The sequence below is a fragment of the Sminthopsis crassicaudata genome, chromosome X (assembly GCF_048593235.1).
Source record: "Sminthopsis crassicaudata isolate SCR6 chromosome X, ASM4859323v1, whole genome shotgun sequence".
Taxonomy (NCBI): domain Eukaryota; kingdom Metazoa; phylum Chordata; class Mammalia; order Dasyuromorphia; family Dasyuridae; genus Sminthopsis; species Sminthopsis crassicaudata.
Genome location: NC_133623.1, coordinates 35255940 through 35378405, shown reverse-complemented (window position 1 = coordinate 35378405; position 122466 = coordinate 35255940). Strand labels below are relative to the sequence as shown.

Sequence of the window (122466 nt, the reverse complement as noted above, 5' to 3'; positions counted from 1 at the left end):
TACCAAGGGAAAGAAAAAGAGACAGAAAGTAAGGGACATTTAGCAGAAGTAGGATAAAAGAGGCAGGAAGGGAAAAAGAAAAGGGCAGGAAAAAAAGGAAGAAAAGAAGGAAGGAAGGAAGGAAGGAAGGAATGAGGGAAGCAGGGATAAAAATGGAAATTCAAATTTTAAAATTGAAGGAAAAACAACAAGATTCAACGAATTCTTTTCTGCTCAGCCTGGAGAAAGCAATTCTCACTTTAATTTAGAAGAAACAGAAGCTCAGTGGGATTTCTCAGAGGACGCCCTGCTGAGTATGAATATGGCCTAGGGTTTAATTGGGTAAGGTCCCATTATTGCAACAATTCTACAGAGATTAATGACTGCACAGTATAATGCAGTGGTCCTTATTCCAGTCTTACTTAAACTTCTAGATCTCATTCATCAGTTGATACCAAGTATCAATAAGGACCAATATACTAACTAAGTATGGATCACATCCTAGTCATACTATTCTCTTTGGCCTCATTTACCTCTTAAAATCCAAACTTTTCATGGGGATTTTCAGCAGTATTTTTCCCAGTGGCTTGCTCCTTTACTTTTAGACAGAATGTGTTTGGGGCCTGGTAAGTAAATATTGTGGCACAGGAAAATATACAATTGTACTTGCCTAAGTTTTGAAAATAGAAAGTTTCAATAAAAAATTTCATGGTTAAAGAGGTCACTGAGGGAAAAAGTAGAGGAACTATTGTTGTATATAACTTACTAATAACTTACCCAGTGTACCTCACTTGTATGAGGTAAGATCCAAAAAGATGGTGAGACAAGAAAAAAAGAGAGAGAGAATGTAAGGGATATTTAGCAGATGTAAGATATTATAAATGGGGAAATAGGGAGGGAGCAAAGACAGAAAAGAAGGAACAAAAGATAAAAAGGGAGGGAAAAACAATAAGTCAAGGAAAAACTCATCAAACCCCCTGAATTCTCATCAGGAGAGCTGAGTGAAATCCATTCTCTCATTAATTGAAAAATGAACAGGAGAAGACTTCAATCACTGACAGCCACTGATCTCTCCCTGGAAGCCCTGGTGAGTAGGAAATGTGACCCTTGATTAAAATGGGGGCTAGGTCCATTAATTGCTAACATGGGATAAAGAGTAATGGCTGGACAGTGTAATGGAAGGATCCTGCCTGCTCTCTTCCCCAACATTCTAGATCTCAATCTACAGTTGAGCAGCAAGTGTTAATAAGAATCAATGCCTTCTGTAGGTATGGGTCACATCCCAGTCATCTGGTCCTCTCTGGCTTGATTTACATTTTAATTTCCAAGCTTCTGCTGAGAAATTGTCATCAGTACTTTTCCTGGCGACTAGCTCCTTAAATTGTGCTCATCATTCCCATGGGGCTTTGTAAGTAAATGTGTTTCGGGCAGTGATGTTTGACTAACAGGCATTTATTCCTTTGCATATCATTTTTCTATAAATGTAAATGAGTAATCCCCTAACAATTTTTAAAAGAAAAGGGGTCATGAGGACAAAAGGACAGGAAGCTGAACAATTCAAAATTTGTAATATTTTTAACAAGTTTATGTAAGTTGTATGAGAAGAAGAATGAAATGGACAGTGAGAGAGAGAAAAAGAGAGAAAAATAAAAAAGGGCATGGAAAAGAAATAGGATTTAAAATGGGTCATAAAGAGGGATGGATGGAAGGAACAATCAAGAAAGGAAGGAAGAAGGAAGTAAAGAAGGAAGAAATGAAGGAAGAAAGGGAGGAAGGAAGGATTAAAATGGAAGGCCATTAAAAATGGAAAGAAAAACTGGCATGATTCTTTGAATTACTATTTGTAGAATAGTGTGAAAGCATGTATCATGTTAATTAAAAAGGAAAGAAAGAAGTTGCTAGTCATGGCCAACCCCATAATTCTCAGGGAACCCCTGGTGAGTAGGAAAGGTAGTCCCCTGCTGAGTATCACAGATGGCCCTGGTGTAAATTGGGGAAAAGTCCCACTATTCCCAAGAAGCTATAGGAACTGGTGTCTGCACAGTATAATGCCATGGTCCTGTCTCCTGTGTTCCTTAAAATTCTAGATCTCATTCACCAGTTGAGCACCAAGTGTCAATAAGGACCAAGATTGTTTGTAAGTATGGATCACAGCCCAGTCATCCTCTTCTACTTGGCTTGATTTACCTTTTAAAATCCACCCTTGTGCTAGGACATTTTCATCAATATATTTATTGGTGGTGGCAAACTCTTTAACTTGTGCTCGGCATGCATATGAGGCTTCGTAAGTAAATGATGTGTTTCAGGAAAATATATTTTACTATCAGGCATTCAATTGTTTTCATACCAATTTGGAATAATGGCAGTCTTGGAGTCCGCTAAAACTTTTTAAGAAAAAGGGGTCACCACGGGGAAAAAACAGGAAGTTAAAATTTTTAAATTTTTTAATATTTTGAGCAAGTGTATATCAATTGTATGAGAAACAGAGTGCAATGGATTACAAGACGGAGTTAAAAGAGAGAAAAAAATAAAAAGGGACATTTTATAGAAGTAAATAATGAAAGACATAGGTAGGAATGGAAGCACAAAACAAGAATGGAGGGAAGAAAGGAAGGAAGGAGGGAAGGAAGGAAAGAAGTTATAAAGAAGCAAAGAATAAAGAAGAATGAAGAAAAACTGAAGCACGTATTTAAAAATGGAATAAAGAACTGACAAGATTCTTTAAATACTTATCTGCAGACCCCAGTGAAAGCATGTGTCATGTTATTTAAAAAGGACCAGAAAGAACCTCCAAGTCATGACCAACCACATAATTCTCAGGGGAACCCGTGATGAGTTGGAAACATGACCACCTACAGAGTATCAAAGATGGTCCTAAGTTAATTAGGGAAAAAGCTCATTATTCCAGAAATACTATAGAGACTAATGTCTGCACAGTATGATGCAATGATCCAGCGTCCTCTGTTCCTTTAAATTCTAGATCTCATTAACCAGTTGCACCCCAAGTTATCAATAATGACCAATATCTTCTGTAAGTATGGGTCACCTCCAAGTAATCCTGTTCACTTTGGCTTGATTTACCTTTTAAAATCCAACCTTGTGATGGGAAGTTTTCATCAATATTTTTACTATGAACTAGCTCCTTAAATTGTGTCGCATGGGACTTTGTAAGTAAATACTGTGTTTTGGGAAGTTATGTTTTACTAAGGGTCACTGATTACTTTGCGTAACAGTGTCCTATAATGATATACCTGGAGTCCCAAAAAAGTTTTTACGAAAAAAAATGGTCATCAAGAGAAAAAGTACAGGATCATTAATTAATTTTAGAATGTATAATATTTTGAGCAAATATACATCAGTTATATGGGAATCAGAATGCAATGGATTGGGAGAGGGGATTAAAAGATATACAGTAAAATAAAAAGGGGCATTTAGCAGAAGTAAGATGTAAGGGAGGACATAGGTAGGGATGGAAGCATCAAACAAGAGTGGAGGGAAGAAAGGAAGGAAGGAAGGAAAGAGGGAAAGAAAAATGAAAATGGAAAGACAAATTTACAAATGGATGGAAAAACTGACAAGATTCATTGAATACTTATGTGCATAGCTAGGAGAAAGCATGTATCACATTAATTAAAAAGGAACAGAAAGAACCTCCAAGTCATTGTCAACCTTGCTTTACTTAGTGGACCCCCTGCTGAGTATAGAAGGTGGACCTGGGTTGAAATGGGGGAAGGTCCCATTATTCCAAAAATGCTACATAGACTAATGTCTGAAAAGAATAATGCAATGATCCTGAGTAATCTTTTCTTGAAACTTCTAGATCTCATTCTTCCGTTGAGCACCAAATGGCAATAAGGACCGACATTTCTGTAAGTATGGCTCAGATCCCAGTCATCATCTTCTCTTTGGCTTAATTCAGCTTTTAAAATCCAAACTTGTGCTGGGAATTGTCATGAATGGTTTTACCAATGGCTTGTTCTATCAATTGTAGCCAGAATTGCTTTGGGGCCTTGTAAGTTAATATTGTGTTTAAAGAAAATATATAACTGCACTTGCATATGTTTGAAAATAGCTTGCTAAAATTAAAAAAATATATATGACTAAAGAGGTCATTGAGGGAAATAATACATGAATTGTAAGTGTATATAACTTACTAATATTTTGACACAGTGTACCTCACTTCTATGACGAGATCCAAAAAGATAGCGAGAAAATGAAAAAGTGAAAGAAAGAGAAACGAAGGGACATTTAGCAGAAATAAGATATAAGAGGGGAAAGAGGGAGGGAACAAAGAAGAAAAGAAAGATAAAAAGGGAGGGAAAAATATAAAGGATCAGAAAAACTAATCTGACACATTGTATTCTCATCAGGGGAGCTGTCTGAAATCAATTCTCAAGTTACTTGAAAAGTGTTCAGGAGAGTCCTCCAAGTCACTGACAGCCAATGTTCTCTCAGTGGAGCTTCTGGTGAGTAGGAAAACTGATCCTTGGTTAAAATGGGGGTTTAGGTCCATTCATTGATAAAATGGGATGCAGAGTTATGGCTGGATGGTGTAATGGAAGGATCCTGCCTGCTCTCTTCTCCAACATTCTAGATCTCATTCTACAGTTGAGCAGCAAGTGTCAATAAGAATCAATGCCTTCTGTAAGTATGGGTCACACTCCAGTCTTGCTGTTTTCTCTGGCTTCATTTAGCTTTTAAAGTCCAAGCTTGTGCTGTGAAATTTTCATCAATACTTTTCCTGGGGACTAGCCTCTCATGAGGCTTTGTATGTAAATATTTTGGTTCGAGATATTATTTTTTACTATGGGGAATTGATTACTTTGCAAACCAGTGTCATAAAATGGTGAACCTGGAATCCCCTAAACCATTTTAAGAAAACAGTGCTTGTCAGGGAAAACGTACAGGAACGTAAGTAAACTCTTTAAAACTTGTGATATCTTTGACTAAGTATATATCAGTTGTTTGAGAAAAAGAGTGCAATGGATCATGAGAGAAGAGGAAAAAGAGACACAGAAAAATAAAAAGTGATATTTAACGGAAGAAGGATGTAAAGCGGGATGTAGGGAGGAATGGAAGGAACAAATAAAGTAGTGAAGGAAGGGAGGAAGGAAGGGAGAAAGGAGTGAAAGAAGGAAGGAGGGAAGAAAGGAAGGAAGGAAAAAGAAAGAAGGATGAATAAAAATGGGAGGACAAAATTAAAAATGGAAGGAAAAACTGACAAGATTCATTAAATTCTTTTCTGCAGAGCTGGGTGAAAGCATGTCTCATGTTAATTAAAAAGGAACAGAAAGAATCTCAGCATCAAGGTTGACCACATTATTCTCAGGGGAACCCCTGGTGAGTAGGAAAGGTGGCCCCCTGTGAGTATCAAAGATAGCCTTATGTCTAGTAGGGAAAAGGCCCGTGATTCCAACAATGCTACAGAGACTAATGTCTGCACAGGATATTGCAATGATCCTGAGTCTTCTGTTCCTTTAAATTCTAGATCTCATTCACCAGTTGCACCCCAAGTTGTCAATAAGGACCAAGGTCTTCTGTAATTATGGTCACATCCAAATAATCCTGTTCTCTTTAGCTTGATTTACTTTTAAAATCTAACCTTGTGCTGGGAAGTTTTCATCAATGTTTTTACCAGTGGCTAGCCTTTAATTGTGGGTACAACGAGTTTTCAGCCTTGTAAGTAAATACTATATTTCAGGAAAATATATCATTCTTGTTGCATATATTTTGAATCTTAAAAGTTTCAACAAAAATTTTATGGCAAAAAGGTCACTTTGTGAAAATGTATAAGAATTTTAGGTGTTCATAACTTAATATTTTTACCAAGTTTACCTCATTTTGATGAGGAAACTCAAATGGGTACCAAGGGAATGAAAAAGAGAGACAAAAAATAAAGGACATTTAGCAGATATAGGCTAAAAGAGGCAAGAAGGGCAGAAGAAAGGAAGGAAGGAAGGAAAGAAAGAAGGAAAAAAGGAAGGAAGTAAGCAAGGATAAAAATGGAAAGTCAAATTTTAAAATGGAAGGAAAAACAACATGATTCAATGAAATCTTTTCTGGTTAGCCTGGAGAAAGCAGTTCTCACATTAATTTAAAAGAAACAAAGAACCTCCAAGTCATTGTCAACCTGGGATTTCTCAGTGGACCACCTGCTGAGTCTAAAATGTGGCCTGGGTTGAAATGGGGGAAGGTCCCATTATTCCAAAAATTCTTTAGAGATTAATTTCTGCACAGCATAATACAGTGGTCCTGATTTCACTCTTCCTGAAACTTCTAGATCTCATTCATCAGTTAAGTACCAATTATTAATAAGGTCCAATATCCTCTGTAAGTATAGGTCACATCCCAATTATACAGTTCTCTTTGGCTTGATTTACCTTTTAAAATCCAAATTTGTGTTGGGAATTTTCATCAGTGTTTTCCCCAGAGGCTTGCTCCTTCAATGGGTTTGGGGCCTGGTAAGTAAATATTTTAGCTCAGGAAAATACAAAATTGTACTTACCTATGTTTTGAATATAGTAAGTTTCAATAAAAAAAAAATGTCATGGTTAAAGAGGTAACTGAGGGGAAAAATACAGGAACTATTGTTGTATATAACTTATTAATATTCTGGCCCAGTGTACTTCACTTTTATGAGAAGAGGTCCACAATGATAGTGAGAGAAGAAAAAAAAAAAGAGAATGCGAGCCATATGTAGCAGAAGTAGGATATTGTAAGTGGGGAAAGAGGGAGGGAGGAAAGATAGACATGAAGGAAGCAAAGAAGGAACTAAAGATAAAAAGGGAGGGAAAAATAATAAGTGAAGGAAAAACTTACCACACCCCTTGATTTCTCATCAGCAGAGCTGAGTGAAATCCATTCTCTCATTTATCCAGGAATGATCAGGTGAAGTCTCCAAGTCACTGATATCCACTGATCTCTCAGTGGATCCTCCGGTGAGTAGGAAAAATGACCCTGGGTTAAAATGGGGGATAAGTACATTAACTGCTAAAAAGAGATAGAGAGTAATGGGTGGATAGTGTAATGGAAGGATCCTGCCTGCTCTCTTCCCCAACATTCTAGATCTCAGTCTACAGTTGAGCAGCATATGTCAATAAGAATCAATGCCTTCTGTAAGTATGGGTCACACCCCAGTCATGCTGTTCTCTCTGACTTGATTTAACTTTTAAAATCCAAGCTTGTGCTGGGAAATTTTTATCAATACTTTTACTGGGTTCTGGCTCCTTAAATTCTATTCATCATTGAGATGGGGCTTTGTAAGTAAATACTGTATTTTGGGAAATTTTATTTTATTATATAGCATTGGTGTCTTTTCATACCGATTTCATAAAATGGCAATCCTGGAGTCCCCTAAAACTATTTAATAAAAAGGGGTCACTGGGGGAAAACAGGTTAAACAATTTGAACAATTTAAAACATGTAATATTTTTAACAAGTACATGTAAGTTCTATGAGAAAAAGAATGAAAAGGACAGCATGAGAGAGAATAAGAGACAAAGAAAAATAAAAAAGGACATGTAATAGAAAAAGAATGTGAACTTGATCATAAAGAGGGATGGAAGGAACAAACCAAAAAGGAGGAAAGGAAGGAAGGAAAGAAGTTTAGAAGGAAGAAAGGGAGGAAAGAAGGATTAAAAGGGAAGGCCAAATTTAAGAATAGAAGGAAAAACTGACATGATTCTTTGAATTCCTGTCTGTAGGGTTGGGTAAAATCATGAGTCCTGTTAATTAAAAACGAAGAGAAAAAACTTGCAGGTCATGGTCTACATCATAACTATCAGAGGAACCCCTGGTGAGTAGGAAAGGTGGCTCCCTGCTGAGTATCAAAGGCAGCCCTATGCTACCTTTGGGCTAAATGGGCTAAAGGGCCCCCATTATTCCAACAATGCTACAGAGACTAATGTCTACAAAGGATATTGCAATGATCCTGATTCTTCTGTTCCTATAAATTCTAGATTTCATTCACCAGTTGCACCCCAAGTTGTCGATAATGACCAACATCTTTGGTAAGTATGGTCACATCCAAGTAATCCTGTTGTCTTTAGCTTTAATTACCTTTTAAATCCAACCTTGTGCTGGGAAGTTTTCAGCAGTGTTTTTACCATTGGCTAGCTCTTTCAATTGTGGCAACAATGAGTTTTCAGCCTTGTAACTAACTGTTGTAATTCAGCAAAATGTATAATTCTCCTTGCACATATTTTGAAACTTAAAAGCTTCAAGAAGATTTTATGGAAAAATGGTCACTGTGAACATGAATAAGAATTTTCGGTGTTCATATCTTAATATTTTTACAAAGTTTACCACATTTCAATGAGGAAAGTGATATAGGTAGCAAGAGAATGAAAAAGGAAGACAGAAAGTAAGGGACATTTAGCAGAAGTAGGATGAAATAGGGAAGAAGGGAAGATAAAAGAAAGGAACAAAGGAAGGAAGGAAGGAGTTAAGGAAGGAAGTAAGGAAGAAAGAAAGGAGTTAAGGAAGGAAGGATGGAAGGATGAACATGGAAAGCCAAATTTTAAAATGGAGTGAAAAACCAGCAAGATTCATTGAATTCTTTTCTATATAACTGGGAAAAAACACTTCTCAACTTAATTTAAAAGGAATAGAAATAACTTCCAAGTCATTGTCAGCCTGGGATTTCTCAGTGGACCCACTGCTGAGTATGAAAGGTGGCCCCGGGTGAAATGGGGGAAGGTCCCATTATTCCAGAAATACTAAAGAAATTAATGACTACACAGTATAATGCTACGGTCCTGACTCCAGTCTTCCTTAAACTTCTAGATCTTATTCATCAGTTGAGTACCAATTTTCAATAAGGACTAATATCCTCTCTAAGTATGGGCCACATCCCAATCATACTGTTCTCTTTGGCTTGATTTGCTTTTTAAAATCCAAATCTGCCCTGGGAATTTTCCTCAGTTTTTTTTAACAGCGGCTTTTGCCTTCAGTTTTAGCCAGAATGCATTTGGGGCCTGGTAAGTAACTATTGTGGCACAGGAAAATATATAAAATCGTGCTTGCCTATGTTTTGAAAAGAGAAAGCTTTAATCAAAAAAAATTTTAGTTAAAGAGGTGACTGAGGGAAATAGTAGAGGAACTGTTATTGTATATAATTTACTAATATTTTGACCCAGTATACTTCATTTCTTTGGAGAGAAATCCAAACAAATAATGAGAGAAAGAAAAAGAGAAATGTAAAGAAAGCAAGGGACATTTAGCAGAAGTAGGATATAAGTGGGGAAAGAGGGAGGGATGAAAGATAGAAAAGAAGGAAGCAAGGAAGGAAGGAAAGATAAAAAGGGAGGGAAAAACAAAAAGTGAATTCTCATCAGGAGAGCTGAGTGAAATCCATTCTCTCATTAATCCAACAATGATCAGAAGAAGCCTCTAATCACTGACAGTCACTGATCTCTCCATGGACACTCTGGTGAGTAGAAAAACTTACCCTGGGTTAAAATGGGGGTTAGGTCCATTAATTGCTAAAATGGGATAGAGAATAATGGCTGGAGAGTATAATGGAAGGATCCTGCCTGCTCTCTTCCCCAACATTCTAGATCTCATTCTACAGTTGAACAGCAAGTGTCAGTAAGAATCAATGCCTTCTGTAAGTATGGGCCACACCCCATCATGCTGTTCTCTTTGGCTTAATTTAGTTTTTAAAGTCTAAGCTTGTAATGGGACATTTTCATCAATACTTTTACTGGGGACGGGCTCCTTAAATTCTATTCATCATTGAGATGGGGCTTTGCAAGTAAGTACTGTGTTTGTGGAAAGTGTATTTTATTATGGGGCATTGATTACTTTGCATACTGATTTCATATAATGATAACCCTGGAATCCCCTAAAGCTTTTTAAGAAAAAAGTGGTCACCAGGGGAAAAACAGGAAGTTAAAATCTTTAAAATGTATAATATTTTGAGCAGGTGTATTTATCAATTTGTATGAGAAAGGGAGTTCAGTGGATGCTAACAGAGACACAAAGAGACAGAGAAAAATACAAAGGGACATTTAGCCAAAGAAGGATGTAATGGGGTCAAAGATAAGGATGCAAAGAACAAACAAGAAAGGAGGGAAGGAAGGAAGCAAGAAAGGAAAGAAGGATAGAAGGTAGGAAGGATGAAAAGGAAAGGAAAGATAAAAATGTAGGAAAAAATAATCAGACACATTGAATTCTCATAAGGAGAGCGGGGTAAAATCAATTTTCACATTAATCCAAAAATGATCAGAAGAGGCCTCCAAGACAGTGATATGCCCTGATCTCTCAGTGGTCACCCTGTTGAGTAGGAAAACTGACCCTGATTAAAATGGGGTTTATTTTTCCTGAAACAGGATAGAGAGAATAATAGCTAGACATTGTAATGAAAGGATCCTGACTGCTCTCTTCCCCAACATTCTAGATCTTATTCTACACTTGAGCAGCAAGTGTCAATAAGAATCAATGCCTTCTGTAAATATGGGCCGCACCCTGTCATGCTGTTCTCTTTGGCTTGATTTAACTTTTAACATCCAAGCTTGTACAGGGAAATTTTTAATTTTCATTCTTACTGGGGACTAGCTCCTGAAATTGTGCTTATCATTCACATGGGCCTGTGTAATGAATTGTTTTTTGTGTTTTGTGTTTTGGCGAATTAACTTTTTATGGGGCATTGTTTCTTTTGTATAATGATTTCATATAATGGTAAACCTGGAGTCCCCTAAAAGTTTTTTTTTTAAAAAGGGATCACCAGGGGGAAAAGAACAGGAAGTTAAAATCCTTAAAATTTGTAATGTTTTGACCAAGTATATATTAGTAGTGTAAAAAACAGAGTGCAACGGATCACGAGAGAGAAACACAGACAGAGAAAAATAAAAAGGGACAAGTAGCAGAAGAAGGATGTAATAGGGGACAAAGGGAAGGATGCAAGGAACAAACTAGAATGGAGGGAAGGAAGCAAGGAAGGAAACAAGGAAAGAAGAAAAGGAAGGAAGTAAGGAGGAAGGAAGGAAGGGGAAAAGGAAGGAAGAAGGATAAAGGAAAAGTGAAGGACATATTTAAAAATGTAAGGAATAAATGACAAGATTCGTGAAATTCTTATCTGTCGAACCAGGTGAAAGCATGTCTCATGTTAATTAAAAAGGAAGAGAAAGAACGTGCAGGTCATGGTCAACCTCATAATTCTCAGGGAAACCCCTGGTGAATAGGAAAGTGGCCTGCTGCTGTGTATCAAAGATAATCTTTTGTTAAGAGGGAAAAGTTCCATTATTCCAACAATGCAACAGAGACTGTCTGCACAGGATATTGCAATGATCCTGACTTCTATTCCTTTAAATTCTAGATCTCATTCACCAATTGCATCGCAAGTTATCAATAAGGACCAAGATCTTATGTAACTGGTCACATCCAAGTAATCCTTTAGCTTGATTTACCTTTTAAATCCAACTTTGCACTGGGATGTTTTCATCAAGTGTTTTTACCAGTGGCTAGCTCCTTCAATTGTGGCTACAATGAGTTTTTCACCTTGTAACTACATATTGTATTTCAGGAAAATATATAATTCTCCTTGCATATATTTTGAATCTTAAAAGTTTCAACAAATATTTTATGGCAAAAAGGTCACTTTGTTAAAATGTATAAGAATTTTAGGCGTACATATTTTTACCAAGTTTACTTCATTTTGATGAAGAAATTCCAATGGGTACCAAGGGAACGAAAAAGAGAGACCGAAAATAAGAGACATTTACCAGAAGTAGGATAAAAGAGGCAGGAAGGGAACAGAACTGAAAGGCGGGAGGAAGGAAGAAAGGAAGGAAGGAAGGAAGGAGTTATGGAAGGAAGGAGGGAAGCAAGCATAAAAATAGAAAGTCAAATTTTAAAATGGAAGGAAAAACCAACAAGATTCAAGGAATTTTTTTCTGCTTAGCCTGGAGGAAGCAGTTCTTCCATTAATTTAAAAGGAACAGAAAGAACCTCCAAGTCATTGTCAACGTGGGATTTCTCCTTGGACCCCCTGCTGAGTATGAAAGGTGGCCCCTGGTGAAATAGGGGCAAGGTCCCATTATTGCAACAATTCTACAGGGATTAATGTCTGCACAGTATAATGCAGTGGTCCTGATTCCAGTCTTCCTTAAACTTCTAGATCTCATTCATCAGTTGAGTACCAAGTATCAATAAGGACCAATATACTCTCTAAGTATGGGTCACATCCCAGCCATACTGTTCTCTTTGGCTTCATTTACCTTTTAAAATCCAAACTTGTCCTAGGAATTTTCATCAGTGTTTTTCCCAGTGGCTTTCTCCTTCACTTTTAGACAGAATGCATTTGGGGCCTGGTAAGTAAATATTGTGGTACAGGGAAATATACAATTATACTAGCCTTTGTTTTGAAAATAGAAAGCTACAATTAAAAAAGTCATGGGTTAGAGGGATCTCTGAGGGGAAAAAGTAGAGGAACTGTTGTTGTATATAACTTACTAATATTCTGGTCCAGTGTACCTCACTTGTATGAGAAGAGGTCCAGAAGGATAGTGAGAGAAGAAAAAAAAAAGAGGCAGAGAGAAAGCAAGGGATATTTAGCAGAAGTAGGATATTATAAGTGGGGAAAGAGGGAGGGAAGAAAGATAGAAAAGAAGGAAGCAAAAGAACAAAAGATAAAACAGGAGGGAAAAACAATAAGTGAAGGAAAAACTCACCAGACCCGTTGAATTCTCATCAGGAGAGTTGAGTGAAATCCATTCTCTCATTAATTCAAAAATGGTCAGGAGAAGACTCCAATCACTGAGAGCCACTGATTTCTCCATGGACCTCTGGGTGAGTAGGAAATCTGACCCTGGATCAAAATGGGGGTTAGGACCATTAATTGCTAAAATGGTATAAAGAGTAATGGCTGGACTGTGTGATGGAAGGATCCTGCCTGCTCTCTTCCCCAACATTCTAGATCTCATTCTACAGTTGAGCAGCATGTGTCAATAAGAATCAATGCCTTCTGTAAGTATGGGTCACACCCCAGTCATCCGGTCCTCTCTGGCTTGATTTACTTTTTCATTTCCAAGCTGGTGCTGAGAAATTGTCATCAGTACTTTTCCTGTCAACTAGCTCCTTAAATTGTGCTCATCATTCCCATGGGGATTTGTAAGTAAATGTTTTGTTTGTGGCAGTTATGTTTGACTATCAGGCATTGATTCCTTTGCATATCATTTTTCTATAAATGTAAACTAGGAGTCCATTAACAATTTTTAAGAGAAAAGGGGTCATGAGGACAAAAGGACAGGAAGCTGAACAATTCAAAACTTGTAATATTTTTAACAAGTTTATGTAAGTTGTATGAGAAGAAGAATGAAATGCACAGGTAGAGAGAGAAAAAGAGACAGAGAAAAATAAAAAAGGGCATGTAATAGAAAAGGGATATAAAGTAAGTCATAAAGAGGGATGGAAGGAACAAACCAAAAAGGAGGAAAGGAAGGAAGGAAGAAAGGAAGTTAAAAAGGAAGAAAGGAGGGAAGGATTAATAGGGAAGGTCAAACTTAAAAATAGAAGGAAAAACTGAAAAGATTCTTTGAATTACTATCTGTAGAGTTGCCTGAAAGCGTGTTTCATGTTAATTAAAAAGGAAAGAAAGAAGTTGCTAGTCATGGCCAACCCCAAAATCCTCAGGGAACCCCTGATGAGTAGGAAAGATGGCCTCCTGCTGAGTATCACAGATGGCCCTGGTGTAAATTGGGGAAAAGTCCCACTATTCCCAAGAAGCTATAGGAACTGGTGTCTGCACAGTATAATGCCATGGTCCTGTCTCCTGTGTTCCTTAAAATTCTAGATCTCATTCACCTGTTGAGCACCAAGTGTCAATAAGGACAAAGACCGTCTGTAAGTATGGGTCACATCCCAGTCATCCTCTTTTCTTTTACTAGATTGACCTTTTAAAATCCAACCTTGTCCTAGGACATTTTCATCAATATTTTTTACCAAGATAACTATGGGGCCTTGTAAGTAAATGTTATGATTAGGGAAATTACATTTTACTATGAGGCATTGTTTCCTTTGAATACCAATGTTATACCACACTATTCCTAGGATGCCTTTAAAATTTTGGGGACAAAAGAGGAGACCAGGGGAAAAAAGTACACGAAGCTTAACTCTTTAAAACATGTAATATTTTGATCAAGTATATATCAGTTTTGTAAGAAAAAGAATGAAATGGATCACAAGAGAGAGAAGGAAAAAGAGAGAAAAATTAAAAGGGATATTTAGCAGGAGGAGGATGAAATGGGGGACTTAGGAAGGGATGGAAAAAACAAAAAAGGAAAGAGAAAAGTAAGGTAGGAGGGAAAGCCTGAAGGAAAGAAGGAAGGAAAAATAAAAAGGGTAGGAAAAACTGACCATACTCATGGAATTCTCGTCAAGAGAGCTCAGTGAAATCCATTCTCTCATTAATCCAAAAATGATCAGGAGAAGCCTCCAATCACTGACAGCGACTGATCTCTCCATGGACCCCCTGGTGAGTAGGAAATCTGACCCTGGATTAAAATGGGGGCTAGGACTATTTTTCCTAAAATGGAATAGAAAGTGATGGCTGGACAGTGTAATGGAAGGATCCTGACTGCTCTCTTCCCCAACATTGTAGGTCTCAGTCTACAGGTGAGCAGCAAGTGTCAATATAAATGAATGCCTTCTGTAAGTATGGGTCACACCTCACATCCCAGTCATGCTGTTCTCTTTGGCTTAATTTAGTTTTTAAAGTCCAAGCTTGTAATGGGACATGTTCATCAATACTTTTACTGGGGGCTGGCTCCTTAAATTCTATTCATCATTCAGATGGCGCTTTGTAAGTAAATACTGATTTGTGGAAAGTGCATTTTGTTATGGGGCATTGATTACTTTGCATACTGATTTCATATAATGGTAAAACTGGAGCCCCTAAAACTTTTTAAGAAAAAAGCGGTCACCAGGGGAAAAACAGAAGTTAAAATCTTTAAATTTTGTAATATTTTGAGCAGTTGTATATAACAATTGTATGAGAAAGGGAGTGCAATGGATGTTAATAGAGAAACAAAGAGACAGAAAAATACAAAGGGACACTTAGCAGAAGGATGTAATGGGGACAAAGGTAAGGATGCAAGGAACAAACAAGAAAAGAGGGAAGGAAGGAAGGACGGTTGAAAAGTAAAGGAAAGTGTCGGAAAAAATAATCAGACACATTGATTTCTTATCAGGAGAGCGGGGTGAAATCAATTTTCACATTAATCCAAAAATGATCAGAAGAAGCCTCCAATAACTGACAGCCATTGCTCTCTCTGTGGACCCCCTAGAGAATAGGAAAACTGACCCTGATTAAAATGGGGGATAGATCCATTTTTCCTAAAATAAGGTAGAGAGTTATGGCTGGACAGTGTAATGGAAGGATCCTATCTGCTCTCTTCCCCAACATTCTAGATCTCATTCTACAGTTGAAGAGCACGTGTCAATAAGAATCAATGCCTTCTGTAAGTATGGGTCACATCCCACTCAACCTTTTCTTTCTGGCATGATTTTGGTTTTAAAATCCAAGCTTTTAATGGGACATTTTCATCAATATTTTTACTGGGGACTGGCTCCTTAAATTCTATTCATCATTGACCTGGGGCTTTGTAAGTAAATATTGTGTTTTGGGAAATTTTATTTTATTAGAGGGCATTGATGACTTTTCCTACCAATTTCGCATAATGGAAATCATGGAGTCCCGTAAAACTTTTTAAGAAAATAGGGGTCATGGTGAGAAAACAGTTTAAACAATTTGAACAATATAAAACGTGTAATATTTTGAACAAGTACATGTAAGTTCTATAAGAAAAAGAGTGAAATGGACAGTGAGAGAGAGAATGAGACAGAGAAAAGTTAAAAGGACATGTAATAGAAAAAGAATGTAAAGTGCGTAATAAAGACGGATAGAAGGAACAAACCATAAAGGAAGAAAGGAAGGAAGCAAAGAAGGAAGAATTTAAGGAAGAAAGGGAGGAAGCAAGGATTAAAAAGGAAGGCCAAATTTAAAAATAGAAGGAAAAACTGACATGAGTTTTTGAGTTACTATTTGTAGAGTTGCGGGGAAAGCCTGTGTCATGTTAGTTAAAAAGGAAGAAAGAGAACTTGCAAGTCATGGTCGACCTCATACTTCTCAGGGGAACCCCTGGTGAGTGGGAAAAGTGGCCCCCTGCTGAGTATCAAAAGTAGCCCTATGGTAAATAGAGAAAAGGCCCATTATTCCAACAATGCTACAGAGACTAAATATATTGCAATGATCCTTATTCTTCTATTACTTTAAATTCTAGCTCTCATTCACCAGTGGCACCCCCAACTATCAATAATGACTAAGATCATCTGTAAGTATGGTCACATCCAAGTAATCCTGTTCTCTTTAGCTTGATTTAACTTTCAAAATGCAATCTTGTGCTGGGAAGTTTTCATCAATGTTTTTACCATTGGCTAGCTCCTTCAATTGTGGCTACAATGAGTTTTCGGCCTTGTAAGTAAATATTATGATTCAGGAAAATATATAATTCTCCTTGCATATATTTTGAAACTTAAAAGCTTCAGTCAAATTCTATGGCAAAAAGGTCACTTTGTGAAAATGTATAAGAATTTTAGGTGTTTGTATCTTAATAATTTTACTAAGTTTACCTCATTTCCATGAGGAAAGTGAAATGGTAGCAAGAGAATGAAAAAGGGAGACAGAAAATAAGGGACGTTTAGCAGAAATAGGATGAAAGATGGAAGAAGGGAAGATAAAAGAAGGAAGGGATGAAGGAAAGAAGGAAGAAAGGAAGGAAGAGAAGTAAGGATAAACATAGAAAGTCAACTTTCAAACTGGAAGGAAAAACCAACAAAATTCATGGAATTCTTTCTACATAACTGGAAAAAAGCCGTTCTCACATTAATTTAAAAGGAAAGAATCTCCAATTCATAGTCAACCTGGGATTTCTCAGTGGAACCCCTGCTGAGTATGAAAGGTGGCCCTGCATTACACTGGGGGAAGGTCCCATTATTGCAACAATTCTACAGAGATTAATGTCTGCACAGTATAATGCAATGGTCCTGATTTCATTGTTCTTAAACTTTTAGATCTCATTCATCAGTTCAGTACCAAGTATCAATAAGAACCAATATCCTCTCTAACATTGGGTCACATCATAGTCATACTGTTCTCTTTGGCTTGATTTCCCTTTTAAAATCCAAACCTTCCTGGGAATTTTCCTCAATGTTTTTTTTAGCAGTAGCTTGTTCCTTCAGTTTTAGCCAGAATGTATTTGGGGTCGGGTAAGTAACTATTGTAGTGAAGGAAAATATAAAATTTTGCTTGCCTAGGTTTTGAAAATAGAAAGGTTCAATAAAAAAAATTTATGGTTAAAGAGGTCACTGAAGGAAAATGTAGAGGAACTTTTATTGTATATGATTTTGACCCAGTATACTTCATTTCTGTGTGGAGAAATCCAAATAAATATCAAGAGAATGAAAAAGGAAAAAGGAAATAAAGCGAGGGACATTTAGCAGAAGTAGGATATAAGTGGGGAAAGAGGGAGGGATGAAAGATAGAAAAGAAGGAAGCAAGGAAGGAATGAAAGATAAAAATGGAGGGAAAAAAAAGAGGGAAGGAAAAACTCACCAGACCCCTTGAATTGTCATCAGGAGAGCTGAGTGAAATCCATTCTCTCATTAATCCAAAAATGATCAGGAGAAGCCTCCAATCACTGACAGCCACTGATCTCTCTGTGGACCCCCTTGGTGAATAGGAAAAGTGACCCTGGGTTAAAATGGGGGCTAGGTCCATTAATTCTTAAAATGGGAGAGAGAGTAATGGCTGGACGATGTGATGGAAGGATCCTGCCTGCTCTCTTCCCCAACATTCCAGATCTCATTCTACAGTTGAGCAGCAAGTGTCAGTAAGAATCAATGCCTTCTGTAAGTAGGGGCCACACCCCATCATGCTGTTCTCTTTGGCTTAATTTAGTTTTTAAAGTCCAAGCTTGTAATGGGACATGTTCATCAATACTTTTACTGGGGACGGGCTCCTTAAATTCTATTCATCATTCAGATGGGGCATTTTAAGTAAATACTGTGTATGGGGAAAGTGTATTTTATTATGGGGCACTGATTACTTTGCAAACTTATTTCATATAATGGTAAACCTGGATTCCCCTAAAGCTTTTTAAGAAAAAAGTGGTCACCAGGGGAAAAACAGGAAGTTAAAATCTGTAAAATATGTAATATTTTGAGGAAGTGCATACATCAATTACATCAGAAATAGAGTGCAATGGATGCTAACAGAGAAACAAAAGACAGAGAAAAATACAAAGGGACACTTAGCAGAAGAAGGATGCAATGGGACAAAGAGAAGGATGCAAGGAGCAAACAAGAAAGGAGGGATGGAAGGAAGGAAAGAAGGAAGAAAGGAAGGAAGGAAGGGAAGGAGGGAGGGAGTAAGGAAGAAGGAAAAAGCAAGAAGGATGAAGGAAAAGTGAAGGACATATTTAAAAATGTAAGGAATACATGACAATATTTGTTAAATTCTTAACTGCAGAGCCAGGTGAAAGCCTGCCTCATGTTAATTGAAAAGGAATAGAAAGAACTTGAAAGTCATGGTCGACCTCATAATTCTCTGGGGAACCCCTGGTGAGTGGGATGGTGGCCCCCTGCTGAATATCGAAGATAGACTTATGTTAAGTAGGGAAATGTCCCATTATTCCAACAATGCTACAGAGACTAATGTCTGTATAGTATATTGCAATGATCCTGACTCTTAATGTTCCTTTAAATTCTAGATCTCATTCACCAGTTGCACCCCAAGTTGACAATAAGGACCAACATCTTCAGTAAGTGTGGCCACATCCAAGTAATCATGTTCTCTTTAGCTTGATTTACCTTTTAAATCCAACCTTGTTATGGAAAGTTTTCATCAGTGTTTTTACCATTAGCTAGCTCCTTCAATTGTGGCTACAATAAGTTTTCAGCCTTGTAAGTAAATATTATGATTCAAGAAAATATATAATTATCCTTGCATATATTTTGAAACTTAAAACCTTCAGTAAACTTCTATGGCAAAAAAGGTCACTATGTGAACATGTATAAGAATTTTTGGTGTTCATATCTTAATATTTTTACCAAGCTTAACTTATTTTGATGACAAAAGTGTAATGGGTAGCAAGAGAATGAAAAAGGGAAACAGAAAATAAGGGACATTTAGCAGAAATAGGATGAAAGATGAAAGAAGGGAAAAAGAAGGAAGGAAGGAAGAAAGGAAAAAAAAGGAAGAAAGCAAGGAAGGAGTTAAGGAAGAAGGGAAGCAAGGATAAAAATAGAAAGTCAGATTTTGAAATGGAAGGAAAAGCCAAAAAGATTCAATGAATTATTTTTTGTATAGGCAAAAGAAAGCAGTCCTCACCTTAATTTAAAAGGAACAGAAAGAACCTCCAAGTCACTGTCAACCTGGGATTTCTTAATGGACCCCGTCCTGAGGATGAAAGGTAGCCCCAGGTTAAGTGGGGAAAGATCCTATTATTCAAAAAATGCTACAGAGATTAATGTCTGCACAGTATAATGCAGTGGTCCTGATTCCAGTCTTCCTTAAACTTCTAGATCTCATTCATTAGTTGTGTACCAAGTTTCAATAAGGATCAATATCCTCTCTAAGTAGGGGTCACATCCCAGTCATACTGTTCTCTTTGGCTTGACTTACCTTTTAAAATCTAATCTTGTCCTGGGAATTTTCATCAATGTTTTTACTAGTGGCATGTTTAGCCAGAATGTATTTGGGGCCTGGTAAGTAACTATTATGGTGCAGGAAAATATACAATTTTGCTTGACTATATTTGAAAGTAGAAAGCTTCAATAAAAATTTTTATGGTTAAAGAGGTCACTGAGGGAAAAAGTAGAGGAACTATTGTTGTATATAACATACTAATATTTTGACCCTGTGTACCTTGCTTCTATGACAGGAGATAAAAAGAATAGTGAGAAAATTAAAAAAAAGGGGGGGAAAGCAATGAATATTTAGCAGAAGTGTAGGATATTATAGGGGGGGAAAGAGGGAAAAAGGAAAGATTCAAAAGAAGGAAGCAAAGAAGGAACAAAAGATAAAAATGGAGGGAAAAACAATAAGTGAAGGAAAAACTCACCAGACCCCTTGAATTCTCATCAGGAGAGCTGAGTGAAATCCAGTCTCTCATTAACCCAAAAATGATCAGGAGAAGCCTCCAAATCACTGATATCCACTGATCTCTCAGTGAACCCTCTGGTGAGTAGGAAAACTGCCCCTTCATTAAAATGGGGGATAAGTCCATTAATTGCTAAAATGGGATAGAGAGTAATGGCTGAAAGGTATAATGAAAGGATCCTGACTGCTCTCTTCCCCAACATTCTAGATCTCAGTCTACAGTTGGGCAGCAAAGTGTCAATAAGAATCTATGTCTAATGTAAGTATGGGTAATACCCCACTCATCCTTTTCTCTGACATGATTTAGGTTTTAAAATCCAAGCTTGTAAGAGGAAATTTTCATCAATACTTTTACTGGGGACTGGCTCCTTAAATTCTATTCATCATTGATATGGGGCTTTGTAAGTAATTATTGTGTTTTGAGAATTTTTATTTTATTATACGGCATTGATGGCTTTTCATACCGATTTCACATGATCTCAATCCTGTAGTCCCCTAAAACTTTTAAGAAAAAAGGGGTCACCGGTGGAAAATAGTTGAAGCAATTTGAACAATTTAAACCGTGTAATATTTTGAACCAGTATATATAAGTTCTATGAGAAAAAAGAATGAAATGGATAGTGAGAAAGAGAATAAGGGACAGAGAAAAGTGAAAAAGGACATGTAATAGAAAAAGAATGTAAAGTGTGTCATAAGGAGGGATGGAAGGAACAAACACAAACCAAAAAGGAGGAAAGGAAAGAAGGAAGGAAGCAAAGAAGGTGGAAATGAAGGAAGAAAGGGAAGAAGGAAGGATTAAAAGGGAAGGCCAAATTTAAAAATAGAAGGAAAACTGACATGATTGTTTGAATTATTATCTGTAGGGTTGGGTGAAAGTATGTGTCGTGTTAATTAAAAAGGAAGAGAAAGAACTTGCAGGTCATGGTCAACCTCAATTCTGAGGGGAACCCCTGCTGAGTATCAAAGGTAGCCCTATGCTAAGTAGGGAAAAGGACCATTTTTTCCACAATGCTACAGAGACTAATGTTTGCACAGGATATTGCAATGATCCTGACTCTTCTGTTCCTCTAAATTCCAGATCTCATTCACCAGTTGCATCCCAATTTGTCAATAAGGACCAAGGTCTTCTGTAAGTATGGTCACATCCAAGTAATCCTGTTCTCTTTAGCTTGATTTACCTTTTAAATCCAACCTTCTGCTGGGAAGTTTTCATCGATATTTTTACCAACAGCGAGCTCCTTCAGTTGTGGCTACAATGAGTTTTTGGCCTTGTAAGTAAATATTATGATTCATGAAATATATATCATTCTTGTTGCATATATTTTGAATCTTAAAAGTTTCAACAAATATTTTATGGCAAAAAGGTCACTTTGTGAAAATGTGTAAGAATTTTAGGTGTTCATAACTTAATATTTTTACTAAGTTTACCTCATTTCGATGAGGAAATTCAATGGGTATTAAGGGAATGAAAAAGAGAGACAGAAAATAAGGGACATTTAGTAGAAGTAGGATAAAAGAGGAAGGAATGGAAGAGAAAAGGGCAAAAGGAAGGAAGAAAGGAAGGAAGGCATTAAGGAAGGAATGAGGGAAGCAAGGATAAAAATAGAAAGTCAAACTTTAAAATGGAAGGAAAAACAAACAAGATTCGATGAATTCTTTTCTGCTTAGCTGGGAGAAAGCAGTTCTCACGTTAATTTAAAAGTAACAGAAAGAACCTACAAGTCATTGTCAACCTGGGATTTCTCAGTGGACCCCCTGCTGAGTATGAAAGGTGGCCCCAGTTGAAATGGGGGAAGGTCCCATTATTCCAGAAAAACTACAGAAATTACTGTCTACACAGCATATTGCAATGTTCCTGACTCCTCTGTTCCTTTAAATTCTAGATCTCATTCACCAGTTATACCCCAAGTTATCAATAATGACCAATATCTTCTGTAAGTATGGGTAATCCTATTCACTTTGACTTGATTTACCTTTGAAAATCCAACCTTGTATGTGCAAGTTTTCATCAATACTTTTACTATGAACTAGCTCCTTAAATAGTGCTCATCGTTCACATGGGACTTTGTAAGTAAATATTGTGTTTTGGGAAATTATGTTTTACTAAGGGTCATTGATTACTTTGCATAGCAGTGTCCTATTATGATAAACCTGGAGTCCCATAAAAGTTTTTAAGGAAAAATTGGTCATCAAGAGAAAAAGTACAGGGTCATTAATTAACACTTAAAATGTATAATAATTTAAGGAAGTATATATATCAGGTATATGAGAATCAGAGTGCATTGAATTGTGAGAGGAGGTTGAAAGATAGAGTAAAATAAAAAGGGACATTTAGCAGAAGCAGGATGTAAGGGAGAACATAGGTAGGTATGGAAGCATTAAACAAGAATGGAGGGAAGAAAGGAAGGAAGGAAGGATGGAAAGAAAGAGGGAAAGAAAAATAAAAATGAAAAAAACAAATTTATAAATGGATGGAAAAACTGACAAGATTCATTGATTCTTTTCTCATAGCTGGGAGAAAGCATTTATCACATTAATTAAAATGGAACAAAAAGAACCTCCAAGTCATTTTCAATCTTGCATTACTTAGTGGACCCCCTGCTGAGTATAGAAGGTGTACCTGGGTTAAAATGGGGGAAGGTCCCATTGTTCCAAAAATTCTACAGAGACTAATGTCTGCACAGTATAATGCAATGATCCTGACTAATTTATTCCTGAAACTTCTAGATCTCATTCTTCAATTGAGCACCAAGTGTCAATAAGGACCAATATTTCTGTAAGTATGGCTCAAATCCCAGTCATCATCTTCTCTTTGTCTTAATTTAGCTTTTAAAATCCAAACTTTTGCTGGGAATTGTCATGAATATTTTTGCCAATGGCTTTCTCTATCAATTGTGGCCAGAATTGCTTTGGCGCCTTGTAAGTTAATATTGTGTTTAAGGAAATTATATAATTGCACTTGCATATGTTTGAAAATAGCTTGCTAAAATTAAAAATAATTATGACAAAAGAGACCATTGAGGGAAAAAGTACATGAATTGTAAGTGTATATAACTTACTAATATTTTGACACAGTGTACCTCACTTCTATGACGAGATCCAAAAAGATAGAGAGAGAATGAAAAAGTGAAAGAAAGAGAAATGAAGGGACATTTAGCAGAAATAAGATATAAGTGGGGAAAGAGGGAGGGAAAGAAATATGAAAAGGGAGGGAAAAATAAAAAGGATCAGAAAAACTAATCACACACATTGTATTCTCATCAGGGGAGCTGTGTGAAATCAATTCTCACATTACTCCAAAAGTGATCAGGAGAATCCTCCAAGTCAATGACAGCCACTGTTCTCTCAGTGGAGCCTCTGGTGAGTAGGAAAACTGACCCTGGGTTAAAATGGGGGATAACGGTCCATTTTTCCTAAAACAGGAGAGAGAGTAATGGCTGGACAGTGTAATGGAAGGGTCTTGACTGCTCTCTTCCCCAACATTCTAGATCTCAGTCTACAGTTGAGCAACATGTGTCAATAAAAATCAATGTCTTCTGTGAGTATGGGTTTCACACCAGCCTTGCTGTTCTCTTTGGCTTGATTCAGCTTTTAAATCCAAGCTTGTGCTGGGAAATTTTCATCAATATTTTTCTGGGGACTAGCTTCTTCAACTTTGTTTTTCAATCTCATGATGCTTTGTATGTAAATATTTTGGTTCAAGTAATTATATTTTACTATGGGGAATGGATTACTTTGCAAATCAATGTCATAAAATGGTAAACCTAGAGTCCTCTAAAACATTTTAAGAAAAAAGTGCTTGACAGGGAAAATGTACAGGAACGTAAGTAAACTCTTTAAAACTTGTGATATTTTGACCAAGTATATATGAGTTGATGAGAAAAAGAGTGCAATGGATCATGAGAGAAGAGGAAAAAGACACAGAAAAATTAAAAAATGATATTTAATGGAATAAGGATGTAATGGGGAACATAGGGTGGAATGGAAGGAACAAATAAAGTAGTGAAGGAAGGGAGGAAGGAAGGGAGAAAGGAGTGAAAGAAGGAAGGAGGGAAGAAAGGAAGGAAGGAAGGAGAAAGAAGGATGAATAAAAATGGTAGGACAAAATTAAAAATGGAAGGAAAACTGACAAGATTCATTAAATTCTTATCTGCAGAGCTGAGTGAAAGCATATCTCATGTTAATTAAAAAGAAACAGAAAGGACCTCCAAGTCAAGGTGGACCTATTCTCAGGGCAACCCCTGGTTAGTAAGAAAGGTGGCCCCTGCTGAGTATCTGAGATAGCTCTATGTTAAGTAGGAAAAAGGCCCCTTATTCCAACAATGCTATATAGACTAATGACTCCCAGGATATTGCAATGATCCTAACTTCTCTGTTCCTTTAAATTCTAGATCTCATTCACCAGTTGCACACCAAGTTGTCAATAAGGACCATTGTCTTCTGTAAGTATGGGTCACATCCAAATAATCCTGTTCTCTTTAGCTTGATTTACCTTTTAAATCCAATCTTGTGCTGGGATGTTTTCATCAGTGTTTTTACCAGTGGCTAGCTCCTTCAATTGTGGCTACAACGAGGTTTCAGCCTTGTAAGTACATATTGTATTTCAGGAAAATATATCATTCTTGTTGCATATATTTTGAATCTTAAAAGTTTCAACAAATGTTTTATGGCAAAAAGGTCGCTTTGTGAAAATGTATAAGAATTTTAGGCTTTCATAACTTAATATTTTTACCAAGTTTACCTCATTTTGATGAGGAAACTTAAATGGGTACCAAGGAATGAAAAAGAGAGACAAGAAAATAAGGGACATTTAGCAGAAGTAGGATAAAAGAGGCAGGAAGGGAAATAGAAAAGAAGGCCAGAAAGAAGGAAGGAAGCAAGCAAGCAAGGAAGCAAGGAAGGAAGGAAGGAAAGAAGGATGGATAAAAATGTAAAGTCAAATTTTAAAATGGATGGAAAAATAACAAGATTCAATGAATTCTTTTCTGCTTAGCAGGGAGAAAGCAGTTTTCAAGTTAATTTAAAAGGAACTGAAAAAACCTCCAAGTCATTGCCAACCTGGGATTTCTCAGTGGACCCCCTGCTGAGTATGGGAGGAGGTCCCATTATTCTAAAAATTCTATAGAAATTAATGTCTACACAGTATAATACAGTGGTCCTGATTCCAGTCTTCCTGAAACTTCTAGATCTCATTCATCAGTTTATCAGCAAGCATCCATAAGGACCAATATCCTCTCTAAGTATAGGTCACATCCCAGTCATACTGTTCTCTTTGGCTTGATTTACCTTTTAAAATCCAAACTTATGCTGGGAATTTTCATCAATGTTTTTATCAGTGGCTTCCTCCTTCAATTTTGGCCACATTGTGTTTGGGGCCTGGTAAGTAAATATTGTGGCGCAGGGAAATATATCATTGTACTTGCCTTTGTTTTGAAAATAGAAAGTTTCAATAAAAAAAAAACTCATGGTTAAAGAGGTCACTGAGGGAAAAAGTACAGGAACTATTGTTGTATACAATTTACTAATATTTTGACCCAGTGTACCTCACTTGTATGAGAAGAGATCCAAAAAGATAGTGAGACAAGAAAAAGAGAGAGAATGTAAGGGATATTTAGCAGATGTAGGATATTATAAATTTGGGAAATAGGGAGGGAGGAAAGACAGAAAAGAACAAAGTAAAGAAGGAACAAAAGATAAAGTAAGGGAAAAACAATAAGTCAAGGGAAAACTCACTAGACCACCTTGAATTCTCTATCAGCAGAACTGAGTGAAAGCCATTCTCCCATTAATTCAAAAATGATCAGAAGAAGCCTCCAATCATTGACAGGCCCTGATCTCTCCATGGACCCCCTGGTGAGTGGGAAATCAGACCCTGGATCAAAATGGGGGCTAGGACCATTAATTGCTAAAATGGGATACTGAGTAATGGCTGGACTGTGTGATGGAAGGATCCTGCCTGTTCTTTCCCCCAACATTCTAGATCTCAGTCTACAGTTGAGCAGCAAGTGTCAATAAGAATCAATGCTTTCTGGAACTATAGGTTACAGCCCAGTTAAAAGGTCCTCTCTGTGTTTTGATTTACTTTTTCATCTCCAAGCTTGTGCTGAGAAATTGTCATCAGTACTTTTCCTGTCAACTAGCTCCTTAAATTGTGCTCATCATTCCCATGGGGATTTGTAAGTAAATGTTTTGTTTGTGGCAGTTATGTTTGACTATCAGGCATTGATTCCTTTGCATATCATTTTTCTATAAATGTAAATGAGTAGTCCCCTAAAAAATTTTAAAAGAAAAGGGGTCATGAGGACATAAGGACAGGAAGCTGAACAATTCAAAACTTGTAATATTTTGAACAAGTTTATCGAACTTGTATGAGAAGAAGAATGAAATGGACAGGGAGAGAGAGAAAGAAATACAGAGAAAAATTAAAAAGGACAGGTAATAGAAAAAGGATAAAAACTAGCTCATAAAGAGGGATGGAAGGAACAATCTAAAAAGGAAGGAAGAAGAAAGCAAAGAAGGAAGAAATGAAGGGAGGAAGGAAGGATTAAAAGGGAAGGTGAAATTAAATAATCCAAGGAAAAACTGACATGATTCTTTGAATTACTATCTGTAGAGTAGCGTGTAAGTGTGTCTCATGTTAATTAAAAAGGAACAGAAAGAACTTGCTAGTCATGGCCAACAGAATAATTCTCAGGGGAACCCCTGGTAAGTAGGAAAGGTGGCCCCCTGCTGAGTATCACAGATGGCCCTGGTGTAAAATGGGGAAAAGTCCCACTATTCCAAAAAGCTATAGGAACTGGTGTCTGCACAGTATAATGCCATGGTCCTGACTCCTCTGTTCTTTAAAATTCTAGATCTCATTCACCTGTTGAGCACCAAGTGTCAATAAGGACCAAGATTGTTTGTAAGTATGGGTCACATCCCAGTCATCCTCTTCTCCTTGGCTTGATTTATCTTTTAAAATCCAACCTCGTGCTGGGACATTTTCATCAATACCTTTACTGGTGGTGGCAGACTGCTTAACTTGTGCTCTGCATGCGTATGCAGCTTTGTAAGTAAATAATGTGTTTCAGGAAAATATATATTTACTATAAGGCATTAAACTGCATACAGATTTCACATAATGGTAAACCTGGAGTCCCTAACAATTTTGAAGAAAAGAGAGGTCACCTGGGATAAAAGTTGCAGGAAGATTAACTCTTTAAAACTTGTAATATTTTCATCAAATAAATACCAATTGTATGAGAAAAACAGTGAAATGGATAATGAGAGAGAAGGAAAAAGAGAAACATAAAAAGGTACACATGTCAGAAAAAGGATGTAATGAGGGCCATAGGGAGGGGTAGAAGGAACAAGCAAGGAAGAAGGGAAGGATGGAAGAAATAGAGGAAGGAAGGAAGGAAGGAAGGAAGGAGGGAAGGAAGCATACAAATGGAAAGATAAATTTAAAAATGGAAGGAAAACTGAAAAGATTCATGGAAATATTTTCTTCATAACCAGTGGAAGCAACTCTCATATTAAATATAGGAAAAAGAAAGTACCACCAAGTCATTGTCAATCTTTTATATCTCAGTGGACCCGCTGGAGAGTAGGAATGATGGCCCCCTGCTGGGTATAAAAGGTAGAATTGGGCCCATTATTCCAAAAATGCTACAGACATTAACATGTGCACAGTACAGTGCAATGGTCCTGACTAATCTCTTCCTTAAACTTGTAGATCTCATTCATTAGTTGAGCACTAACTGAAAGGAAGAAACAATATCCTTTGTAAGTACGGCTCACATCCCAGCCATCCTCTTCTCTCTTGGGTGTGATTTACCTTTTAAAATCCAACCTGGTGCTTCGATGTTTTCATCAATGAATATTTTCAGTTGCGTGGTCCTACAGCTGGGCCCAAAATAGGTTTGGGGCCTTGTATATAATTACTTGAGTCCAGAAAAATTTATATTTGTCCTTGCATATGTTTTGAGAATAAAGTCCTTCAATAAAAATATTTTATAGTTAAAGAAGTCACTGGGGGAAAAGGACAGGAACTGTAGGTATATATATATATATATATATATATATATATATATATATATATATACATACATACATATATATATATATCTTGCTAATATTTTGACCCAGTGTACCTCACTTCTATGAGAAGAGATCCAAAAGTATAGCGAGAGAAGGAAAAGGAAAGAGAAAACAACGGACATTTAGCAGAAATAGGATATAAGTGGGGAATGATTGAGGGAGAAAAGATAGAAAGGAAGGAAAGAATGAAGGAAGGATAAAAAAGGGGGAAAAAATAAAAAGCAAGGCAAAAACTGACCAGAAACATTGAATTATCATCAGGAGAGTGGGGTGAATCAATTCTCATATTAATCCAAAAATGATCCGGAGAAACCTCCAATAACTGACAGCCATTGCTCTCTCAATGGAACCCCTGGTGAGTAGGAAAAATGGCCCTGGGTTAAAATGGGGGCTAGATCCATTAATTCCTAAAATAGGATAGAGAATGATGGCTGGATGGTGTAATGGAAGGATCCTGCCTGCTCTCTTCCCCAACATTCTAGATCTCAATCTACAGTTGAGCAGCAAGTGTCAATAAGAATCAATAATTTATGTAAGTATGGGTCATAGCCCACTCAACCTTTTCTCTCTGGCATGAATTAAGTTTTAAAATCCAAGATTGTAATAGGAAATTTTCATCAATACTTTTAGTGGGCACTGGCTCCTTAAATTCTATTCATCATTGACATGGGACTTTGTAAGTAAATATTGTGTTTTGGGAAATTTTATTTTATTATGGGGCATTGATTGATTACTTTGGATGCCGATTTTATATAATGGCAATCCTGGAGTCTCCTAAAACTTTTTAAGAAAAAGGAGTCACCACAGGAAAAAACAAGAAGTTAAAATCTTTAAAATTTGCAATATTTTGAGCAAGTGTATATCAATTGTTTGAGAAGCAGAGTGCAATGGATCACGAGATGGGGTTAAAAGAGACAGAGAAAAATAAAAAGGGACATTTAATAGAAGAAGGATGGAATGGAAGACATAGGTAGGAATGGAAGCATCAAACAAGAGCGGAGGGAAGAAAGAAGGAAGGAGGGAAAAAGGAAGGAAGGAAGTCATAAAGAAGCAAGGAATAAAGAAGGATGAAGAAAAACTGAAGGATGTATTTAAAAATGGAATGAAGAACTGACAAGATTCTTTAAATTCGTATCTGCAGCCCCAGGTGAAAGCATGTGACATGTGATTTAAAAAGGACCAGAAAGAACCTCCAAGTCATGATCAACCACATGATTCTCAGGGGAACCCGTGGTGAGTTGGAAACGTGGCAACCTATAAAGTATCAAAAGTTGTCCTAAGTTAATTTGGGAAAAGGCCCATTATTCAAGAAATGTTACAGAGACTAATGTCTACACAGCATAATGCAATGATCTTGACTCCACTGTTCCTTTAAATTCTAGATCTCATTCACCAGTTGCATCCCAAGTTATCAATAATGACCAATATCTCCTGTAAGTATGGGTCACCTCCAAGTAATCCTGTTCACTTTGGCTTGATTTACCTTTGAAAATCCAACCTTGTATGTGCAAGTTTTCATCAATACTTTTACTGTGAACTAGCTCTTTAAATAGTGCTCATCATTCACATGGGATTTTGTAAGTAAATATTGTGTTTTGGGAAATTATTTTACTAAGGGTCATTGATTACTTTGCATAGCAGTGTCATATAATGATAATCCTGGAGTCCCATAAAAGTTTTTAAGAAAAAAAAATAGTCATCAAGACAAAAGTACAGGATCATTAACTCTTCTAAATGTATAATATTTTGAGTGAGTCTATATCAGTTATACAAGAATCTGAGTGTATTGTTTTGTGAGAGGGGGTTAAAAGATAGAGAGTAAAATAAAATGGTACTTTCAGCAGAAGTAGGATGTAAGGGAGGACATAGGTACAGATGGAAGTCTCAAACAAAAATGGAGGGAAGAAAGGAAGGAAGGAAGGATGGAAGGAAAGAGGGAAAGAAAAATGAAAATGGAAAGAGAAATTTACAAAAGGATGGAAAAACTGACAAGATTCATTGAATTCTTTTCCGCAAAGCTGGGAGAAAGCATTTATCACATTAATTAAAAAGGAACAGAAAGAACCTCCAAGTCATTGTCAACCTTGCTTTACTTAGTGGACCCCCTGCTGTGTATAGAAGGTGGACCTGGGTTGAAATGGGGGAAGGTCCTATTATTCCAAAAATGCTACAGAGACTAATGTCTGAAAAGAATAATGCAATGATCCTGAGTAATCTCTTCCTGAAACTTCTAGATCTCATTCTTCCGTTGAGCACCAAATGGCAATAAGGACCAACGCTTCTGTAAGTATGGCTCAGATCCCAGTTATCATCTTCTCTTTGGCTTAATTCAGCTTTTAAAATCCAAACTTCTGCTGGGAATTGTCATGAATGGTTTTACCAATGGCTTGATCTATCAGTTGTGGCCAGAATAGCTTTGGGACCTTGTAAGTAAATATTGTGTTTAAGGAAAACATATAATTGCACTTGCTTATGTTTGAAAATAGCAAGCTAAAATAAAAAAAAATGACAAAAAAGGCCACTGAGGGATAAAGTGCATGAATTGTAAGTGTATATAACTTACTAATATTTTGACACAGTGTACCTCACTTCTATGACGAGATCCAAAAAGATAGCGAGAGAATGAAAAAGTGAGAGAAAGAGAAACGAAGGGACATTTAGCAGAAGTAGGATATAAGTGGGGAAAGAGGGAGGGAAACAAAGAAGGAATGAAAGATAAAAAGGGAGGGAAAAATATAAAGGATCAGAAAAACTAATCTGACACATTGTATTCTCATCAGGGGAGCTGCCTGAAATCAATTCTCAAGTTACTTGAAATGTGATCAGGCGAATCCTCCAAGTCTCTTGACAGCAACGGTTCTCTCAGTGGAGCCTCTGGTGAGTAGGAAAACTGACCCTTGGTTAAAATAGGGGTTTAGGTCCATTCATTGATAAAATGGAATGCAGAGTTATGGTTGGACGGTGTAATGGAAGGATCCTGCCTGCTCTCTTCCCCAACATTCTGGATCTCATCCTACAGTTGAGCAGCATGTGTCAATAAGAATCAATGCCTTCTGTAAGTATGGGCCACACTCTAGTCTTGCTGTTTTTTCCGCCTTCATTTAGCTTTTAAAGTCCAAGCTTGTGCTGTGAAATTTTCATCAATACTGTTCCTGAGGACTAGCTCCTTCAGCTGTGTTTTTTAATCTCATGAGGCTTTATATGTAAATATTTTGGTTAAAGAAATTATATTTTACTATGGGGAATTGATTACTTTGCATACCAGTGTCATAAAATGGTAAATCTGGAGTCCCCTAAACCATTTTAAGAAAACGGTGCTCGTCAGAGAAAATGTACAGGAACGTAAGTAGACTCTTTAAAACTTGTGATATTTTGACTAAGTATATATCAATTGTATGAGAAAAAGAATGCAATGGATCATGAGAGAAGAGGAAAAAGAGACACAGAAAAATAAAAAGTGATATTTAACAAAAGAAGGATGTAATGGGGAACATAGGGAGGAATGGAAGGAACAAAGTAGTGGAGGAAGGGAGGAAGGAATGAAAGAAGGAAGGAAGGGAGGAAGGAATGAAAGAAGGAAGAAAGGAAGGAAGGAGAAAGAAGGATGAATTAAAATGGGAGGACAAAATTAAAAATTGAAGGAAAAACTGACAATATTCATTAACTTTTTTTCTGCAGAGCTGGGTGAAAACAAGTCTCACGTTAATTAAAAAGGAACAGAAAGCACCTCAGAGTCAAGATCGACCACATTATTCTCAGGGGAAGCCCTGGTGAGTAGGAAAGGTGGCCCCCTATGAGTATCAAAGATAGCCTTATGCTAAGTAGGGAAAAGGCCCATTATTCCAACAATGCAACAGAGACTAATGTCTGCACAGGATATTGCAATGATCCTGACTCTTCTGTTCCTTTAAATTCTAGATCTCATTCACCAGTTGCATTCCAAGTTGTGAATAAGGACCAAGGTCTTCTGTAAGTTTAGGTCACATCTAAGTAATTCTTTTCTCTTTGGCTTGATTTACCTTTTAAATCCAACCTTGTGCTGGGACGTTTTCATCAGTGTTTTTACTAGTGGCTAGCTCCTTCAATTGTAGCTATAGCGAGTTTTCAGCCTTGTAAGTACATATTGTATTTCAGGAAAATATATAATTTTCCTTGCATATATTTTGAATCTTAAAAGTTTCAACAAATATTTTATGGCAAAAAGGTCACTTTGTGAAAATGTATAAGAATTTTAGGTGTTCATAACTTAATATTTTTACCAAGTTTACCTCATTTCGATGAGGAAACTCAAATGAGTACCAAGGGAATAAAAAAGAGAGACAGAAAATAAGGGATATTTAGCAGAAGTAGGATAAAAGAGGCAGGAAGGGAAGAGAAAAGAAGGGTAAAAGGAAGGAAGGAAGGAAGGAAGGAAGGAAGGAAGGAAGGAAGGAAGGAAGGAAGGAAGGAAGGAAGGATAAAAATGGAAAAACAAATTTTAAAATAGAAGGAAAATCAACATGATTCAATAAATTCTTTTCTACTTAGCCTGGAGAAAGCAGTTCTCACGTTAATTTAAAAGGAACAGAAATAACTTACAAGTCTTTGTCAACCTGGGATTTCTCATTGGACCCTCTGCTGAGTATGAAAGGTGGCCCTGCATTACACTGGGGGAAGGTCCCATTATTGCAGCAATTTTACAGACATTAATGTCTGCACAATGTAATGCAGTGGTCCTGATTCCAGTCTTCTGAAACTTCTAGGTCTCATTCATCAGTTGAGCACCAAGTATCAATAAGGACCAATATCTTCTCTAAGTATGGGTCACATCCCAGTCATACTGTTCTCTTTGGCTTGATTTATCTTTTTAAATCCAAACTTATCCTAGGAATTTTCATCAATGTTTTTCCCAGTGGCTTACTCCTTCAATTTTGGCCGCATTGTGTTTGGGGCCTGGTAAGTAAATATTGTAGTGCAGGGAAATAGCATTGTACTTGCCTTCGTTCTGAAAATAGAAAGCTTCAATAAAAGATTTCATGATTAAAGAGGTCACTGAGCGAAAAAGTAGAAGAACTGTTGTTGTATATAACTTACTAATATTCTGACCCAGTGTACCTCACTTGTATGAGAAGAGATCCAAAAGGATAGTGAGAGAAGAAAAAAAAGAGAGAAAGAGAGAAAGCAAGGGATATTTAGCAGAAATAGGATATTTTAAGTGCAGAAAGAGGGAGGGAAGAAAGATAGAAAAGAAGGAACAAAAGTTAAAAAGGGGAGGGAAAAACAATAATAAGTGAAGGAAAAACTCACCAGACCCCTTGAATTCTCATCAGCCGAGGTGAGTGAAATCAATTCTCTCATTAATCCAACAATGATCAGAAGAAGCCTCCAAGACACTGACAGTCACTGATCTCTCAGTGGACCCCCTGGAGAGTAGGAAAACTGGCCCTTGGTTAAAATAGGGTATAGGTCCATTAATTCCTAAAATGGGAGAGAGTAATGGCTGGACGGTGTAATGGAAGTTTCCTGCCTGTTTTCTTCCCCAACATTCTAGATCTCAGTCTACAGTTGAGCAGCAAGTGTCAATAAGAATCAATGCCTTTTGTAAGTATGGGTCACACTGCAGACATGATATTCTCTCTGACTTGATTTAACTTTTAAAATCCAAGGTTTTGCTGGGAAATTTTCATCAATACTTTTACTGGGGACTGGCTCCTTAAATTCTGTTCATCATTGATATGGGGCTTCATAAGTAAATACTGTATTTTGGGAAATTTTATTTTATTATAAGGCATTGATGACTTTTCATACCGATTTCATATAATGGCAAACCTGGAATCCCCTAAATTTTTTTAAGAAAGAGGGGGTCACTGGGGGAAAACAGCTTAAATAATTAGAACAATTTAAAACGTGCAATATTTTGAACAAGTATATGTAAGTTCTATGAGAAAACGAATGAAATGGACTGCAAGAGAGAAAATAAGAGACAGAGTAAAATATAAAAGGACATGTAATAGAAAAAGGATATAAAGTGGATCATAAAGACAGATGTAAGGAACAAAACAAAAAGGAGGAAAGGAAGGAAGGAAGGAAGTTAAGAAGGAAGAAGGGGAGGAAGGAAGGATTAAAAGGTAAGGCCAAATTTAAAAATAGAAGGAAAAAATGACATGATTCTTTGAATTACTATCTCTAGAGTTGTGTGAAAGCATGTGTCATGTTAATTAAAAAACGAAGAGAAAAAACTTGCAGGTCATGGTCTACCTCATAACTATCAGGGGAAGCCGTGATGAGTAGCAAAGGTGGCCCCTTGCTGAGTATCAAAGATAGCCCCCTAAGCTAAGTAGGGAAAAGGCCCGTTATTCCAAAATGCTACAGAGACTAATGTCTGCCAAGGATATTGCAATGATCCTGACTCATCTGTTCCTTTAAATTCTAGATCTCATTTACCAGTTGCACCCCAAGTTGGCAATAAGGAACAAGATCTTCTGTAAGTATGGTCACATCCAAGTTATCCTGTTGTCTTTAGCTTGATTTACTTTTTAAATCCAACCTTGTTCTGGGAAGTTTTCATCAGTGTTTTTACCATTGGCTAGCTCCTTCAATTGTGGCTACAATGAGTTTTTGGCCTTGTAACTAAAGGTTGTGATTCAGGAAAATATATAATTCTTCTTCCATATATTTTGAATCTTAAAAACTTCAAGATAATTTTATTGCAAAAAGGTCACTATGTGAACATGTATAAGAATTGTTGGTGTTCATATCTTAATATTTTTACAAAGTTTACCTCATTTTGATGAGGAAATTCAAATGTGTAGAAAGAGAATGAAAAAAGGGAGACAGAAAATGGACATTTAGCAGAAGTAGGATGAAAGATGGAAGAAGGGAAGATAAAAAGGAAGGAACAAAGGAAAGAAGAAAGGAAGGAAAGAATTAAGGAAGGAAGGAGGGATGGAAAGATGAACATGGAAAGTCACCTTATAAAATGGAAGGAAAAACCAACAAGATTAATTGAATTCTTTCCTGATAACTGGGGAAAAAACAGTGTTCAACTTAATTTAAAAGGAAGAGAAAGAACCGCCAAGTCATTGTCAACACCTAGGATTTCTCAGTGGACCCCCTGCTGAGTATGAAAGGTGGTACCAGGTGAAATGGGGAAGGTCCCATTATTCCAAATATTCTACAGAGATTAATGTCTGCACAGTCTAATGCAATGGTCCTGATTCCAGTCTTCATTAAACTTCTAGATCTCATTCATCCGTTGAGAACCAAGTGTCAATAAGGACCAATATCCTCTTAAAGTATGGGTCACATCCCAGTCATACTGATCTCTTTGGCTTGATTTGCCTTTTAAAATCCAAACCTGTCCTGGGAATTTTTCGCAGTGTTTTTTAACAGTGGCTTTTGCCTTCAGTTTTAGCCAGAATGGCTTGGGGCCTTGGTAAGTAAATATTGTAGCCAAGGAAAATATAAAATCGTGCTTGCCTATGTTTTGAAAAGAGAAAGCTTTAATAATAAACATTTTTAGTGAAAGAGGTGACTGAGTGAAATAGTAGAGGAACTATTATTGTATATAATTTACTAATATTTTGACCCAGTATAACTTCATTTCTAAGGGGAGAAATCCAAATAAATAACAAAAGAATGAAAAAGACAAAAGGAAAGAAAGTGAGGGACATTTAGCAGAAGTAGGATATAAGTGGGGAAAGACTGAGGGATGAAAGAAAGAAAAGAAGGAAGCAAGGAAGCAATGAATGATTAAAAGGGAGGGAAAAACAAAAAGTGAAGGAAAAACTCACCAGACCACTTGAATTCTCATCAGAAGAGCTGAGTAAAATCCATTTTCTCATTAATTCAAAAATGATCAGGAGAAGCGCCAATCACTGAAAGCCACTGATATCTCCATGGACCCCATGGTGAATAGGAAAAGTGACCCTGGGTTGAAATGGGGACTAGGTCCATTTATTGTTAAAATGGGAGAGAGTGTAATGGCTGGACAGTATAATGGAAGTATCTTGACTACTCTCTTCCCCAACATTCCAGATCTCATTCTACAGTTGAGCAGCAAGTGTCAGTAAGAATCAATGCCTTCTGTAAGTATGGGCCACACCCCATCATGCTGTTCTCTTTGGCTTAATTTAGTTTTTAAAGTCCAAGGTTGTAATGGGACATGTTCATCAATACTTTTACTGGGGACGGACTCCTTAAATTCTATTCATCATTGAGATGGGGCTTTGCAAGTAAGTACTGTGTTTGTGGAAAGTATATTTTATTATGGGGCATTGATTACTTTGCATACTGATTTCATATAATGATAAACCTAGAGTCCCCTAAAGCTTTTTAAGAAAAAAGTGGTCACCAGGGGAAAAACAGGAAGTTAAAATCTTTAAAATTTGTAATATTTTGACCAGGTGTATATATCAATTGTATGAGAAAGGTAGTGCAATGGATACTAACAGAGACACAAAGAGACAGAAAAATACAAAGGGACACATAGCAGAAGAAGGATGTAATAGGGACAAAGATAAGGATGCAAAGAAAAACAAGAAAGGAGGGAAGGAATGAAGGAAACAAGAAAGTAAGGATGGATGGAAAGAAGGAAGGATAAAAAGAAAAGAAAGATAAAAAGTGTTGGAAAAAATAATCAGACACATTGAATTCTCATCAACAGAGCGGGGTGAAATCAATTTTCACATTAATCCAAAAATGATCAGAAGAAGCCTCCAATAACTGACAGCCATTGCTCTCTCCGTGGACCCCCTAGAGAGTAGGAAAACTGACCCTGATTAAAATGGGGGATAGATCCATTTTTCCTAAAACAGTATAGAGAGTCATGGCTGGAGAGTGTAATGGAAGTATCTTGACTACTATCTTCCCGAATATTCTAGATCTCATTCTACAGTTGAGCAGCACATGTCAATAAGAATCAATGCTTTCTGGAACTACAGGTTATACTCCAGTTATGGGGTGTCCTCTCTGGTTTGATTTATATTTTAATTTCCAAGCTTGTGCTGAGAAACTGTCATCAGTACTTTTCCTGGCCACTAGCTCCTTAAATTGTATTCATCATTCCCATGGGGCTTTGTAAGTAAATGTGTTTCGGGCAGTTATGTTTGACTATCAGGCATTGATTCCTTTCATTATCATTTTTCTATAAATAAAAACCAGGAGTCCCCTAACAATTTTTTAAAAGAAAAGGGGTCATGAGGACAAAAGGACAGGAAGTGGAACAATTCAAAACTTGTAATATTTTGAACAAGTTTATGTAAGTTCTATGAGAAAAAGAATGAAATGGACAGTGAGAGAGAGAGAGAGAGAGAAAGAGACAGAGAAAAATTAAAAAGGACATGTAATAGAAAAGGGACCTAAACTGGCTCATAAAGAGTGATGGAAGGAACAATCTAAAAAGGAACAAAGGAAGGAAGAAGAAAGCAAAGAAGGAAGAAATGAAGGGAGTAAGGAAGGATTAAAAGAGAAGGTCAAATTAAAAAATACAAGGAAAAAATGACAATATTCTTTGAATTACTATCTGTATATTCACGTGTAAGTGTCTCTCATGTTAATTAAAAAGGAAAGAAACAACTTTCTAGTCATGGCCAACCCCAAAATCCTCAGGGGAATCCCTGGTGAGTAGGAAAGGTGGCCCCCTGCTGAGTATCACAGATGGCCCTGGTGTAAAATGGGGAAAAGTCCCACTATTACCAAAAAGCTATAGGAACTGGTGTCTGCACAGTATAATGCCATGGTCCTGACTCCTCTGTTCTTTAAAATTCTACATCTCATTCACCAGTTGAGCATCATGTCAATAAGGACCAAGATTGTTTGTAAGTATGGGTCACATCCCAGTCATCCTCTTCTCCTTGGCTTTATCCTTTTAAAATCCACCCTTGTACAAGGACATTTTCATCAATATATTTACCAGTGGTGGCAAACTCCTTAACTTTTGCTCGGCATGCATATGCGGCTTTGTAAGTAAATGATGTCTTTTAGGAAAATATATTTTATTATCAGGCATTAAACTGTTAGCATACTGATTTCGTATAATGGTAAACCTGGAGTCCCCTAACAATTTTTAAGAAAAGAGGGGTCAACTGGGATAAAAGTTGCACGAAGATTAACTCATTAAAACTTCTAATATTCTCATCAAATAAATGCTACTTGTATGAGAAAAACAGTGAAATGGACAATGAGAGAGAAGGAAAAAGAGACAGAATTATAAAAAGGGACACATATCAGAAAAAAGGATGTAATGAGGGCCATAGGGAGGGATAGAAGGAACAAGCAAGAAAGAAGTGAAGAATAGAAAAGAGGAAGGAAGGAAGAACGGAAGGAAGGAGGGAAGGAAGCATACAAATGGAAAGATAAATTTAAAAATGGAAGGAAAACCTGAGAATATTCATGGAAATCTTTTCTTCATAACCAGTAAAAGCTACTCTCACAATAAACATAAGTGAAAAGAAAGTAGCACCAAGTCACCAATCTTGTATATCTCAGGGGACCCCCTGGAGAGTAGGAATGGTGGCCCCCTGCTGGGCATAAAAGGTGGAATTGGATTTAAATGGGGGAAGGGCCCATTATTCCAAAACATGTGCACAGTACAGTGCAATGGTCCTGACTAATCTCTTCCTTAAACTTGTAGATCTCATTCATTAGTTGAGCACTAACTGAAAGGAAGGAACAATATCCTCTGTAAGTATGGCTCACATCTCAATCATCCTTTTCTCTCTTGGGTGTGATTTACCTTTTAAAATCTAACCTGGTGCTGGGATGTTTTCATCAATGTTTATTATCAGTTGCGTGGTCCTACAGCTGGTGCCAGAATAAGTTTGGGGCCTTGTATATAATTACTTTGGTGCAGAAAAAATTATAATTGTCCTTGCATATGTTTTGAGAATAAAATGCTTCAATAAAAATATTTTGTGGTTAAAGAGGTCACTGCGGGGAAAGGACAGGAACTGTAGGTGTATACAACTTGCTAATATTTTGACCAAGTGTACCTTACTTCTATGAGAAGAGATACAAAAGTATAGCGAGAGATAGAAAAAGAGAAAGAGAGATACCAAAGGACATTTAGCAGAAGTGGGATATAAGTGGGGAAAGAGGGAGGGAGAAAATATAGAAAGGAAGTAAGGAAGGAAAGAAAGGAAGGATAAAAAGGAGGGAAAAATAAAAAGCGAGGGAAAAACTGACCAGAAACATTGAATTGTCAGTAGGAGAGTGCGGTGAAGCAATTCTCACCTTAATCGAAAAATGAGGAGAAGCCTCCAATAACTGACAGCCATTACTCTCTCAATGGACCCCCTGGTGAGTAGGAAAACTGACCCTTGGTTAAAATGGGGGCTAGGTCCATTAATTCTTAAAATGGGATAGAGTGTAATGGCTGGACTCTGTAATGGAAGGATCCTGCCTGCTCTCTTCCCCAACATTCTAGATCACAGTCTACAGTTGAGCAGCAAGTGTCAATAAGAATCAATGGGTTCTGTAATTATAGGTCACATCCCATCATGCTGTTCTCTTTGGCTTGATTCAACTTTTAAAGTCCAAGCTTGTGCTACGAAATTTTCATCAATATTTTTTCTGGGGACTAGCTCCTTCAACTGTGTTTTTCAATCTCATTAGGCTTTGTATGTTAATATTTTGTTCAAGAAATTATATTTTACTATGGGGTATGGATTACCTTGCATACCAATATCATAAAATGGTGAACCTGGAGTCCCATAAAACAATTTAAGAAAAAAGTGTTCTTCAGGGAAAATGTACAGGAACGTAAGTAAACTCTTTAAAACTTGTGATATTTTGACCAAGTATATATCAGTGGCATGAGAAAAAGAGTGCAATGGATTGTGGGAGAAGAGGAAAAAGAGACAGAGAAAAATAAAAAGTGATATTTAACAGAAGAAGGATGTAATGGGGAACATAGGGAGGGATGGAAGGAACAAATACCATAGCGAAGAAGGAAGGAATGAAAGAAGGAAGGAACGAAGAAAGGAAGGAAGGAAGGAGAAAGAAGGATGAATAAAAATGGGAGGACAAAATTAAAAATGGAAGGAAAAACTGACAAGATTCAATAAATTCTTATCTGTAGAGCTGGGTGAAAGCATGTCTCATGTTAATTAAAAAGGAACAGAGAATCTCAGCCTCAAGGTCGACCACATTATTTTCAGGGGAAGCCCTGGTGAGTAGGAAAGGTGGCCCCCTGTGAGTATCAAAGATAGCCTTATGCTAAGTAGGGAAAAGGCCCATTATTCCAACATTGCTACAGAGACTAATGTCTGCACAGGATATTGCAATGATCCTGAGTCTTCTGTTCCTTTAAATTCTAGATCTCATTCACCAGTTGCACCCAAAGTTGTCAATAAGGACCAAGGTCTTCTGTAAGTCTGGTCACATCCAAATAATCCTGTTCTCTTTAGCTTGATTTACCTTTTAAATCTAACATTGTGCTGGGAAGTTTTCATCAATGTGGCTAGCTCCTTCAATTGTGGCTACAACGAGCTTTCAGCCTTGTAAGTAAATATTGTATTTCAGGAAAATATATCATTCTCCTTGCATATATTTTGAATCTTAAAAGTTTCAACAAATATTTTATGGTGAAAAGGTCGCTTTGCGAAAATGTATAAGAATTTTAGGTGTTCATAGCTTAATATTTTTACCAAATTTACCCCATTTTGATGAGGAAATTCAAATGTGTACCAAGGGAATGAAAAAGAGAGACAGAAAATAAGGGACCTTTAGCTGAAATAGGATAAGAGAGGCAGGAAGGAAAGAGAAAAGGACAGAAGGGAGGACGAAACGAAGGAAGGAAGAAAGAAAGAAGGAAGGAAGGAAGGAAGGAAGGAAGGAAGGAAGGAAGGAAGGAAGGAAGGAAGGAAGGAAGGAAGGAAGGAAGGAAGGAACAAAGTCAAGGAAGGATAAAAATGAAAAGTCAAATTTTAAAATGGAATAAAAAACATGATTCAAAGAATTCTTTTCTGCTTAGCCTGGAGGAAGCAGTTCTCATGTTAATTTAACAGAAACAGAACCTCCATGTCACTGTCACCCCAGGATTTCTCATTGGACCCCCTGCTGAGTATGAAAGGTGGCCCTGCATTACACTGGGGGAAGGTCCCATTATTGCAGCAATTTTACAGACATTAATGTCTGCACAATGTAATGCAGTGGTCCTGATTCCAGTCTTCTGAAACTTCTAGGTCTCATTCATCAGTTGAGCACCAAGTATCAATAAGGACCAATATCTTCTCTAAGTATGGGTCACATCCCAGTCATACTGTTCTCTTTGGCTTGATTTACCTTTTAAAATCCAAACTTGTCCTGGGATTTTTCATCAGTCTTTTTACCAGTGGCTTGTTCCTTCAATTTTGTACAGAATGAGTTTGTAGCCTGGTAAGTAAATATTGTAGCGCAGGAAAATCTAAAATTGTATTTAACTAAGTTTTGAAAATAGAAAGCCTCAGTAAAAAATTTCATTGTTAAAGAGGTCACTCAGGGAAAAAATAGAGGAATTGTTGTTGTATATAACTTACTAATATTCTCACCCAGTGTACCTCACTTGTATGAGAAGAGATCCAAAAGGATAGCTAGAGAAGAAAAAAAAAAGTGAGAGAATGCAAGAGATATTTAGCAGAAGTAGGATATTTTAATTGGGGAAAGAGGGAGGGAGGAAAGACAGAAAAGAATGAAGCAAAAAAAGGCAAAAAAGGTAAAAAGGGAGGGAAAAACAGTAATAAGTGAAAGAAAAACTCACCAGACTACTTGAATTCCCATCAGCAGAGCTGAGTGAAATCCATTCTCTCATTAAACCAAAAATGATCAGGAGAAGCCTCCAAGTTACTGATATCCACTGATCTCTCAATGGACCCCCTGGAGTGTAGGAAATCTGACCCTGGATTAAAATGGAGGACAGGTCCATTAATTGCTAAAATGGGATAGAAAGTAATGGCTGGAGGGTATAATGGAAGCTTCCTGCCTGCTCTCTTCCCCAACATTCTGGATCTCATTCTACAGTTGAGCAGCAAGTGTCAATAAGAATCAATGCCTTCTGTAAGTATGGGTCACATCCCACTCAACCTTTTCTCTCTGGCATGATTTAGGTTTTAAAATCCAAGCTTGTAATGGAAATTTTCATCAATAATTTTAGTGGGGACTGGCTCCTTAAATTCTATTCATTGTTCAGATGGGGCTTTGTAAGTAAACACTGTGTTTGGGGAAAGTGTATTTTATTATACGGCATTGATGACTTTTCATACCAATTTCAAATAATCGCAATCCTGGAGTCCCCTAATACTTTTTAGGAAAAAAGGGGTCACTGGGGGAAAACAACTTAAACAATTAGAACAATTTAAAACGTGCAATATTTTGAACAAGTATATGTAAGTTGTATGAGAATAAGAATGAAATGGACAGCAAGAGAGAATAAAACAGAGAAAAATAAAAAAGGACATGTAATAGAAAAAAGATGTAAAGTGGATCATAAAGGGATGGAAGGAACATACCAAACAGGAGGAAAGGAAGGACACAAAGAAGAAAGAAAGGGAGGAAGGAAGGATTAAAAAGGAACGCCAGATTTAAAAATAAAAGGAAAAAAATTCCATGATTCTTTGATTTACTCTAAGTAGAGTTGAGTGAAAGCTTTTTTTCATGTTAATTAAAAATGAAGAGAGGGAACTTCCAGATCATGGTCGACCTCATAATTCTGAGGGGAACCCCTGGTGAGTATGAAGGTGGCCCCCTGCTGAACATCAAAGGTAGCCCTAAGCTAAGTAGGGAAAAGGCCCATTATTCCAAAATGCTACATAGACTAATGACTCCCAGGATATTGCAATGATTCTGACTCATCTGTTCCTTTAAATTCTAGATCTCATTCACCAGTTGCACCCCAAGTTGTCAATAAGGACCAAGGTCTTCTGTAAGTATGGTCACATCCAAGTAATCTTGTTCTCTTTAGCTTGATTTACCTTTTAAATCCAACCTTGTTCTGGGAAGTTTTCATCAGTGTTTTTACCATTGGCTAGCTCCTTCAATTGTGGCTACAATAAGTTTTTGGCCTTGTAACTAAATGTTGTGATTCAGGAAAATATATAATTCTCCTTCCATATATTTTGAAACTTAAAAGCTTCAAGAAAATTTTATGGTAAAAAGGTCACTATGTGGACATGAATAAGAATTTTCGGTGTTCATATCTTAATATTTTTACAAAGTTTACCCCATTTCGATAAGGAAATTCAAGTGGGTAATAAGGCAATGAAAAAGAACAAGGGAATGAAAAAGAGAGATAGAAAATAAGGTATATTTAGCAATAGTAGGATAAAAGAGGCAAGAAGGGAACAGAAAAGAAGGGTGGAAGGAAGAAAGGAAAGAAGGAAGGAAGGAAGGAAGGAAGGAAGGAAGGAAGGAAGGAAGGAAGGAAGGAAGGAAGAAAGGAAGGAAGGAAGGAAGGAAGGAAAGAAGGAAAGAAGGAAGGAAGGAAGGAAGGAAGGAAGGAAGGAAGGAAGGAAGGAAGGAAGGAAGGAAGGAAGGAAGGAAGGAAGGAAGGAAGGAAGGAAGGAAGGAAAGAAGGAAGGAAGGAAGGAAGGAAAGAGGGAAGCAAGGATACAAATGGAAAGTCAAATTTTAAAATGGAAGGAAAAACCAAGAAGATTCAATGAATTCTTGTCTGCTTAGTGGGGAAAAAGCAGTTCTCACGTTTTGAAAATAGAAAGCTTCAATAAAAAAATTTCATGGTCACCGAGGGAAAAAGTAGAGGAACTGTTGTTGTGTATAACTTACTAATATTCTGGCCCAGTATACTTCACTTGTTTCAAAAGATATCCAAAAAGTTAGTGAGAGAAAAAAAAATTCAGGGGATATTTAGCAGAAGTATGATATTGTAAGTGGGGAAAGAGGAAGGGAAGAAAGATAAGAAGGAAAAAAAAGATAAAAAGGGAGGGAAAAACAGTAATAAGTAAAGGAAAAACTCACCAGACCCCTTGAATTCTCACCAAGAGAACTGAGTGAAATCCATTCTCTCAGTAATTCAAAAACGATCAGGAGAAGCCTCTAATCATTGACAGCCACTGATCTCTCCAGGGATCCCTTAGTGAATGGGAAAACTGACTCTGGATCAAAATGGGGGATAGGCCCATTAATTGCTAGCATGGGATAGAGAGTAATGGCTGGACAGTGTAATGAAAGGATCCTGACTGCTCTCTTTCCCAACATTCTAGATCTCATTCTACAGTTGAGCAGCACGTGTCAATAAGAATCAATGCCTTCTGTAGGTATGGGTCACATCTCAGTCATCTGGTCTTCTCTGGCTTGATTTACTTTTTCATTTCCAAGCTGGTGCTGAGAAATTGTCATCAGTACTTTTCCTGGGGACTAGCTCCTTAAATTGTGCTCATCATTCCCATGGGGCTTTGTAAGTAAATGTTGTGTTTCAAGAAGTTGTGTTTGACTATAAGGCATCCTTTTTATATCATTTTTTCTATAAATGTAAACCAGGAGTCCCCTAACAATTTTTTTAAAAAGGGGTTAAGAGGACAAAAGGACAGGAACTTGAACAATTCAAAACTTGTAATATTTTGAACAAGTTTAAGTAAATTCTATGAGAAAAAGAATGAAATGGACAGCGAGAGATAAAGGAAAAGAGACAGAGAAAAATAAAAAAGGACATGTAATAGAAGAGGGACCTAAACTGGCTCATAAAGAGCAATGGAAAGAACAAACCAAACAGGAGGAAAGGAAGGAAAAAGGAAGCAAAGAAGGAAGAAATTAAGGGAGGAAGGAAGGACTAAAAGGGAAGGCCAAATTTTAAAATGGAAGGAAAAACTGACACGATTCTTTCATTTACTATCTGTATTATTTTTACCTTCGGAATACAATTCTTCCTTTGCAACAACAAGAACAACAAAATTCGGTTCTGCACATATATATATATTGTACCCAGGATATACTATAAGATATTTAATATGTATGGGAATGCCTGCCATCTAGGGGAGGGGGTGGAGGGAAGGAGGGAAAAAATTCAGAACAGAAGGGAGTACAAGGGATAATGTTGTAAAAAAAATTACCTATGCATATGTACGGTCAAAAAATGTTATATTTATAAAAAATAATTTTAAAAAATCACACAAAAAAGAATTACTATCTATATATTCACGTGTAAGTGTGTCTCATGTTAATTAAAAAGGAAAGAAAGAACTTTCTAGTCATGGCCAACCCCATAATTCTCAGGGGAACCCCTGGTGAGTAGGAAAGGTGGCCCCCTGCTGAGTATCACAGATGTCCTTGGTATAAAATGGGGAAAAGTCCCACTGTTCCCAAAAAGCTATAGGAACTGGTGTCTGCACAGTATAATGCCATGGTCCTGCCTCTTGTGTTCCTTAAAATTCTAGATTTCATTCACCAGTTGAGCACCAAGTGTCAATAAGGACCAAGATTGTTTGTAAGTATGGGTCACATCCCAGTCATCCTCTTCTTCTTGGCTTGATTTACCTTTTAAAATCCAACCTTGTACATGGACATTTTCATTATATACTTACCGGTGATGGCAAACTCCTTAACTTGTCCTCGGCATGCGTATGCGGCTGTGTAAGTAAGTGATGTGTTTCAAGAAAATATATTTTATTATCAGGCATTAAACTGTTTGCATACCGATTTCTTATAATAGTAAACCTGGAGTCCCTAACAATTTTTAAGAAAAGAGAGGTCACCTGGGATAAAAGTTGCAGGAAGATTAACTCTTTAAAACGTGTAATATTCTCATCAAATAAATGCCAATTCTATGAGAAAAACAATGAAATGGATAATGAGAGAGAAGGAAAAAGAGACAGAAACATAAAAAGGAACACATATAAGAAAATGGATGTAATGAGGGCCATAGGGAGGGATAGAAGGGAAGAAGCAAAAAAGAAGGGAAGGATAGAAAAGAGGAAGGAAGGAAGAAAGGAAGGAAGGAAGGAAGGAGGGAAGGAAGCAGACAAATGGAAAGATAAATTTAAAAATGGAAGGAAAACCTGAGATTTTTGAAATCTTTTCTCCATAACCAGTGAAAGCAACTATCACAATAAATATGAGAAAAAAGGAAGTAGCAGCAAGTCATTGTCAATATTGTATGTCTCAGTGGACCCCCTGGAGAGTAGAAATGGTGGCCCCCTGCTGGGTATATAAGGTGGAATTGGGTTAAAATGGGGGAAAGGCCCATTATTCCAAAAATGCTACAGACATTAACATGTGCACAGTACAGTGCAATAGTCCTGACTAATCTCTTCCAAACTTCTAGATCTCATTCAACAGTTGAGCACTAACTGAAAGGAAGGAACAATATCCTCTGTAAGTACGGCTCACATCCCAGTCATCCTCTTCTCCTTCTCTTTGGTATGCTTTATTTAACTTTTAAAATCCAACCTGGTGCTGGGATGTTTTCATCAATGATTTTTATCAGTTGTGTGCTCCTACAACTGGGGCCAGAATATGATCCTGACTCCTCTCTCCTTTTAAATTCTAGATCTCATTCACCAGTTGCATCCCAAGTTATCAATAATGACCAATATCTCCTGTAAGTATGGGTCACCTCCAAGTAATCCTGTTCACTTTGGCTTGATTTACCTTTGAAAATCCAACCTTGTATGTGCAAGTTTTCATCAATACTTTTACTGTGAACTAGCTCCTTAATTAGTGCTCATCATTCACATGGGACTTTGTAAGTAAATATTGTGTTTTGGTAAATTATTTTACTAAGGGTCATTGATTACTTTTCATAGCAGTGTCATATAATGTTAAACCTGGAGTCTCATAAAAGTTTTTAAGGAAAAATTGGTCATCAAGAGAAAAAGTACAGGATCATTAATTAACACTTTAAAATATATAATAATTTGAGCAAGTATATATCAGGTATATGAGAATCAGAATGCAGTGAATTGTGAGAGGGGTTTAAAAGATAGAGAGTAAAATAAAAAGGGGCATTTAGCAGAAGTAAGATGTAAGGGAGAACATAGGTAGGAATGGAAGCATCAAACAAGAATGGACGGAAGGAAGGAAGGAAGGAAGGAAGGAAGGAAGGAAGGAAGGAAGGAAGGAAGGAAGGAAGGAAGGAAGGAAGGAAGGAAGGAAGGAAGGAAGGAAGGAAGGAAGGAAAAAAATGGAAAGTCAAAATTTAAAATGGAAGGAAAAACAACATGATTCAATTAATTCTTTTCTGCTTAAGCTGGAGGAAGCACTTCTCAAAGATAATTTAAAGTGAACAGAAAGAACCTCCAAGTCACTGAAACGTGGGATTTCTCCTTGGACCCCCTGCTGAGAATGAAAGGTGACCCCCCCGGTGAAATGGGAGAAGGTTCCACTATTCCAAAAATGCTACAGCAATTAATGTCTGCACAGGATAATGCAGTGGTCCTGATTCCAGTCTTCCTTAAACTTCTAGATCTCATTCATCAATTGCGTACCAAGTATCAATAAGGTCCAATATCCTTTCTAAGTAGAGGTTACATCCCCGTCATAGTGTTCTCTTTGGCTTGATTTACCTTTTAAAATCCAAACTTGTGCTGGGAATTTTCATCACTGTTTTTCCCAGTGGCTTTCTCCTTCACTTTTAGACAGAATGTGTTTGGGGCCTGGTAAGTAAATATTGTGGAGCAGGAAAATATACAATTGTACTTGCCTTTGTTTTGAAAATAGAAAGTTTCAATAAAAAAATGTCATGGGTTAAAGAGGTCTTTGAGGGAAAAAAGGAGAGGAACTGTTGTTGTATATAACTTACTAATATTCTGGCCCAGTGTCCCTCACTTGTATGAGGAGAGGTCCAGAAGGATAGTGAGAGAAGAAAAAAGAGAGAGAATGCAAGAGATATTTAGTGAAGTAGGATATTGTAAGGGGGAAAAAGGGTGGAGGAAAGACAGAAAAGAAGGAAGCAAAAAAGGAACAAATGTCAAAAAGGGAGGGAAAAAACAATATTAAGTGAAGGAAAAATTCACCATACCCCTAGAATTCTTATCAGGCAAGCTGAGTGAAATCCATTTTCTCATTAATCCAACAATGATCAGGAGAAGCCTCCAAGACACTGACAGCCACTGATCACTCAGTGGACTCCCGGGTGAGTGGGAAATCTGACCCTAGATTAAAATGGGGAATGGGTCCATTACTTGCTAAAATGTGATATAGACTAATGGCTGGACTATGTAATGGAAGAATCTTGCCTGTTCCCTTCCCCAACATTCTAGATCTAAATCTACAGTTGAGCAGCAAGTGTCAATAAGAATCAATGCCTTCTGTAAGTATGGGTCATATCCCACTCAACCTTTTCTCTCTGGCATGATTTATGTTTTAAAATCCAAGCTTGTAATAGGAAATTTTCATCAATACTTTTAGTGGGGACTGCCTCCTTAAATTCTATTCATCATTTCAGATGGGGCTTTGTAAGTAAATAGTGTATTTTAGGAAATTTTTTTTTATTATGGAACATTGATTGATTACTTTGGATACCGATTTCATGTAATGGCAATCCTGGAGACCCCTAAAACTTTTTAAGAAAAAGTTATTACCATGGGGGAAAACAGGAAGTTAAAATCTTTAAAATTTGTAATATTTTGAGCAAGTATATATGAATTCTTTAAGAAAGAGTGCAATGGATCACGAGATGGGGTTAAAAGAGACATAAAAATAAAAAGGGGCATTTAATAGAAGGATGGAATGGAAGATATAGGTAGGAATGGAAGCATCAAACAAGAATGGAGGTAAGAAAGGAAGCAATGAAGGAAGCAAGGAAGGACGGAAGGAAGGAGGGAAGGAAGTTATAAAGAAGCAAGTAATAAAGAAGGATGAAGAAAAACTGAAGGGTGTAGTTAAAAATGGAATGAAGAACTGACAAGATTCTTTAAATTCTAATCTGCAGCCCCAGGTGAAAGCATGTGACATGTTGTTTAAAAAGGACCAGAAAGAACCTCCAAGTCATGATCAACCACATAATTCTCAGGGGAACCCGTGGTGAGTTGGAAACGTGGCCACCTACAGAGTATCAAAGGTGGTCCTAAGTTAATTAGGGAAAAGGCCTTTTATTCCAGAAATACTACAGAGACTAATGTCTGCACAGCATAATGCAATGTTCCTGACTCCTCTGTTCCTTTAAATTCTAGATCTCATTCACCAGTTGCACCCCAAGTTATCAATAATGACCAATATCTTCTGTAAGTATGGGTCACCTCCAAGTAATCCTATTCACTTTGGCTTAATTTACCTTTGAAAATCCAACCTTGTATGTGCAAGTTTTCATCATCAATACTTTTACTGTGAACTAGCTCCTTAAATTGTGCTCATCATTCACATGGGACTTTGTAAGTAAATATTGTGTTTTGGGGAATTATTTTACTAAGGGTCATTGATTACTTTGCATAGCAATGTCATATAATGTTAAACCTAGAGTCCCATAAAAGTTTTAAGGAAAAATTGGTCATTATGAGAAAAAGTACACGATCATTAATTAACTCTTTTAAATGTATATTTTGAGCAAGTCTATATCAGTTATATGAGAATCAGAGTGCAATGGATTGTGACAGGGGGTTGAAAGTTATAGAGTAAAATAAAAAGGGACATTTAGCAGAAGTAGGATGTAAAGGAGGACGTAGGGATGAAAGCATCAAACAAGAATGGAAGGAAGAAACGAAGGAAGGAAGGAAAGAGGGAAGGAAGGATGAACATGGTAAGTCAAATTTTAAAATGGAAGGAAATCCAACAAGATTCACTGAATTCGTTTATGAATAACTGAGAAAAAGTAGTTCTCACGTTAATTTAAAAGGAACAGAAAGAACCTCCAAGTCATTGTCAACCTGGGATTTCTCAGTGGACCCCCTGCTGAGTATGAAAGGTGGCCCCAAGTGAAATGATGGAAGGTCCCATTATTCCAAAAATGCTACAGAGACTGATGTCTGCACAGTATAATGCAGTGGTCCTGACTCCAGTCTTCCTTAAACTTCTAGATCTCATTCATCATTTGAGTACCAAGTATCAATAAGGACCAATATCCTCTCTAAGTATGGGTCACATCCCATTCAAACTGTTGTCTTTGGGCTCATTTACCTTTTAAAATCCAAACTTGTCCTGGGGATTTTTATCAATGTTTTTCCCAGTGGCTTGCTCCTTTAGTTTTAGCCACATTGCTTTTGGGGCCTGGTAAGTAAATATTGTAGTGCAGGATAATATATAGTTGTACTTGCTTTTGTTTTGAAAATAGCAAGTTTTAAGAAAAAATGTTATGGTTAAAAAGGTCACTGAGGGAAAAAGTATCGGAACTGTTGTTGTGTATTACTTATTAATATTTTGACCCAATGTATCTCAGTTGTATGAGAAGAGATCCAAAAAGATAGCGAGAAAAGAAAAAAAGAAGAGGGAGAAATCAAGGGATATTTAGCAGAAGGAGGATATTATAAGTGGAGAAAGAGGAATGATAGAAAAGAAAGAAGCAAAGAAGTAACAAAAGAAGGGAGGGAAAAACAATAAGTGAAGGAAAAATTCACCAGACCCCTAGAATTCTTATCAGGCGAGCTGAGTGAAATCCATTTTCTCATTAATCCAACAATGATCAGGAGAAGCCTCCAAGACACTGACAGCCACTGATCACTCAGTGGACTCCCGGGTGAGTGGGAAATCTGACCCTGGATTAAAATGGGGAGTAGGTCCATTAATTGCTAACATGGGATAAAGAGTAATGGCTAGACGGTGTAATGGAAGGATCCTGCCTGTTCCCTTCCCCAACATTCTAGATCTCATAGTCTACAGTTGAGCAGCAAGTGTCAATAAGAATCAATGCCTTCTATAAGTATGGGTCACACCCCAGTCATCGGGTCCTCTCTGGTTTGATTTACATTTTAATTTCCAAGCTTGTGCTGAGAAATTGTCATCAGTACTTTTCCTGGCGACTAGCTCCTTAAATTGTGCTCATCATTTGTATGGGGCTTTATAAGTAAATATTGTGTTTCAGGCAATTATAATTGCCTATAAGGCATTGATTCCTTTGAATATAATTTTTCTATAAATGTAAACCAATCCCATAAAATTTTTTAAAAGAAAAGGGGTCATGAGGACAAAAGTACAGGAAGCTGAACAATTCAAAATGTGTAATATTTTGAGCAAGTATATGTAAGTTGTATGAGAAAAAGAATGAAATGGACAGCGAGAGAGAGAGAAAAAGAGACAGAGAAAAATAAAAAAGGACGTGTAATAGAAAAAGAGGGTCATAAAGAGGGATGGAAGGAACAAATCAAGAAAGGAAGGAAGAAGGAAGTAAAGAAGGAAGAAATGAAGGAAGAAAGGGAGGAAGGAAGGATTAAAATGGAAGGCCAAATTTAAAAATGGAAAGAAAAACTGACATGATTCTTTGAATTACTATTTGTAGAATAGCGTGAAGCATGTATCATGTTAATTAAAAAGGAAAGAAAGAAGTTGCTAGTCATGGCCAACCCCATAATTCTCAGGGAACCCCTGGTGAATAGGAAAGGTGGCCCCTGCTGAGTATCACAGATGGCCCTGGTGTAAAATGGGGAAACGTCCCACTATTCCCAAAAAGCTATAGGAACTGGTGTCTGCACAGTGTAATGCCATGGTCCTGACTCCTCTGTTCCTTAAAATTCTAGATCTCATTCACCAATTGAACACCAAGTGTCAATAAGGACCAAGATTGTTTGTAAGTATGGGTCACATCCCAGTCATCCTCTTCTCCTTGGCTTGATTTACCTTTTAAAATCCACCCTTGTGCTAGGACATTTTCATCAGTACATTTATGGGTGGTGGCAAACTCCTTAACTTGTGCTCGGCATGCGTATGCGGCTTTGTAAGTAAATAATGTGTTTCAGGAAAATATATATTTACTATCAGGCATTAAACTGCATACAGATTTCATATAATGGTAAACCTGGAGTCCTTAACATTTTTAAGAAAAGAGGGGTCACCTGGGATAAAAGTTGCAGGAAGATTAACTCTTTAAAACTTGTAATAATCTCATCAAATAAATGCTACTTGTATGAGAAAAAGCATGAAATGGATAATGAGAGAGAAGGAAAAAGAGACAGAAACATAAAAAAGGACACATATCAGAAGTATGTAATGGGGGATAGAGGGATGGATAGAAGGAATAAGCAAGAAAGAAGGGAAGGATGGAAGGAAGGAAAGAGGGAAGGAAGCATACAAATGGAAAGATAACTTTAAATGGAAGGAAAAACTGAGAAGATTCATTGAAATCTTTTCTTCATAACCAGTGAAAGCAACTCTCACAATAAAAATAAGGGAAAAGGAAGTACCACTAAGTCATTGTCAATCTTTTATATCTCAGTGGACCCCCTGGAGAGTAGGAATGGTGGCCCCCTGCTGGGTATAAAAGGTGGAATTGGGCCCATTATTCCAAAAATGCTACAGACATTAACATGTGCACAGTACCATGCAAAGATCCTGACTAATCTCTTCCTTAAACTTCTAGATCTCATTCAACAGTTGAGCACTAACTGAAATGAAGGAACAATATCCTCTGTAAGTATGGCTCACATCTCAGTCATCCTCTTCTCTCTTGGGTGTGATTTACCCTTTAAAATCCAACCTGGTGCTTCGATGTTTTCATCAATGTTTATTATCAGTTGCGTGGTCCTATTACTGGGGCCAGAATACGTTTGCGGCCTTGTAAGTAATTATTGTAGTGCAGAAAATTTTATAATTTTCCTTGCATATATTTTAAGAATAAAATGCTTCAATAAAAATATTTTATGGTGAAAAAGGTCTCTGTGGGAAAAAGGACAGGAATTGTAGGTGTATATAACTTGCTAATATTTTGACTCAGTGTACCTCACTTCTTTGAGAAGAGATCCAAAAGGATAGGGAGAGAAGAAAAAAAAAGGGCCTTTAGCAACAGCACGATATAGGTAGGGAATGATGGAGGGAGAAAAATAGAAAGGAAGGAAGGAAAGAATGAATTAAGGATGAAAAAGGAGGGAAAAATAAAAAACAAGGGAAAAACTGACCAGAAACATTGAATTGTCATCCAGAGAGTGGGGTGAAATCAATTCTCACATTAATCCAAAAATGACCAGGAGAAGCCTCCAATAACTGACAGCCATTGCTCTCTCAGTGGACCCTCTGGTGAGGAGAAAAGCTGACCTTGGTTAAAATGGGGGCTAGGTCCATTAATTCTTAAAATGGGAGAGAGTAATGGCTGGACAGTGTAATGGAAGGATCCTGTCTGCTCTCTTCCCCAACATTCTACACTACAGTTGAGCAACAAGTGTCAATAAGAATCAATGCCTTCTGTAAGTATGGGTAATACCCCACTCATCCTATTCTCTCTGGCATGATTTAGGTTTTAAAGTCCCAGATTGTAATAGGAAATTTTCATCAATACTTTTAGTGGGCACTGGCTCATTAAATTCTATTCATCATTTCAGATGGGGCTTTGTAAGTAAATAGTGTATTTTAGGAAATTTTATTTTATTATGGGTCATTGATTGATTACTTTGGATACTGATTTCATATAATGGCAATTCTGGAATCCCCTAAAACTTTTTAAGGAAAAGGGGTCACCATGGGAAAAAACAGAAAGTTAAAATCTTTAAAGTTTCTAATATTTTGAGTAAGTGTATATCAATTATATGAGTAACAGAGAGCAATGGATCACGATAGGGGATTAAAAGAGACAGAGAAAAATAAAAAGGGACATTTAATAGAAGGATGTAATGGAAGACATAGGTAGGCATGGAAGCATAAAACAAGAACGGAGGGAAGAAAGGAAGGAAGGAAGGAGGGAAGGAATTTATAAAGAAGCAATGAATAAAGAAGGATGAAGAAAACCTGAAAGATATATTTGAAAATGGAATGAAGAACTGACAAGATTCTTTAAATTCTTAGCTGCAGAGCCGGGTGAAAGCATGGATCATGTTAATTAAAAAGGACCAGAAAGAACCTCCAAGTCATGATCAACCACATAATTCTCAGGGGAACCCGTGGTGAGTTGGAAACTTGGCCACCTGCAAGGTATCAAAGATGATCTCATTCACCAGTTGCATCCCAAGTTATCAATAATGACCAATATCTCCTGTAAGTATGGGTCACCTCCAAGTAATCCTGTTCACTTTGGCTTGATTTACCTTTGAAAATCCAGTCTTGTATGTGCAAGTTTTCATCAATACTTTTACTGTGAACTAGCTCCTTAAATTGTGCTCATCATTCACATGGGACTTTGTAAGTAAATATTGTGTTTTGGGAAATTATGTTTTATTAAGGGTCATTGATTACTTTGCATAGCAATGTCCTATTATGATAAACCTGGAGTCCCATAAAGGTTTTTAAGGAAAAATTGGTCAAGAGAAAAAGTACAGGGTCATTAATTAATACTTTAAAATGTATAATAATTTAAGCAAGTATATATCAGGTATATGAGAATCAGAGTGCAGTGAATTGCGAGAGGGGTTTAAAAGATAAAGAGTAAAATAAAAAGGGGCATTTAGCAAAAGTAGGATGTAAGGGAGTACATAGATAGGGATGGAAGCATCAAACAAGAATGGAGGGAAGAAAAGAAGAAGGAAGGAAGGAAAGAAAAATAAAAATGGAAAGACAAATTTACAAAAGGAATGAAAAACTGACAAGATTCATTGAATTCTTTTCTGCAAAGCTTGGAGAAAGCATTTTTTACATTAATTTAAATGGAACAAAAAGAACATTGTCAATCTTGCATTACTTAGTGGACCCCCTGCTGAGTATAGAAGGTGGACCTGCGTTGAAATGGGGGAAGGTCCCATTATTCCAAAAATGCTACAGAGACTAAAGTCTGAAAAGAATAATGCAATGATCCTGAGTAATCTCTTCCTGAAACTTCTAGATCTCATTCTTCAGTTGAGCACCAAGAGTCAATAAGAACCAATGTTTCTGTAAGTATGGCTCAGATCCCAGTCATCATCTTCTCTTTGGCTTAATTCAGCTTTTAAAACCAAACTTGTGCTGGGAATTGTCATGAATAGTTTTACCAATGGCTTGCTCTATCAATTGTGGCCAGAATAGCTTTGGGACCTTGTAGGTAAATAGTGTGTTTAAGGAAATTACATAACTGCACTTGCATATGTTTTAAAATAGCAAGCTAAAATTTTAAAAATTATGACACAAGAGGCCATTGAGGGAAAAAGTACATGAATTGTAAGTGTATATAACTTACTAATATTTTGACAAGTGTACTTCACTTCTATGAGAGGAGATCCAAAAAGATAGCGAGAAAATGAAAAAGTGAAAGAAAGAGAAACAAAGAGACATTTAGCAGAAGTAGGATATAAGTGGGGAAAGAGGGAGGGAACAAAGAAGAAAAGAAAGATAAAAAGGGAGGGAAAAATAAAAAGGATCAGAAAAACTAATCAGACACATTGTATTCTCATCAGGGTAGCTGCCTGAAATCAATTCTCAAGTTACTCCAAAAGTGATCAGGAGAATCCTCCAAGTCACTGACAGCCACTGTTCTCTCAGTGGAGCCTCTGGTGAGTAGGAAAACTGACCCTGGGTTAAAATGGGGGATAGGTCCATTTTTCCTAAAACAGGAGAGAGAGTAATGGCTGGACAGTGTAATGGAAGCATCCTGCCTGCTCTCTTCCCCAACATTCTGGATCTCATTCTACAGTTGAGCAGCATGTGTCAATAAGAATCAATGCCTTCTGTAAGTATGGGTCACACTCTAGTCTTGCTGTTTTCTTTGTCTTCATTTACCTCTTAAAATCCAAACTTATCCTGGCAATTTTCATCATTGTTTTTACCACTAGCTTGCTCCTTGAGTTTTGGCCAGAAATGTGTTTGGGGCCCAATAAGTAAATACTGTGGCACAGGAAAACATACAGTTGTCCTTACCTGTTTGTGGAAAATGGAAACTTTCAATAAAAAAAATTTATGGTTAAAGAGGTCACTGAGGGAAAAAAATAGAGGAACTATCATTGTATATAATTTTGACCCAGTGTTCCTTACTTCTATGAGAAGAGATCCAAAAGGACAGTGAGAGAATAAAAGAAAAAAAAAGAGAGAGAGAGAGAGAGAGAGGGGGGGGGGGGGCGCAGGGGGAGAGAGAGAGGGGGAGGGAGAGGCATATTAGCAGAAGTAGGATATTAAAAGTGGGGAAACAGGGAATGAGGAAAGATAGAAAAGAAGGAAGCAAGGAAGGAACAAAGATAAAAAAGGGAGGGAAAAAACAATAATAAGTTAAGGAAAAACTCACCAGACCCCTTGAATTCTCATCAGGAGAGCTGAGTGAAATCCAGTTTCTCATTAATTCAAAAATGATCAGGAGAAGCCGCCAATCACTGACAGTCACTGATCTCTCAGTGGACCCTCTAGTGAGTAGGAAATCTGACCCTGGGCAAAATGGGGCATAGGTCCATTTTTCCTAAAATGGGATAGAGAGTAATGGCTGAATGGTTTAATGGAAGGATCCTGCCTGCTCTCTTCCCCAACATTCCAGGTCTCATTCTATAGTTGAGCAGCAAGTATCAATAAGAATCAATGCCTTCTGTAAGTATGTGTCACACTGCAGTCATGATGTTCTCTCTGGATTGATTTACTTTTTCATTTCCAAGTTTGTGTTGAGAAATTGTCATCAGTACTTTTCCTGGGGACTAGCTCCTTAAAATGTGCTCATCATTCCCATGGGCTTTGTAAGTAAATGTTGTGTTTTGGGCAGTTTTATTTGACTATCAGGCATTGAGTCCTTTGCATGTAAGCATGTAATGTGTGTGTGTGTGTGTGTGTGTGTGTGTGTGTGTGTGTGTGTGTGTGTGTAAACCAGGAGTCACATAAAAGAAAAGGGGTCATAAGAACCAAAGTACAGGAAGCTGAACAATTTAAAGCGTGTAATATTTTTAACAAGTATATGTAAGTTCTATGAAAAAAAAAGAATGAAATGCACAGTGAGAGAGAGAGAGAGAGACAGAAAAATAAAAAAGGACAAGTTATAGGAAAAGGATGTAAAGTGGTTCATAAAGAGGGATGGAAGGAACAAACCGAAAAGAAGGAAGAGAAGGAATGAAGGAAGCAAAGAAGGAAGAAATAAAGGGAGGAAGAAAGGATTAAAAGGGAAGTAAAAAATCCAGGGAAAAACTGACATGATTCTTTGAATTACTATCTGTATATTCGCGTGTAAGTGTGTCTCATGTTAATTAAAAAGGAACAAAAAGAACTTTCTAGTCATGGCCAACCCCATAATTCTCAGGGGAACCCCTGGTGAGTAGGAAAGGTGGCCCCCTGCTGAGTATCACAGATGGCCCTGGTGTAAAATGGGGAAAAGTCCCACTATTACCAAAAAGCTATAGGAACTGGTGTCTGCACAGTATAATGCCATGGTCCTGACTCCTCTGTTCTTTAAAATTCTAGATCTCATTCACCAGTTGAGCATCATGTCAATAAGGACCAAAATTGTTTGTAAGTATGGGTCACATCCCAGTCATCCTCTTCTCCTTGGCTTGATTTACCTTTTAAGATCCAACCTTGTACATGGACATTTTCATCAGTACATTTATGGGTGGTGGCAGACTGCTTAACTTGTGCTCGGCATGCATATGCGGCTTTGTAAGTAAATAATGTGTTTCAGGAAAATATATATTTACTATCAGGCATTAAACTGCATACAGATTTCACATAATGGTAAACCTGGAGTCCTTAACATTTTTAAGAAAAGAGGGGTCACCTGGGATAAAAGTTGCAGGAAGATGAACTCTTTAAAACTTGTAATATTTTCATACTTGTATGAGAAAAATTGTGAAATGGATAACGAGAGAGAAGGAAAAAGAGACAGAAAAATAAAAAGGGACACATATCAGAAGAAGGATGTAATGGGGGAAAGATGGAGGGATAGAAGAAAAAAAGCAAGAAAGAAGGTAAGGATAGAAGGAAGGAAGGAAGGAAAGAAGGAGGAATCAATGAAGGAAGGAAGGAAGAAAGGAAGAAAGGAAGGAGAGAAGTAAACATAAAAGTGGAAAGATAAATTTTAAAAATGGAAGGAAAAACTGAGAATAGTCATTGAATTCTTTCCTTCATAGCCAGTGAAAGCAACTCTCATATTAAATATAAGGGAAAAGAAAGTACCAGCAAGTCATTGTCAATTTTGTATATCTCAGTGGACCCCCTGGAGAGAAGGAATGATGGCCCCCTGCTGGTTATAAAAGGGTATATGGGTCACGCCCCACTCATGATGTTCTCTCTGGCTTGATTTAGCATTTAAAGTCCAAGTTTATGCTGGGAAATTTTCAATTTTCATCAGTTAAAATGGGGAAAGGGCCCATTATTCCAAAAATGCTACAAAGATTAATATCTGCACAGCACAATGCAACAATGGTCCTGACTAATCTCTTCCTTAAACTTGTAGATCTCATTTATTAGTTGGAAGGAAGGAACAATATCCTCTGTAAGTACTGCTCACATCCCAGCCATCCTCTTCTCTCTTGGGTGTGATTTACCTTTTAAAATCCAACCTGGTGCTAAGATGTTTTCATCAATGTTTGTTATCAGTTGCATGGCCCTACAACTGGGGCCAGAATACGTTTGGGGCCTTGTAAGTAATTATTGTGGTGCAGAAAAATTTATAATTGTTCTTGCATAAGTTTTGAGAATTTAAATAAAAGAATTTTTACGTTTAAAGAGGCCACTGGGGAAAAAGGGCAGGAACTATAGGTGTATATAACTTGCTAATATTTTGACCCAGTGTACCTCACTTCTATGAAAAGAGATCCAAAAGTATAGCGAGAGATTGAAAAAAAGAGAGAAAATAAAGAACATTTAGCAGAAGTAGAATGTAAGTGGAGAAAGAAGGAGAGAGAAAAAATAGAAGGAAGGAAAGAAAGAAGGAAGGATAAAAAGGAGGGAAAAATAAAAAGCGAAGGAAAAACTGACCAATTGAATTCTCATCAGGAGAGCAGGGTGAAATCAATTCTTCTATTAATCCAAAAATGATCAGGAGAAGTCTCCAATCATTGACAGCCATTTCCTTCTCAGTGGACCCCAGGGTGAGTAGGAAATCTGAACATAGATTAAAATGGGGGATAGTTCCATTTTTATTAAAACAGGATAGAGAGTAATGTCTGGACAGTATAATTGAAGGATCCTGACTGCTATTTTCCCCAGCATTCTAGATCTCAATCTACAGTTGAGCAGCATGTGTCAATAAGAATCAATGCCTTCAGTAAGTATGTGTCACACCGCAGTCATGATGTTCTCTCTGGCTTGATTTAGCATTTAAAGTCCAAGTTTGTGGTGGGAAATTTTCACACTTCATCAGTACTCTTACTAGGGACTAGCTCTTAAAGTGTACTTATCATCCACATGGGCCTTTGTAAGTAAAAATTGGGTTTTGGTGAATTACATTTTTATGGGGCATTGTTGATTTTGCATACTGATTTCATATAATCGTGAACTTAGAGTCCCCCTAAAACTTTGTAAGAAAACAGCGGTCACTAGGGGAAAAACCAGGAAGTTAAAATCTTTAAAATTTCTAAAAAATTTAGCAAGTATTTATCAATTGTATGAGAAAGAGAGTGCAATGGGTCACGAGAGGGGGTTAAAAGAGATAGAGAAAAATTAAAAGGGACACTTAGCAGAAGAAAGATGTAATGGGGGACAAAGGGAATGATGTAAGGAATAAATTATAAAAGAGGGAAGGAAGGAAGGAAAAACGAATGAAAGAAGGAAGGAAGGAAGGAATAAAGATCAATTAAGAAAAAGTGGACATATTGAAAAATGGAAGGAAAAACTGGCAAGATAAATTGAATTCTTATCTATAGAGTTGGATGAAAGTGTATCTCATGTTACTTAAAAAGGAAAAGAAAGAACATCGAAGTCATAGTCGACCACATAATTCTTAGGGGAACCAGTGGTGAGTTGGAAAGGTGGACCCATTCTGCGTATCAGAGATGTCCTTGGTATAAAATGGGGAAAAGTCCCACTATTGCAAAAAAAGCTATAGGAACTGGTGTCTGCACAGTATATAATGCCATCATCCTGACTCCTCTGTTCCTTAAAATTCTAGATCTCATTCTCCAATTGAGCACCAAGTATCATTTGGGACCAAGATTATAAGTATGGGTCACATCCCACTCATTCTCTTCTCTTTGACTTAATTTACCTTTTAAAAACTGAACTTAGGACATTTTGATCAATATATTTACTACTGGTGGCAGACTCCTTAAATTGTGCTTGGCATGCGTATGCAGCGTTGTAAGTAATTGATGTGTTCTAGGAAAATATATTTTACTATCAGGCATTAAATCATTTTGATAACAATTTAAATAATGGTAAAACTTACAATTTTTCAGAAAAGAGGGGTCACCTAGGATAAAATGTACAGGAAAATTTTAAAAACTTGTAATAGTTTCACCTAATAAATACAAGTTGTATAAGAAAAACAGGGAAATGGATAATGAAAGAGAAGGAAGAAGAGACAGAAAAATAAAAAGGGACACATATAAGAAGAAGGATGTAATGGGGAACAGATGAAGGGATAAAAGGAATAAGCAAGAAAGAAAGGAAGGATAAAATAAAGGAAGGACAGAAAGAAGGAGGAATGAAGAAAGGAAGGAAGGAGGGAAGGAAACATAAAAGTAGAAAGATAAATTTTAAAATGGAAGGAAAAACTGACAAGATTCTTTGAACTCTTTTCTACATAACAAGTAAAAGCAACTCTCACATTAAATATAACCGAAAAGAAAGTACCAGCAAGTAATTGTCAAACTTGTTTATCTCAGTAGACCCTTGGAGAGTAGGAATGGTGGTTCCCTGCTGGGTATAAAAGGTGGAATTGGGTTAAAATTGGAAAAAAGGCCCATTATTCAGAAATTGCTATAGAGATTAATATCTGCACATTATAATGCAATGATCCTGACTAATCACTTCCTAATCAAATGATCAAAAGAAGGATGTAATGGTGAATTTAGGGAGGGATGGAAGGAACAAACAAGATAGCAAAAAGGAAGGAAGAAGGGAAATCGCAAAGAAAGGAAGGAATGAAAGAAGGAAGAAAAGAAGGAAGGAAGGAAGGAAGGAAAGTGGAAGGAAGAAGCAAAAGGGGAGGAAAAAGTATAAAATGGAAGGAAAAACATGATTCATTAAATTTTCATCTGCACAGCTTGGGGAAAGTATGTCTCATGTTAATTAAAAAGGAACAGAAGGAACCTCCCAGTATTGGTTGACCACATAATTCTAAGGGGAAGCCCTGGTGAGTAGGAATGGTGGCTCCCTACTGAGTATCAAAGGTAGAACTAAGTTGAGTAGGGAAAAGGCCCATTATTAAAAAAAAAAGCTATAGAGTATAATGTGTGCAGTTTAATGCAATGATCTTTACATCTCTGTTCCTTTAAATTTTAGATCAGTTGCACCCCAACTATCAATAATGACCAACATCTTCTGTAAGTGTGGTCACATCCAAGTAATCCTGTTCTCTTTAGCTTGATTTAACTTTCAAAATCCAAACTTGTGCTGGGAAGTTTTCACCAATGTTGCCATTGGCTAGCTCCTTCAGTTGTGGCTCTAATGAGTTTTCGGCCTTGTAACTAAATGCTGTGATTCAGGAAAATACATAATTCTCCTTGCATATATGGTGAAATTTAAAAGCTTCAGCAAAAATTTTTATGGCAAAAAGGCCACTATGAACAGGTATAAGAATTTCCAGTGTTCATATCTGAATATTTTTACAAAGTTTACCTCCTTTTGATGAAGAAAATCCAATGGATAGCAAGATTATGAACAAGAGTGACAGAAAATTAGGGGATATTTATCAGAAGTAGGATGAATTAGGGAAGAAGGAAAGAGAAAAGAATGAAGCAAGGACAAACATGGAAAAACAAATTTTGAAACGGAAGGAACAACCAAAAAGGTTCAATGAATTCTTTTCTGAATAGCTGGGAAACAGCATTTCTCGAGTTAATTAAAAAGGAAGAGAAGGAACCTCCAAGTTATTTTCAACCTGGGATTTCACAGTGGACCCCTTGGGGAAGAAGACTAGTGGCCCCCTACAGAGTATGAAAGGTGGTCCTGGGTTACACTGGGGGAAGGTCCCATTGTTTTAAAAAAGGCTACATAAACTAATGTCTGCACAGTATAATGCAATGACCTTGACTAATCAATCTCTTCCTTCAACTTCTAGAAGTCATTCTTCAGTTGAGCACCAAGTGTGAGGAAGGAGCAATATCCTTTCTATAAGTTGCGGTTTCCTACAATTGAGGACAAAAGACATTTGGTTCATCGTAAGTAAATATTGTGTATCAGCAAAATTTGTAATTGTCCTTGAATATGTTTTGAAAATACAAACTCTCAGTTTAAAAATTTTATGGCAAAAGATGTCACTGGGGGAAAATTATAGAAATTTTGAATGTATATAATTTACTGATATTTTCACCTGTGTACCTCACTTGTATGAGAAGAGATCCAAAAAGGTAGAGAGAGAAAGGAAATGAGTAAGAGAAATCAAGGGCCAATTAGCAGAAGTAGTATGTAAGTTAGGAAAGAGGGAGTTAGGAAAGATAGAAAAGTAGGAAGCAATGACGGGAGGAGAAAAGTGAAGGAAAAATGAAAAGGGTAGGAAAAGGTGACAAGATTTATTAAATTCTCATAGGGAGAACTCAGTGAAAGCTATTCTCACCATAATCTAAAAATGATCAGAAGCAGGATATAATGGGGGATTTAGGGAGGGATGCAAGGAAAAAAAAGAAAAGGAAGGAAGGGGGGAAATCCCAAATAAAGGAAGGGAGGGAGAAGGAAGGAAGGAAGGAAGGAAGGAAGGAAGGAAGGAAGGAAGGAAGGAAGGAAGGAAGGAAGGAAGGAAGGAAGGAAGGAAGGAAGGAAGGAAAGAAGAAATGAAGGAAGGAAAGAAGGAAGGAAGGAAGGAAGGTAAGAAGGAAGGAAAGAAAGAAAAAAGGAAATAAAGAAATAGGAAGCAAGAAGAAAAAGGGAAGGACACAGTATAAAATGGAAGGGAAAACAAGATTCATTAAATTCTCATTTGCACAGCTGGGGGAAAGTATGTCTCATGTTACTTAAAAAGGAACAGAAACAACCCCCAAGACATTGTCAACCAGGGATTTGCCAGTGGACCCCCTGGTGAGTAACACTCATGGCCCCCTGCTGAGTATGAAAGGTGGCCCAAGGTGTGGATGGAAGATGGTTCCATTATCTTAAAAAGTGCTACAGAGACTAATGTCTGCACACTATAATGCAATTATCTTGGCTAATCAATCTGTTCCTTAAACTTCTAGATGTCATTCATCAGTTGAGCAACAAGTGTAAGGAAGGAGCAATATCCTTTCTAAGTATGGGTCTGTTCCCCGTCATCATTTCCTTGGCTTGATTTACCTTTTAAATTCCAAACTTATGGTGGCATATTTTCATCAATTTTTTTTATCAGTTGGGATTTCCAAAATATTGTGTATCAGCAAAATATGTAATTGTCCTTGCATATGTTTTGAAAACAGAAGCTTACAGTTTAAAAATTGTATGGCAAACGATATCACTAGGGGGAAGAGTACAGAAACTTGGCTTGTATATAATTTACTAAGGATTTGATGAAGTTTACTTCACTTGTATGAGAAGAAATCCCAAAGGATAGCGAGAGAAGGAAAATGAGAAGGAGAAACCATGAGACGTTTAGCAGAAGTAATATGTAAGTTAGGAAAAATGGAGTTAGGAAAGATAGAAAAGTAGGAAGTAATGAAGGGAGGAGAAAAATGATAGAAAAATGAAAAGGATAGGAAAAGGTGACAAGATTTATTAAATTCTCATCAGGAGAGCTGGGTGAAATCAATTCTCACCTTAATCTAAAAATGATCAGAAGAAGGATGTAATGGGGGATTTAGGCCGGGATGGAAGGAAGAAACAAGGTAGCAGAAAAGAAAGGAGGGAAATCCTAAAGGAAGGAAGGAAAGAAAAAAGAAAGAAGGAAAAAAGGAAGAAAGAAGGTTTGCATGGAGGACGGTTCCATTATTTTAAAAAATGCTACAGAAACTAATGTCTGCACAGGGTAATGCACTTATCATGACTAATCAATCTGTTTTTTAAACTTCTAGATGTCTTTCATCAGTTGAGCACCAAGTGTAAGGAAGGAGCAATATCCTTTCTAAGTATGGGTCTGTTCCCCATCATCTTCTCCTTGGCTTGATTTACCTTTTAAATTCCAACTTTATGATGGCATATTTTCGTCAATGTTTTTCATAAGTTGCGGTTTCCTACAATTGAGGAAAAAACTCCTTTGGTTCTTTGTAAGTAAACATTGTATAGCAGCAAAATTTGTAATTTTCCTTGCATGTGTTTTGAAAACACTAAGGTTCGGTTTAAAAATTTTATGGCAAACGATGTCACTAGGGGTAAGAGTACGAAATTTTGGTTGTATATAATTTACTAATGTATTGACGAAGTGTACTTCACTTTTATGAGAAGAAATCCAAAAGGATAGCGAGAGAAGGAAAAAGAGACATAAAGAGAAACGAAATAAAGGGATACCAAGGGACATTTAGGAGAAGTAGGATGTAAGTTAGGAAAAGGGAAGTAAGGAAAGATAGAAAAGAAGGAAGCAAGGAAGGGAGGATAAAATGAAGTTAAAATAAAAATTGTAGGAAAATGTGACAAGATGTATTAAATTCTCATCAGGAGAGGTGGGAAAAATAATTTCTCAAGTCAATTAAGAAGGAACAGAAATACCCTCAAAGACATTGTCAACCATAGATTTTTCAGTGGACCCCCTGGTGACTAAGACTGGTGGCCCCCTGCCGAGTATGAAAGGTGTCACTGGGTTACATGGGGAAAGGTTTTATTATTTTAAAAAATGCTACAGGGAGTAATGTCTGTACAGTATAATGCAATGATCTTGATTAATCAATCTCTTCCTTAACCTTCTAGATGTGATTCTTCAGTTGAGCACCAAGTGTAATGAAGGAGCAATATCCTTTCTAAGTATGGGTCTGTTCCCCATCATCTTCTCATTGGCTTGATTTACCTTTTAAATTCCAACTTTATGCTGGCATATTTTCATCAATGTTTTTCATCAGTTGCATTTTCCTACAATTGAGGACAAAAGACATTTGGTTCTTTGTAAGTAAACATTGTGTATCAGCAAAATCTGTAATTGTCCTTGCATATGTTTTAAAAATACAAAGTTTCAGTTTAAAAATTTTATGGGAAACAATGTCACTAGGGGGAAGAGTACAGAAACTTGGGTTGTATATAATTTACTAAGGATTTGATGAAGTGTACTTCACTTGTTTGAGAAAAAATCCAAAAGGATAACGAGAGAAGGAAAATGAGAAAGAGAAACCAAGAGACATTTAGCAGAAGTAGTATGTAAGTTAGGAAAAATGGAGTTAGGAAAGATAGAAAAGTAGGGAGCAATGACGGGAGGAGAAAAATGAAGGAAAAATGAAAAAGGGGACAAGATTTATTAAATTCCCATCAGGAGAGCTGGGTCAAATCAATTCTCACCTTAATCTAAAAATGATCAGAAGAAGGATGTAATGGGAATTGGGGAGGGATGGAAGGAAGAAACAAGGTAGCAGAAAAGGAAGGAAGGAGAGAAATCCTCAAGGAAGGAAGGAAGGAAGGAAGGAAGGAAGGAAGGAAGGAAGGAAGGAAGGAGGGAAGGAAATAAAGAAATAGGAAGTAAGAAGGAAAAGGGAAGGACAAAGTATAAAATGGAAGGGAAAACAAGATTTATTAAATTCTCATTTGCACAGCTCTGGGAAAGTATGTCTCATGTTAATTAAAAAGGAACAGAAACAACTCCAAGACATTGTCAACCAAGAATTTTCCAATGGACCCCCTGGTGAGTAACACTCGTGGCCCCTTCCTGAGTATGGAAGGTGGCCCAAGGATTAGAAGGAAGAAGGTTCCATTATCTTAAAAAATGCTACAGAGACTAATGTCTGCACAATATAATGCAATTATCTTGACTAATATATCTGTTCCTTAAAGTTCTAGATGTCCTTCATCAGTTGAACACCAAGTGTAAGGATGGAGAAATATCCTTTCTAAGTATGAGTCTGTTCCCCGTCATTTTCTCCTTGGCTTGATTTACCTTTTAAATTCCAACCTTATGCTGGCATGTTTTCGTCAATATTTTTTATCAGTTGCGGTTTCCTACAATTGAGGACAAAAGACCTTTGGTTCATCGTAAGTAAATATTGCGTATCAGCAAAATTTGTAATTGTCCTTGAATATGTTTTGAAAATACAAACTCAGTTTAAAATTTTTATGGCAAAAGATGTCACTGGGGGAAAATTATAGAAATTTTGAATGTATATAATTTACTGATATTTTCACCTGTGTACCTCACTTGTATGAGAAGAGATCCAAAAAGGTAGAGAGAGAAGGGAAATGAGTAAGAGAAACCAAGGGCCAATTAGCAGAAGTAGTATGTAAGTTAGGAAAGAGGGAGTTACAAAAGATAGAAAAGTAGGGAGCAAGGAAGGGAGGAATAAAACGAAGGAAAAACAAGGGTAGAAAAAGGTGATAAGATTTATTATATTCTCATCAGGAGAGCTGGGTGAAATCAATTCTCATCTTAATGTAAAAATAATCAGAATAAGGATGTAATGGGGGATTTAGGCCGGGATGGAAGGAAGAAACAAGGTAGCAGAAAAGGAAGGAAGGAGGGAAATCCCAAACGAAGGAAAGAAGGAAGGAAGAAAGGAAGCAAAGAATGAAAGAAAGAAGGAAATAAAGAAATAGGAAAGAAAAAGGACAAAGTATAAAATGGAAGGGAAAACAAGATTCATTAAATTCTCCTTTGCACAGCTCCGGGAAAGTATGTCTCATGTTAATTAAAAAGGAACAGAAACAACCTCCAAGAAATTGTCAACCAGGGATTTGCCAGTGGACCCCCTGGTGAGTAACACTCATGGCCCCCTGCTGGGTATGAAAGGTGGCCCAAGGTTTGGATGGAGGACGGTTCCATTATTTTAAAAAATGCTACAAGGACTAATGTCTGTACAGTATAATACAATGATCTTGACTAATCAATCTCTTCCTTAAACTTCTAGATGTCATTCATCAGTTGAGCAACAAGTGTAAGGATGGAGAAATATCCTTTCTAAGTATGAGTCTGTTCCCCGTCATTTTCTCCTTGGCTTGATTTACCTTTTAAATTCCAACCTTATGCTGGCATGTTTTCGTCAATATTTTTTATCAGTTGCGGTTTCCTACAATTGAGGACAAAAGACCTTTGGTTCATCGTAAGTAAATATTGCGTATCAGCAAAATTTGTAATTGTCCTTGAATATGTTTTGAAAATACAAACTCAGTTTAAAATTTTTATGGCAAAAGATGTCACTGGGGGAAAATTATAGAAATTTTGAATGTATATAATTTACTGATATTTTCACCTGTGTACCTCACTTGTATGAGAAGAGATCCAAAAAGGTAGAGAGAGAAGGGAAATGAGTAAGAGAAACCAAGGGCCAATTAGCAGAAGTAGTATGTAAGTTAGGAAAGAGGGAGTTACAAAAGATAGAAAAGTAGGGAGCAAGGAAGGGAGGAATAAAACGAAGGAAAAACAAGGGTAGAAAAAGGTGATAAGATTTATTATATTCTCATCAGGAGAGCTGGGTGAAATCAATTCTCATCTTAATGTAAAAATAATCAGAATAAGGATGTAATGGGGGATTTAGGCCGGGATGGAAGGAAGAAACAAGGTAGCAGAAAAGGAAGGAAGGAGGGAAATCCCAAACGAAGGAAAGAAGGAAGGAAGAAAGGAAGCAAAGAATGAAAGAAAGAAGGAAATAAAGAAATAGGAAAGAAAAAGGACAAAGTATAAAATGGAAGGGAAAACAAGATTCATTAAATTCTCCTTTGCACAGCTCCGGGAAAGTATGTCTCATGTTAATTAAAAAGGAACAGAAACAACCTCCAAGAAATTGTCAACCAGGGATTTGCCAGTGGACCCCCTGGTGAGTAACACTCATGGCCCCCTGCTGGGTATGAAAGGTGGCCCAAGGTTTGGATGGAGGACGGTTCCATTATTTTAAAAAATGCTACAAGGACTAATGTCTGTACAGTATAATGCAATGATCTTGACTAATCAATCTCTTCCTTAAACTTCTAGATGTCATTCATCAGTTGAGCAACAAGTGTAAGGAAGGAGCAATATCCTTTCTAAGTATGGGTCTGTTCCCTGTCATCTTCTCCTTGGCTTGATTTACCTTTTAAATTCCAACTTTATGATGGCATATTTTCGTCAATATTTTTTATCAGTTGCAGTTTCCTATAATTGAGGGCAAAAGACGTTTGGTTCTTTGTAAGTAAATATTGTGTATCAGCAAAATTTATAATTGTCCTTGCATATGTTTTGAAAACACAAAGTTTCAGTTTAAAAATTTTATGGCAAACGATGTTAGTAGGGGGAAGAGTACAGAAACATTTGTTGTATATAATTTACTAAGGTTTTGACGAAGTGTACTCACTTGTATGAGAAGAAATCCAAAAGGATAGCAAGAGAAGAAAAAAGAGAAATAAAGAGAAACGAAATAAAGGGATACCAAGGGACATTTAGGAGAAGTAGGATGTAAGTTAGGAAAGGGGGACTAAGGAAAGATAAAAAATAAGGAAGCTAGGAATTGAGGATAAAAATGAAGTTAAAATAATAATGCTGCCAAAACGTCAAAAGATGTATTGAATTCTCATCAGGAGAGCTGGGAAAAATCATTTCTCAAGTCAATTAAGAAGGAACAGAAATACCCTCAAAGACATTGTCAACCATGAATTTTTCAGTGGACCCCCTGGTGAGTAAGACTGGTGGCCCCCTGCTGAGTATGAAAGGTGTCGCTGGGTTACATGAGGGAAGGTCTTATTATTTTAAAAAATTCTACAGGGACTAATGTCTGTACAGTATAATGGAATCTTGATTAATCAATCTCTTCCTTAAACTTCTAGATGTGATTCTTCACTTGAGCACCAAGTGTAAGGAAGGAGCAATATCCTTTCTAAGTATGGAGCTGTTCCCCATCATCTTCTCCTTGCCTTCATTTACCTTTTAAATTCCAACCTTATGCTGGCATATTTTCGTCAATGTTTTTTATCAGTTGCGGTTTCCTAAAATTGAGGACAAAAGCCGTTTAGTTCCTTGTAAGTAAATACTGTGTATCAGCAAAATTTGTAATTGTCCTTGCATATGTTTTGAAAACACAAAGTTTCAGTTTAAAATGTTTATGGCAGACAATGTCACTTAGGTGAAGAGTACAGAATCTTTGGTTGGATATAATTTACTAATGTATTGACGAAGTGTACTTCACTTGTATGAGAAGAAATCTGAAAGGATAGTGAGGGAAGAAATAAGACAAAGAGAAAGCAAATAAAGGGATACCAAGGGACATTTAGGAGAAGTAGGATGTAAGTTAGCAAAAGGGGAAGAAGGAAAAATAGAAAAGAAGGAAGCAAGCAAGGGAAGATAAAAATGAAGTTAAAATAAAAATGGTAGGAAAACGTGACGAGACGTATTATATTCTCATCAGGAGAGCTGGGAAAAATCATTTCTCAAGTCAATTAAGAAGGAACAGAAATACCCTCAAAGACATTGTCAACCATGAATTTTTCAGTGGACCCCCTGGTGAGTAAGACTGGTGGCCCCCTGCCGAATATGAAAGGTGTCGCTGGGTTACATGAGGGAAGGTCTTATTATTTTTAAAAATGCTACAGAGACTAATGTCTGTACAGTATAATGGAATCTTGATTAATCAATCTCTTACTTAAACTTCTAGATGTGATTCTTCACTTGAGCACCAAGTGTAAGGAAGGAGCAATATCCTTTCTAAGTATGGAGCTGTTCCCCATCATCTTGTCCTTGGCTTCATTTACCTTTTAAATTCCAACCTTATGCTGGCATATTTTCATCAATGTTTTTCATCAGTTGCATTTTCCTACAATTGAGGACAAAAGACGTTTGGTTTTTGTAAGTAAATATTGTGTATCAGCAAAATTTGAAATTGTCCTTGCATATGTTTTGAAAACACAAACTTTCAGTTTAAAAATTTTATGGCAAAATATGCCACTAGTGGGAAAATTATAGGAATTTTGGGTGTATATAATTTACAAATATTTTGACCAGTGTACCTCACTTGTATGAGAAGAGATCCAAAAAGAGAGCAAGAGAAGGAAAATGAGAAAGAGAAACCGAGTCATTTAGCAGAAGTAGTATGTAAGTTAGGAACGAGGGAGTTAGAAAAGATGGAAAAGTAGGAAGCCCTGAAGGGAGGAGAAAAATGAAGGCAAAATGAAAAAGGGTAGGAAAAGGTGACAAGATTTATTAAATTCTCATCAGGAGAGCTGGGTGAAATCAGTTTTCACCTTAATCTAAAAATGATCAGAAGAAGGATGTAATGGGCTGTTTAGGGAGGGATGGAAGGAACAAAGAAGCAGAAAAGGAAGGAAATAGGGAAATCCCGAAGAAAGCAAGGAAGGAAGAAAGGAAGGAAAAAAGGAAGGAAGAAAGGAAGGAAATAAAGAAATAGGAAGGAAGAAGCAAAAGGGAAGGGCAAAGTATAAAATGGAAGGGAAAACAAGATTCATTAAATTCTCCTTTGCACAGCTGGGGAAAAGTATGTCTCATGTTAATTAAAAAGGAACAGAAACAACCCCCAAGACATTGTCAACCAGGGATTTGCCAGTGGACCCCCTGGTGAGTAACACACCTGGCCCCCTGCTGAGTATGAAAGGTGGCCCAAGGTTTGGATGGAAGCCGGTTCCATTATTTCAAAAAAAGCTACAGGGACTAATGTCTGCACAGTATAATGCAATGATCTTGACTAATCAATCTCTTCCTTAAAGTTCTAGACATCATTCTTCAGTTGAGCACCAAGTGTAAGGAAGGAGCAATATCCTTTCTGTGTATGGGTCTGTTCCCTGTCATCTTCTCCTTGGCTTGATTTACTTTTTAAATTCCAAACATGCTGGCATGTTTTCGTCAATATTTTTAACCAGTTGCGGTTTCCTACAATTGAGGAGAAAAAACATTTGGTTCTTGTAAGTAAATATTGTGGTGCAGCAAAATTTGTAATTGTCCTTGCATATGTTTTGAAAATTCAAACTTTCAATTAAAAATTTTATGACAAAAGATGTCACTATTGGGAAAATTATAGAAATTTTGGGTGTATATAATTTACTAATATTTTGATCAGTGTACCTCATTTGGATGAGAAGAGATCCAAAAACATAGAGAGAGAAGGAAAATGAGAAAGAGAAACCAAGGGACATTTAGCAGAAGTAGTATGTAAGCTAGGAAAGAGGGAGGTAGAAAAGACAGAAAAGTAGGGAGCAAGGAAGGGAGGAATAAAATGAAGGAAAAATGAAAAGGTTAGAAAAAGGTGACAAGATTTATTATATTTTCATTAGGAGAGCTGGGTGAAATCAATTCTCATCTTAATGTAAAAATAATCAGAAGAAGGATGTAATGGGGGATTTAGGCTGGGATGGAAGGAAGAAACAAGGTAGCAGTAAAGGAAGGAAGGAGGGAAATCCCAAACGAAGGAAGGAAGGAAGTAAGGAAGGAAAGAAGAAAGGTAGGAAGGAAGGAAGGAAGAAAGGAATGAAGAAAGGAAGGAAGGAAAGAAGGAAATAAATAGGAAGGAAGAAGCAAAAGGGAAGGACACAGTATAAAATGAAAGGGAAAACAAGATTCATTAAATTCTCATTTGCACAGCTTGGGGAAAGTATGCCTCATGTTAATTAAAAAGGAACAGAAACAACCTCCAAGACATTGTCAGCCAGGGATTTGCCAGTGGACCCCCTGGTGAGTAACACTCATGGCCCCCTGCTGGGTATGAAAGGTGGCCCAAGGTTTGGATGGAGGACGGTTCCATTATTTTAAAAAATGCTACAGGGACTAATGTCTGTACAGTATAATACAATGATCTTGACTAATCAATCTCTTAAACTTCTAGATGTCATTCATCAGTTGAGGAACAAGTGTAAGGAAGGAGCAGTATCCTTTCTAAGTATGAGTCTGTTCCCCGTCATTTTCTCCTTGGCTTGATTTACCTTTTAAATTCCAACTTTATGATGGCATATTTTTATCAATGTTTTTAATCAGTTGCAGTTTCCTACAATTGAGGACAAAAGATGTTTGATTCTTTGTAAGTAAATATTGTGGTGCAGCAAAATTTGTAATTGTCCTTGCATATGTATTGAAATTACAAAGTTTCAGTTTAAAAATTTTATGACAAAGGAAGTCACTAGTGGGTAAATTATAAGAATTTTGGGTGCATATAATTTACTAATATTTTGACCATTGTACTTCACTTGTATGAGAAGAGATCCAAAAAGATAGCGATAGAAGGAAAATGAGAAAGGGAAACCAAGGGCCATTTAGCAGAAATAGGATGTAAGTTAAGAAAGGTGCAGTTAGGAAAGATAGAAAAAAGGAAGCTAAGAAGGCAGGATAAAAAGAAATTTAACATAAAAAGGATAGGAAAAGATGACAAGATTTATTAAATTCTCATCAGGAAAGCTGGGTGAATTCAGTTTTCAAGTTAATCTAAAAATGATCAGAAGAATAATGTAATAGGGGATAAAGAGAGGGATGGAAGGAACAAACAAGATAGCAGAAAAGGAAGGAAGGAGGGACATCCCAAAGCACGGAAGGAATTAAGGAAGGAAGGAAAGAAAGAGGAATGAAGAAGCAAAAGGGGAGGACAAAGTAAAAAATGGAAGGAAAAACAAGATTCATTAAATTCTCATCTGTGCAGGTGGGGCAAAGTATATCTGTTGTTAATTAAAAAGGAACAGGAAGAACCTCCCAATATTGGTTGACCACATAATTCTAAGGGGAAGCCCTGGTGAGTAGGAATGGTGGCTCCCTACTGAGTATCAAAGGTAGCCCTAAGTTGAGTAGGGAAAAGGCCCATTATTCAAAAAAAGCTATAGAGTATAATGTGTGCAGTTTAATGCAATGATCCTTACATCTCTGTTCCTTTCAATTTTAGATCTCATTCACCAGTTGCACCCCAACTATCAATAATGACCAACATCTTCTGTAAGTGTGGTCACATCCAAGTAATCCTGTTCTCTTTAGCTTGATTTAACTTTCAAAATCCAAACTTGTGCTGGGAAGTTTTCACCAATGTTGCCATTGGCTAGCTCCTTCAGTTGTGGCTCTAATGAGTTTTCGGCCTTGTAACTAAATGCTGTGATTCAGGAAAATACATAATTCTCCTTGCATATATGGTGAAATTTAAAAGCTTCAGCAAAAATTTTTATGGCAAAAAGGCCACTATGAACAGGTATAAGAATTTCCAGTGTTCATATCTGAATATTTTTACAAAGTTTACCTCCTTTTGATGAAGAAAATCCAATGGATAGCAAGATTATGAACAAGAGTGACAGAAAATTAGGGGATATTTATCAGAAGTAGGATGAATTAGGGAAGAAGGAAAGAGAAAAGAATGAAGCAAGGACAAACATGGAAAAACAAATTTTGAAACGGAAGGAACAACCAAAAAGGTTCAATGAATTCTTTTCTGAATAGCTGGGAAACAGCATTTCTCGAGTTAATTAAAAAGGAAGAGAAAGAACCTCCAAGTCATTGTCAACCTGGGATTTCACAGTGGAACCCCTGGGGAAGAAGACTAGTGGCCCCCTACAGAGTATGAAAGGTGGTCCTGGGTTACATTGGGGGAAGGTCCCATTGCTTTAAAAAAGGCTACATAAACTAATGTCTGCCCAGTCTAATGCAATGATCATGACTAATCAATCTCTTCCTTCAACTTCTAGATGTCATTCTTCAGTTGAGCACTAAGAGTAAGGAAGGAGCAATATCCTTTCTAAGGATGAGTCTGTTCCTCGTCATTTTCTCCTTGGCTTGATTTACCTTTTAAATTCCAACCTTATGCTGGCATGTTTTCATCAATGTTTTTCATCAGTTGAGTTTTCCTGCAATTGAGGAGAAAAGACAATTGGTTCTTTGTAAGTAAATATTGTGGGGCAGCAAAATTTATAATTGTACTTGCATATGTTTTGAAAATATCACCATTCAGTTTAAAATTTTATGACAAAAGATATCACTAGAGGGAAAAGTATAGAATTTTTTAGTGTATATAATTTACTAATATTTTGACCAGCGTATCTCACTTGTATGAGAAGAGATCCAAAAAGATAGTGAGAGAAGGAAAATAAGATAGAGAAACCAAGGAACATTTAACAGAAGTAGTATGTAAATTAGGAAAGAGGGAGTTAGAAAAGATAGAGAAGTAGGAAGCAAGCAAGGGAGGAGAAAAACGAAGGAAAAATAAAAAGTGTAGAAAAAGGTGACAAGATTTATTATATTCTCATTAGGAAAGCTGGGTGAAATCAATTATCTTTTTAATCTAAAAATAATCAGAAGAAGGATATAATGGGGGATTTAGGGAGGGATGGAAGGAGCAAACAAGATAACAGAAAAGGAAGGAAGGAGGGAAATCCCAAAGAAAGGAAAAAAAGAAGGAAATAAAAAAAATAGGAAGGAAGAAGCAAAAGGGAAGGACAAAGTATAAAATGAAAGGGAAAACAAGATTCATTAAATTCTCCTTTGCACAGCTGGGGAAAAGTATGTCTCATGTTAATTAAAAAGGAACAGAAACAACCCCCAAGACATTGTCAACCAGAGATTTGTCAATGGACCCGCTGGTGAGTAACACTCGTGGCCCCCTGCTGAGTATGAAAGGTGGCCCAAGGTCTGGATGGAAGATTGTTCCATTATCTTCAAAAATGGTACAGAGACTAATTTCTGTATTGTATAATGCAATGATCTTGAGTAATCCATCTGTTCCTTAAACTTCTAGATGTCCTTCAGCAGTTGAGCACCAAGTGTAAGGAAGGAGCAATATCCTTTCTAAGTATGGGCCTATTCCCCATCATCTTCTCCTTGGCTTGATTTACCTTTTAAATTTCAACCTTAAGCAGGCATATTTTCATCAATGTTTTTCATCAGTTGCGGTTTCCTAAAATTGAGGACAAAAGACGTTTGATTCTTTGTGAGTAAATATTGTGTTGCAGCAAAATTTGTAATTGTACATGCATATGTTTTGAAAACACAAAGTTTCAGTTTAAAAATATTATGGCAAAAGATGTCACTAGTGGATAGAATACAGAAAATTTGGTTGTATATAATTTACTAATGCATTGCTGAAGTGTACTTCACTTGTATCAGAAGAAATCCAAAAGGATAGCGCGAGAAGGAAAAAGAGACATAAAGAGAAACAAAATAAAGGGAAACCAAGGGACATTTAGGAGAAGTAGGATGTAAGTTAACACAAAGGGGCAGTTAGGAAAGATAGAAAAGAAGGAAGCAAGTAAGGGAGGATAAAAATGAAGTTAAAATAAAAATGGTAGGAAAGTGTGACAAGATGTATTAAATTCTCATCAAGAGAGCTGAGAAAAATCATTTCTCAAGTCAATTAAGAAGGAACAGAAATACCGTCAAAGACATTGTCAACCATGGATTTTTCAATGGACCCCCTGGTGAGTAAGACTGGTGGCCCCCAGCTGAGTGTGAAAGGTGTCGCCGGGTTACATGAGGGAAGGTGTTATTATTTAAAAAAAAGCTACAGAGTCTAATGTCTGCACAGTCTAATACAATTATCTTGACTAAACAGTCTCTTCCTTCAACTTCTAGACGTCATTCATCAGTTGAGCACCAAATGTAAGGAAGGAGCAATATCCTTTCTACATATGTGTCCCATCCCCATCATCTTCTCCTTGGCTTGATTTTTCTTTTAAATTTAAACATTATGCTGGCATATTTTCATCAATGTTTTTTATCAGTTGCATGTTCCTACTATTGATGATAAATTGTTTTCTTGTAAGTAAATGTTGTGGTGCAGCAAAATTTATAATTGTCCTTGCATATGTTTTGAAAATAGAAACTTTCAGTTTAAAAATATCATGGTAAAAACATGTCACTTAGGGGAAAAGTATAGAAACTTTGGGTGTATATAAGTTACTAATAGTTTGACGAGTGTACCTCACTTGTATGAGAAGAGATCCAAAAAGATAGTGAGAGAAGGAAAATGAGAAAGAGAACCCAAGGGACATTTAGCAGTAGTAGTATATAAGCTAGGAAAGAGGGAGGTAGAAAAGATGGAAAAGTAGGAAGCAAGCAAGGGATGAAAAAAGCGAAGGAAAAATAACAAAGATTGGAAAATGTGACAAGATTTATTAAATTCTCATCAGGAAAGCTGGGTGAAGTCAATTCTCACCTTAATCTAAAAATGATCAGAAGAAGGATGTAATGGGGATTTTACGGAGGGATGGAAGGAATACACAAGATATCAGAAAAGGAAGGAGGGAGGGAAATCGCAAAGGAAGGAAGGAATGAAAGAAGATAGAAAAGAAAGAAGGAAAGAGAAAGGAAGAAGCAAAAGGGGAGGAAAAAGTATAAAATGGAAGGGAAAATAAGATTCATTAAATTCTCATGTGCACAACTGGAGGAAAGTATGTCTCATGTTAATTAAAAAGGAACAGAAAGAACCTCCCAATATTGGTTGACCACATAATTCTAAGGGGAAGCCCTGGTGAGTAGGAATGGTGGCCCACTCCTGAGTATCAAAGGTAGCCCTAAGTTTAGTAAGGAAAAGGCTTATTATTTGAAAAAATCATTTAGAGTATAATGTGTGCACAGTGTAATGCAATGATCCTTATGTCTTTGTTCCTTTAAATTCTAGATCTCATTCACCAGTTGCACCCCAACTATCAATAATGATCAATATCTTCTGTAAGTATGGGTCAAATCCAAGTAGTCCTGTGCTCTTTAGCTTAATTTAACTTTCAGAATCCAAACTTGTGCTGGGAAGTTTTCATCAATGTTTTTATTCATTGGCTAGGTCTTTCAATTGTGGCTACAATGAGTTTTCGGCCTTGTAAGAAAATGTTGTAGTACATTAAAATATATAATTCTCCTTGCATATATGGTGAAATTTAACAGCTTCAGCAAAATTTTTATGGCAAAAAGTTCACTATTATGAACAGATATAAGAATTTTCAGTGTTCCTATCTTCATATTTTTACAAAGTTTACCTCATTTGGATGACAAAAGCGCAATGGGTAGCAAGAGAATGAACAAGACAGAAAATAAGGGGATATTAATCAGAAGTAGGATGAATTAGGGAAGAAGGCAAGAGAAAAGAAGGAAGGAAGGATAAACATGGAAGGAACAACCAAAAAGGTCCAATGAATTCTTCTCTGCATAGTCGGGAAAAATCATTTCTCAAGTCAATTAAGAAGGAACAGAAATAACCTCCAAGACATTGTCAACCAGTGATTTGTTAGTGGACCACCTGGTGAGTAAGACTGGTGGCCCCCTGCTGAATATGAAAGGTGTCCCCGGGGTTACAATGTGGGAAGGTCCTATTATTTTAAAAAATGCTACAGAGACTAATATCTGCATAGTCAAATGCAATGATCTTGACTAATCAATCTCTTCCTTCAACTTCTAGATGTCTTTCATCAGTTGAGCAACAAGTGTAAGGAAGGAGCAATAAGGATGGGTCTGTTCACATCATCTACTCCTTGGCTTGATTTATCTTTTAAATTCCAACATTATACTGGGATATTTTCATCAATGTTTTTTATCAGTTGCATTTTCCTACAATTGAGGACAAAAGACAATTGGTTCTTTGTAAGAAAATATTGTGGAGCAGCAAAATTTATAATTGTACTTTTATATGTTTTGAAAATAAAATCTTTTAGTTTAAAAATTTTATGGCAAAAGATGCCACTAGGGGGAAAAGTACAGAAACTTTGGGTGTATATAATTTACTAATTTTTTTTTACCCAGTGTACCTCACTTGTATGAGAAGAGATCCAAAAGTATAGGGAGAGAAGGAAAAAGAAAAATAAAAAGAAACTAAATAAAGAGAAACCGAGGGACATTTAGCAGAAGTAGGATGTAAATTAGGAAAGGGTCAGTTAGGAAAGATAGAAAAGAAGGAAACAAGGAAGGGAGGATAAAAAGGAAGTTAAAATAAAAAGAGTAGGAAAACGTGACAAGATTTATTAAATTCTCATCTGGACAGCTGGGTGAAGTCAATTCTCATCTTAATCTAAAAATTATCAGAAGAAAGATATAATGGGGTCTTTACGGAGGGATAAAAGGAATAACCAAATAGCAGAAAAGGAAGGAAGGAGGGAAATCCCAAAAGAAGGAAGGAATGAAAGAAGGAAGAAAAGAAGGAAGAGAAGGAAGGAAGAAAAGAGAAAGGAAGAAGTAAAAGGGAAGGACAAAGTATAAAATGGAAGGAAGAACAAGATTCATAAAATTCTTATTTTCACAGCTGGGGGAAAGTATGTCTCATCATAATTAAAAAGGGACAGAAAACCTCCCAATATTGGTTGACCACATAATTCTCAGTGGAAGTCCTCCTGAGTAGGAATGGTGGCCCCTTGCTGAGTATCAAAAGTAACCCAAAGTTTAGGAGGGGAAAAGGCCCATTATTCAAAAAAATGCTATAGAGTATAATGTGAACATAGTTTAATGCAATGATCCTTAAGGCCCTGTTCCGTAAATTCTAGATCTCATTCATCAGTTGAGTACCAAATGTCAATAAGGACCAAGAACCTGTGTAAATATGGGTCACATCCTCTTCTCCGCTTGATTTACCTTTTAAAATCCAATCTTGTGTTTGGACATTTTCATCAATATCTTTACCGAAGGTGGCAAACTTTTTAACTTGTCTTCAGCATTCAAATGGAACTTTATAAGTAAATGTTATGTTCCAGGAAAGCATATTTTACTATCAGGCTTTGAATCATTTGCATATCAATTTCATATAATGTTAAACCTGGAGTCCCTTAAAAATTTTTATGAGAAAAGCAGTTACCAGGGGAAAAAGTATAGGAAGCTTAACTCTTTAAAAGTTGTAATATTTTGACCCAGTATTTATCAGTTGTAGGATAAAAAGAGAGTATTGGATCATGAGAGAGTGGGAAAAAAAAGACAGAGAAAAATTAAAAGGGACATTTAACAGAAGAAGGATGTAATGGGGAACAAAACGAGGAATGGAAAGAACAAAAAAATGGAGAGAACGAAGGAAGGAAGGAAGGAAGAAGGATGAAGAAAAAAGGAAGGTAAATTTAAAATGGAAGGAACATCTGACAAGATTAATTAAATTCTTATCTTCAAAGCCAGGTGAAAGCATGTCTCATGTTAAAGAAAAAGGAACAGAAAGAACCTCCACGTCATGGTCAACCACATAATTCTTAGGGTAACCCCTGATGACTAGGAATGGTAGCCCCTGCTGATTATCAAAGGTGGCATTAAGTTAAGTAGGGAAAAGGCCAATTATTCAAAAAATGCTATAGAGAGTAATGTCTACACAGTATATTACAATGATCCTGACTCTTCTGTTCCTTTAAATTCTAGATCTCATTCACCAGTTGCACCCCAAGTTGTCAATAAGGACCAAGATCTTCTGTAAGTATGGTCACATCCAAGTAATCCTGTTCTCTTTAGCTTGATTTACCTTTTAAATCCAACCTTGTGCTGGGATGTTTTCATCAGTGTTTTTACCAGTGGCTAGCCTTTAATTGTGGCTACAACGAGTTTTTGGCCTTATAACTAAATGTTGTGATTCAGTAAAATATATTATTCTCCTTGCATATATTTTGCAACTTAAAAGCTTCAATAAAAATTTTATGGGAAAAAAGTCAGTATGTGAAAATGTATAAGAATTACAGGTGTTCATATCTTAATATTAATATCAAGTTTACCTCATGTCCATGAGAAAAGTCAAATGGGTAGCAAGCGAATGAAAAAGGGAGAGAGAAAATAAGTTATATTTAGCAGAAATAGGATGAAAGAGGAAGAAAGGAACAGAAAAGAAGGGCGGAAGGGATGAAGAAAGGAGTAAAGGAAATATGGAAGGAGTTAAGGAAGGAAGGAGGGAAGGAAGGAAGAAAATGGAAAGACAAATTTTGAAATGGAAGGAAAAACCAAAAAGATTCAATGAATTCTTTTATGCTTAGCCAGGGAAAATTTTCTCACATTAATTAAAAAAGAACAGAAAGAATCTCCAAGACATTGTCTACCTGAGATTTCTCAGTGGATCCCCTGCTGAGAACGAAAGGTGGCCCCATGTTACAATGGGGGAAGGTCCCATTATTCCAAAAATGCTACAGAGATTAATGTCTGCACAGTATAATGCAGTGGTCCTGATTTCATTGTTCTTAAACTTTTAGATCTCATTCATCAGTTGAGCACCAAGTGTCAGTAAGGACCATTATCCTCTGTAAGTATGGGTCACATCCCAGTCATACTGTTCTCTTTAGACTGACTTACCTTTTAAAAATTGAAACTTGTTCTGTGAATTTTCCGTCAGCATTTTTACCAATGGCTTTCTCCTTCAGTTAAGGCCAGATTGCGTGTGGGGCCTGGTAAGTAAATATTGTGGTACAGGAAAGTATATAACTACACTTGCATATGTTTGAAAATAGCAAACTAAAAATTTTAAAAAAATTGTGGCAGAAGAGGTCATTGAGGGGAAAAGTACATGAATTGTAAAGAACTTACTAATATTTTTGACACAGTGTACCTCACTTCTATGAGGAGATCCAAAAAGGATAGCGAGAAAATGAAAAAGAGAAAGAAAGAGAAACTAAGGGACATTTAGCAGAAGTAGGATATAAGTGGGGAAAGAGGGAGAGAAACAAGGAAGGAATGGAAGATAAAAAGGGAGGGAAAAATAAAAAGGATCAGAAAAACTAATCAGACACATTGAATTCTCATCACGTTACTCCAAAAGTGATCAGGAGAATCCTCCAAGTCACTGACAGACATTGTTCTCTCAGTGGAGCCTCCAGTAAGTAGGAAAACTGACCCTGGGCTAAAATGGGGGATAACGGTCCATTTTTCCTAAAACAGGAGAGAGAGCTGGACAGGGTAATGGAAGGATCCTGCCTGCTCTCTTCCCCAACATTCTAGATCTCAGTCTACAGTTGAGCAGCAAGTGTCAATAAGAATCAATGCCATCTGTAAGTATGGGTCACACCCCAGACATGATATTCTCTCTGACTTCATTTAGCTTTTAAAGTCCAAGCTTATAATGGGAAATTTTCATCAATATCTTTACTGGGGACTGGCTCCCTAAATTGTGCTCTTCATTAGCATGGGGCTTTATAAGTAAATATTTTGGTTCAAGAAATTATATTTTACTATGGGGAATTGATTACTTTGCAAACCAATGTCATATAATGGTAAAATTGTAGTCCCCTAAAACATTTTCAGAAAAAAATGGTCATCAGGGGAAAAAGTATAGGAATGTTAACTCTTTAAAACTTGTGATATTTTGACCAAATATATATCAATTATATAAGAAAAAGAATGAAATGTATCACAAGAAAAGAGGGAAAAAAAGACAGAGAAAAATAAGAAGAGACATTTAGCAGAACAAAGATGTTATAGGGGACTGATGGACGGATAGAAGCAGCAAACAAGAAAGGGGAAGAGGAAAGAAGAAGGGAAAGCTAGAATGAAGGAAGGAATGAAGAAAAAGGGAAAAAGAAGGATGAATAAAAAGGGAAGGACAAATTTATAAATGGAAGGAAAAACTGACAAGATTTGATTAAATTCTCATCTGCAGAGACGGGGAAAGCATGTGTCACATTAATTAAAAAGGAACAGAAATAACCTCCAAGTCATGGTCGACCTTATAACTCTCAGGGGAACTCCTGGTGAGTGAGATGGTGGCTCCCTGCTAAGTATCAAAGGTAGCCCTATGTCAAGTAGGGAAAAGGCTCATTATTCCAACAATGTTACAGAGACTAGTGTCTGCACAGGATATTGAAATGATCCTGAGTCTTCTGTTCCTTTAAATTCTAGATCTCATTCACCAGTTGAGCATCAGGTGAAAGTCAGTAAGGACCAAGATGGTCCCTAAGTATAGGTCACATTCCAGTCATCTACTCTTTGACTTTATTTACCTTTTAAAATCCAACTTTGTGTTAGGACATTTGCATCAATATCTTTACCGAAGGTAGCAAACTCTTTAACTTGTGCTCGGCATTCGCATGGGGCTTTGTAAGTAAATGTTATGTTCAGGGAAAGTATATTTTACTATCAGGCTTTGAATAATTTGCATACCAGTTTCATATAATGGTAATCCTAGAGGCCCTTAAAAATTTTCATGAGAAAAAAGGTCACCAGGGGGAAAAGTATAGGAAGTTTAACTCTTTAAAATATGTAATATTTTGACAAAATATATATTTTGACGAAATATATGTTAGTTCTATGAGAAAAAAAAGGGCAATGGATCACCAGAGAGAAACAAAAAGACATGGAGAAAAAGAAAAAGAGAGACTTAGAAGAAGAAGGATGTAATGGGGGACAAAGGGAAGGATACAAGGAACAATCAAGAAAGGAGGGATGGAAGGAAGTAAGGAGTGAAGGTAGGAGGGAAGGAAAGAAGCATAAAAGGGGAAGGAAAAATAAAAAGGGTCGGGAAAAACTAATCAGATTCATTGAATTCTCATCAGCAGAGCCAGGTGAACTCAGTTCTCACATTAATCCAAAAATGATCAGGAGAAGCCTCCAAGTCTCTGACATCCACTGATCTCTCAGTGGACCCCCTGGTGAGTAGGAAAAGTGACCCTAGGCTAAAATGGGGGAAGACCATTTTTCCTAAAACAGGAGAGAAAGTAATGGCTGGACGGTGTAATGGAAGGATCCTGCCTGCTCTCTTCCCCAACATTCTACATCTCATTCTACAATTGAGCAGCAAGTATCAATAAGAATCAATGCCTTCTGTAAGTATGTGTCATATCCCCGAGATAGTGTTCTCTCTGGCTTGATTTAGCTTTTAAAGTCCAAGCTTGTGCTGAGAAATTTTCATCAATACCTTTTCTGGGGACTAGCTCCTTCAGTTGTGTTTTTCAATCACATGAGGCTTTGTAAGTAAATATCGTGGTTCAAGAAATTATATTTTACTATGGGGAATTGATTACTTTGCATACCAGTGTCATATAATGTTAGACCTGGAGTCCCCTACAACTTTTTAAGAAAATACTGTCATCAGGGGAAAAAGTACAGGAAGATTAACTATTTAGAAATTGTGTTATTTTGATCAAATATATATCAGTTGTATGGGGAAAAGAGTGCAATGGATTGTGAGAGAAGAGGAAAAAGAGACACAGAAAAATAAAAAGTGATATTTAACAAAAGATGGATGTAATGGGGAACATAGGGAGGGATGGAAGGAACAAATAAAGTAGCAAAGGGAGGAAGGGAGGAAAGAATGAAAGAAGGAAGGAAGGAAGGAAGGAAGTAAGGAGAAAGAAGGATGAATAAAAATGGGAGGACAAAATAAAAATGGAAGGAAAAACTGACAAGATTCATTAAATTCTTATCTGCAGAGCTGGGTGAAAATATATCTCATGTTAATTAAAAAGAAACAGAAAGGGCCTCCAAGTCAAGCCTATTCTCAGGGGAACCCCTGGTGAGTAGGAAAGGTGGCTGGCCCCCTGCTGAGTATCTGAGATAGCTCTATGTTAAGTAGGAAAAAGGTCCATTATTCCAACAATGCTACATAGACTAATGACTCCCAGGATATTTCAATGATCCTGACTCTTCTGTTCCTTTAAATTGTAGATCTCAATCACCAGTTGCACCCCAAGTTGTCAATAAGGACCAATGTCTTTTGTAAGTATGGGTCGCCTCCAAGCAATCCTGTTCACTTGATTTGCCTTTGAAAATCCAACCTTGTATGTGCAAATTTTCATCAGTACTTTTACTGTGAACTAGCTCCTTAAATTGTGCTCATCATTCGCATGGGACTTTGTAAGTAAATATTGTGTTCTGGGAAATTATGTTTTCTAAGGGTCATTGATTACTTTGCATAGCAGTGTCATATAATGTTAAACCTGGAGTCCCATAAAAGTTTTTAAGAAAAAATTGGTCATCAAGAGAAAAAGTACAGGGTCATTAATTAACTCTTTAAAATGTATAATATTTTGAGCAAGTCTATATCAGTTATATGAGAATCAAGAGTGCAATGGATTGTGACAGGGGGTTGAAAGTTATAGAGTAAAATAAAAAGGGACATTTAGCAGAACAATTGTGTAATGGGGAAAATAAGGAGGTATGGAAGGAACAAACAACAATAGAGGGAACAAAGGAAGGAAGGGAAGAAGGAAGGAAAGAAAAAAGGAAAAAGAAGAATGAATAAAAAAGGAAGGACAAATTTTAAAATGGAAGGAAAAACTGATAAGATTCATTAAATTCTTACCTGTAGACCAGGGTGAAAGCCATGTCTCATGTTAATTAAAAAGGAATAGAAAGAACCTCCAAGTCATTGTTGACCACATTATTCTCAGGGGACCTCCTGGTGAGTAGAAATGGTAGCCCCCTGTTGAGTATCATAGGTGACCCTAAATAAGTAGGTTAAAGACTCATCATTCCAAAAATGCTACAAAGACTAATGGCTGCACAGTATAATATGATGATCGTGACTCCTTTGTTCCTTTAGATTCTAGATGTGATTCATCAGTTGCACCCCATATGTTAAACAGGACCATTATCTTCTGTAAGTGTGGTCACATCCAAGTAATCCTGTTCACTTTGGCTTGATTTACCTTTTAAAATCCAACCTTGTGCTGGGAAGTTTTCATCAATATTTTAACAGGGGACTAGCTCCTTAAATTTTGCTCATCATTCACATTTGGCTTTGTAAGTAAACATTGTGCTTCGGGAAATTGTTTTACTAAGGGGCGTCGATTACTTTGCATAGCAATGTCTTATAATAGTAAACCTGGAGTCCCATAAAAATTTTTAAGAAAAAAAGGGGTCACCAGGGTAAAAAGTATCGGGATGTTAACTCTTTAAAACATGTAATATTTTGATCAAGTATATATCAGTTGTATGAGAGAGTGCAATAGATGGCAAGAGAGAGGAAAAAGAGAGAGAGAAAAATAAGAAGAATGAAAAGGGGGACATAAGGAGGGAAGGAAGCATCAAATAAGAACGGAGGGAAGAAAAGATTGAAGGAAGGAAGGAAGGAAGGAAGGAAGAATGATGAAGAAAAAAGGAAGGACCAATTTAAAAATGAAATTTTAGAAATGACAGGTTTCATTAAAGTCTTATCCGCAGAGTTGGGCGAAAGGAAGTCTCATGTTATTTAAAAAGGAACAGAAAGAACCTCCAAGTCATTGTTGACCACATAATTCTCAGGGGAAGTCCTGGTGAATAGGAAAGGAGGCTGTGGCTTAAAGTGGGTTTGAAATGGCCATTATTCCAAAAATGCTACAGAGACTAATGTCTGCACAGTAATAATGCAATGATGCTCACTTGTCTCTTCCTTAAACTTCTAGATCACTTTCATCATTGGACCAATATCATTGGACCAATATCTTTCATAATTATGGGTCACATTTTGTTCTCTTTGGCTTAATTTACCTTTTAAAAAAACAACCTTGTGCTAGGAAGTTTTCATCAATAATTTTACCAAGAATTGGCTCCTTAAATTGTGCTCAACATTCGTATGGTGCTTTGTAAGTAAATATTGTGTTTCAGGAAATTATATTTTACTATCAGGCATTGATTCCTTTCGGTACCAGTTTTATAGAATTGTAAACCGGGAGTGCCCTAAATTATTTTTTAAAAAAGGGGTCACGAGGAACAAAAGTAAGGAAGCTGAACACTTTAAATTTGAACAAGTATATGTAAGTTCTATGAGAAAAAAGAATGAAATGGACAATGAGAGAAAGAAAAAGAGTGAAAAATAAAAAGGGACTTTTAGCAGAAGGAGGATTTAATGGGAACATAGAAAGGGAAAAATAAAAAAGGAGGAAAGGAAGGAAGGAAGGAAGGAAGCAAAGAAGGAAGAAATGAAGTAAGCAAGGAAGGATTAAAAGGGAAGGCCAAATTTTAAAATGGAAGGAAAAAACTGTCAAGATTTATTGAATTCTTATCTGCATATCCAAGCAGAGCACTTCTCACATAAAGTTAAAAAAAGAACCGAAAGAACCTCCAAGTCTTTGTCAATCCCATTTTTCTCAGGGGAGCCCCTGGTGAGTAGGAAAGGTGGCCCTGGGTTAGAACGGGGGAAAGTCCCATTATTCCAAAAAAGCTATAGAAACTAATGTCTGCATAGTATAATGCCGTGGTCCTGACTCCTATGTTCCTTTACATTCTAGATCTCATTCACCAGTTGTGCAACAAGTGTGAATAAGGAAGGACCAAGATCTATGGCTCCCATCCCAGTCATCCTCATCTCTTTGGCTTGATTTACTTTTTAAAAATCCAACCTTGTGTTAGGACATTTTCATCAATATCTTTATTGATGGTGGCAGACTCCTTAACTTGTGATTGGCATTCATGTAGGGATGTGTAAATAAATTTTGTGTTTGGGGAAAGTATATTTTACTATGGGGCATTGATTACTTTGCATACTAATGTCATATAATGCTAAACCTGGAGTCCCCTAAAACATTTTAAGAAAAAAAGTGCTCATCAGGGGAAAAAGTACAGGAATGTTAACTCTTTAAAAATTGTAATATTTTGACCAAGTATTTGTTAGATGTATGAGAAAAACAATGAAATGGATAATGAGATTGAAGGGAAAAGAGCCAAAAAAATTGAGACATATATCAGAAGGAGGATGTAATCAGGGACAGAGGGAGGGATGGAAGGAACAAGTAAGAAAGAAGGGAAGGGTGGAAGAAAGGAAGGAAGCTGGGAAGCTAGGAAAGAAGGATGAAGAAAAGGGAAGGATAGATTTTAAAATGTAATTAAAATTGACAAGATTCATTAAATCATTATCTGCAGAGCCGGGTTAAAGCACATCTCACGTTAATTAAAAAGGAACAGAGAAAGAACCTCCAAGTCACTGCTGACCACATAATTCTTAGAGGAACCCCTGGTGAGTAGGAATGGTGGCTCCCTGCTGAGTATCAAAGTGGTCCTAAGTTAATCGGAAAAGGTCCATTATTCCAGAAATACTACAGAGGCTAATGTGTGCACAGGACATTGCAATGATCCTAACTCCTCAGTTCCTTTAAATTCTAGATCTCATTCACCAGTTGCACCCCAAGTTATCTATAATGACTAATATCTTCCATAAGTATGGTCACATCCAAGTAATCCTGTTCACTTTGGCTTGATTTACCTTTGAAAATCCAACCTTGTGCTGGTAAATTTTCATCTGAACTTTTACTGGGGACTGGCTCCTTAAATTATGCTCATCATTCACATGGGACTTTGTAAGTAAATATTGTGTTTTGGGAAATTATGTTTTACTAAGGGTCATCGATTACTTTACATAGCAATGTCCTATAATGGTAAACCTGGAGTCCCATAAAAGTTTTTAAGAAAAAATTGGTCATCAGGGGGAAAAGTACAGTAATGTTAACTCTTTAAAACGTGTAATATTTTGATCACATATATATCAGTTGTATGAGAAACAGTGCAGTGGATCACGAGAGGGGAAAAAAGAGACAGCGAAAAATAAAAAAGGACATTTCGCAGAAGAAGGATGTAATGGGAGACATAGGTAGTGATGGAAGGAACAAATGAGAATGGAGGGAAAGAAGGAATGAAGGAAGGGAGGAAGGAAGAAGGAAGTAGAAAAAGGGAAATACAGATTTTAAAATGTACAAGATTCATTAAATTCTTATCTGCAGAGCTGGGTTAAAGCACATCTCATGTTAATTAAAAAGGAACAGAAAGAACCTCCAATTCATTGTTGACCACATAATTCTCAGGGCAACCCCGGGTGAGTAGCAAAGGAGGCTGTGGGTTAAAGTGGGTGAAACCCCCATTATTCCAGAAATGTTACAGAGACTAATGTCTTCATGGTACAATGCAATGATGCTCACTTGTCTCTTCCTTAAACTTCTAGATCACTTTCATCATTGTTAATAAGGACTAATATCTTTTGTAAGTATGGGTTACATCCCAGTTGTCCTGTTCTCTTTGGCTTAATTTACCTTTTAAAAAACAACTTTGTGCTAGGAAGTTTTCATCAATACTTTTACATGGGCTGACTCTTTAAATTGTGCTCGACATTCATATGGTACTTTGTAAGTAAATATTGTGTTTCAGGAAATTATATTTTACTATCAGGCATTAATTCCTTCACATACCAATTTCATATAATTTTAAACCAGGAGTATCCTAAATTTTTTTGATTTTTTTAAAATTTTTTTTATTCATTTTTCCAAATTATACCCTCCCTCCCTCCACTCCCTCCCCCCTGATGACAGGCCCTAAATTTTTTTGAAAGAAAAGGGGTCACAAGAGGAAAAAGTGCAGGAAGCTGGACACTTTAAAACTTGTTTTTTTGGGAAATTATATTTTACTATGGGGCACTGATTACTTTGTATACCTATGTCATGTTGTGTTTTGGGAAATTATATTTTACTATAAGCCATTGAATTGTTTTCATGCCAATTTCATATAATGGTAAACCTGGAGGCCCCTAACATTTTTAAGAAAAAAGGGGTCACCAGGGATAAAAAGTATAGGAAGATTTAACTCTTTAAACCTTTTAATATTTTGACCAGATATATATCAATTTTATGATAAAAAGGGTGAAATGGAGAGTGAGAGAGAAAAATAAAGAGGGATACTTAGCAGAAGTAGTATATAAAGTAGGTCATAGGGAGGGAAGAGAGGAGGAAAGGGAAGGAAGGAAGGCAGGAAAGAAAGTAATGAAGTAAGAAAGGGAGGAAGGAAGGATAAAAAAGGGAAGGACCAATTTAAAAATGGAAGGAAAAACTGACAAGATTCATTGAATTTTTATCTGCATAGCTGGAAGAATGCACTTCAAACGTTAATTAAAAGGAACAGAAAGAACCTCCAAGTCATTGCCAACCTCCGATTTCTCAGTGGACCCCCCTGGGGAGTAGGAAAGATGGCACCCTACTGAGTATCAAAGGTGGTCTTGGGTCAAATGGGGGAAAGTCCCATTATTCCAAAAATGCTACAGAAATTAATGTCTTCACAGTATAATGCAATGCTCCTGACCCGTCTCTCCTTTAAAATTCTAGATCTCATTCATCAGTTGAGCACCAAGCCTCAATAAGGACCACAATCGTCCATAAGCATGGGTCACAGCCCAGTCATCCTGTTTTCTCTGGCTTGATTTGTCTTTTAAAATCCAACCTTGTGGTAGGGAATTTTCATCTATACTTTTACCCTTTGCTAGCTTCTTAAATAGTGCTCGTCATTTGTATGTATGTGGTATTGTAAGTAAATATTGCGTTTCAGGAAATTATATTTTACTATGAGGCATTGATTCCTTTGCACACAGATTTCATGTAATGGTAAACCTGGTGTCTCCTAAATTTTTTTAAGAAAGAGAAAGGATCACCGGGGGAAAAGTACAGGATCCTTACCTCTTTAAACCTTACCAATATTTTGACTGTGTATACATCAATTCTGAGATTGTAAGATAGATAGCAGCAGAGAAGGAAAAAGAGAAAATAAAACAAGGGACATTTAACAAAAGATGGGTGTAATGGGGGTGATAGGGAGGAATGGAAGGAACAAGCATGAAAAGAGGAAAGGACTTCAACATAGAGAAGAGCTAATCCAATTCCAATTGATCAATGATGGACAGAATCAGCTACACCCAGAGAAGGAACACTGGGAAATGAGTGTAAACTGTTTGCATTTTTTGTTTTTCTCCCCAGGTTATTTTTACCTTCTGAATCCAATTCTTCCTTTGCAGCAACAACAAAATTTGGTTCTTTACATATATATTGTACCTAGGATATACTATAAGATATTTAATATGTATGGGAATGCCTGCCATCTAGGGGAGGTGGTGGAGGGAAGGAGGGGAAAAATATGGAACAGAAGAGAGTACAAGGGATAATGTTGTAAAAAATTACCAATGAATATGTGCTGTCAAAAAATGTTATAATTATAAAATTAATTTTAAAAAATTAAAAAAGAAAAGAGGAAAGGAAGGAAGGCATGAGGAAGGAAAGAATGAACAAAGAAAAGGAGGAAGGAAGGATAAAACCAGAAGGACAAATGTAAAAATGGAAGGAAAATTGAAAATATTCATTAAATTCTTATCTGCATAGCTGGGCAATAGAACTTCTCACATTAATTAGAAAGGAACAGAAAGAACCTCCAAGTCATTGTCAACAACGAATTTCTTAGTGGACCCCCTGGGGAGTAGGAAGATGGTCCTGGGTTAAAATGGGCTAAAGTTCCATTATTCCAAAAATGCTACAGAGATTAATGTCTGCAGTACAATGTAATGATCCTGACTCCTCTGTTCCTTTAAATTCTAGATCTCATTCACCACTTGAGCACCAAGTGTCGATAAGGACAAATATCAGCAAGTATGGGTCACATCCCAGTCATCCCGTTCTCTTTGGATTGATTTACCCTTTAAAATCCAACCTTGTGCTGGAAGTTTTCATCAATATTTTTAGGGGTGGTGAGCTCCTTAAATTGAGCTTAGCATGTGTATGCATCTTTGTAATTAAATATTGTGTTTCAGCAAATTACATTTTACTATCAGACATTGATTTATTTGCATACCAATTTCATATAATAGTAAACCTGGAGTCCCCTAACAAAAAAAAAAAAAATTTTGGAGGCAATTGGGGTTAAGTGACTTGCCCAGCGTCACACAGCTAGGAAATGCGAGGTGTCTGAAGTCATATTTGAACTCAGTTCCTCCTGATTTCAGGGCTGTGGCTCTATCCATCGAGCCACCTAGCTGCCCCCTATAAATTTTTAAGAAAAAAGGAAACACCAGGGGGGGAATGTACAGAGAGTTTAAGGATTTAAAACTTAAGTTTTGACTATATATACATCAGTTCTATGAAAAGGAGTGTGAAATGGATAGTGAGAGAGAAGGAAAAAGAGAGAGAGAAAAAAATAAGGTATATTTAACAAAGGAAGCATATCATGGGGGACATAAGGAGGGATGGAAGGAAGAAGAAAGGAAGGAGGAAAAGGTGGGAAGAAGTAAGAGAAGAAGAAAGAAAAGAAGGAAGGAAGTTTAAGAAGGGAAGAACAGATTTTAAAATGGAAGGGAAAACTATCAAGATTCACTGAATTCTTTTCTGCATAGCTAGGTGAAAGCACTTCTCATGTTAATTAAAACATTAATAAAAACCTCTAAGTCATTGTCAACCACAGATTTCTCAGTGGACCCTCTGCTGAGTATCACAGGTGGCCCTGGGTTAAAATGGTCCAATAGACCTGGAATCCCCTAAGAATTTTTAAGGAAAATGGGATCTCCTGAGGAAAAAGTACAGGAAGCTTAACTTTTTCAAACTTGTAATTTTTTTTTTCAAACTTGTAATATTTTGACCAAGTATATATCAGTTCTTTGCGAAAAAGAGTGTAATGAATCATGAGAAAGAAAAAGTCAAAGGGACAGTTAGCAGAAGAAGGATGTAATGGGGGACATAGGGAGGGATGGAAGGAACAAACAAGAACAGAGAGAGGGAAGGAATGAAGGAAGAAAGGGAGGAAGGAAGGATAAAAAGTAAAGGACAAATTTTTAAAATGGAAGAAAAACTGACAAGTTTCATTGAATTCTTATCTGCATAGCTGGGCAAAAGAACTTTTCCCCGTAATTAAAACTGAACAGAAAGACTCTCCAAGTCATTATTAATCATGGATTTCCCAGTGGACCCCCTGGGGAATAGGAAAGGTGGCCCCCTGCTGAGTATCAAAGGTGATCCTTATTTAAAATGAAGGAAATTCCTATTTTTCCAAAAATGAGATGGAGACTGATGTCAGGATAATATGATGCAATGATCCCAACTCCTCTGTTCCTTAAAATTGTACACTTCATTCACCAGTTGAGTGAGTGCCAAGTGTCAATAAGGACCAATATCATCAGGAAGTATGAGGTACATCCCAGTAATCCTTTTGTTTTTTGGCTTGATTTACCCTTTAAAATCCGAAGTTCTGTACTTTTCAACAATGAGTTGAATCAAACCACTTCCATTTGTTCAATAATGAATAGAACCAGCTACACCCAGCGAAAGAACTCTGGAAATGAATGTGAAGCACTACATAGCATTTCCAATCCTTCTGTTTTTATCCGCCTGCATTTTTGATTTTCTTCTCAGGTTAATTTTACCTTATTTCAAAGTTCAATTCTTGTGCAGCAAAATAACTGTATGGACATGTATACATAGATTGTATTTAACATATACTTTAACATATTTAACATGTATTGATCAACCTGCCATCTGGGGGAGGGGGGAGGGGAAGGGAGGGGAAAAATTGGAACAGAAGGTTTTGCAAGGATTAATGCTGAAAAATTACCCATGCATATATCTTGTAAATAAAAAGTTATAATAATAAAAAAAATCTGAAGTTCTGCTAGGAAGTTTTCATCAATACTGTTATTGTTGGCTAGCTCCTTAAATTGTGCTCCTTAGTCTAATAGGGCTTTGTAAATAAATATTGAGTTTTGGGAAATTATATTTTACCATGAGGCATTGCTTACTTTGCATACCAATTTCATATAATGGTAAACTTGGAGTCCCTTAAATTTTTTTAAGAAAAAAGGGATCACCAGGTGGGAAAGTACAAGAAGCTTAACTCTTTAAAACTTAGTAATATTTTGACCAGGTATACGTCAATTCTATGAGAAGGAGAGTGAAATGGATAGTCAGAGAGAAAGCAAAAAAGAGAGAGAAAAAAAAGGACATTTAGCAGAAGGATTTGGAGGGACGGAGGAAGGGATGGAAGGAAGAAGCAAGGAAGAAGGGAAGGAAGGAAGGAAGGAAGGGAAACCTGACCAAATTCAATTAGTTCCCATCAGTAGGGCTGGGTTAATTAATTTTTCAAGGTAATGAAAGAACAAACAGATGGCACAGCCCTATCTATCACTGCCAATCAGGGGTCTCTCAGTGGATCCCCAATGAGTGGGAAAGGTACGAATGTTGGCCCTGGTTTTGAATCCTTAAAAAGCTCCATTTTTTCCTAATACAAGGTCAATTGTTAATCCAGTGACTTCAACTTCTCTTTTCCAAAATTTTAGAATGCATTGAAGACTTTATGGCAAGTATTGGTCATTAAAGGGGGTAAGCATTGACAGTTGCCTTAAGCATGTACCCTACCAGACTCAACTTGTACTGCCCAGCTTCAGGTATTTAAGAAAATCCTATCTTCTGCAGAAAAGGTGCTGTAAATATTATTTATGCCATAACTTCTTTAATGACATGTTGCTACCCCATATGGGGTCTGGTAAGTAAATATGGAGGTTGAGAAATTATAATTTATTATCAACAAATGTTTGATTTTGTATACTTATATAACTGTATATTTGGGGTCATCTCAGAATTTTTCAGGCAAAAAGATTTCATCATTGAAAGAAGTTCAAGAAGCTCATATCCCTACACCGTAGTAGCATTTTGTCCAAGTGTGAGTCATGTGTTAAATTTGGATTGGCAAAGAGGGAAGGGGCATGGATAGAGGGGGTGCTCAAAGAGTGGGAGGGAGAGAGAGCGTGACTGTCCAAATGACAACAGGAAGAGCGGTACTGGGAGAGAGAGAAAAGGGGGTAGGAAAGGGAGAAGGATGAGAAGAGGAAGACACAGGGAGAGAATAGAGAGAGGGAGTGGAAGGAGGGGAAAGAGAGCAAGAGAAAGAAGTAGGAGTTCTGTTCTGAGACAAAAGAAGTTGGTAGAGAAGACAGGGAAAGAGAGAGTGATATTTAGCCAGAGAGAAAGAGAGGCAGACAGATGGACACAGAGAAGAGAGAATTTTGGGGGAGAAAAGGCAAAGGAATAGACAGAGAAACTGGGAAAGTGAAAGAGTACTGATAGGATAAAGTAACTTCTGGTGACCGAGTCTGGGTGAATTCCTTCTCAGGATAATGAGAAAATAGGCAAAGTGGCCTTGGCAGTCATGGCCATCCAGGGATAAATACCTGAAATATCTTTGTGAATGAAAAAAGGTGGCCATGGGATAGAATACTGCAAAATAACCCATTTTCCCTAAAAATGTGGAGAACACAGCATTTGGATAATCCAGAAGACAATGACTTTGACTCCCCTCTAAGGTTTCTGGAACACATTCAAGGGGTTTTGCAAAATACTGGTGGCTCCTGAGGGCTCAGTGGCCCTGCTAGAAAATCCCTTTCCTCCCTGACTTTCTCTAAATCCCTGGTAAAATCTGACCTTCTTTTCCCTCTCTTAATAGTATTTTGTTTTTTCTCAATTATATGTAAAGCTATTTTTCAGCAATTTTATAAAGTTTTGAGTTCGATTTGCTTCTCCCTCACTCCTTCTCCTTCACTCTCCTCCAGATGGCAAGTAATCTGATATGCATTATACATGTGCAATCAGATTAAGGATTTCTCTATATGTCACTTTGTGATAGAATAATCAGAAAAAAGGTAAAAAACATTGAGAAGGAAAAAAAAAAGTAAATAATATGCTTCGATCTGCATTCGGATTCCTCCATTCTTTCTCTGGATGTGCATAGAATTTTCCATTGTGAGTCTTATAATTGTCTTCCATCACTGTGGTGTTCAGAAGGGCTAAGGATAGAAGCTGATCATCTCCCAGTGTTGCTGTTACTGTGTACAATGTCACCTTGGTTCAGTTCTGTGTTCGGCCTCGGTTCATTGAAGTCTTCCTAGGTTTTTCTGAAATCTGGTTATCATTTCTTATTCTGCAATAGCATGCCCATTACCTTCACATACTGTAATTTGTTCAGCCATTTTGCAATGAATTGTTGGGCATCCCCTCAGTTTCCACCTCTTTGCCACCACAAAAAGAGATGCCATAAATGTATTTGTCCATATGGGTCCTTATTGGGTTTTTGGTGATCTCTTTGGGATACAGACTTAACAGTCAGTGGTATTGCTGGATCAAAGGGTATATAGTTTGATCTCTCTTTGGGCGTCGTTCCAAATTGCTCTTCCGAATGGTTGCATCTGTTCCCAGCTCCACTGGGAGTTCTGCAGATGCCTTTCTGCATTGTTCTCATCAGTCCTCGGTGTTCCTCTCCGTTCTGCTTACTACCTCTGTGACCTTGTGTGAGATTCTTGTAGGAGATGGAGAGCAGGAAGAAAGGACAGAGAGGAACATATCAGATGAAAAGGGAAGGAAGAGCAAGGGGGAAAAGGGGAAGAGCAGAAAAGAGGAGAAGTGGCGAGAGGGGAAGGATGGGAAGGAGAGTCAGAAAAAGAGGGGGAGGGAAAGAGGGGGAGAGCAGGAGAGGGAATCAAGGGGTGAGAGATTCTGCTGTGAAAGAAATACTCAAAGTGACCTTGGGCTAGAAAGGCTTGGAGGAGAGAGGGAGGGAGAGAAAGCCAGAACCTGACACAATACAGTGAACTCTTTCTTAGCCCTAACATGGCTCCCATCTATCTCTTTCTTTTCCTACAGCCTTTATGATCCCGCAGCTATTTCCTCCACTTGTTCTGATTTTCGGACCCGGTTCACCGCGTGGACAGTGTAGTGATGAAGATATGAAGAGATGGTGACAGAAAAAAGAAAAAGGGGGGAGGGAGAGAACAGCACGAAGGACTCGGTGAATTCACACCATTCATCTGGGTGAATTTCTGTCTCAAGCCAGTGACAGAACCCGCCGATGGTTCAGCCAAGTCACTGCCAGCCTGGCATTGTCAGTGGACCCCCTGGTGAGTGGGAAAGGTGGCCTTGGGCCAGAATGCTGACAAGGGCCCATTTTTTCTAAAATGACTGAAGAGGATGGATTCTGGGCATTCTGAGTCAATGGGCTTGACTTCTTTCTGCTAAGGTTCTAGAACACGTTTATGTACTGGTCACAAGGGAAGGATGATGAGAGTTAGCTTCCTTCAGCATAGGTCAAAGGATTCCTGCCTTCCCTGGGTTCCTTCAAGTCTTTGCTAAAATCTGAATTTCTACAGGAGATTTCATCAGAGTACTTATCAATACTGTGCTATTATCTCTGCAACTCACTACCCTTGTGAGGAAGGGAGAAGAGCCAGGGAAGGGAGAGGGAGACAGAAAGAGAAGAAAGAGAGGGGGAAAGGTGGTAGACAAGGAAGGAAATGGGGGATAAGGAAAGAGTGTAAGAGTGATTGGAAAAGAAGGAGGAAGGGAAAAAGTTAAAGGGGAGAGAGAGCGGTGGAGAGATGCAAGGAAGAGAATTAAAAGTAACTGCAGGAAGGAAACTAGGAGAACGCATGTGACAAGGACTGGGGGAACTTAAGAGCTACCATGAACTAGGAGTCACTCAGGGAAAACCTCTGTCAATGCCGGCCAAATAGTGCCAATGACCCGTCTTTCCAAAAAGAGAGTGTACAATTGAGATGGTATTAGGGGGTGGGCTTGCCTTGCCTCATGATACCGGAACACATTGCAGGAGTTATGCAAACTACTAGTCTCAAAAGGAAGGTCAGTGTGGTTAACCAGAGGAGATGCCAAGGGCATTTATGGTGGCCCACCATATGCAGAAACAGTGCCAGAACTGGAGTCAGGAAGACCTGAGTTCAAATTTGAACCCAGAGTCTTATTAGCTGTGTGATCCCGGGCCTGTCAATTCACCCTGTTTGCCTGACTCCTAGGGAGGGAAAAGAGGGAAGAGAGGTTTAGAAAAGGGTAAAGAGAAATGGAGGAAAGAGGAAGAGGGGAAGAAGATAATAGATGAATGGAAGCAGAGAGACCTGAAAAAAGTGAAGGGAGAAGGATGGAGGAGAAGAGCAAAAGGAGTAGAGAAAAGAGATGGAGGCAGAAAGGGAAGCCTACAGAACTCAGGGAATTCAAGTTGGCAGGTGAGGGAGATGATCCCAGGGCAGTGAAAGGGGTGTCAGTCAGGACAGCCGAGTTACAGCCAGTGAAGGGGTGAGTAGGGAAACACTGAGGGGAAGAGAGTGTGGCCCTGGGCCACAGTACCAGAAAGGGTCCGTTTGTCACAAGGCAGATGGGTGAGTGCAGACAAAAGGGACCGGGATTGCCTGCGCCCTCACCCAATATTCTGGGACACTTGAACATTTAAAAACCCATTGGGCCGGAAGGAGGGACTGGAGTGAGTTCACTCTGCACGAACCAGGCCAGGTGAATCCTGAGCGAGGAGGAGGGGAAAAGGGAATAGAAGAGAATGGAGGACTGGAAAGGCAGACGAAGAATGGGGTAGAAGAGAAAAGAGACCAGAGGGTATGAAGAAAGACAAGAGGACGACAGGGAATGGGAAAAACTAAGGTGGAGTTAACAGATACTGAGAGACAGAAACACTGAGAAGAGAGAGCCGAGACACTGAGACATAGATACTGACAGGAGAGATACTGGGAGACAGACACTAAGACAGGATAAAGTAGAGAAAATGAGAGACAAATACTGACAGGAGAGATACTGAGAGATAGAGACACAGAGACAGGAGAAAACGGAAATAATAAGAGATACTGCGAGGAGAGATACTAACAGATTCTGAGAGAGAAGAAAGCAGAGATAAAAGAGATATATACTGAGAATAGAGATACTGAGACACAGAGACACTGAGACAAGACAAAGTAGAGATACTGAGAGACAGATATGACAGTTAAGAAGAGACAGATTCTGAGCAGAAGAAAACAGAGATAACAGACAAAGACATATTGAGAGGAGAGATACTGCCAGAGATACTGAGACAGGAGAAAACAGAGATGATAAGAGATACAGAGAGAAGAGATACTAAGAGATACTGAAACAGGCTGAAGAAGAGATAATGAGAGACAGATATTGAGACAGGAGAAAACAGAGGTGATAAAAGACAGATACTGAGAGAAGAGATATTGCCAGAGAGATTGAGATAGGAGAAAACAGAGATGATAAAAGAGATAATGAGAGGAGAAATATTGAGAGAGACACTAAGACAGGGAAAACAGAGATAATAATAGAGATACTGAGAGAAAAAGGTAATAGAAAACAGATAATATGAGACATATACTGAAAGGAGAGAGACTGTGAGACAGACTGTGAGACAGAAGAAAGCAGAGATAACAGACAGATACTGAGAAAAGAGATAGTGACAGAGATATTGAGATAGGAGAAAACAGAGATAATAAGAGACAGATACTGAGAGGAGAGATCTGAGACACAGAGGACAAAGTAGAGTAAATGAGAGACATACTGAGAGGAGAGATAATAAGAGACAGATACTGAGGAGAGATACGAGACACAGAGGCACTGAGACAGAGGAAAACAGATACTAACGGACAGATAATGAGATGAGAGATACTTAGACACAGAGAGACCAAGACAGGACAAAGTAGAGACAATGAGAGACAGCTACTGAGAGGAGAGATACTGAGAGAGAGAGACAATGAGATAGGACAAAGTAGACACAATGAGACACATACTCACAGGAGAGATACTGAGAGACAGAGACACTGAGACAAGACAAAGTAGAGACAATGAGAGACAGATACTCAGAAGAGAGATACTTGGAGACAGACACTGAGACAGGAGAAAATAGAGAAAATGAGAGACAGATACTGACAGGAGAGATACTGAGAGACAGACAGAGACAGGAGAAAACAGACAACAAAAGATACTAAGAGAAGAGATACAGATTCTAAGAAGAAAGCAGAGATAAGAGATATATACTGAGAGTAGAGCTACTGAGAAACAGACACTGAGAAAGGACAAAGATAGAGACATATTAAAAGGACAATTAAGGAGAGACAGATTCTGAGCAGAAAACAGAAATAATAAGACACAGATATTGAGAGGAGAGATACTGACAGAAATACTAAGACAGGAGAAAACAGATAAGAGATACGGAGAGAAATAACAGACAGGCTGAAGAAGATATGAGAGAGATACTGAGAAGAGAGATACTGAGACAATAGAAAAAATGGAGATATTAAGAGATAGATACTAAGAGAAGAGATACTGAGAGACAGAGACAGGAGAAAAACAGATCAGACATATACTGAGAGGAGAGATACTGAAAAAGGAGAAAACAGAATGACAGATACTGAGGGGAGAGATACTGAGATCCAGATATACTGATATAGGAGAAAACAGATAATATAAGACACATATTGAGAGGAAAACAGTTAAGAGGGAGATCTGAGAGGAGAGACTGAGACATGGAGAGATTGAAGAGATACTGAGAGGAGACAGAGTGGGTGGAGAACTACTGAGAGACAGACGGAAGGGAGAGATACCAAGAAAGGGGAGAGAGAGAGATATTGGGAGATAAAAAAGAGAGGGGAGAGATACAGAGAGACAGGAGAGAGAACTGGGGGGATAGAGAAACAGTTGGAAGTAGAGGGGCCGGAGAACACCCGCAAGGAGTCAGAGCTCAGTGAATTCCTTTCTCAGAATAAGGAACAAGCAAATGGGAATGGCAAGTCCCTGCCAGCCAGGGATGTCTCACCGCATACCCTGGAGAGTAGGGAAGGTGGCCTTGGGCTAGAATTCTGTGCTGGGTGCTATGATGCTATAGCCAGGCAAAGATTATGTTCTCCTGGCTGCATTGACAGAGGCCTGGGTCCTGAAAAAAGGGTGCTCAGATGCCCACTAAGACCCAAACCATGTGAGGGGTGCTTTCAGGACAGTGAGAAGACTACCGGGGGCCACAAAAAGAACTGGAAATATTCAGGGTGAAGAAGAGACTATAGATCTCTTCAAGAATTTGAATGACTGAAATGTAGGAGAAAGATTAGTCTGTTCTGCTGTGCCTGAGGGACCAGAAATAGGAGCAAGGGGTCAGAGGTAGATCAGCCTGTCACTTAATGCCAAGAGAAACTTCCTCCAGTGTTCCAAGACACATTGATAAATGTCCAAATGTTCCATGGGCTGCCTGACTTGGAAAACAGTAGAGCATGTATAACCTCTTGTTCAAAATTCGTTTTAATTTCACTAACATTAAGTGCTTGTTGTGTGCCAAGCAATGAAGAGGTCATAGAAGGCATTTCCATTTAGGGAGCCATCTTAAATTTTACATATCCAGTGCAGAATTAGTCTTTTTTCTCAAGTTCTCATCTTCTTACCTTCCTTGTAGGATGCTGAACAAATCAGTTACCCCAACTGTAAAATGGGGATAACAGCACTTACCTCCCAGAGTTGTTGTGAAGATCAAATAAGACAATATTTGTAAAGCATTTGGCACAGTGCCTGGCTCATGGTAGGTGCTACAAAAATGCATATTCCCTTCCCCCTTCTACTTGACTGTGGAGGGCATCACCATCTTCCCAATTACCCAGACTCACCCAGATGTCATCCTCTAAGCCTACCTTGCTCACACCACCCAGATCCAATCTGTCGCTGTCACCTTGGCAACATCTCATATACATAGACCCATTTCTCTGACACCAAACTGTGGCAGGCCCTTATGTCATCATGACGGACTCAGTAGCCGCCTGGTTAATCCCTGCTGCTTCAAATCTCTCCCCATTCCTCCTCCACAGCAGCTAAAGCTACCTTCCTAAAGCACAGGCCTGACTGCCCAGCATCTTCTCTATGTTGCTCAGTCAACTGCGGTTACTCTGTTACCTCCTAGATCAAATTTAAAGTCCTCCATTTGGCATTAAAGCACTTCCCAATCTTTCTCCTTCCTACGTTCTCACTCGCCACCAAGTACTCTTCAGTTCTGTTACACTGATCATCTTTCTGTTCCTCCCACATGGTACTTCATCTCCTGATTCCATGCATCTTCAACTGTCCCTCATTTGCAATGCTTTCCTTCTTCACCTCCACCTCCCTTGGCCTCCTCTCTCCTGCTGTCTGCCCCACACTGCCCTCCAGTGCCTTCTCTCTGGGATTACTTTATCTACATATTAGAATGTGACCTTCTTGAGGGCAGAAACCATGTTTTTTGCTTTTCTTTGTATCCTTAGCACCTCAAAAGTACTGGTATATAGTAGGCACTTAAATCAAAGCTTGCTGATGCACTGAAGTTAGGCTTTGACTAACTAGCCTCTGAGATGAATTCCATATCTGGATTTCTGTGATACAAAGACTGCATTGTAATAGATGTTGATTACAATGTAATTGTTGATGTGTTATTAATGAGATACCCTTGGTGTGTAACTAATGAAGGTCCCAAATTTGTTCCAGTTCCAGAGTTACAATGGTACTTGCTATTTTCCATTTTATTATGTATGGCATTCCTGACTTGAGTTATGAATTAATAACAAAAGTGCTCACTTGTAAAGTGACAAATTATTTTAATAATTGAAAAAAATCCCATTTAGCTTTTTTTTCCCTTTCCTGTTCATTGGGTGCTGACTCTGCAGTGTTATCTACACTCTGTTAATCTCTCTTATCTGCCTAGATTTTACTTGAGAGAGAAGGTGGACTCAGTCTACCCCCCACATTGCCACACTGGGAATCAAAGCAGGCAAAGGGTGACCCTTTCTCCCTTCCATCTGTCTTGCCAAAGGGAAAGCCAGCACCCGTTTGTGCCCTCTAGTTCTCTTTTGTACAATGATAACCATATGTTGAGGGTCAAGTGTTGTATTAAACCCTGGGAAGACAAAGATGCAAAACAGTCCTTTCCCTCGTTGTTCTGGGAGAAAATGTGTGTGTGAGTTAGTTTATGTGTATGTGTATGTGGCTATATATGTGACTATGTATGCAAACATTCACACGCACGTGTATATACATATGTGTGTATTAATAGACATGTTTGTGTGGGGAAAGAGACACAGAGAACATATACAAAATGTAATGTGGAAGGAGAACTTTGCAGATTGCTAATAGGGGACATTGAGTGAGAGCATATTTCAGGCATGGGGAGAACTAAGAGTTATTTTAGATCAGGGCCTCTTAAACTTTTTCCACTTGCTCACTAGAGAAATTTTCATGTGACCCCGGGTATACAGGTATATAAAATAGGTATGCAAATCAAGCATTTGCCAATAATAAATCACAATTTCATGACATCCATATTCAATTATAAAACCCCATATGGTGTTGCAACCCACAGTTGAAGAAGTTGGGATCTAGAAGGAAACTAGATTTATTTGCCTGTCTTCTTTACCACCACCTTGATCCCCTATGCAAACTCTTTCTTTCCTCCACTTTCCACTAATTCTGTAACCATGAACCATGATCATTTGTTGTGGCTCGTGTGCCAATCTGTTCTCCCATGATTCCTCTCACCATCCCTGTGATTTTCTAGAGCAAAATACCCCTCTCTGGCTATCACTCCCTTTCATGTGTTTTCTTCCTCAGTAGAATATTAGCTCTTTGAGGTCAGGAGCTCTCTTTGCATTTGTATTTGTATCTCTATTGCTTAACATAGTACTCTGTACACACTAAGTACTTAATAAATGCTTTTCCCTTCAAATTTTAGATGCAATAGGGAGTCACTAAAATTTCTGGAACAGATGAGTGATATGGCCAAACCTAACCTCCCCTTTTATTTGTAATTATTTTAAACATTTTCTTGTTATGAATGTAGCAAACATGTCAATATACAAAGCACAGAAACAATATTTTATATAAAACTGTGAGTATCTTACTTACATAAAGCTTATTTTTAAGTGAATTTTGAACGATAATATCGGCAGACTTTCTTGTTGTCAATTTCTGAACTATTTTTGTTCGTGTGCATATTTTTGAATATTTTACTGTAACATCTCTCAGTTTTTTCTTTCTGTATTGTTTTTAAATTAAATTTGATTTTTTCAATTAACAAGCATTTATTTTCTCTAAAGGAAAACAAACTCCTGATTTAAAAAAAAAAATTGTGCATGATCAAACAAAACAAATCCCCACATTGGCCATGTCCTAATATGTGGGTGTGATTCTGCAAATGTCTCATTTCAGTTTCTCTTTCTCTAGTTCTGTCCTCAGTGGAGATGATAATGGGCAAGTCAGTCATTTTCATTATAATAACCATATGCGCAGGGAAACATCACGCCACCTCTCACACAGAGAGTGCTCTCCCTCCTCACCTCCACCTTTCTTGGTTTGTTTTGAGACTTAATACTACTACTACCTTCTGCGAGAGGTAGTTCTGATAGTTCATCCCCATTCCTACTGCCGGGGCTGTAAAAACCGAGTTAGCACCTTGGAATCAGCTGGAATCAGGATAAACAAAAATCTTTGGTCTTTATTCTTGGTCTTTAGGGGAAGAAGTGAAGGGGATGGATGCAGGCTCTCCATGCCCTCCCTTCTCCTACTTTACCATACTTTGATAACTCATGTCTTGCTCCTAAACAGGCTATTTTATAAAGCATATAAAAATAAAAAACAAGACAGTGGAACATGAGGCATGCAGATCTTTTGAGATGACAGTTTAAATATCAATTTGATGATAGCCGAAGTTTAATGATGCCTTGTTACTTTAGAAAATAAGCCATTTCAAGCCTTGGAGAAAACATACTATGCTCCATGAGTTTCATGCAGACCAAATTCCAATAGTTTTTGTGTTTACTTGTCCCACAAGAAATTTTTTTAAATGATACAAAATAGGAGCTGTCTCCAGATCCATTTTCCTTTTGAATCCAGGGGTAAGATTGGAGTGATCTCAGGCCTCTAAATTTAAGACAGAGGGTTCCACCTGGAGAGTTAGGAAAACTTTATTCAAGTTCTGGATCTGACATATTCTAGATTTCATGATTGTGCCACTTAACCCATCAAACTTTCCTAAGAAGCTATGAAAATCTACGCTGCTATCTACATGGATTGAAGAATTTCTATCTAAATATTCCCAGCATAGAGGAAATCACAACATGGGACCAAAAAATCCTGAAATCTAACAATTTGGAAAGAGTTTGCGCTAACAGAGTTAATCTTTGAGAAATTGTAAAAATGATACCTTAAACCCTACCTTAGAACTTGAATGCTCTGAAAATTCGAATGACCAAACAGAAAATGATATTAAGTAATAAATAACATAAAAGCAAAATTAAAAGATTTGAGTGGGAAAAAATAACATGGAAGTAACATAACATTTTAAAAAACCAACCTGGAAAACAGGTCAAAGAGAGGTAATCTAAGACTCACTAGGGCTACATGAAAAGTAATTAGAAATTATATGGAATGACAGGGTAGTACAAGATTTAGTAGCTTCCACATTGAAGGACTTTGAATATAATATTCCAAAAGACACAGGAGCTAGGATTACAAGCAAGATTAATCTATTGAGCAAAACTATCATTCTTCAGGGGGAATAAATATAAGACTTTCAAGCATTCCTGATGAAGACCAGAGCTGAGTGGAAATTTTGACTTTCAAATACAAGACTCAAAAGCATAAAAAAAAAAACTATGAATCCTAGAGAATAAACTAAAATACTATTAGAAATAATCCACAACTTTAACAAAGTTGTAAAATACAAAATAAATCCACATAAATCTGCATTTTATACATCACTAACAAAATCCAACAGCAAGAGAAATTCCATTTAAAATAACTCAATAATATAAAATATTTGTGAATCTACCAAGGGAAAGTCAGGAACTATATGAGCAAAACTACAAAACACTTTCCACACAAAATCAGATCTAAATTGGAAAAATATCAAGTGCTCTTGGATAGGCCAAGCAAATACAATACTATCTAATCTATTTAGAGCTATACCAATCAAACGCCCAATAAACTATTTTACTGTCCTAGAAAAAATAACAAAAAGTCAAGAATTACAAGGGAATTAATAAAAATGCAAATGAAGGTGGCCTAGCTGTACCTGATCTAAAACTATATTATAAACACCAAAACCATCTGGTATTGGCTAAGAAATAGGGTAGTCGATCAATGGAATAGGTTAGGTTCACAGGACAAAACAGTCAATAACTTTAATAATCTAGTGTTTGACAAATCCAAAGACCCCCAGCTTTTGCATAAGAATTCACTATTTGACAAAAACTGCTGGAAAAATTGGAAACTAGTATGACAGAAAGTAGGCATTGACCCACACCAACACCATGTATCAAGATAAGGTCAAAATGGGTTCATGATCTAGGCATAAAGAATTATAAACAAATTAGAACATAGGATAGTTTACCTCTTAGATCTGTGGAGGAGGAAGCAATTTGTGATCAAAGAACTGGAGACCATTATTGATCATAAAATAGATAATTTTGATTATATTAAGTTAAAAAGTTTTTGTACAAATAAAACTTAAGCTGGGGCAGCTAGGTGGCACAGTGGATAGAGCACCAGCCTTGAATTCAGGAGGACCCGAGTTCAAATCTGTTCTCAGACACTTAACACTTCCTAGCTGTGTGACCCTGGGCAAGTCACTTAACCCCAGCCTCAGAAAAAGAAAAAAAAAAAACAAATAAAACTTAAGGCACACAAGATTGGAAGGGAAGCAATAAATTGAGAAAACATTTTTACATTCAAAGGTTCCGATAAAGGCCTCATTTCCAAAATATATAGAGAATTGACTCAAATTTATAAGCCATTCTCCAATTAATAAATGGTCAAAGGATATGAACAATTTTCAGATGAAGAAATTGGAACTATTTCTACTCATATGTAAAGATGCTCCAAATCACTATTGGTCAGAGAAATGCAAATTAAGACAACTCTGAGATACCACTATACACCTGTCAAGATTGGCTAGGATGACAGGAAAAGATAATTCTCAATGTTGGAGGGGATGTAAAAAAAGCAGGACAATGCTTTTGGTGGAGTTGTGAACAGATCCAGCCATTCTGGAGAGCAATTCAGAACTGTGCTCAAAAAGTTAGCAAACTGTGCATACCCTTTGACCCAGTAGTGTCACTACTGGGCTTATATCCCAAAGAGATCTTAAAGAAGGGAAAGGGACCCACGTGTGCAAAAATGTTTGTGGCATCCCACTTTGTAGTGGCCAGAAACTGGAAACCAAGTGGATGCCCATCAGTTGGAGAATGGCTGAATAAATTATGGTGCATGAAGGTTATGGAATATTATTGTTCTGTAAGAAATGACCAACAGGATGAATACAGAGAGGCCTGGAGAGACTTACATGGACTGATGCTGAGTGAAATGAGCAGGACCAGGAGATCATTATACACGGCAACAACAAGACTATATGATGATCAATTCAGATGGACGCGGCTGTCTTCAACAATGAGATGATTCAAACCAGTTCCAATTGTTCAGTGATGAAGAGAGCCATTGACACCCAGAGAGAGGACTGCAGGGACTGAGTGTGGTTCATAACATTGCATTTGTGCTCTTTTTGTTGTTTGCGTTTTATTTTGCTTCTCTTTTTTTCTTGTGTGTCATGATAATTGTACAAATATGTATACATAAAATTAATAAAAAATAAACATGAAAGCGATCATAAGGAATTCAATACATTCCTATAGAAGACGATATTTGCAGCTCATAAGAGCTTTACCATTATTAGGGCCATTAGAAGGAGACATGGGTGTGAATTGACTGAATTTTTTAAAAAATTAATTTAAGGGGAGAGAAAATGCTCTGAGAGAAGAGGGAAGGGAGAGGAAGAATGGAGAAAATTATCTCACATAAACGTACAAAAGGAGGAGCTTTTACAGTGGAGGGGAAAATGGGAATGAATGGTAGGCAATGCTTTATAATCTTACTCTTCATTAGAATGGGGTCAAAGAGGGAATAACATCCACACTAATGTATAAAAATCTATCTTACCATACAAGAAAGCAGGAAGGGGAGAAGAGAAAAGGAGAGCAAGTATAACATCATTGACAGAAGGAAGGGCAGATTAAGGGAGGCAATGATCAGAAACAAAACAGACTCTTGAGAAGGAAAATGCACAGTAATTGTAACTATGAATATGAATGGGATGAACTCACTCATAAAACAGAAATGGATAGCAAAATGGATTAAAAACCAGAATCTGACATATGTTTATTTTTTAAGATTTTAAAATAAATTTATTTTCAATTAAAATACTAAATAAGAAACAAGTCATGTACAGAGCAGAACATGATTCCATATAAAGGAATAAATTTCCACTTCAAGAAAATCTATATAATAAAAACTACACATTGTTTTCATAACTATACAACTTTTATTTGCTTCCTTGTCAGTTTTCTTTTGTTCTCTGCTGTGCACTTTTCAATTTATTTTTTTTACTCCTTCTCTCCCACCCCACAAAAAAGACTACAATTAGGTTATATACATATATATATATATATATATACATATATATATATATGTATGTATGTATATGCATGTCATATACACACATGCCTATACATTGATATCTATAAAATATACACATATGTGAGTATACATATCTATATATACACACTCATGCACATATATACAAGAGTGTATTGCATTTGTTTCCACTTATCTATTTCTCTGGAGGTGAACAACATCTTTTATAAGTCTAAGTCTTTCTATAATCGACCAGCTCCTTTCCTAGACCACAGCAATATTCCAACTTAATCACATTTTATCTGAGAGATTGCCTATAAAATTTTCCCTTATTTTCTGCATTCTTTCTATTCTTGACTATATAGGTTTTATTTATAGAAGAAAAGGTTTAATTTAAAATAATAAAAATTGATAACTTTATTTATAAGAAGGCAAACCATTTCCTAGTTAATAAATGGTCAAAGGATATGAACAGATAGTTTTCATAAGAAGAAATAAAAGCTTATTTTCTTTTTTTTTTTTATTCATTTTTCCAAATTATCCCCTCCCTCCCTCCACTCCCTCCCCCCGATGGCAGGTAATCCCATACATTTTACATGTGTTACAATATAACCTAGATACAATATATGTGTGTAAATACCATTTTCTTGTTGCACGTTAAGTATTAGCTTCCGAAGGTATAAGTAACCTGGGTAGATAGACAGTAGTGCTAACAATTTACATTCGCTTCCCAGTGTTCCTTCTCTGGGTATAGTTATTTCTGTCCATCAATGATCAACTGGAAGTGAGTTGGATCTTCTTTATGCTGAAGATATCCACTTCCATCAGAATACATCCTCATACAGTATTGTTGTTGAAGTGTATAGTGATCTTCTGGTTCTGCTCATTTCACTCAGCAACAGTTGATTTAAGTCTCTCCAAAAGCAGAGAAATGCAGATTAAAACAATTCTCAGGTACCACTTCACACTTATCAGATTGTCTAATATTACTGAAAAGGAAAACAAAAAATGTTGGCTTAGATATAGAAAAATCATGACACTAATTACACTCTTGGTAGAGTTACAAACTGATCCAACTGTTTTGGAGAACAATCTGAAACTATGTCCAAAGAGCTATAAAGCTGTGCATACTTTTTGACCCAGCAATACTATTAGATCTGTATTCCAAAGAGGGCAAAGGAAAAGGACCTATGCTTACAAAAATATTTTAACAGCTCTTTTTGTGGTGGTAAAGAATTAGAAATTTAAGGGGTGCCTAACAATTGGAGAGTAGCTGAATTGAATTAACTTTGCTATATGATTGTGATGGAATACATATAGTACAATATAGTGCAGAAAATGTTATATATGTAATATGACATGTTCTATCTATAGTATGATTTTATATAATTTTTACTTTATTGTTTTTGTTTTAAAATTGGTTTGGTCTCTGTAGTCTTGAAACATGGCTAATATGGAAATACGCTTTGCATGACTTCACATATATAATCAAGGAGTGGGGAGGAGAGCAAGGAAAGGAGAGAATTTGGAACTCAAATTTTTAAAAGACAAATAGTAAATTTTTTTTACATTTAATTGAGGAATATTTAATGAAATAATTTAAAATATATTGGGAAAAATAAAATGCACAGTTCTATCAAAAAGGGGGGGAAAAGCATCATTTTGGCCAAATCCTTAATTTCATAGATATGAAACCCGGGCCCATAGAGGATATATGACTTGCTTATGGTCATACTACGTTACTGTCAGAGCTAGACCTGAGCCCTGTAAAAAAAAAAAAAAAAAGAAAAGAAATGAGTCATGACCATCATTCTCTCTCAGCCATGCTTTAAACTCACTGTGGGACATAAGGTAAGTTCTTTCCCTTCTCTGGGACTCAGTCTGCCTCATCTATCAAAGAGGAAGGGGGTGTAGGCTGCACAGTCTCTTGGGCCTCTTCTAAAGCTTGAAGTGTCAGCGAGTAATACAGTCAGTTGTGAAGACAATTGAGATGACCAGATTAGTCTTGTTTGCCAACTGAAAAATAGACCCAACCTGTGCCTATATGATGTCAAAACATCCAGTCAGCATGCTCATTTCTATTAAACAATGGCAGAAGCAGGTGAATTCGGTAATCCTGTGTCTTATAAACAACAAACAAAGGTTGTTTTTTACTACACTTTTCACTTGGCCTATAGTTGTGTTCTCACACAGTACCCAAAGCTATGTTCTGACTGGTTTGTCCAATGTGATGTATCAAGTCTGGGAGACAGAAAACCTGAGTTCTATCCTTGCCCTGCCACCACCCTTGTGTGTACATTTGGCCAAGTGTATTCACCTCCTGTGGCCTAGGTGGTCTTTAAAGTCTTTTTGGCTCTTTGAATGCATGAATCTATTTGGCAATATCTTCCCCATGATCTCTGCCATTCCATAAATTGTCCTCAAGGACTAAAGCAATCAAACCTGCTTTACACTGACTGATTCTCACATTGTTTCCATGAACATCTTGCTTTAGACTATGTGGACTTGGGCTTCCCACCTGGGGTGATCTTCTGGGATTTATGTCCCCTGTATTCCTATTGCTCACTGGTTTCTGACTGTTGTTGGATCTGAGCCCTCAAGTTTTCCTATGGTCCTATTGGACTCACCTTTGTGATTCTTTCTGCCTGCTCTTGTTCCAGCCCAATCTAGCACTTCTTCATTTCTTCAAAAAAGCCCTGATCTGAGTGCATATGTATAACCAATATCAAATTTCTTATTTTCTCAGAGGGGAAGAGGGCATGAAGGGAGAGAAAGAATTCTGATCTCTAAATTTAAAAAAGGGTTACAAATTGTTTTTTCCTGTAATTGGAGAAAATAAAATATTATTGATTTGGAAAAAAGGGCTTGGTCTCCTCACCATAGGTCTTCTGTTCACTCTAGCTCCTTATCTCTATGGCCAAAGAAGTCTCTAGACCGTATCTGATTAAACTTTTTTCTATTCATGACCCTTTTTGCCTGAGAAATGTTTGCACTACATTGGGTATATAAGTATAAAAATAAATATACCAATCAAACATGTCCTGATAATAAATAATAAAAAATTGATTTTAAAACAATCCTTTGGGGTGTGTGTATATAATTTTGCTATTTATTAAAAAACAAAAGAAGATTTTCATATTAATGAGATGGATGTACTTGCTTATTCTTACATAAAGAATTAAATTTTGGTGGAATTTCTCATGACCCCCCCACATTGTTATATGGTTTTGACCCAGAGTTTAAGAAGCTTTGCTTTACAGCTGTAACAGACTTGGCTCTTCTTAGCAATGCAGGAATCCAAGGCAATTCCAATAGACTCGGTTGGGATGGAAAATGCTATCCACATCCAGAGAGAACTATGGAGACTGAATTTGTGTCGAAGAATAATATTTTCACCTTTTTTACTTGTTTTCTTTTGCTTTTTCTTTTTTTAACCTTTTGGTCTGATTTTTCTTGTACAACATGACAAAAAATGGAAGTGTGTTTAAAAGTATTGTACATGTTTAACCTATATCAGATTGCTTGCTGTCACAGGCAGGGGGTGGCAGGAGAAGGAGGCAGAAAAAAATTGGAACACAAAGTCTTACAAAAACAGCCATCGAACTAAGATGACAGGAACAAATAATGATGAATGTTGGAGGGGATGTGGGAAAACTGGGACACTGATACATTGCTGGTGGAGTTGTGAAAGAATCCAGCCATTCTGGAGAGCAATTTGGAACTATGCCCAAAAAGTTATCAAACTGTGCATACCCTTTGACCCAGCATTGCTGCTATTGGGCTTATATCCCAAAGAAATACTAAAGAGGGGAAAGGGACCTGTATGTGCCAAAATGTTTGTGGCAGCTCTTTTTGTTGTAGCTAGAAACTGGAAGATGAATGGATGTCCATCAATTGGAGAATGGTTGGGTAAATTATGGTATATGAAGGTTATGGAATATTATTGCTCTGTAAGAAATGACCAGCAGGAGGAATACAGAGAGGCTTGGAGAGACTTACATCAACTGATGCTGAGTGAAATGAACAGAACCAGGAGATCGCTGTACACTTCAATGCTGTATGAAGAGGTATTCTGATGGAAGTGGAAATCTTCAACATAAAGAAGATCCAACTCACTTCCAGTTGATCAATGATGGACAGAAACAACTACACCCAGAGAAGGAACACTGGGAAGTGAATGTAAACTGTTAGCACTACTGTCTATCTACCCAGGTTACTTATACCTTTGGCATCTCATGCTTGATGTGCAACAAGAAAATTGGATTTACACACATATATCGTATCTAGGTTATATTGTAACACATGTAAAATGTATGGGATTGCCTGTCATCAAGGGGAGGGAGGAGATAATTTGGAAAAATGAATACAGGGGATAATGTTATAAAAAAATTACTCATGCATATATAATGTCAAAAAAATAAATAAAATAAAAAACAGCCATTGAAAACTGTCTTTACATGTATTTGGAAAAATAAAATACTATTGAGAAATCAAAAAACAAAAAGAAGTTTTGCTGTAGGATGTGAACCTTACCCAGTTGAATTCTGGGAGGCAAGTCAGTCAGCAAGACTTTATGAAGAACTTCACATGTGTAAGACACTCTACATGTACAAAGAAGGCAAAAACCGTAATCTGCCCTCAAGGAGCTCCCAGCTCCATTTGGAGGAGACAATGTGACTTTGGTCTCCAGAAATCAATCAATGGCATGGAATAACACCAAGGTGTAGACAAATGATACGGAATTAGGCCTACAGTAAACAACAAGCAGATCTCCTATGCTTTGCCCATGTTGGCTGTCACTTGTCCCTGGCAAAATTAAGATCCTTTCTACAGCAGCTAAATAATTCAATTTTTCTCATTTAGTTTCTTTAACTTTGAAACCAGATTTGGAGCCTAAAATCCTCTTAAATAGGACCATTTGTGAGAAGACCAGAATTTGGGCCTTGGTCTCCATCTCTCTGTGACCACTCTCCATTTGCACAGGAGTTACAGTGAAACTTTAGAGGAGGATAGAGGGGGAAGGAGTCACTTGTTTTTGTTTATAACACCAGCAGCATGTCAAGAGGAAATCATCCTGTCTCCCTTCTTGTCTACTTCACTGCCCATCTCCACCGAAGGTTGGCAGACTCATCACTTTAGACATTTTCTCTTCACTTGGAGTAGCTAATAACCCAAGCAGAGATACTCTGGAAGGAAGAAACAAGCTCTCTCACTCTCAGATGTCTGCTGCTAATTTTTCATTTTTATAATCCTGAACAAGTCATTTTATACCTTCAAAGTTGATTGTTTTAACTGACTCACCAAGACTTTCATCATCTTAATTGGAAACTTTTGGGGCGGACACTATGCCATGTCTTACTTACAAAGTTCTAGCTCTGCCTCTGCCCCTCACTCAAAGTGTCATCTGAAATGAATTCCTTTATCTCTCTAGGCCTCAGTTTACCGATCTGTAAATTGAGTTAATTGGACTAGTTGACCTCCAAGCTCCTTCCCCTGCTACATATTCTATAGAATTTTTTTTTCTATTTAAAGTAGCTGATGGAGCAGTAGAGAAAGCCCTGGACTGAAGTTGGGAAGATGTAAGTTCAAATCCTGTCTCAAACTCTTCCTTGCTATGTTACTTTGGGTAAGCCAATTAACTTCTGTTTACCTGCATCAACTGCATAGTTGGGTCAACTATGAAATGAGTGTAATAATAGTATCTACCTCATAGGGTTGTTATGAGAATCAAATGAGATAATATTCATAAAAAGAACTTACCATAGTGCATGGCAGATAGTACTATCTAACAATAATATAACAGCTAACATTTATGGAGTACTCTGTTCCAGGCAATATGCTAAGTGCTTTACAATTATTATTTCATTTGATCTTTACAACAACCTATATAAATAGCCACATTAATACTTATTCCTCTTATTCTCCTCCCCTCATATGTTTTTGAGGGGATGGATTCTTTGTGTGATGAGGTTTCCTGACTCCAGTCCTGATGCTTTATTTACTGTAAGGCCATCTAGTTGGGCCTTACAGGGGACCTTGAGGTCGTTTAATCCAACTGTTCTTTTTATGGATGAGGGCTTTGGGGCCTGTTAGACTGTAACCTCCTTAAGGGTGAGGACTGTTTTGTTTTGTTCTTTTGTCCATTTGTTTGTTTTGCCTTTCATTGTATTAACAACACTTAGCATTGTACCAGCATCTAGTAAGCCCTTAATAGATGTTTGTTTGGCTAACTGATGGAAAGTGACTTGGCTAAGATCACACAGGAAGTGACACACCTGAAATTTTTAACCCAGAATCTTTGACTTCAAATCCAGCAATCTTTCCCATACATCATGCTTGTGTTACTCCAGCCCCAACCCCGATAAATGATAAGTTCCTTGCGGGCAGGCACCATTTATGTCTTTGGGTCTCCAGTGCCTAGCACAGTGCCTGGCACACAGTAGGTGTTTAATGGCTGGTCGTTGAGTTGACTTGAATCCAGGTCTCCAGACTTCTTACTCAACCTGATATTCTTTCCATCGCCCTAGACTTAGGTAGTTTTTTTTTTTTTTTGAAATCTATAATTGTCCCTAAAAAATATCAAATAAGAAGGGTTAGATTTTAAGTTGATGGAAGTTGAGATAGTTCAGCTTCTGAATGACACTTCTATCAGATAGATCCCCATCTCCACCCCTTTCAATCAACTCCTTCAAATGCATCTCTGGAATTGAAATTTTTCCTTGGCATTGCTATGAGGGTAAATAAAGTACCTAGAATTCTAGGCTTTGGGTTTGCAATTTTACCTTTTGCTAGCATAAATCTTATACTCTAAATACATACGGTTCATAGTTCCCTAATGGTCCCTTTGTCATCAGCAGTTCTCTTCCCTTTGATGAGGAGTAAACTGAGGTTCTAAACCGAGATGGGTCAGTTCCTTTTCTCTCTCTCCTTCCTTCCCCAAAGTAACCAAGGGCGGGTTCGGCAGCAAAGGAATTTGCTACGTATTGCTGTATGGAAACAAAGTCTTTATTGACAATAAAGGGATAGACAGGCATTTGGCCTTCAGGAAGCCCCAAAATGCCTGAAAAGGGGGACGTCAGTTGACGGGCATTTGGCTGGTATATACCAAATGCAAAGATTTCATTTTTCAGCCTTCCTTATATACATACATGATGACTAGAGTCATCAAAACAATGTTTGCACAGAGATGTTATCAAGAGGTTCCGGAGATATTTGTCAATAATACAAGAATTCTCTGTTGTTGTAAATAAGACAAAAATTCTCTATTGTTATCTCCTTCAGTCTCTCCCAAAAAAGGAATTTCCTATTGGTATTTTTGATCTTAAGCTATCTCCTTTCCAAATTTCATCACCTTGACCTGGGGAAAATATTGTTCCTCTAACAATAAGAACAGCTTGTAATGTTATTGTTGTCATTATGGCATCAGTGATTGGTTTGGGAAATGACTGTGTATCGAGTTTTCCAAAAGGCTCTAGGTGACAGAAGTGAAGACACAGAGATAGAGGAAGGAGAAGGAGGAGGAGGAGGAGGAGGAAGGAAGGAAGGAAGGGGAAGGAGAAGGAGGAAAGGACATGGAACAGAAGCCTCTGTCTAGATTGCTCATTTTCTACTCATTTCTGATTCTATCCAGAATTGAAACTGCAGCCTCAGCATCCTGACACCCTGACCCTGAGACCCCAGTGTTAAAGATGGACTGTAATTTCTACTTGTGAATTAGCTAGTCTTTGTGGAACATCCCTGTGAATAATGCTTTAACATGCTAAAAGGCTCTCATTCTCTGGATAGCCCCTCCGTCTCCACAGCACAGCTTTTCAGGCCTCCTCTGGAGGTCCATGAACTTTCTAAGAAGCACAGATCTCTCTTCAGGTCACAGTGCACCAATTGCCCTCTCAAAGAGCTGGTGTTTCTTCTAAGCTGTTTGCAGTTCTCCTCCCTAGACCACACCTCCTGGGGCCAATGTGTGTTGGGAAATGTGGATTACTTACAATTGGCTATTCATCAGCATTGGCAGACACAGTGAGGATGGTCAGCTTTGCTGGAGCCTTCATAGGGCTATCTCCAGGAAATGGCACTTAAGACCCAGGCTGGGGAAGGATGCTTGACAAACACCTCTGCGGTTCTCTAATTGCCTGAAGGAGCCTTAGCCCGGGGGATCATGGAAGAGCGCTCCCTAACAAGACAATAATACAGTCTGGGTTGTGGTACAGAGCTTTCCATTGGAAGTTAGGCTTTGCTGGAGTAATGATGATGCGGGGAAAATGGTGGATTTGGCAATAGATCATCCCCCTTTGACACTGTGTATGTCACAGTTACCTTTGTGAACATCTAATTCCTCTTCCATAAAAATAAATGGGCTTGTATGAGATGAAATCTCAGCCCCCTTACAGTTCTCAGTGGCTCAATCCTACAGCATATGGAACATGATCGATTTAGAAATGTTTTCCATGCTGGACAAGGCCTTTCTTACCAGGGTGGCCATGAAGAGAATTCTGATTCAGACACTACTCTGTCTAAATGGCGTCTGAGGTCTCTGCCTCCCAACTCAGTGATTCTGTTGTCTGGCTTCTCTCTTTCATTTCAAGACATGATCCAGAAAAAATTAGTTGTTGAGCTTTCAGATATTCCAGAGGGGCACCTCCTGGTGTCCACTGATGCAGCATTTCTGTTCCTCTCCACCCTCTGCAAAGTCGGCCTTACAGCCTTCCTCCTGCAGCTTCTGTTCCTGGCTCCTGCTCTGGGCTCAGGGGCCTTGTCTGGCTTCTATTCCTCTGCAGAATTTGGTATCATTCAGGTCTATTTGAGATGCTGCCCCAGGGAATTGGTTCTTGGAAGTAACAAAAGTACTTGCTTTTCATTTTATTGGCTTGGCTCTCCGTAGTCACTTTCATTTGTTTCTGGTGAATTCCTGGATTCTCATTTTTTCCTTTTCTGTCCCTGCCACCATTATATCAAGCTAGGGTTAACTTTCAGCGTGTCCTAGCTTTCCCTTTAGTGTCTCTTCCTGCTTCTGATCCATGTTGTTGCCAAATATGATTTCTAGATTCTGCTCTCTCCATACTGGGTGATCCTAATTAAGTGGCTTCATATCTCCCAGCCTCAGTTTTTCTATCCGCAGAATGGGGAAAATAATGAGACCTGATTTGCACAGAATGTTTGTGAGAATGAATCAGAGGAGATACTAAATGTAAGCTCTATTTCCACTGGCTCCCTGTGGCCTATGAGAACAAGTCCAAATCACATGGGTATTCAAGAAAGGAATAAGCATGCATATAGTACCTACTATGTACCTACTGTGCAAAGTGCTTTACAAATATTATCTCCTTTGATCCTTGGCAAGATAGGTGGTTTTCATCTGTAACCTCTATCAAATTGCTTCCTGTATTAGGGAGGAGGGAAGGAAAAGAGGGAGGAAGAGATTTTAGAACTCAAAATTTTATTCAAAGATGAATGTTATGGCTCACTTGGAAATATGTTAAAAATGAATGGACATGTATAACTTATGTCAGATTGCTTGCTAGCATGGGGAAGGGGGAGGTAAAGGAGGGAGAGAGAAAAATGTTGGCACTCAAAATCTTACAAAAATGAAAGGTGAAAAACCATCTCTACATATAATTGGGAAATTAATATGCTGTTGAAATAAGATTTAAAAAAGAAAACAGACTAAAATAGTTTTTAAAGTATAAAAATGAAACATAAAATGATTTTGTTTTTCAAAAGAAAAGGTAGGTGCTGTTATTATTCCAATTTTACAGTTAAGGAAACTGAGAGAAGCAGAGGTTAAGTGACTTGCCCAGCTCACACAGCTAATAATGTCTGAAGAAGAATTTGAACTAAAGTCTTCTGGTCTCTGGATTCATTGTAGCACCATCCAGATACCTCTAGATGGCAGCTACATAGAGAATGGATTTGGAGAATGGAGGGGGTCAACAGGATTAGAAAAACCAATAGTCCTGGTGAGATGTGAGAAGGGCCTGGACTAGAGAGAGTGCTGGCCATTTTGGTGCAGAAATGATGCTTTCTATGCCTAGGGAATAGCCCCATAATTTTGGCCTCTGCAATATTTAGATGAATTTGTAATTTTGGAAAGCCATTATATAATATGACAAAGGAAGAAAAACAAATCTGGTGAATTGCTTACGGAGCTGAATGTTTATCTACCAGTCGTCATATCCCTGAAGATTACTTTTGCTTTTGGAATCCTTTTCTAGATCTAACCATGATTAGCTCTGAAGTTGGTCGTGGTCTCATGGAGGGAGAGTTGGGCTTAGAGTCAGGAAGACTCACATTTGAAGTTTGCTTCTGCTACTTGTCTGTGTCATACTAGGCAGGTTGCTTCTTAATCTCTATTTATATCCCTCGTCTCATTCGCCAGCTCCCACAGGATTGTTTGGGAGGGTCAAATGTAGACATGGCAAATGTGCCTCAGTGGGCTGCGAGGGGCCCAGAAGGCTCCTAAAGAACATCTCAAAGCAGATTCAGATGTTATTGGGAAATACTTAACAAAATGCATAAAAATACAATAAATTAGATAATATTGCATATTAAAACAAAGTCAATATGTGACCCAGGGGAATCTTTACCTACAGCCTAGTAGCCCCCTTTTCTATTTGAATTTGCTACTACTGATCTGGTGTATAGCAAGGACTGTTATGCCTGCCTCAAAGAACCCTATAAATGTCATTAGTATTCTTGTTCTATCATCATCATCACCTTCACAAGACCGTCTCGGCAGAATCACAAAATGTTCTGTTCTCCGAGCATTGATTGTTACCTTCGGTATCAGCCACCTTTCATCTTTTGTGAAAAACTCTCTTTCAAGATAGACCATGATAGAAGCAAAGCATGAAAGCCAGTTTCCAATGCGTGTGCTCAGCCCTGTGTCTTGATTAAAACGTGCGTTTCTCCTTCTGTACTTGATATTCTGTGTTGTCTCAGTACAAAGACAGAGCTGGTTATGTGGCCTCGCTTGGGATTTCAGCCAAACTGAGGAGCCTGCAGAAATATACATGTTGTCTAGAAGAAAGAGCCCTGAATGAGAGGTCAGAACAATGAAAGAAAAACATGTGTCGAGGGCTTTTCAATGTGCCCAGCCCTGTGCTAAGCAATGGGCAGATAAATATATAGATAAAAACCATAAGGCCTAGACCCTGCCTTCAAGGAGCTTACATTCTCAGGCAGGAAGCAGTACATCAAGGCAGGGTGATAGCTGGGAAAGGGAGTCCCTAAGAATGTCACTGGAACAAAAGAGTTGTCTATGACCACTGACACTTTTCAAAGGCACTGGTGGTGTTCATTTGATTACAGTTCTCACAACAAAAGTTATTTTGGGAGGGGGGTGCAGGAAGAATGGGAGAAGAGAAGGGCAGAAAATAAAAAAAAGTGGCCTGGGTGAGGATTAAGATGTTTGCAGATGCAGAGATCAGTGGCTTGGCTTTTCCCAGGCTGGTCTCTTGGACAAATTTCATTTTTTTTTTCTGAGTCTCGGTTTACTCATCTATCACAACATAGCTTTCTTTTGGACAGTGATTTGCTATGTATACAGTCAGGTGGTAAGCATTTATTAAGCACCTACTCTATTTCAGGCAGCTGGGTAGTACCATGGACGGTGCACTGGATCTAGAGGCCGAAAGACTCATCTTCTTGAGGTCAAATGTGGCCTGAGACACTTAATAGTTGTGTGAGCCTGGGCAAGTCACTTAACCCTGTCTGCCTCAGTTTTCTCAGATGTAAAATGAGCTGGAGAAGGAACTGGCCAATCAGAACAGGAGCTCTGCCAAGAAACTCCCAATGGGATCACAAAGGACTGAAATAACTGAACAACACATATTCCAAGCACTGGGATGAGCAATGGGGATACAAAGAAAGATGAAACAGTGAAGTAGAAGCTGCAAGTGGTGGAGTACAAAGCCTCTTGGGTTTAGAGGCAAAACACCTGTGTGAGCTGTCCAGCACACAAGCAAAACACCACCTCCCTGAGATTCAGTTTCCTCATCCAAATACTGAAAGGGTTACATGGGATGGACTCTAATGCTCCGCCCAGCTCTTATCAATCAATCCATAAGTGTTTAGTAAGGATTTACTATGTGCTAGACTTGGTGCTAAACCTTGAAGATATCAGTAAAAAGCAAAAAGTGTGCCTAGCCTCAAAGAACTTACGTTCTAAGGAGGGAGGCAATAGGTACATGAAAATATACAATGCATACACAGTAGGAGGAAGATTACTCTGCGGGAGTAGTTGAGGCAACACTTCTTGGAGAATACAGTCATGAGTGGCTGCCATCCCTGACTTGACTTGCCGGGCCTCTTAGACTTTGGGGGAGTTGTTTAGCTGGTACAGAGTAGAGGTGAAGGTGAATTGTCTATTGACTCGACCCACTAAATGCTTCATGCTTTAATGTCGAGTATCTGTCTTCCAAGAGAGTATAATAGTAGTTATAAGTTTCTGGTCTATGTTTGTCTTTGCCAATGTACACTCACTCGTGATCTTTTGTGTTTTAAGAACATGTTTTAAGTGGAGGAAAAATAGCTTTCCTATGCCTGATGTATATTATTCGTGGATTACCATTTTCTTCTTCTTTGGGGGGAGATGCTAAATAGGAGCAAAACTTAAGCCTCTCACTCCTTGAGATGAGTTAAGGGCCAGAGAATTTGAGGAAAAGACTAACTAACTGCCCACTTCTTAGGACTAAACCTGGTCCCTACATGTCAGTCCAGTGAAAGAGGCTTCTTTTGAATATGAAAGCAAGTAGCACCACAACCTCTTGGAACCAGAAACCAACACACTGATCATGTCACACAAGGCAGGAATCATTATGCCTCTTAAATCCACCATCTCTCTTTTGAGATTAGTGAGAAAAATACCTCCTCATTAGTCCCCTGGAGTCACATTTGGCCTCTGTCTTGATTAGAGTTCTTCTGTCTTTTTGTGGCATTTCCTTTATACTATTGTGGCTGTTCTCCTGGTGCTGCAAGCTTTGCTCTTCATTATTTCTTCTAAGTTTCCCCAAGATTCTCTAAATTCCTCATATTCAGAGATTTCTCTTAGTATGATGATATCCCATTATATTCCCACACAAGAACAGTTTGTCAAATCATTTTAAAATCAATGGACGTGCACTTTGGTTTCGTTTCTTTGCTATGATTTGTGGCATATCTGCGTTCTTTCCCTCTGCTTTTTATCTTTTTGGTATCATTGACAGTGTCATTTAGTCAAAGGTTATGTAGATCAAAGGCGTTTTAACCCAAACATCAAAAGGTAAGTACTTTCCAGAATGGCCAGACCAATTGACAGCCCCACCAAGTGTGCAGTGATGTGTCTGTCTTTCCATAGCCCCTCCAACAATTGTTGCTTTTCTCTTGTTATCTTTGCCAGTGGGTATGAGGTAGAACCTAAGAGTAGTTTGCCTTTGTGCTATTGTTTCCTGGTAGTAGGATGATGAATCCAATCACTACTACCTGTTGGATGCAAGAATTAAATTCAGGTCTTCCTGAATTTGGGTCCAACAGGAGGACTAATAATGGTACCTCATCTGAACACAGTCAGCTTCCATATTAACCTATCCACAAAGAAACCCACCATATGCATTCTGGTGTCCTTTTAATGTAGCCTATAATACCCTTATTCTCACCCCACAATGAAAAAATTACATGTGAAGTTATGCAAAACATTTATATAATGTATAAAAGGCATATAAATATATCAGGATAAATATACGAAGATAATATAATAGAGAAGAGTAAGCAATTAATTACAGAGCATTTTAGTGTGAATCCAAATTTGACAACAACCCTATAAGGTAGGTCATACAAGTATTATTCTCTCCATTTTATAGATGAATAAGCTGAGGTTAAAAAGGCTAAATGATCTGCTCAAGATCATTTGTCCAGAGCTCATTTTAGATATCTGACATTCGACTTCTAATGTCAGAGAAAGACTGACTATGGCATACACCTAGATTCTCCAAGTTCTGTTTCTTATTAAGCGAGAGCATTAGAAAGCTGAGGGTTCTGGGCAACTTTGCCTCAGATTTTGTCTGAAATACTGGTGAGTTACATCAAATAATCCTGTCTTTGGGAGGGGGGTGATGGTTGAATCATCCAGAAAAATTGAGTTTTTGCAGAGGTGGAAAGACACTGGCCACTATGTTTCACAGTGAATTTCTCAACTCACAAGAACAACCCTTCTCTTTGCAGATGACTGTTTTCTGTCTTGTCAGACAATGAAAGCTATTTAGTTCATCCTCTTTCCTCATTGTCTTTGCTGCCAGGAAACATAGAGAAAAACCCAATGGCCAAAGCAGTACCCCCCCCCCCCTCAATAGCTACTTCCTCCAGCTAGCTCCCGTTTAGTTGATTTTCTCCTGGTATATCTTTTCTTGGATACTGTCTCAATTGATAAGTAGATGAGTTCATTGGGAACTAGAGAGGCTAAAAATTCTAAATCAATCAGATCGCACAATTTTCCGGGCTCTGTTCTTTCACTAACAGCTCAGCCCACCACAGCAGATTTTATCTATTCTAACTTACTCCAGTGATTACTTGATTTCCAAGTTCGGGAAATAGTCTACAGAATACCCAGTTCTGTGTTGAGAATGACTTAGAATTAGAGTGATCACCAAATGGAATGGGCTGCCTCATTCGAAAGTGAGTTTTCCATGATTGGAGGCTGAATGATATGGGGATACGGTGGCAAATATTCATCCTTAAGGTCAGACCTGAATTAAATGACGTCCACAGCCTTTTCTAGCATTAGAATTCTATGGATTTCCCAATTTTTATTTCTACTTGAATGCAGGTTCTGCGTATGGCAATCTATTGATTTTGGTCTTACCTGGTCAAATTCCCATGCCCATAATTCTGGGGGAAGCCAAAACAAATAACATCCCTTCCCAATCCTGCATTTAAAAATTTTTATTCCCATTTCTGTACCAGCTTACACATCCCTACATAAAATGTACTTTCTACAAGAACCTCTTGATTCATGGTGTCCAAGCATTATTTTGAGTAGGGATATAGAAGGAATCACTGTCAATTCATCCTGACGGCAGTTTTATTACACTCAAGATAATGTATTTAGGACCGTATAGAAAAGACATTTATACTATGAAATATCGGGAGCGTATTTAATGGAGGTTCTGCAGTTCTGCTGTGTGGCTGGAAATGGGCCGCAGCCAGTCCATCTGCTATGCACTAGAGATGCTACTGGTAACTAGGGACCTTGTTCCATCTTTGTCTAAGGCAATGCTGTGTTATTGACATTGAACACCTCCAATGTGCATTCCTTGCTGCAGTGCCTGGGGTGTGAAGGGTAGCAGGGACCTTGAGAAATGGAAGCATTTCATTGAGTATTGATGGCAGAATCACAGGAGTCATTTAGCTCTTTTGCAACC

General features: G+C 37.5%; 7 long non-coding RNA genes across 16 annotated transcripts; all 7 read left to right on the top strand.

Moving 5' to 3' along the window:
• The first annotated feature begins 977 nt into the window (after nucleotides 1-977).
• Nucleotides 978-14451, top strand: LOC141548764 (uncharacterized). Its single transcript, XR_012484050.1, has 14 exons — nucleotides 978-1066; nucleotides 1248-1387; nucleotides 2067-2116; nucleotides 3800-3848; nucleotides 4350-4445; nucleotides 5228-5319; nucleotides 5468-5658; nucleotides 6858-6917; nucleotides 7683-7774; nucleotides 7938-7988; nucleotides 9361-9409; nucleotides 9537-9586; nucleotides 13772-13821; nucleotides 14404-14451. It is a non-coding gene; the product is annotated as an uncharacterized LOC141548764 (long non-coding RNA).
• Nucleotides 14452-15385: 934 nt separating this feature from the next.
• Nucleotides 15386-17886, top strand: LOC141548744 (uncharacterized). Its single transcript, XR_012484044.1, has 3 exons — nucleotides 15386-15437; nucleotides 16260-16310; nucleotides 17837-17886. It is a non-coding gene; the product is annotated as an uncharacterized LOC141548744 (long non-coding RNA).
• A 2335-nt stretch (nucleotides 17887-20221) lies between these two features.
• On the top strand, nucleotides 20222-24590 carry LOC141548311 (uncharacterized). Its single transcript, XR_012483891.1, has 6 exons — nucleotides 20222-20396; nucleotides 21216-21266; nucleotides 22021-22071; nucleotides 22865-22913; nucleotides 23402-23497; nucleotides 24529-24590. It is a non-coding gene; the product is annotated as an uncharacterized LOC141548311 (long non-coding RNA).
• A 9069-nt stretch (nucleotides 24591-33659) lies between these two features.
• Nucleotides 33660-36381, top strand: LOC141548670 (uncharacterized). Its single transcript, XR_012484025.1, has 3 exons — nucleotides 33660-33799; nucleotides 34632-34682; nucleotides 36236-36381. It is a non-coding gene; the product is annotated as an uncharacterized LOC141548670 (long non-coding RNA).
• A 6658-nt stretch (nucleotides 36382-43039) lies between these two features.
• Nucleotides 43040-51847, top strand: LOC141548856 (uncharacterized). The gene is made up of 9 exons (XR_012484130.1): nucleotides 43040-43097; nucleotides 45565-45614; nucleotides 46452-46501; nucleotides 46677-46727; nucleotides 47376-48260; nucleotides 48388-48437; nucleotides 49059-49150; nucleotides 49300-49350; nucleotides 51793-51847. It is a non-coding gene; the product is annotated as an uncharacterized LOC141548856 (long non-coding RNA).
• Nucleotides 51848-52573: 726 nt separating this feature from the next.
• On the top strand, nucleotides 52574-57793 carry LOC141548263 (uncharacterized). Its single transcript, XR_012483877.1, has 5 exons — nucleotides 52574-52681; nucleotides 54047-54144; nucleotides 55017-55065; nucleotides 55564-55659; nucleotides 57536-57793. It is a non-coding gene; the product is annotated as an uncharacterized LOC141548263 (long non-coding RNA).
• A 7253-nt stretch (nucleotides 57794-65046) lies between these two features.
• LOC141548486 (uncharacterized) lies at nucleotides 65047-89243 on the top strand. Of its 10 annotated transcripts, none has more exons than XR_012483970.1 (35): nucleotides 65047-65230; nucleotides 65869-65957; nucleotides 66107-66304; nucleotides 66929-67018; nucleotides 67174-67365; nucleotides 67990-68079; nucleotides 68235-68288; nucleotides 68384-68426; nucleotides 68816-68910; nucleotides 69062-69253; nucleotides 69640-69734; nucleotides 69886-70076; nucleotides 70713-70802; nucleotides 70952-71146; nucleotides 71823-71912; nucleotides 72064-72117; nucleotides 72213-72255; nucleotides 72868-72957; nucleotides 73105-73154; nucleotides 73892-74083; nucleotides 74693-74782; nucleotides 74938-75129; nucleotides 76819-76868; nucleotides 76978-77433; nucleotides 77590-77640; nucleotides 79515-79565; nucleotides 80330-81121; nucleotides 81730-81820; nucleotides 82622-82717; nucleotides 83733-83783; nucleotides 84610-84666; nucleotides 86276-87852; nucleotides 87979-88016; nucleotides 88890-89016; nucleotides 89129-89243. It is a non-coding gene; the product is annotated as an uncharacterized LOC141548486 (long non-coding RNA). The 10 variants fall into 10 exon arrangements; XR_012483974.1 differs by having other exon boundaries at nucleotides 68235-68426; nucleotides 69062-69115; nucleotides 69211-69253; XR_012483971.1 differs by having other exon boundaries at nucleotides 68235-68426; nucleotides 80330-80379; nucleotides 81012-81121.
• The last annotated feature ends 33223 nt before the right edge of the window (nucleotides 89244-122466 follow it).